General features: G+C 42.6%; 1 protein-coding gene across 3 annotated transcripts; it reads right to left on the bottom strand.

The window, feature by feature from the left end:
• Nucleotides 1–18,739: 18,739 nt before the first annotated feature.
• LOC109884966 (tetraspanin-4) lies at nucleotides 18,740–134,479 on the bottom strand. 3 transcript variants are annotated; one of them, XM_020476860.2, is made up of 8 exons: nucleotides 134,151–134,479; nucleotides 116,338–116,417; nucleotides 50,669–50,860; nucleotides 43,929–44,003; nucleotides 28,463–28,564; nucleotides 25,848–25,979; nucleotides 21,217–21,300; nucleotides 18,740–19,354 (listed from the first exon to the last, which is right to left on the bottom strand). In XM_020476860.2, the coding sequence occupies exons 2-8, from the start codon at nucleotides 116,398–116,400 to the stop codon at nucleotides 19,286–19,288; spliced, it is 717 nt and encodes a 238-aa protein (XP_020332449.1). In that variant the 5' UTR covers nucleotides 116,401–116,417; nucleotides 134,151–134,479; the 3' UTR covers nucleotides 18,740–19,285. The 3 variants fall into 3 exon arrangements, with proteins under 3 accessions (XP_020332449.1, XP_031664224.1, XP_020332443.1); XM_031808364.1 differs by lacking the exon at nucleotides 134,151–134,479 and having other exon boundaries at nucleotides 116,338–118,163; XM_020476854.2 differs by lacking the exons at nucleotides 116,338–116,417; nucleotides 134,151–134,479 and adding an exon at nucleotides 66,147–66,448.
• Nucleotides 134,480–136,053: the final 1,574 nt, after the last annotated feature.

The following is a 136,053-nucleotide window of genomic DNA, read 5'->3' as shown; positions in this document are numbered from 1 at the left end:
ATTTATGCTAAATTACCACAAAAATGTACTATAACTTCTGCATTGTCTCCTGGAGTCGAATTCTTCTCTTAACTCACTTTTGACTATGGAGACACGTTTGTTTCAAGGCATAATAAAGGGGTGAAGGATTTATTAGCAAAGTCCGAGAGTATTTGTAGTCAATGTGCATATTGTGATGGTGTGAGGAGACCTCAGGGTTCCAACGGAAGCATAATAAGCTGTGTTCGGGCTATGAGAAGTGCTTGGCTATAATTATTATTATGACTTATCTGCAGACAGTTCCTTGGCTACCAGGTGGGGGAACTGGTCAATCAATTATTAACTGTCAGGGAAAAGGCTGGAATTGAATAGCCCTGTACCCGTATTCATATAGCATCCTTTTACGAGGTAGAAAATAAAACTAACCCTAAATCGGCACTCCTACTCTTGAGATGCTTGATGCATATGGTCCCTGATGTAGGCTAGAACCTTGCTGGAATGACATCTGCAAAGACGGTGGTGCCAAGCTGCCAACTGAACTTGCTTCAACCAACTGATGCCATAGAACATAGCAGCACTCTACTGCCGACACGAGAGGAAACTGGACCACGTGTCTACTGTAGCTGAACAGAGGCGCTTAAGTTTAAATGTCGTTACACAGGCTCTTAGGACACCCCAGAGGGCGTTATCTGCCGACGTCAGCTGTACACCAGAACGCCCATAACATCCTCTGCCAGGACCAGACCTCTTTGTTAGATCAAACAGCTTTCCTCATTTATTACAGCAGCTGGGGGGGTGGGGGGAGGATCCTGGCCTTGTGTCAATCATCTAAGGAAAGCAATGGGAACTGATCCATTTTGATTGAGGTATTGCACTTTGGATTTTAAATTCTACAGTGACTATGAGGTTAAAATGCCATCTTTAATTTGAGGGTATTTTCATCCATATCTGGTGGCAGGTAGCCTAGAGGTTAAGAGCATTGGGCCAGTAACTGAAATGTTCGAATACCCAAACCGACTAGGTGACATCTGTCGACATGCCTTTGAGCAAGGCACTTAACCCTAATTGCTCCTGTAAATCGCTCCGGATAAGCATGTCTGCTAAATAAACATTTTTAGAAATTACAGTACCTTTTGTACATGGTTCCATAAAATAAGGGGGCTAAAAGTATTTGGACAAATTCATTTATGTGTATTAATGTAGTATGAAGTTGGTTTGGTCCCATATCCCTAGCACGCAATGACTACTTTATGTACTCTCCTCCATCGTCTTGGAACACCTTACCAAATACTTTTAAACTGGAAGAACTTGTCCTGATTGGTGTTTTTAAATCACTGATGAAGGATTTTGATTCCCTGACCTGTCAATGTTTTTAATTTGCTGTTTTATACTCTTGTGAATTCAATGGTATTTACTAGATTACTTGTAGTTTTTCATGTCTGTCTGTAATGTTTTTGTAATGACTTGATGCTGCCTATCTTGAAAAAGAGATTTTAATCTCAATGAGCCCTTCCTGGTTAAATAAAGGTTAAATAAACTATATCAAGCTTGAGTCTACAAGCTTGTTGGATGCATTTGCAGTTTGTTTAGTTTGTTTCAGATTATTTTGTGCCCAATAGAAATTAATGGCAAATAAAGTATTGTGTCATTTTGTCATCACTTTAATTGCAAATAAGAATATATGTTTCTAAGCACTTTTACATTAATGTAGATGCTACCATGATTATGGAAAATCATGAATGAATCATGATTAATGATGAGTGAGAAAGTTAGAGGCACTACATGTTGGAACATTGCTGCAGGTACTTGCTTCCATTTAGCCTCGAGCATTAGTGAGGTTCAGGCACTGATGTTTGGCGATTAAGCCTGGCTCGCAGTCAGCGTTCCAATTCATCCCAAAGGTGTTCCATGGGGTTGAGATCAGGGCTCTGTGCAGGCCAGTGAAGTTCTTCCACACCAACCTCAGCAAACCATTTTGGTATGGACCTGGCTTTGTGCACGGGGGGGATTGTCATGCTGAAACAGGAAAGGGCCTTACCCAAACCGTTGCTACCAAGTTGGAAGCACAGAATCGTCTAGAATGTCATTGTATGATGTAGCATTAAGATTTCCCTTCGCTGGAACTAAGGGGCCAAACCTGAACCACGAAAAACAGCCCCAGACCATTATTCTTCCTTCACCAAACTTTACAGTTGGCACTATGCATTGGGGTAGGTACCATTCTCCTGGCTCTGATTCAATGAACTGCTTGGAGTAACCCTGGATTGTAAACTGTCATGGTCAAAACAGGTTGACACAACAGGAGCTAAGATAGGGAGAAGTCTGTCCATAATAAACCGTTTCTCTGACACTATCAACAAGGCAGGTCGTACAGTCCCTAGTTTTGTCGCACCTGGACTACTGTTCAGTCGTGTGGTCAGGTGCCACAAAGAGGGACCACGGAAAATTACAATTGGCTTAGAACAGGGCAGCACGGCTGGCCCTTAAATGTACACGACGAGCTAACATTAATAATATGCATGTACATCTCTCATGGCTCAAAGTGGAGGAGAGATTGACTTCATCACTACTTGTTTTTGTAAGAAGTGTTGACATGCTGAACGCATCTGAGGTGTCTGTTTAAACTACTAGTACACAGCTCGGGCACCCATGTATACCCCACCAGAGGTCTCTTCACAATCCCCAAGTCAAGAACAGACTACATAGAGTCAAGACTACATAAAGCCATGACTGCATAGAGCCATGACTACAAAAAATGTATGAAAATACACCTTATGGAACAGCGGGGACTGTGAAGAGATGCACACACACAAGAACAGACACACGCATACTCACACAAACGCTAGCACACACACTCTACACACACGTTCATTGTAATATTGTTGTATGGTGGTATTGTATTGTACTGTCGATATTTAGTGGCATAATAATGCAATATGATGTAGTGTTTTTATATTTTGTTTTGAGTGCAATGTTTGGCAGCAGCTAATGCGGATCCTTAATAAATACAAAAATACAAATATTCACGATTCTTGTTTATTTGTAATCATGGTAGCAGACAAAAATCTGAAACACAACCAAAACAAACAGCAAATGCATCCAACAAGTTGGTAGAGTCACAAGCATGTTGTAGTCATTGCGTGTGAGGAATATGGGACCAAATACTAAACGTTTGACTACTTTAATACACCTTCCAGTTCTCTGCTGCCTATGACTGGAACCAATTGCAAAAATCGCTGAAGTTGGAGACTTTTATCTCCCTCACCAACTTTAAACATCTGCTATCTGAGCAACTAACCGATCGCTGCAGCTGTACATAGTCCATCGGTAAATAGCCCACCCAATTGACCTACCTCATCCCCACACTGTTTTTATTTATTTACTTTTCTGCTCTTTTGTACACCAGTATCTCTACCTGCACATGACCATCTGATCATTTATCACTCCAGTGTTAATCTGCTAAATTGTAATTATTCACCTACCTCCTCATGCCTTTTGCACACAATGTATATATACTATTTTTTTCTTTTTTTTCTACTGTGTTATTGACTTGTTTATTGTTTACTCCATGTGTAACTCTGTGTTGTTGTCTGTTCACACTGCTATGCTTTATCTTGGCCAGGTCGCAGTTGTAAATGAGAACTTGTTCTCAACTAGGCTACCTGGTTAAATAAAGGTGAAATAATTATCTATTTATTTTAAACATAAGTGAATTTGTCCAAATACTTTGGCTTCCCTAAAATGTCCAAAAAGTTCTGTAATTTCCAAAAGGTTCACCCGATATCGATGAAAATTTTGTAATTTTAAATACTTTTGGACCTCTGTATAATAGGCATATTTTCAGAATTTACCATGGTGTTATCAACAACAACAAAAATTGAAAACATCCTCAATGACATCCATAATTCTAGTTTGATTAAGATATATCTAATCTATTTGACATATGTAGGGTTTTTTCAGCTTTGTGCGTACGTTTTTTCAACCCACCCAACATCAGACTATCCATAATGCTTTAGAGATTTGAGAGATATTATTATGGGAATTCTGGTGCAATCCCAGAAAGGCAGAGAAGGTTGGGACGTGACTGTGATGCACGATGATGATGCATCTCATTTGGAGTCTGGAAGATTCCCTTGGGGCTGGTTAGATTTTTTATATTTATTTTTATCCAAGAATGTTTAAGAATAATATAACGAGAGAACATGCAGCTCATATCAAAATGATCAACTTCAGCCATTACCTAGAGATAATTCACAATACAAATGTGACCTTATATTGAACAATGTGAGCTCTGTTGAGGTCTTTAGTTCTAAGAAATGAACTCAATGTTAATTAGGGCTGTGTTGTATTGTTCAGCTGCCAGTAGATGTTAGACTAACGGTTGATGTTTGCAAATGCTACACGCACTGTTCTGAGAGTTGAGTTGCACACAGCAAATATTGAATGTGACGACAAGTCATTGTCATAATTAGCTTGGATGTTTTGTGAATATCCACATAAAATATTCAGTGACAGTGGCCTATTTTGTCATTTGCTGTAAAAATTACATTTGGTGGCATTTTTATTTTATTTCACCTTTATTTAACCAGGTAGGCTAGTTGAGAACAAGTTCTCATTTACAACTGCGACCTGGCCAGGATAAAGCATAGCAGTGTGAACAGACAACAACACAGAGTTACACATGGAGTAAACAATAAACAAGTCAATAACACAGTAGAAAAAAAGAAACAAAGAGTATATATACATTGTGTGCAAAAGGCATGAGGAGGTAGGTGAATAATTACAATTTAGCAGATTAACACTGGAGTGATAAATGATCAGATGGTCATGTGCAGGTAGAGATACTGGTGTGCAAAAGAGCAGAAAAGTAAATAAATAAAAACAGTATGGGGATGAGGTAGGTCAATTGGGTTGGCTATTTACCGATGGACTATGTACAGCTGCAGCGATCGGTTAGCTGCTCAGATAGCAGATGTTTAAAGTTGGTGAGGGAGATAAAAGTCTCCAACTTCAGCGATTTTTGCAATTCATTCCAGTCACAGGCAGCAGAGAACTGGAAGGAAAGGTGGCCAAATGAGGTGTTGGCTTTAGGGATGATCAGTGAGATACACCTGCTGGAGCGCATGCTACCGGTGGGTGTTGCCATCGTGACCAGTGAACTGAGATAAGGCAGAGCTTTACCTAGCATGGACTTGTAGATGACCTGGAGCCAGTGGGTCTGGCGACGAATATGTAGCGAGGACCAGCCGACTAGAGCATACAGGTCCCAGTGGTGGGTGGTATAAGGTGCTTTAGTAACAAAACGGATGGCACTGTGATAAACTGCATCCAGTTTGCTGAGTAGAGTATTGGAAGCTATTTTGTAGATGACCGCCAAAGTCGAGGATCGGTAGGATAGTCAGTTTTACTAGGGTAAGTTTGGCGGCGTGAGTGAAGGAGGCTTTGTTGCGGAATAGAAAGCAGACTTTAGATTTGATTTTAGATTGGAGATGTTTGATATGAGTCTGGAAGGAGAGTTTACAATCTAGCCATACACCTAGGTACTTATAGATATCCACATATTCTAGGTCGGAATCATCCAGGGTGGTGACGCTAGTCGGGCGTGCGGGTGCAGCAGCAAACGGTTGAAAAGCATGCATTTGGTTTTACTAGCGTTTAAGAGCAGTTGGAGGCCATTGAAGCTCGTTTGGAGGTTAGATAGCACAGTGTCCAAGGAAGGGCCAGAAGTATACAGAATGGAGTCGTCTGCGTAGAGGTGGATCAGGGAATCGTCCGCAACAAGAGCAACATCATTAATATATACAGAGAAAAGAGTCGGCACGAGAATTGAACCCTGTGGCACCCCCATAGAGACTGCCAGAGGACAGGACAACATGCCCTCTGATTTGACACCCTGAACTCTGTCTGCAAAGTAGTTGGTGAACCAGGCAAGGCAGTCATTAGAAAAACCGAGGCTACTGAGTCTGTCGATAAGAATATGGTGAATGACAGAGTCGAAAGCCTTGGCCAGGTCGATGAAGACGGCTGCACAGTACTGTCTTTTATCGATGGAGGTTATGATATCGATTAGTACCTTGAGCGTGGCTGAGGTGCACCCGTGACCGGCTCGGAAACCAGATTGCACAGCGGAGAAGGTACGGTGGGATTTGAGATGGTCAGTGATCTGTTTGTTGACTAGGCTTTCGAAAACCTTAGATAGGCAGGGCAGGATGGATATAGGTCTGTAACAGTTTGGGTCCAGGGTGTCTCCCCCTTTGAAGAGGGGGGTGACTGCACAGCTTTCCAATCCTTGGGGATCTCAAGACGATATGAAAGAGAGGTTGAACAGGCTGGTAATAGGGGTTGTGACAATGGCGGCGGATAGTTTCAGAAATAGAGGGTCCAGATTGTCAAGACCAGCTGATTTGTACGGGTCCAGGTTTTGCAGCTCTTTCAGAACATCTGCTATCCGGATTTGGGTAAAGGAGAAGCTGGGGAGGCTTGGGCGAGTAGCTGCTGGGGGGGCGGAGCTGTTGGCCGAGGTTGGAGTAGCCAGGAGGAAGGCATGGCCAGCCGTTGAGAAATGCTTGTTGAAGTTTTCAATTATCATGGATTTATCAGTGGTGACCGTGTTACCTGGCCTCAGTGCAGTGGGCAGCTGGGAGGAGGTGCTCTTGTTCTCCATGGTGTCCCAGAACAGTGTCCCAGAACTTTTTGGAGTTAGAGCTACAGGATGCAAATTTCTGCTTGAAAAAGCTGGCCTTTGCTCTCCTGACTTCCCTGAACAGTTGCATATCGCGGAGACTATTCGATGCTATTGCAGTCCGCCGCAGGATGTTTTTGTGCTAGTCGAGGGCAGTCAGGTCTGGAGTGAACCAAGGGCTATATCTGTTCTTAGTTCTGCATTTTTTGAACGGAGCATGCTTAAGATGGTGAGGAAGTTACTTTTAAAGAATGACCAGGCATCCTCAACTGACGGGATGAGGTCAATATCCTTCCAGGATACCCAGGCCAGGTTGATTAGAAGTGTTTTAGGGAGCGTTTGACAGTGATAAGGGGTGGTCGTTTGACTGCGGACCCGTAGCGGATACAGGCAATGAGGCAGTGATCGCTGAGATCCTGATTGAAGACAGCGGAGGTGTATTTGGAGGGCCAGTTGGTCAGGATAACGTCTATGAGGATGCCCTTGTTTACAGATTTAGGGTTGTACCTGGTGGGTTCCTTGATGATTTGTGTGAGATTGAGGGCATCTAGCTTAGATTGTAGGACTGCCGGGGTGTTAAGCATATCCCAGTTTAGGTCACCTAACAGAACAAACTCTGAAGCGAGATGGGGGGCGATCAATTCACAAATGGTGTCCAGGGCACAGCTGGGAGCTGAGGGGGGTCGGTAGCAGGCGGCAACAGTGAGAAACTTATTTCTGGAGAGAGTAATTATTTTAATTAGTAGTTCGAACTGTTTGGGTATGGACCTGGAAAGTATGACATTACTTTGCAGGCTATCTCTGCAGTCGATTGCAACTCCACCCCCTTTGGCAGTTCTATCTTGACGGAAAATGTTATAGTTATAGTCTCAGAATTTTTGGTGGCCTTCCTAAGCCAGGATTCAGACACGGCAAGGACATCAGGGTTGGCAGAGTGTGCTAAAGCAGTGAGTAAAACAAACTTCGGGAGGAGGCTTCTGATGTTGACATGCATGAAACCAAGGCTTTTTCGATCACAGAAGTCAACAAATGAGGGTGCCTGGGGACATGCAGGGCCTGGGTTTACCTCCACATCACCCGCGTGAGTGAGAACTACTGATGGAATAAGCTTGTCCAAATAGTCAGGTTGAGTTATATGGTCTGACAGTTATTACACATGATCATATAACAAAACGTGGATGGAAATGTAACCTTGATAACTTTGAAGCATAACTATGATAATGCTGCATAATACATGCTAATGCACTCGCTAATTACTGTTCTATGTAATACACTGAGATAGAAACGCACATAAAGGGAACACTTAAACAACACAATGTAACTCCAAGTCTGTTGTGCTTACAGCCCAACACCGTGCAGGACGTTTGGCATTTGCCAGAAAACACCAAGATTGGCAAATTCGCCACTGGCGCCCTGTGCTCTTCACAGATGAAAGCAGATTCACACTGAGCACGTGACAGATGTGACAGAGTCTGGAGACGCCGTGGAGAACGTTCTGCTGCCTGCAACATCCTCCAGCATGACCGGTTTGGCGGCGGGTCAGTCATGGTGTGGGGTGGCATTTCTTTGGGGGGTCGCTCAGCCCTCCATGTGCTCGCCAGAGGTAGCCTGACTGCCATTAGGTACCGAGATGAGATCCTCAGACCCCTTGTGAGACCATATGCTGGTGTGGTTGGCCCTGGGTTCCTCCTAATGCAAGACAATGCTAGACCTCATGTGGCTGGAGTGTGTCAGCAGTTCCTGCAAGAGGAAGGCATTGATGCTATGGACTGGCCCGCCCTTTCCCCAGACCTGAATCCAATTGAGCACATCTGGGACATCATGTCTCGCTCCATCCACCAACGCCACGTTGCACCACAGACTGTCCAAGAGTTGGTGGATGCTTTAGTCCAGGTCTGGGAGGAGATCCCTTCGGAGACCATCCGCCACCTCATCAGGAGCATGCCCAGGTGTTGTAGGGAGGTCATACAGGCACGTGGAGGCCACACCCACTACTGAGCCTCATTTTGACTTGTTTTAAGGACATTACATCAAAGTTGGATCAGGCTGTAGTGTGGTTTTCCACTTTAATTTTGAGTGTGACTCCAAATCCAGACCTCCATGGGTTGATACATTTGATTTCCATTGATACTTTTTGTGTGATTTTGTTGTCATTCAACTATGTAAAGAAAAAAGTATTTAATAAGAATATTTCATTCATTCAGATCTAGGACGTGTTATTTTAGTGTTCCCTTTATTTTTTGAGCAGTGTTTTCACGGTGGGAACCACACATGCGGAGATAATCCCTTCACCTACTATGCGTCTCACAAAGACACGGCAGTTGGAACCAAAAATCACACATTTGGGACTCATCAGGGCAAAGGACAGATTTCCACCGGTCTAATGTCCGTTGCTCGTGTGTCTTGACCCAAGCAAGTTTCTTATTATTATTGGTGTCCTTTAGTAGTGGTTTCTTTGTAGCAATTCGACCATGAAGGCCTGATTCACGCAATCTCCTCTGAACAGTTGATTTTGAGATGTGTCTTTTAATTGAACTCTGTGAAGCCTTTATTTGGGCTGCAATTTCTGAGGCTGGAAGTTATCCTCTGTGGCAGAGGTAACTCTGTGTATTCCTATCCTGTGGCGGTCCTCATGAGAGCTAGTTTCATCATAGCGCTTGATGGTTTTGTGACTGCACTTGAAGAAACTGTAATGGGAATTTTAATGTTTGTGCTTTTCTTCTAATTAATTTCTGTCTTCTATTAATGTGCTGTTCTAATAACCAATTTCTGTGTTCATGCACAAATCCTCACTATCATTAGCTGCAATTTGGCAGTACGCCCAGACCGCGCTTTGAGAATGAACTAAAGATATCTCAGTTTCAAGGTCTAAGTTTAGAGAGAAAGAAGCCTCGTGATGTATTGGTCGGTCTGTCACATGTTATGAACCCGTATTGGCCTGTCACATGGATGAAACAAAACGGTAATGATTAATTAATTATGCTAAATCATGCAAATACAGTGCCTTGCGAAAGTATTCCCCCCTTGGCGTTCTTCCTATTTTGTTCCATTACAACCTGTAATTTAATACATTTTTATTTGGATATCATGGAAAGGACATAAAATGGTAAAAATGAGTGAAGTGAAAAAAAGAAATACTAATGTTTCAAAAAGTAATGAATCCCCAAAATAATATCTGGTGCAACCAATTACCTTCAGAAGTCACATAATTAGTTTTAAAACGTTAAACTGTGAGCAATCTAAGTGTCACATGACATGTCACATGATCTCAGTATATATGCACCTGTTCTGAGAGGCCCCAGAGTCAGCAAACACCACTAAGCAAGAGGCACAACCAAACAAGCGGCACTATGAAGACCAAGGAGCTCTCCAAACAGGTCAGGGACAAAGTTGTGGAGAAGTACAGATCAGGGTTGCATAATAAAAACATATCCGAAACTTTGAACATCCCACAGAGCCCCATTACATCTATTATTAAAACAGAAAGAATATGGCACCACAACAAACCTGCGCAAGAGAGGGCCGCCCACCAAAACTCACAGACCAGGTAAGGAGAGCTTTAATCAGAGAGGCAACAAAGAGACCAAAGATAACCCTGAAGGAGCTGCAAAGCTCCACAGCGGAGATTGGAGTATCTGTCAATAGGACCACTTTAAGCCGTACACTCCACAGAGCTGGGCTTTACGGAAGAGTGGCCAGAAAAAAGACACTGCTGGAAGATGAAACACCAGTTTCAATGTCAACAGTGACGAGGCGACTCCGGGATGCTGGCCTTCTGGGCAGTGTTGCAAAGAAAAAGCCTTATCTCAGAATGGCCAATAATCTGAAAAGATTTAGATGGGCAAAAGAACACAGATACTGGACAGAGGAACTCTGCCTAGAAGGCCAGCATCCTAGAGTCGCCTCGTCACTGTTGATGTTGAGACTGATGTTTTGCGGGTGCTATTTAATGAAGCTGCCAGTTGAGGACTTGTGAGGTGTCTGTTTCTCAAACTAGACACTCTAGTGTACTTGTCCTCTTGCTCAGTTGTGCACCAGGGCCTCCCACTCCTCTTTCTATTCTGGTTAGAGCCAGTTTGCGCTGTTCTGTGAAGGGAGCAGTACACAGCGTTGTACAAGATCTTCAGTTTCTTGGCAATTTCTCGCATGGAATAGCCTTCATTTCTCAGAACAAGAATAGACTGATGAGTTTCAGAAGAAAGTTCTTTGTTTCTTGCCATTTTGAGCCTGTAATCTAAACCAACATGCTGATGCTCCAGCTACTCAACTAGTCTAAAGAAGGACAGTTTTATTGCTTCTTTAATCAGGACAACAGTTTTTAGCTGTGCTAACATAATTGCAAAGGGTTTTCTAATCAATTAGCATTTAAAAATCACAACGTGCCAATGGAACACAGGAGTGATGGTTGCTGATAATGGGCCTCTGTACACCTATGTAGATATTCCATTAAATAGTCATTTACAATAGTCATTTACAACATTAAAAATGTCTACACTGTATTTCTGATCAATTTCATGTTATTTTAATAGACAAAAAAATAGCTTTTCTTTCAAAATCAAGGACATTTCTAAGTGACACCAAACTTTTGAATGGTAGTGTATATACAATTGAAGTCAGAAGTTTACATACACCTTAGCCAAATACATTTAAACTCAGTTTTTCACAATTCCTGACATTTAATCACAGTAAAAATGCCCTGTCTTAGGTCTGTTAGGATCACTTTATTTTAAGAATGTGAAATGGCAGAATAATAGTAGAGAAAATGATTTATTTCAGCTTTTATTTCTTTCATCACATTCCCAGTGGGTCAGAAGTTTACATTCACTCAATTAGTATTTAGTAGCATTGTCTTTAAATTGTTTAACTTGGGTCAAACGTTTTGGGTAGCCTTCCACAAGCTTCCCACAATAAGTTGGGTGAATTTTGGCCCATTCCACCTGACAGAGCTGGTGTAACAGAGTCAGGTTTGTAGGCCTCCTTGCTCACACACACTTTTTCAGTTCTGCCCACAAATTTTCTATAGGATTGAGGTCAGGGCTTTGTGATGGCCACTCCAATACCTTGACTTTGTTGTCCTTAAGCCATTTTGCCACAACTTTGGAAGTATGCTTGGGGTCATTGTCCATTTGGAAGACTCATTTAAGTGTGCTCTCTCTAATTCTCTCTTTCTTTCTCTCTCTTGGAGGACCTGAGCCCTAGGACCATGCCTCAGGACTACCTGACATGATGACTCCTTGCTGTCCCCAGTCCACCTGGCTGTGCTGCTGCTCCAGTTTCAACTGTTCTGCCTTATTATTATTGGACCATGCTGGTCATTTATGAACATTTGAACATCTTGGCCATGTTCTGTTATAATCTCCACCCGGCACAGCCAGAAGAAGACTGGCCACCCCACATAGCCTGGTTCCTCTCTAGGTTTCTTCCTAGGTTTTGGCCTTTCTATGGAGTTTTTCCTAGCCACCGTGCTTCTACACCTGCATTGCTTGATGTTTGGGGTTTTAGGCTGGGTTTCTGTACAGCACTTTGAGATATCAGCTGATGTACGAAGGGCTATATAAATACATTTGATTTGCGACCAAGCTTGAACTTGCTGACAGATGTCTTGAGATGTTGCTTCAATATATCCACATCATTTTCCTTTCTCAGTTTGCCATCTATTTTGTGAAGTGCTCCAGTCTCTCCTGCAGCAAAGCACCCCCACAACATGATGCTGCCACAGCCGTGCTTCACAGTTGGGATGGTGTTCTTCGGCTTGCAATCCTCCCCCTTTTTACTCCAAACATAACGATGGTCATTATGGCCAAACAGTTCTATTTTTGTTTTATCAGACCAGAGGACATTTCTTCAAAAAGTATGATCTTTGTTCCAATGTGCAGTTGCAAACCGTAGTCTGGCTTTTTTATGGCGGTTTTGGAGCAGTGGCTTCTTCCTTGCTGAGCGGCATTTCAGGTTATGTCGATATAGGATTAGTTTTACAGTGGATATAGATACTTTTGTACCTGTTTCTTCCAGCATCTTCACAAGATCCTTTGCTGTTGTTCTGGGACTGATTTGCACTTTTCATACCAAAGTACGTTCATCTCTAGGAACCAGAACGCATCTCCTTCCTGAGCGGTATGATGGCTGTGTGGTCCCATGGTGTTTATACTTGCGTACTATTGTTTGTACGGATGGTACCTTCAGGCATTTGGAAATTGCTCCCAAGGATGAACCAGACTTGTGGAGGTCTACAAATTTTCTTGGCTGATTTCTTTAGATTTTCGTATGATGTCAAGAAAAGAGGCTCTGAGTTTGAAGGTAGGCCTTGAAATACATCCACAGGTACACCTCCAATTGACTCAAATGTTGTCAATTAGCCTATCAGAAACTTATAAAGCTCTTCCAAGCTGTTTAATGCACAGTCAACTTAGTGTATGTAAACTTCTGACCCACTGGAATTGTGATACAGTCAATTATAAGTGGAATAATCTGTCTGTAAACAATTGTTGGAAAAATTACTTGTGTCATTTACAAAGTAGATGTCCTAACCGACTTGCCAAAACTATAGTTTGTTAACAAGAAATTTGTGGAGTGGTTGAAAAATTGGTTTTAATGACTCCTACATAAGTGTATGTAAACTTCTGACTTCAACTGTATACAGTACCAGTCAAAAGTTTGGACACACCTACTCATTCAAGGGTCTTTCTTTATATTTTACTATTTTCTACATTGTAGAATAATAGTGAATCCATCAAAACTATGAAACAACACATATGGAATCATGTAGTAACCAAAAAAGTTTCTTGAGATTCTTCAAATATGAACTCTATCCACTGGTGAATTGGAAGAAAGTGGGTTGATTGCCATCTAAGAGCCAACATATATTGTTTTGCGGCAGTGCTGCCTGTCGGTAGTAATCGTCTCTGATTGAGAGATTCAGGGAGCTATCTTCTTATTAACTAACACATCAGATGCAATGCATTGAATATTTACATACATTTACTTCCAAATAATTTTTATAACTTTGTCCCAGAAGCATTTAACTGCAGGGCACTCTCACACCATATGAAGGAATGTGCCTACGTGATTTAGGGGACACAGTGAACAGTTGGGAGTTGGGGCCATTTTCATGCTAAAACGTTTTCTTGGTGGTAAATACAACCTGTGAACAAATTTTAAATGTATACGGTTGATGGTTCGGATTACGGGATGCCATGGCCATATTTTTCCGGGTCAGTTACAGTAGATCTGTGGACCATACTAATGGCTAGCTCAGCATATATAAAGGTTTTCATATATATATTATAGTGATCAGTCCTTTCGGGAGCCCATTTTAAATGATTCATAAATTCCATCATTGGATGATTCGGTAGTTGGGTTTCCCAAGGGACGTCATTGGCCAGCAAAGCTGACGTAAATTGTAAATATGGGGGGGGGGGGGAGTTACCTGGTAATGTGTGTCTTTGAAATCTTTAATGTTCTCAAACCATTACTGTCCATGATATCGGCAAGGGTACAGATTCCACATTTGAACCTTTGGGGGGGATGCAAAAGGCTGCCCTACAGATTGTAAAGCATTATTGTGTATGGCCTGTCATTTCGATTCCCAGTTAACATACTTATTCTATTTTGTGCCAAATAGAAATTGTGTGAGCAATAATAGGACCAAAGCGTAGTTTAACATTGTTCAAAGAATTTATCAGTGAAGACCACCCCTTCCCGTGCAATAGGAGAGACACCATATGTATCTCCATACTTAGCCAGTGGAGGTGGAAGAATATTGTCTAAACAAATGTATGAAATGCTAGTACCTGGTAATACAATTTAACGTTTGTTATGAATAGTCCTACGTCTTTGCCTCTTTGCAAGTTTGTTAATTTTATCTGGGCTCGCTTACCTTGCCATATTTATTTTGAGACCGCAATATGGATTTTTAGCCCAATAGCCAGAAGGGGGGAGACAATGGAAGCATTGAACTACAGAAATTCAGCCGTGGTAATATATTAATTTTGACAATAAGATATTATGCAGGTTAAAGCAAGTGGGATATTTGTTGATTTTGCCTTCAGTTGGAAATGTCATCATTCTATAGCAGGGGTGCACAACTCAGGCCCTCAAGTCCACAAGGGCTGCACCACGTTCAGTTGCCAAACGTTGACGAACGTTGCAGAAAGCCATAGAGCCGACATGATTCCTTGTTCTACATAACATATTTCCATTTTCCAAAATCACGAGTCCTGCTGAACGCGCAACTGATTCTAGTTTCTACCTGGTACTTTATTGTGACTGGCTGGAGAGTATGCACACCTGTTTCAAAGTAGAAATCAGTCCCAATAAAAAAGCGACAATGAAAATCTGCATGCAGCACTCAAGGAACAGAGCTGTGCACAATGTAGCCTTGGGCATTACCTACCTTTAGACACCACACAAATTAAGTGGTTGTAATGAACAAACACTGACATTTTATTTAATAGAAAATATATTAGAAGACTTCAGACTCCAGGACAATACAGGGGATGTACACTCGTAGCCAACATTTTTGAGAATGACGCAAATATTAATTTTCACAAGGTCTGCTGCCTCAGTGTCTTTAGATATTTTTGTCAGATGCTACTATGGAATATTGAAGTATAATTACAAGCATTTCATAAGTGTCAAAGGCTTTTATTGACAATTACATGAAATTGATGCAAAGAGTCAATATTTGAAGTGTTGACCCTTCTTTTTCAAGACCTCTGAATCCGCCCTGGCATGCTGTCAATTAACTTCTGGGCCACATGCTGACTGATGGCAGCCCATTCTTGCATAATCAATGCTTGGAGTTTGTCAGAATTTGTGGGTTTTTCTTTGCCCACCCCTCTCTTGAGGATTGACCACAAGTTCTCAATGGGATTAAGGTCTGGGGAGTTTCCTGGCCATGGACCTAAAATATCGATGTTTTGTTCCCCGGGCCACTTAGTTATCACTTTTGCCTTGTGGCAAGGTGCTCCATCATGCTGGAAAAGGCTTTGTTCGTCACCAAACTGTTCCTGGATGGTTGGGAGAAGTTGCTCTCGGAGGATGTGTTGGTACTATTCTTTATTCATGGCTGGGTTCTTAGGCAAAATTGTGAGTGAGCCCACTCCCTTGGCTGAGAAGCAACCCCGCACATGAATGGTCTCAGGATGCTTTACTGTTGGCATGACACAGGACTGATGATAGCGCTCACCTTGTCTTCTCCGGACAAGCTTTTTTCCGGATGCCCCAAACAATCGGAAAGGGGATCAGAGAAAATGACTTTACCCCAGTCCTCAGCAGTCCAATCCCCGTACCTCTTACAGAATATTAGTCGGTCCCTGATGTTTTTCCTGGAGAGAAGTGGCTTCTTTGCTGCCCTTCTTGACACCAGGCCATCCTACAAAAGTCTTCGCCTTACTGTATGTGCAGATGCAACCTGCCTGTTGCCATTCCTGAGCAAGCTCTGTACTGGTGGTGCCCCGATCCCGCAGCTGAATCAACTATAGGAGATGGTCCTGGCGCTTGCTGAACTTTCTTGGGCGCCCTGAAACCTTCTTCACAACAGTTGAACCGCTCTCCTTGAAGTTCTTGATGATCTGATAAATGGTTGCTTTAGGTGCAATCTTACTGGCAGCAATATCCTTGCCTGTGAAGCCCTTTTTGTGCAAAGCAATGATGATGGCACGTGTTTCCTTGCAGGTAACCATGGTTGACAGAGGAAGACCAATGATTCCAAGCACCACCCACCTTTTGAAGCTTGCAGTCTGTTATTCGAACTCAATCAGCATGACAGAGTGATCTCCAGCCTTGTCCTAGTCAACACTCACACCTGTGTTAACGAGAGAATCACTGACATGATGTCAGCTGGTCCTTTTGTGGCAAGGCTGAAATGCAGTGGAAATGTTTTTTTCAGTTAATTTGCATGGCAAAGAGGGACTTTGCAATTAATTGCAATTCATCTGATCATTCTTCACAACATTCTGGAGTATATGCAAATTGCCATCATACAAACTGAGGCAGCAGACTTTGTGAAAATTTATATTTGTGTCATTCTCAAAACTTTTGGCCACGACTGTACTCCTAGGACAAGCAGACTGTGAAATATCTCCAGTTCAACCATTGTCATGTTTGCAGCTCTCGGTCAGCTCTCTGTCTTTGCTGTTTCATCAACTCAGTCAGCGGCTTCAGAGAGACGAGGGAGTGGAGAGGTGAAAGAGAGCGACCGCGAGCGCATGTTTTATTGATCAAGCGCGGGAAGGGAGAAAGCAAGCGAACATGGGAATGAAGTATGGCTCCGCTGAGTGGAGGGAGAGGCATGCAGAAAGTAGGCCTATGATGAACTCGAGGCGCAATTGCAGAGGTCTCAACAAGGTGGCGAGAGTAGGGGGGAGAAAAGCATGTGCGGACATTTGTTCAATGCTCAAAGGAAATAATATATAGCCCTTTGATATGTGAAACATTTTAGTATAACCTTTAGGGTGCCTGTAGTGACTGGGGGAGGTTTGGTGGTCATGCAATGGGTTTTGAGACCCTAAAGTAAATATATACTGAACAAAATTTAAGCAAAATGTAAAGTGTTGGTTTCATAAGCAATGCTAATTTCTATGCACAGAGATACCGTAACGAGATCCTGAGGCCCATTGTCGTGCCATCCAAAAATATAGTCTAACTTAAGGAAGTGAAATGTAAACACCAAAGCGTGTTTTAACCCAATACACCCTAAATGATAAGATATTTGTAAATATGTATGCATGTAGGCTATGTATTATAGGTACTTATGTTTAATAGTTTGTAGTTTAGCAGTTTTTATTCATTTTAGGCCTATTAGTAGTTGTACAAAATATTTTTATGCTGTAGAGGTAAGTTTTTATTATTATTTAATTATTATTAACCAGTAGTTGCCATATTATTATTGTTATTAAGTATTGTTTGTTTTTCTCATTTGGACACTTGAAAACAAGATGGTGCATCTCAAGAGATTTCATCCCGCAAAATGTTAAATAAATAAATACCGTAGAAAAACTAAGAGAAAAAAGTCAAATTCATACTTAAATGCTAATAGAAAATAGGCTAAATGAATTTGTCTATTTTGCGTTTTTTGGTCAATATTACATATTTGTCAATTTGGTGTATTTTCAACCAAGTATCAGTTTCAAATCATCTTTGTTTTATTACCACAAAGTCTTACTATTGAAGACTGTGTAATAGTTAACCCCACAGCCTGTTAAGTCCTAGAAACGTAGATATATATGGTGATGTAAAAAATATGAATCTTACTTTGTTCCCCACTCTGGTCTCCCCTACCTCGGTGTGACTGCGTGTGTGTGTGTGTGTGTGTGTGTGTGTGTTGCTTGCACGCCTGTCCAGTCATAGATGTTGTGGTGTACAGGAAATACACCTGTTACCTACCACTCACTGGCTAGTGTTTAACTGTAGCATCTGAAGATGTAGGCAGTTTTCCCAGTGTTTTTGTAAGGGGGTAGATCAGCTTTAATATTGCAGATAGATTATAGCTTCCATCAATGTAATTGTCTTTATCATTTCCAATCCCCCATATATATTTTTTTGTAAATATATATATTTTCCCAGTGTTAATTGTATAAACAGAAATGCACAGCTGCTACCAAGACTCCACTGACACTGACAATCAAAGTACATGTCAAGCTACCAAGAGAGATTGTGAACCCACAAAAACATTTCTAATCAAAGGTTGTTTTGCAGAGTTCTCTGATGTTCTCATGCATTTGGTATGGAAGACTGTGTGTTCTACCTAGCTGGGACACAGGGACTGGTTATTCATGGGGTTACACAGAAGTTGGCTCAATGTGAATGAAATAATATTGATGAGAACTGTGGGAAAGAAATGCCCCTAGGCCACAGCAGGGAGACGTTGTCGAGGATCTTGACAGATTCTGTGACAGTCAGATCTCAAGAGACATTTAGTAGCCTAGGATGACTCATGTTGGTTTTGTTGATCTGTGCAACTCGAGATGGGGCCTAGGGACCCATCTTCTATTTTCAGGATATTTTGTGAACATCCAGACATTCTTAGTATTGAAGTTGCCATACTGATTTATATTATTATATTGTATACATAGTAAATCCCTACAGATGAACTTGTTTATTAAATAAGTATTATTATGAATTCACTGTTACAATGCACTATAATTTACAGTATCTTTTGACGTTGGAATAAATAAAAAAAACTCAAGGAAAAGTTGATTTGGATGTGCCAAACATTTACTAACACCATTATAAGAGCCATGCACTTTACTACTCATATGGCCTGTCTTAATAAATGCACTCTTGACCTGCATTCCTTAGCTCTCCTCTCGTTTCAAAAACACTTAAGATTATAGAATGATTCAAAATCATTTAAAACAAATCTTTAAAAAAGGATTACTCCTATATATTACATATATATGTTGACCACAAAATGAGCGAATAACATTTAATTCAGCAAAAAAACATCCATTGGCTCCCGATAGTACATTGTGCTTGTTATACAGTACAGGTCGTTGTGAAGATGTTACATGAGGATTGGTCGGCGAGTCGTTGGTGAGAAAGGTCCGTCACAGAGTAGAGAGAGAGAGAGAGGTGTGTGCCTCACTCATTCACAGAGTCCTTTGGGGCAAAGAGGGGACGCTGCTAGGCGTAGAAGGTCTCCACTTTGACTGCTTGGCAGAACATCGTCATAGAGAAGACCAAACCCAGAATCTAAACAAAGGGAACACATACACAACCAAAACCAATGTGACACAACTACATCATCAATAAAGTGGTCGTGTCTGAATACCCATACTTGTGTCCTAAATATAGTATGGGACATTTAGAAAATCGAGTATACTTTAATAGCCCGTATTTCATAGTAATGACGGCTTTGACAACAGTTGATAATCGGATATGGGGATTTGCTACCGAAATTAACCAATAACGCAAAACAACGCAATCGTGCAAGATGCATTTTCAGTATGAGAAAATAGAACGTTTTCTAGTACGTGACTTTTTTCAATCTAGTATGGTTTAAATGCCAGGATGTTATACTCATTTCGGCTCTTCATCCAGTAGAATTCGATGCACACTTTTCCACAAAGTTGGGAAGAGGTGGCTGTGAGTGATTGGCCCCAGTTCTCTTCAAGTAGCCAAACGACAAAACTAGGCTACTTAATTGGGAAGATGCCGAATAGCGAAGCTTCTGCGGTGGTGTTCAAATGTAGGCTAAGTGGTTTTTGTTCTCCTTAAAATTCTCACGAGTATTGCATTGTAAGCAATGTCTAAATTGGCCATGGATGGAGATAGTGATTTGGACTTGTGGTTTAACTTAATTATCTGTACTGGCCAATGATTATAACTGTGATTCTGATCCAACCATTAATTTATACATTGTTGTTCCCCTGGCCTGAAAGGATGAAAGTTCAATATGTAGCTAGATGTAGAAGTCTAATGTTAACTAGCTAACGTTGCCCATGAACGGACGTTAGGCTAGCAAGCAAGCATTTTAGCCAGGTAGCTGAGGACAACAAAAAATAAAAACGTGTACTGTATGACAGAGTGATAGAACGTTTTGTCAACATGAAAGAGAGGAGGATGGCATTAGTGTTTCTCTACAAGTAGGGTGAGTAAACAGGTTTTTCTACACACACACACATACACACACACAAATCAGAACCATGGACAGCCACATCATATTTAGCTTACGTTGATTGGACTAAATAGTTTTTGGCATCTTTTCGTTGTCACTATTAGACTAAGCATAGGTGGTGTTGATGTTAAAATGTTGAAGTTAAAGTGGTGCTGGAACAGTGCAGGCAGATCCTGTTGTTTTCTTTGCGACAGTTGTTAAGTGGTCCAAAAATGTCTGAAACATTAACTTGTTTTACCATGCTGTAAGTCATGTAACTAACTGTACATGCAATATGCTTTGTGGACTTCACTGGACAGAGGTTGCTATATTTTGTGATAAAACAAAGGTGTGGTTGTATTTATTTTGATTGTTTAGCCCTGTATATCACGGTTGCAAGGCACATGAATAAACAGGTTATAGAGCAAACAACGAAATTATCACAACGCAGGTTGCAGTCGTGGCATACTGTATACTTTTTATGTGCTAAATAGTATGCCGTTTAAGTGTGTAGTAAGCTAGTATGGGTATTTGGACAAGACCAGTGTCTCCATTGAGAATAAAAGGAACAACCTCATGAATTTGAATTGGATTTCACTGTAATTGTTAATTGAGGCCTACTTTCAAATCATCTAATTTCTTATCAATTATTAGGGATATTAGCCTGGTTCCAGATCTGTTCAATATGTGCTTTAACCAACTCCTCTGACTTTTGTTGTCATGCCATTCAGTCTGACCCCCAATGCAAGCTACAGTAAACGTTCATATGCACAAATATTTAGAATGGAGTCTGTATAGCAAAGTCGGAAAAGCAGATACCGATCTACTGGTGCGAAGCTAAGATGTTATGGTTCCCTGTCAATAGACATCACTATAAAATGCTACCCACTGTAGCATAAGCATTCAAAGCACTTTCAACGTGCACTGAAGAGTACAATTGTGTCACCAGTGTCTGTACCTGTGTGAGTGCCGTACACAAGGCAAATATCCACAGGGCCACCAGATTCTGTTGTATCCAATCCTTCACCCGCTCGTAACATGGCTGTGGAGACACACAGGAATGGAAACAAAAGTTTTACAGCACATTATACAAAAAAACATGACATTAATTTATAGCATGGGGTGCCTAAGTGTAGCCTACAGCAGGGTTGGGGTACATTTAATTTTCCTTCTCGTGCTAGTCTTGGTAGACTTACAAGAGTATCGGGCCCACAGGCCCTTCTCTACACCGCCCAACACTAAGTGACACATCCTCCCATACATGCCTTTTACTCTGCAAATCATCTCCTTATCATGTTAGCTAAGTGGGTCCCATATGGATGCCTTCAACCCCCCCCTCTTCTCTGTTGAATAAATGTTCCCTGGGATAGCTACCATCCCTATCTATCACTAGGGGCGGAAGGTTGGAAGTAACTTGCAGATGGTACCATTGCTCTGTGCTGGGACAACATTTAGACGAGCGAACGAGCTGAATTTTTCATGGCCAACACAGACAACGCCTAAAGTTTCTCCAACTCTCCCTTTTGAACATTCAAGAGACATTACGTGAAAGTGTCAATGAAAAGGATGATGTACCACGAGACAAATACAAGTCTTCACGTATAGAATTGTGAATAGTTTATATATCCTGAAAGCAGCTAAAGTGGTTGTTGTAATAATGAAAGATAGTGGCATAGACAACGTCAGACAGCGATGGGACTGGCACAGAGTACATGAGCCTGGCATGGTATACGGCAGAAAGAATTTATGCCTCCCAGTCTTTAGCACTGCTGGTTTTCAGTCTTCCCCTATAATCAGGGATTTAGACCTGTGACACCAGTTGAGTGGATTCTTTCACCAAACAAGGGTATTAATCAAGTAATTATATATTAATTAACTACCAGGGGCAAAAGAAAGAAAAAATCAGCAATGCTGCTGCAGACCTCAAGGCACAGATTTAAAAAACCCCATAGAGTTGATTAACATAATAAAAAAATCCCCATCAAAATCTGTCTAAGCTAGAGATATGTTTTTTTGTTCTGTATGGGCTCAATCCACCACATACGCCCATGTTGGCCTTCCGCATTTGCGGTGAAAAGTGACAGGGATACAGAGCTGTTTGTCAGACCAGGAGACGAAAATGTCTAACACTACAGAGGTTTTCTTAAGACCGATTTTTGGAAATAGTTTGGGCAACAAACTATGACCCAAGTATCGAAAGCAGAGACTCTCATGAACACTCTCCGTTTTGTTCTACGACCCCCACAAGTGTCACAGGACTCGTCTAAACGTAACCCGGTATGGGTTTAAAAACAGTTTTGTGCCCCAAAAAAGGGGTAAAATGTGTAAAATAATATATAAACTCAGCAAAAAAAAATCAACATCCTTTCACTGTCAACTGCGTTTATTTTCAGCAAACTCGCGCACTAGCCACTTCTGTGGTGGGCCGGGCGCAGTGCACGCTGACATGGTCGCCAGGTGTATGGTGTCTCCTCTGACACATTGGTGCGGCTGGCTTCCGGGTTGGATGGGCATCGTATCAACTTAACGTGTAAATATTTCAACAACTGAGACATAAACTGAACAAGTTCCACAGACATGTGACTAACAGAAATTGAATAATGTGTCCCTGAACAAAGGGGTTTCAAAATCAAAAGTAACAGTCAGTATCTGGTGTGGCCACAGAACACTGTCATTCCTGTCTTGCTGGAGGGTCATGTCTGGATGAGCCTGAAGCAAGGGTACCACATGAGGGAGGAGGATGTATTCCCTGTAACGCACAGCGTTGAGATTGCCTGCAATGACAACAAGCTCAGTCCGATGATGCTGTGACCCACCGCCACAGACCATGACAGACCCTTCACCTCCAAATCGATCCCGCTTCAGAGTACAGGCTTCGGTGTAACGCTCATTCCTTCGACGATAAACGCAAATCTCCGACCATCACCCCTGGTGAGACAAAACCGAGACTCGTCAGTGAAGAGCACTTTTTGCCAGTCCTGTCTGGTCCAGCAACGGTGGGTTTGTACCCATAGGCGACGTTGTTGCCGGTGATGTCTTGTGAGGACCTGTCTTACAACAGGCCTACAAGCCCCCAGTCCAGCCTCTCACAGCCTATTGCGGACAGTCTGAGCACTGATGGAGGGATTGTGCTTTCCTGGTGTAACTTGGGAAGTTGTTGTTGCCATCCTGTACCTGTCCCGCAGGTGTGATGTTCGGATGTACCGATCCTGTGCAGGTGTTGTTACACGTGGTCTGCCACTGCAAGGACGATCAGATGTCCGTCCCGTCTCCCTGTAGCGCTGTCTTAGGGGTCTCACAGTACAGGACATTACAATTTATTGCCCTGGCCACATCTGCAGTCCTCATACCTCCTTGCAGCATGCCTAGGGCACATTCACGCAGATGAGCAGGGACCCTGGGCATCTTACTTTTGGTGTTTTTCAGGGTCAGTAGAAAGGCCTCTTTAGTGTCCTAAGTTTTCATAACTGTGACCTTAATTGCCTACCGTCTGCAAGCTGTTAGTGTCATAACGACCGTTCCACAGGTGCATGTTCATTAATTGTTTATGGTTCATTGAACAATATGGGAAACAGTGTTTAAACCCTTTACAATGAAGATATGTAATTATCTTTTAAAGACAGGGTCATGAAAAAGGGATGTTTCATTCTGTGAGACATATATACACTGCTCAAAAAAATTAAGGGAACACTAAAATAACACATCCTAGATCTGAAAGAATGAAATATTCTTATTAAATACTTTTTTCTTTACATAGTTGAATGTGCTGACATCAAAATCAAAACACTACAGGCTAATCCAACTTTGATGTAATGTCCTTAAAACAAGTAAAAATGAAGCTCAGTAGTGTGTGTGGCCTCCACGTGCCTGTATGACCTCCCTACAACGCCTGGGCATGCTTCTGATGAGGAGGCGGATGGTCTCCTGAGGGATCTCCTCCCAGACCTGGACTAAAGCATCCGCCAACTCCTGGACAGTCTGTGGTGCAACGTAGCGTTGGTGGATGGAGTGAGACATGATGTCCCAGATGTGCTCAATTGGATTCAGGTCTGGGGAACGGGCGGGCCAGTCCATAGCATCAATGCCTTCCTCTTGCAGGAACTGCTGACACACTCCAGCCACATGAGGTCTAGCATTGTCTTGCATTAGGAGGAACCCAGGGCCAACCGCACCAGCATATGGTCTCACAAGGGGTCTGAGGATCTCATCTCGGTACCTAATGGCAGTCAGGCTACCTCTGGCGAGCACATGGAGGGCTGTGCGGCCCCCCAAAGAAATGCCACACCATGACTGACCCACCGCCAAACCGGTCATGCTGGAGGATGTTGCAGGCAGCAGAACGTTCTCCATAGCACCTCCAGACTCTGTCACGTCTGTCACATGTGCTCAGTGTGAACCTGCTTTCATCTGTAAAGAGCACAGGGCGCCAGTGGCGAATATGCCAATCTTGGTGTTCTCTGGCACATGAAACACGTCCTGCACGGTGTTGGGCTGTAAGCACAACCCCCACCTGTGGACGTCGGGCCCTCATACCACCCTCATGGAGTCTGTTTCTGACCATTTGAGCAGACACATGCACATTTGTGGCCTGCTGGAGGTCATTTTGCAGGGCTCTGGCAGTGCTCCTTCTTGCACAAAGGCGGAGGTAGCGGTCCTGCTGCTGGGTTGTTGCCCTCCTACGGCCTCCTCCACGTCTCCTGATGCACTGGCCTGTCTCCTGGTAGCGCCTCCATGCTCTGGACACTACGCTGACAGACACAGCAAACCTTCTTGCCACAGCTCGCATTGATATGCCATCCTGGATGAGCTGCCCTACCTGAGCCACTTGTGTGGGTTGTAGACTCCATCTCATGCTACCACTAGAGTGAAAGCACCGCCAGCATTCAAAAGTGAGCAAAACATCAGCCAGGAAGCATAGGAACTGAGAAGTGGTCTGTGGTCCCCACCTGCAGAACCACTCCTTTATTGGGGGTGTCTTGCTAATTGCCTATAATTTCCACCTGTTGTCTATTCCATTTGCACAACAGCATGTGAAATTTATTGTCAATCAGTGTTGCTTCCTAAGTGGACAGTTTGATTTCACAGAAGTGTGATTGACTTGGAGTTACATTGTGTTGTTTAAGTGTTCCCTTTATTTTTTTGAGCAGTGTATATATATTCCTGAGCTTTCTTATATCTCCTAGATATAGGATAGATACTTAAAAACCTTATTCCTTATGATACATCTGTTTTGCCATTTAAGAATGTGTTATTCACTGGGTTTCTATGGGCTATATGGGCTATATGCCTTATACCCCAAATATAAGGCATATGAGAACAGGTAGTTATCCACAGCAGAGCAGTGTTTCCCAAATGGTGGGTTGGGTTTTAGCAAAAGCTCAGTGGACTGTGGGTGGATTGTCTAAGATTTATCACAGTATACTGTAATGTTTTGTTTACCTGGTTGGTCACAAGGAAGGTTTTTGGACCAAACAATTACATTTGGGCAACAAAAACAACCGCGTGTGCGTATGTGTGTCGGAGAGAGGGAGAGTGTATGTGTGGGTACATGTGTGTTTGTTCGTGTATGTGTGATTCTGTGCATCTTACCGCGGTCCACCAGGTCCCTGGGTTCACGAGGCCACAGTTGTCGCTGTACTCCAGACAGCAGGAATCGGGCACGCGGCTGGCATTGTACACCTCAAACCAGTCCGTATGGTTGGTCACGCCACAGCAGCGGAACTACACCAGACAAGGACACTGAACGTTAATGACCGAACAGAGAGGAACACCAAAAATGCTACACACTAAAACCATTCTGCATGATTCATGAACAGAGATCGTTCTCTGGCACTTCCATACGTACGGTACCAGTCAAAAGTTTGGACACCTACTCATCTTTATTTATTCTATTTTCTACATTGTAGAATAATAATGAAGACATCACAACTATGAAATAACACATATGGAATCATGTAGTAACCCAAAAAATGTTTAACAAATCTAAATATATTTTATATTCTTCAAAGTAGCCACCCTTTACCTTGATGACAGCTTTGCACACTCTTGGCATTCTCTCAACCAGCTTCACCTGGAATGCTTTTCCAACAGTCTTGAAGGAGTCCCACATATGCTGAGCACTTGTTGGCTGCTTTTCCGCTCTGCGGTCTAACTCATCCCAAACCATCTCAATTGGGTTGAGGTCGGGTGATTGTGAAGGCCAGGTCATCTGATGCAGCACTCCATCACTCTCCTTCTTGGTCAATTAGCCCTTTCACAGCCTGGAGGTGTGTTGGGTCATTGTCCTGTTGAAAAACAAATGATAATCCCACTAAGCACAAACCAGATGCGATGGCGTATCGCTGCAGAATGCTGTGGTAGCCATGCTGGTTAAGTGGCCTTGAATTCTAAATAAATCACAGACAGCGTTACCAGTCTCTTCTTCTTATTGGTGTCCTTTTGTAGTGGTTTCTTTGCAGCAATTTGACCATGAAGGCCTGATTCACGCAGTCTCCTCTGAACAGTTGGTGTTGAGATGTGTCTGTTACTTGAACTCTGTGAAACATTTATGTGGACTGCAATTTCTGAGGCTGATAACTCTAATGGACTCTAGGTCTTCCTTTCCTGTGGCAGTCCTCATGAGAGCCAGTTTCATCATAGCGCTTGATGGTTTTTGTGACTGCACTTGAAGAAACTTTCAAAGTTCTTGAAATTGTCTGTATTGACTGACCTTCATGTCTTAAAGTAAGGATGGACTGTTCTCTTTGCTTATTTGAGCTGTTCTTGCCATAATATGGACCTGGTCTTTTACCAAATAGGGCTATCTTTTGTATACCACCCCTACCTTGTCACAACACAACTGATTGGCTCAAACGCATTAAGGAAAGAAATTCCACAAATGTACTTTTAACATCCAGGTGACTACCTCATGAAGCTGGTTGAGAGAAGACCAAGAATGTGAAAAGCTTCCATCAAAGCAAAGTGTGGCTACTTTGAAGAATCTGAAATATAAAATATATCTTGATTTGTTTAAAACTTTTTGGGTTAATACATGATTCCATAAGTGTCATTTCATAGTTTTGATGCTTTCACTATTATTCTACAATGTAGAAAATAGTACAAATAAAGAAAACCCCTTGAATAAGTACTGTATGTTAAACATATCTCTGTCACATCTTTTACTTGGATAGTTACTTGGATAGTTCACTCCAAAATGGTCATTACTGAATTTAAACGAGATCAACTTTGCCTGGGTGCATTTTGCAGTGTGGTAATGTATTGAATGGGGGAGGGTGGAGAGGGTTAACTTAGTCTTATGGAATGAGAACCCTTGCTGCGGTTTTGACATGTGACTCAATCTAGAATTTAATATTGAACACATGGTCTCACTCACTCACTCACGATGTGCAGTCAGTCACACAACTTCACTAATGCACACTATTCACTAATGCACACTATTCACTAATGCACACTATTCACTAATGCACACTATCACTAATGCACACTACAAACAATCAAACTGGACTTTATAATGTAAAAAAGGGTCATTCTGTGATCAAATAGCCCAAAGTGATATCTTGTATCTGGTATCTTTTGACATCTCTCGGCAGCTTTCACCAGCAGTGCCTGCTGCATTTTTATCAGATCCTTTTATTCAATCTTTTCTCTACTATCTTTCCTCACCGTGTGTTTCCTACTTTTCTTTTGCCCATGATTTGAGCTGTGGATTTTAGTCATGAATAATACAAAGCCAAGCACATCAAAGTGAGTGTGGAAACAAACAGCGTTGTTCTTCGGGGAGCCGTGCGGTCCAATTTGCATTTCTCTTACTGTTTGGCAGCCTATTTAAAGAATCCAAGGCTATTCTTATTGGTTGGAATCAGGTTAGATTGCGTAATCCCTTGTCCCTATGAAGTGTCCCTATGATCATGTAATTAGCCTGCAGTACTGTATTTCTAAAAACTTGGCCTCTTTTAACACTATCCTGGTCCCAGATTTGATTGTGCTGTCTTGATAACTCCTATGGTCATTGTCATGCATTGGTATAAACAGATCTGGGACCAGGCCAATTTAAGACAAGTGTACTGTTCTACTGCTGACCACCAGGGGGCAGTCTAAGCAGGACACATTGACTTACATTTTACATTTACATTTTAGTCACTTAGCATACGCTCTTATCCAGAGCGACTTGCAAGTAGGGTTAAGTGCCTTGCGTATGGACTTACATCAGTTTGTACGATCATCCAGGCGTTGGTCAAGCCTACGTTGCCTTCGGTGCCAAAGAGCTGGAGTCCCCTCTTCAAATCCCTCTGGGCATAGTGATCAATCTGGATACAAGACACACAAAGACATCAAGGTGAAGACATGGACATCCTTACTCATGCAAAACACACACACACACAAACACTCTCTGTCTCTCTGTCTCCGAAACACACAACTTATTTACACATTCAGACAGTCAACAAACAATACATCAATCTGATATATTGCCATTGATCCAGAGCCTTTGCTCTCTCAAAAACTGTGCCAGTAGGGTAATGCAGTCTTTTGGCATGTTTGTGTAGAGGGCAACAGTCTGACACCATCAGTGGTCTGTTCAACCCGCTGTCAAAAGGGCTCTCCCAACTTTGCTAAAATCACATTTGTCTACAGCCGTTTCAACACAGCCGCAATGTAGCATGACTAATAGACTCTATACCTGATATTTTTCTGAGCAAAATAATATACGGGTACAATGTAGAACACAAAGGTAACACAAAGGATAAAAGAGCATGAATAAGGCCTTCAGGGGAAGTGTTACTAAAATACAATTTCATGATTTTAGCTTTGTTGTTGTCTTGTATTCCCTTCTGAAAATAACAGGAGCAAAATTTGCTCTGCTGAAAGCACAACGGGTTTTATTCTGACTTGAGATGCACGCTTAACTCTGACTTTCGTGTCATTCGTTGACGTCAATGGGAGACAAATTCGAGTTGTGTAGTGCTATGTCAAGTCAGAATACGGCCCTTAGGAAATATTTCTCCTTGTATCTTTCCAGCAGATTTATTTTATTTTACCTTTATTTAACCAGGCAAGTCAGTTAAGAACAAATTTTTATTTTCAATGACGGCCTAGGAACAGTGGGTTAACTGCCTGGTCAGGGGCAGATTTGCCTGGTCAGGACAAATTTGTACCTTGTCAGCTGGGGGGTTTGAACTTGCAACCTTCCAGTTACTAGTCCAACACTCTAACCACTAGGCTACCCTGCCGCCCCAATACTGATTGCCAGATACTGGCTCATACTTCCAATCATAACTTTGATGACACTGCTGTAACTTTAAAAAATGCATGATCAAATCTGTCTGCATAAAGATCAATCCACTCTGATCATTTTTGGGGGGAAATGTGAGGGGGATCTTGGAGGCCTGGCGATTAGGAGCTTGGGCCGGTGGCTGATGGCTCGCTGGTTCGGGTCCCCGTTTTTGACCTTGTGGGAGATCTGTCGACGTGCCCTTGAGCAGGGCGTTGACCCTGGTTGCTTCTGTGTGTCGCTCTGAATGGGAGTCCGTTAGATGACCAATGTGATGTAGTTGTTGAGCGGCTTCACTGCAAGTATATTGTATGTTTTAAATATTCAATAAAAAATAAATAATAATATACTTTCAAAAATTATTCTAATAATAATAATAATTTTAAAAGCATATCCCGTGTATCGCCTTGGAACACACTGACTCATATTATGCCAAATCACCACAAGACAGCTAAACCTGCCATATTAGATTAGAGATTCAAAGAAGGATTTTGCCACATTTTCAGCAAATGGCAATTGCTGCGGCCTCACAGTCTTTAAAGTCATTGCTTTGAGTGATTCTAATCAACTTGACTGCTTACAGAAGCTACTGTTGTTTTATACACACTGTTATGGATTAGCCTGAATCATGTTGTCATCAAATGTGCAATTTAGAAACAGTGTGAAAACTCACCAAACACTCTCTCTTCCCAAAGCAGCTCATTATATAGCAGTAGAGCTATTAAAATCTTTCTCTAGGCCTCAAGGTTTGCTGTTTTTTCATGTTTATTTTCTTCCTGGTAGTTCATTTATGGATTAAGGCTAAACTAGAGTCCGCTCACCTGGTGTCCCAGGTCTGAATCCATCCCTTGCTCTTTCTCATTGTCTAAAAATATGTTCTCTCCTCTGTCCTCTCCTCTGCTCCTTCATCTGTACTGATCTTAAAGAATGTACCAGCTGAAAGCCAGGCTAATGATGAGCTTCCAGCATATTTTTTTCCCCTTTCAAATCTTTTCCTGTCAGTGCAGTGAAGGGAGAGGAGAGAACAACATTTCATTTCAGACAGTGTACATAGAGTGCATTTGCAAAGTATTCAGACCCCTTGACTTTTTCAACATTTTGTTAAGTTACAGCCTTATTCTAAAATGGATTAAATAGTTTTTTCCCCTAATCAATCTAAACACAACACCCCATAATGACAAAGCAAAAACAACTTGTTAGAAATAAAAAATAAAACGCGTAAATATCACACGCTTCGCACACCTGTATTTGGGAAGTTTCTCCCATTCTTCTCTGCAGATCCTCTCAAGCTTTTAGATTAACTAACTTCTTAGTAATGACTCGGGACGTCGGTTTTGATACGAAAGCTTCTTTTAGTAAGAATACTTTTACATTTAACAACAATTGTTTTGGTACAGAGCAATGCAGGTAAGATGCTGTCGGATAGTCAGCCACAATCACCAAAAACCTGCACATAATTGGCGCGTTATCACTCATTCCTCTCGCAAGGCATTCTGGGACTTGCAGTCAAAAAGCGTAATTCAACACAACCCAATACAATTACATATGCAAATAAATCTAAAGATGAACTCAAACACAAAGTTACAACAACCCCCCCCCCCCCGATGAACAATTGTGTTCATCTAGATCTCTAGGCAGTATATGAACTGAATAGGTCTCCTCAACAAAGTCCCTGAAGCAGTACGAACTGAACATGATCTAACTAAGCCATCTCGGCCTGGAAACAGTTCCTCAATCTTTCCTAGTTTCCAGGTTTGTCTGGGTGTGTTATCTTCTCCAATGAGTACAACGTCACCTGCCTTCAGTGGGGTGGGCTGTGGTGTGTCACAGCGGTGTGCTGACTTTAGATCCAGCAAGTAGTCTCTTCGCCAACTGTTCCAGAAACTGGTCACAAGTCTCTGCCTGTACTTCCATCTGCGTGTCATTTCCCCCTTGTTTAACGTTGGGTGCTGAGTGTCAGCTGGAAATGGCTTTGGAGGCAAAGAGGTTAGTCTTTTACCCACCAGGAAGTGTGCTGGGGTCAGGGGTTGTGGTTCATCCACCTCATTGTGCACGAAGGTCAGAGGCGTAGAATTTAGGATAGCTTCAACCTCTGTCAGGACTGTGCACATCTCTTCAAAATTAAGTGAAGCTCTCCCAAGAACCTTTCGCAGGCATGTTTTTACTGACCTGACGAGTCTTTCCCAGAATCCACCCCACCAGGCTGCTCGCTCTGCGATGAACCTCCAGGTGATGCCCCTTTCTGAGAAGAACGCCAAGAGTTGGGGCTCTTCGATTGCCTTCCACAGCTCTTTCAAGTCCTGATCAGCTCTCTTGAACGTTTTTGCATTGTCTGAGTAGATTACCTTGCATAATCCTCTCCTTGAGATGAATCTTTTTAGAGCTAACAGGAATGTCTCTGTTGACTGATCTGAGACCGGTTCCAAATGCACTGCTCTGGTTACAGCACAAGTGAACAGTGCAATGTATGACTTCTTCACAGAACCATTTTCTTTCACATAGAGCGGTCCTGCAAAATCCACACCTGTGACTTCGAATGGTGGGGATTCAGTTATTCTGTCTTTTGGTAAAGGCGCAGTGACCTGCTGTCCGGCCCTTGCCTTGAATCTCTTGCACACTATACATCTTGCCACTGTGCTCTTGACTAGCTGCCTAGCACTCAAGATCCAGTATCGCTCTCTGATTTGTACTAGAGTGTCTCTTACTCCAGAATGCATCACCTTCTCATGGTGGTACTGTATCAGCATTTCTGAGTATCTGGACTTATTGGGCAGAACTCATGGGTGCTGCTCTCTGAATGTGAAGTTGGACTGTTGCAGTCTTCCTCCTACACTGAGTAGTTCGTGTTCGTCCAGGAAAGGTTTCAGTTCTCTGATTTTACAGTCATTGTTTAGGCTTTTTCCTGCCTTCAGTAGTTTGATCTTTTGTCCGAAACTCTGTTGTTGTGTTACCTTAATCCAGTACTTTTCTGCATCGAACAGTTCGTCAGCAGTCAGTTCACCTTACATCTTTATGGTTGTACGAGCATTGGCTATGAATCTCTTTATCCAGGCGGTGACTCTGAACACTCTTTTCAGTTTGCTGTACCTTTCAAGCTCCAACACAGGTTCAGTGCGGTCTGTGCTGTTTGCTGCGAGTTGTACAGTAACCTGGCAACTGGACTTGAGTTCTATATTCACCTCTTCCGGAACCTTGTTATCATCAGTCTCTTCGGACTGATTGGGTGATGTCAGAATTCTGGGTCCATTCCACCATAGCTCGCTCTGTGCCAAGTTTCAAACAGTTTGTCCTCTTGTAGGGAGGTCAGCTGGATTAGTTTTCCCTTCAATATGTGACCATGACTCTGGATTGATCTCAGTCACTCTGTTCGCAACAAACTGTTTCTTGTTGAGTCTTGAGTCTTACCTTGCAAGTAAGCTACTGCACTGTAAGCCCTTTCACTTGCATCACAGAACACGTGTAGTTTCAGGGTGTGGTTATTCTGTGGCCGCATGTCTGTTCGGTACCACCTTGGTATGATGAGCGGGTGTAACTGGGGTAGTTCTGAACACCACTGTTGCCATTCTCGTGTCAGATCAGGTGGTAATTCTTCGTCCCCTCTCCCACATTTCCTGGAACATGCACTTGATCCTGATGGTGAAGGGAGTTAAGAAACCAAGAGGGTCGAAGATACGTGCAGACGACTGCAGAACACTTCTCTTTGTGTTCTCCTTTTGCCTTAGAATGCTCAGTAACAGCCTGAGGTCAAACACAAAGTCATCCGTTTCCGGCCTCCATACTAAACCTAAAACCTTCAGCACTAATCCTTGTGTTTGTAATGTCAAGGGGTGGTGAGTTGTCGTACTCTCCTCCCGTTTTGTTTTCAATTCAGGAGAATTGGTCATCCATTTGCAGAGGTCCATGCCTGCAATCGACAGCATTCGCTTTGCAGTTGTTGTCACAAGGTAAGCCTCTTCAACATTGCGTGAACTTGCAATGAAGTCATCTAGGTAGAGTGACTCTCTCAGTATCTCTACAACTTCTGGTTGTTCTGGTTCATATTGTTTCAGGTGCTTCCTGGTTGTAGCTGCCAGCAAAAATGGACTTGGGCAAGCTCCAAATACCACTCTTTTCATCCTCAGCACACGTAGCTCGTCTTCATTTTCTCCCCTTGGTGGGCCAGTGAGCCATAGAAATCTCACGGCGTCTCTGTCTCTCTCTGCTAGGGATATCTGCAGGAAAGCTTTCTTGATGTCTGCCATGAATGCGATCTCATGTAGTCTGAACTTTATCAGAACGCTGAGCAGATCCGGATTCAGGTTCGGTCCTGTGAGTAGACAGTCATTGAGGGATGGACAGCCATCTTCATGGGACGAGGCATCAAACACCACTCTCAGTTTTGTTGTCACCTTATCTTCTCAGAGTACTGCATGGTGAGGTAAGTAGTATTTTACGTTGTCTGCACTGGATGCGTTGTCCTTGGGCATGTCCTCTGCCATATCTTGTTGTAAGTAGTCTTCTACTACTTCATTGTATCTGCTGTACAACATCACATCCTTCTTCAGTCTTTTCTTCAGACATTCAAACCGTTTCTTGGCGATTCTATAGTTGTCTTGGAGTTCTGGCATTTCTCGTTTCCATGGCAACTCCACATGGTATCGCCCATCTTTGAAGGTGGTTGTTTCCTCAAACCTTTGTAGAGCCTCGGTTTCCTCTGGGTTCTGTGTTTTCTCGCTTAGAATACCCAGAGACCCAAGCTCCCAGAATGCATGCAGTTGCTTGGAGACTAGTGTGTCTTCATCAAGTGGGATGAACATGCAGGTTGCCTCTGCGACACATGACATGGACACGGGTCCCTGCACCGACCATCCAAAGGTGCTCTCTAAAGCAACTAGCGTCTCCGTCAGTCGCTCCACTCTGCCTGATACTATCTGCCAGTAGTAGTCTGCTCCTATCAGGACAGAGAGTTCAGGATCATTGTCATCTCCTGGAAAGTCTGCAAGCTGCAGTCCCCTTTTACTGAGCTCATACTGAATCCGTTCACCAGGAACCTTCATCACAGCTGTGCACACTTGTGGGGTTTCAATTGCCTCTCTCTCTATTCTCTGCTGTTTGTCCCAGACATTCTCCAAGATGACTTTCACTGTGTTGCGTTGGGATGTTCCTGGGGCAGAGGAGCCAAACGTGTGAAGAGTGAGTGCCTCTTGTCTGATTACTGGTAGCTTCAAGCCCTTCACAAGGTTTTCATGTATGAAGCTTCTCTGACTGCCTCCATCTAGTAAGCAACGAGCTATCTTCCTGTCCGATGGGCCTTCTACCCATGCCTTTGCCGTTTGTAGCAACACAGTGTTCTGTCCATCTGGTTTCATCTTCACTGAATGGGGAATAACTGAGGAAACAACAGCATCTACAGAAACAGTAGGGGGTTGCACCTCACTCCTCTTACTGGTACACACCGCAATGTGATGTCTGCTTCCACATGTTGCACATGACACATCTTTGACTTTACAGAATTTTGCTATGTGTCTCTGTCCTAAACATACAAAGCATCTTCCCATGTTCTTTAGTTTCTCTTTGCGTGTAGCAATATTGTAGTCAGGGCAGTTTTCTGATTTGTGGTCTGCACGGTCACAAAATAGACACGTTTGTTGTTCCTTCTGGCTGGCTGTATGCAGTGCTGCAGCAGAGGGCATGTTGGGTCTTTTTGTTTTCATTTCATTGGAGAAGCATGACTTGTTCCATGGTTTGCTCTCTTTCTGTTGGTTGTATGATCTTGTCATTTGTAGCGCTCTCTCCCTGCTCTGAACCTCTTTCTGTAGGAAACTGATAATCTCAGACACTTTCCATTCATCATCTACTCCCCTCTGACGACTATAGTCAAGAGCTATGTCCTCTGGAATCATCTGCAGTAAGATTGGGAATAGTAGGCTTCCATAGGAATCTGACACTACACCCAGTGATTCCAGGCTCCTAATATGAATTTCACATTCATCATATAGCTACCTCAATGCATTTAGATCAGAGGATTTCTTCACAGGTGTGAGATTCAGCAGCTTTGACATATGAGCACTAATCACAAGATCTTTCCTTCCAGTAGAGTGATTGCATTATCATAGTTACTGTCTGTTAACATCTGTCCTGCTACTGCCTTTGCAGCTGGTCCAGTGAGATATGTTTTCAGATAGATAAACTTCTCTTTTTTACACAGTGAATCATTGTTGTGAATAGCAGTCTCATACTGGCTCCAAAACTCCTGCCACATACTGACATCTCCATAGAATTTCTCAATAATCAACTTCGGTAGCCTTACCGATTGTCTCTGTGATATGTTTGAGTTAGCGTCACTCACCCGGGCTGGTAGTGGATTGACGTCCTGTTTCTTCGTTATCACTCTTTGTGCACGACTCTTCAGCATGATAATGCGCTCTTTATAATCCTCTGTGCATGCAATCTCTGCCTCCAATCCGTCCAATGGCGTTAACTGTTCAATTCCACGATCGAGTTCAAACAAACTGTCCTCCTTAGCTGATAACAATTCCAACAATGTACTCAAGTGATCGGTATCCGGATTTGACTTGGATATTTCCACGTCAATCTGATTCAAAATCCGTGTTGTTGCGCCTCGAATGGTACCCCGCTTTCGTCTCATTCTTTCTGCTTCATGCCGACGTTCCTCCTCAGCCATTTCAGCCACTTTCTTCGTCGCAGCTCATATCCCGGGATTCGGCACCAAATTTTAGATTTGCTAACTTCTTAGTAATGACTCGGGACGTCGGTTTTGATACGAAAGCTTCTTTTAGTAAGAATACTTGTTTACGTTACATTTAACAACAATTGTTTTGGTACAGAGCAATGCAGGTAAGATGCTGTCAGAAAGTCAGCCACAATCACCAAACACCTGCACATAATTGGCGCGTTATCACTCATTCCTCTCGCAAGGCATTCTGGGACTTGCAGTCAGAAAGCGTACTTCAACACAACCCAATACAAATTACATATACAAATAAATCTAAAGATTAACTCAAACACATTAAAGTTACAACACAAGCTCTGTCAGGTTGGATGGGGAGCTTCGCTGCACAGCTATTTTCAGGTCTCTCCGGAGATGTTCGATCGGGTTCAACTCTGAGCTCTGGCTGGGCCACTCAAGGACATTCAGAGACTTGTCCCGAAGCCACTCCTGCGTCTTGGCTGTGTGCTTAGGGTCGTTGTCCTGTTGGAAGGTGAACCTTTGCCCCAGTCTGAGGTCCTAAGCGCTCTGGATTTTCATCAAGGATCTCTCTGTACTTTGCTCCATTTATCTTTCCCTCGATCCTGACTAGTCTCCCAGTCCCTGCCGCGGAGAAACATCCCCACAGCATGATGCTACCACCACCATGCTTCAACAAAGGGATGCCAGGTTTCCACCAGACGTGACGCTTGGCATTCAGGCCAAAGAGTTCAATCTTGGTTTCATCAGACCAGAGAATCTTGTTTCTCATGGTTCCTTTTAGTAAACTCCAAGCGGTCTGTCATGTGCCTTTTACTGAAAGGTGGCTTCCGTCTGGCCACTCTACCATAAATGCTTGATTAGTGAAGTACAGTAGAGATAGTACTTCACTAATCAAGGCCCTTCTCCTCCAATTGCTCAGTTTGGCCGGGCGGCCAGGTCTAGAAAGAGTCTTGGTAGTTCCAAACATCTTCTATTTCAGAATGATGGAGTCCATTGTGTTCCTTGGGCCCTTCAATGCTGCAGACATTTTTTGGTACCCTTCCCAAGATCTGTGCCTCGACACAATTCTGTCTTGGAGCTCTACAGACAATTCCTTCGACCTCATGGCTTGGTTTTCGCTCTGACATGCACTGTCAACGTTGGGACCTTATATAGACAGGTGTGTGTCTTTCCAAATCATGTACAATCAATGGAATTTTTTCTACAACTCCAAGTTGTAGAAACATCTCAAGGATGATCAATGGAAACAGGATGCACTTGAGCTCAATTTTGAGTCTCATAGCAAAGGGTCTGAATACTTATGTAAATAAGGTATTTCTAAAAACCTGTTTTTGCTTCGTCATTATGGGATATCGTGGGTAGATTGATGGGGGGGACAATTTAATCCATTTCAGAATAAGGCTGGAATGTAACACATTTTGGAAAAATCTGTGGGTCTGAATACTTTCTGTATTTTTGACATTGCACTGTGTTAAATGTTTATTGGACGAGGAATCAGGAAATGTGAAGAGAAGGCGAAGGCTCTATGCATCGTCCCAAATCGTCCCATTAACTAGGCAAGTCAGTTAAGAACAAATTCTTATTTACAATGACGGCCTACCTCGGCCAAACCCTAACCCGCACGACGCTGGCCAATTGTGCGCCACCCTATGGGACTCTCAATCACGGCCGGTTGTGATACAGCTTGGATTTGAACCAGGGTCTGTAGTGACACCTCTAGCTAGATGCAGTGCCTTAGACCACCCGCTCGGGAGCCCCAAGTGGTAAAATGGCAAACTGTTTATCTATGTTCGTCTGTGATAGCTCCCAGCAAGGATAGAATACTGTCAAAATGGGGTCTTTTTGTGGTTCTATTCTCTCTGGAGGTATTCCCTTTAATGTCGTATGTTTATTCAAATGCATTCATATGTATTCATATTTATTCATAGGGAAACATTGACAGGAGCTGTTCACGTTTTGTTTTCCACAGTCTATTTTCCTCAATGCTGCTTTGCTCCAATTCTACTTATTGTATTATGGTTTTATCTCAACCTGATTGCAATATTGAATTCTATGAAGTTTAAATCAACAGATACTTTTACCAGACGTGGGTTCAAATAGTTTAGTATTTGTATTTTGAGCGATTGGTTGAGCCTGCCTGTAACGGCTGTCCTCTTCGTCTGAGGAGGAGTATGAAGGATTGAACCAATATGTGTCCATGTTGATATTTATTTAAACTCAGAACACTAAGACCAAAATAACAAAAATAGACCAACACAAAACAGTTCTGCATGGTACAGATACGAAACAGAAAACAACTACAACTCAAGGGCAGAACCAGGCTGCCTAAGTATCGTTCTAAATCAGAGACAACGATTGACAGCTGCCTCTGATTGGGAACCATACCAGGCCAAACACATAGAAATACAAACATAGAACAAAACATAGAATACCCACCCACATCACACCCTGACCAAACTAAAAATAGAAACAATCTACAAAAGCAATCTACGGTCAGGGCGTGACACTGCCTGAGTGCCAGTTGATCCTGCCTGGAGTGCCAGAAGTCCAGCTAAAGTGTTTGAAGCAAAACAAATACTGTTTGAACCCAGGTGTTTTTGTTTTTGCTGTCAACACCCCTACAGGATTTTAACAATGGGTTTCTCCTTTTCACACAAAGAACAGAACATTTTATGTTTTGTAGGTAGTCCAATGAATTAGTAATTTCATGTCGCCATTAATTTAATGGGTGAATCACTATGATTAGTAGTGTGTTTTACCAATCAAAAGTTTCTCTCAGCACGAAATGAAACTTCTCCATGCTTGAAATGTATTCAGGAAGTGGTTACATGACTCAATTTCAAATTGCTACATTGATCCTCAGTCCCATGCTGCTGAGGTTAAAATGTGCACCTTGTTTATGTAAGAAATGTGATCCTTACTATTATATACAACAAACTGAGTTGTGCCACACATTGGAGAAAATGTCACTGTCTTTCATTTGAGTCACATTCTTTACAAATATTAATGAATTAATCATATTGTAAACTAATAAATGATTAAAAAAAAAACATTATATAATGTGTATACCAACTGAAAGTGACTGACACCAACTCCAGGTGACTCTGATAACATCCATGGGCATGTGAGTCTGTCCTAATATGGACAATGTACGGATCACCATTTTCCTACAGTAATTGGTTTGACCGACACGGTTTCCTACTTGGAAAGGAACCCCTGCCTGGCTGCTGTAACTTTTTTAATGACCCTATTTGATTAGGTGGTGATGAGACTAGGTCAGCGTTTCCCAATCCTGGTCTTGGGGAACCCGAGGGGAGCACATTTTAGTTTAGTTATTGAAGTCAGTCAAAGATGGCAAGGTTGGCAGCTGTAGGCTGGCATTAGGTGGCACGCGCTGATGTGTTGAAGGAACAGATGGGAATGTTCAAGGCCATCAGTGGAGTAGCGGTGTTGTGGGAATGAGACCCGGCAACAGAATACTGATGAAGGATCAGAAATCAGCTCTCTGGGTAAAGTTTCCTCATTATTTCGTACTTTCTCATTTATGTTGAATCAACGTGACTGGTAGGTTGAATATTTCTGAAATAGGGCAGCAACAGACTGTACACTGTTTTTGTAACTCAGATTTCCAGCGGTAACTGATACATTTTGCGATAACGCAAGTTGACATAACCATTAACGTCATGCGCCAACTCATTTGACCACTATGACCTTGCTGAATCGTGTGTTTAGTGCTGGGCTGAAATAAAAGCCAGCACACACATCTGCCTTCCAGTGCCCGTAATGGAAAACAATGTTTAAAAAAAAAAGAACATAGCCTTCCCAACAATAACATTAACATGTAACTCTCTTATGTACATATGGAATGGCCCTGCGGTTGAAGAACATCGTAGAGTCCATTTAAACTAGCCGCTGGAGGACCATTCCCTTTTCTTTCTTCATTTCTTTCTTAAGTCCTACAGCACGCCTGGCTTTTACAGTGCACCGGTCTTTTACCCAGTTTCTCATTGCACTGCTTTGTGTAGAACAATTAAGAAATTAAACTGAATCATTCGGATCCGGAATGGAGGATAGGGGATCAGACATAGGGACTAGGGTGGGGACTGACATCCATAGCGGAAGGGATATAAATGGCTGAAAGCCCAGGAAGATGCTACCAATCCAGGAACTCTTCTAGAATTACACACCAAGTGAGACAAACCAAAGGATTATAATGGCTGTGGGGCAGAGGATTCAGATTTAACAGAGCCTGTATGGGTTTTATTACATAACCACAGATAAAAAGCTATACACAGTATGAGTGTGGGAAAAAAATCAAATACACTCAAAGGAAATAAAGAGGGAGGAGAAAAATATCAAAGGGTAGGATCATTATTTACTAAAAGGTACAGGCGGAGACTGTAGACACCAACGGCCTTGGCCCTGGCCCTCGGGGTAGCGAGGATGCCACAAGTCATGCATAATGGATTAGCCGTGGCCGATAGATTGGAGGGCGTCCCGTTATTGGCGCACCGCTTGTTTAGATGGATTGAATTTGAAATGCTGTGAATTGTACTATTGTGTCTGTGCATGCCAGTGTACTGGTGTGTATGTAGGAGCAGGATGTATGTGTGTGTGTGTGCGAATTTTATTATTAATCCCTTCCCAAGTTGGAAATGCTCTGATGTGTAGAGATGTATTTATGTTGAAAAGCCAATGCTCCTCTACTTTTCAATCCAGTTCCACAGACATGTGACTAACATAAATGGAATAATGTGTCCCTGAACAAAGGGGGGGTTAAAATCAAAAGTAACAGTCATTATCTGGTGTGGCCACCAGCTGCATTAAGTACTGCAGTGCACCTCCTCCTCATGGACTGCACCAGATTTGCCAGTTCTTGCTGTGAGATGTTACCCCACTCTTCCACCAAGGCACCTGCAAGTTCCTGGACATTTCTGGGGGGAATGGCCCTAGCCCTCACCCTCCGATCCAACAGGTCCCAGTCGTGCTCAATAGGATTGAGATCCGGGCTCTTCGCTGGCCATGGCAGAACACTGACATTCCTGTCTTGCAGGAAATCACGCACAGAATGAGCAGTATGGCTGGTGGCATTGTCATGCTGGAGGGTCATGTCAGGATGAGCCTGCAGGAAGGGTACCACATGAGGGAGGAGGATGTATTCCCTGTAACGCACAGCGTTGAGGTTGCCTGCAATGACAACAAGCTCAGTCCGATGATGCTGTGACACACCATGACAGACCCTCCACCTCCAAATCGATCCCGCTCCAGAGTACAGGCCTCGGTGTAACGCTCATTCCTTCGACAATAAATACGAATCCGACCATCACCCCTGGTGAGACAAAACCGCGACTCGTCAGTGAAGAGCACTTTTTGCCAGTCCTGTCCTGTCCAGCAAAGGTGGGTTTGTGCCCATAGGCGACGTTGTTGCCGGTGATGTCTGGTGAGGACCTACCTTACAACAGGCCTACAAGCCCCCAGTCCAGCCTCTCTCAGTCTATTGCGGACAGTCTGAGCACTGATGGAAGGATTGTCCATTCCTGGTGTAACTCGGGCAGTTGTTGTTGCCATCCAAATCAAATCAAATCAAATTTTATTTGTCACATACACATGGTTAGCAGATGTTAATGCGAGTGTAGCGAAATGCTTGTGCTTCTAGTTCTGACAATGCAGTAATAACCAACAAGTAATCTAACTAACAATTCCAAAACTACTGTCTTATACACAGTGTAAGGGGATAAAGAATATGTACATAAGGATATATGAATGAGTGATGGTACAGAGCAGCATAGGCAAGATACAGTAGATGGTATCGAGTACAGTATATACATATGAGATGAGTATGTAAACAAAGTGGCATAGTTAAAGTGGCTAGTGATACATGTATTACATAAGGATACAGTCGATGATATAGAGTACAGTATATACGTATGCATATGAGATGAATAATGTAGGGTAAGTAACATTATATAAGGTAGCATTGTTTAAAGTGGCTAGTGATATATTTACATAATTTCCCATCAATTCCCATTATTAAAGTGGCTGGAGTTGAGTCAGTGTCAGTGTGTTGGCAGCAGCCACTCAATGTTAGTGGTGGCTGTTTAACAGTCTGATGGCCTTGAGATAGAAGCTGTTTTTCAGTCTCTCGGTCCCAGCTTTGATGCACCTGTACTGACCTCGCCTTCTGGATGATAGCGGGGTGAACAGGCAGTGGCTCGGGTGGTTGATGTCCTTGATGATCTTTATGGCCTTCCTGTAACATCGGGTGGTGTAGGTGTCCTGGAGGGCAGGTAGTTTGCCCCCGGTGATGCGTTGTGCAGACCTCACTACCCTCTGGAAAGCCTTACGGTTGAGGGCGGAGCAGTTGCTGTACCAGGCGGTGATACAGCCCGCCAGGATGCTCTCGATTGTGCATCTGTAGAAGTTTGTGAGTGCTTTTGGTGACAAGCCGAATTTCTTCAGCCTCCTGAGGTTGAAGAGGCGCTGCTGCGCCTTCTTCACGATGCTGTCTGTGTGAGTGGACCAATTCAGTTTGTCTGTGATGTGTATGCCGAGGAACTTAAAACTTGCTACCCTCTCCACTACTGTTGCATCGATGTGGATAGGGGGGTGTTCCCTCTGCTGTTTCCTGAAGTCCACAATCATCTCCTTAGTTTTGTTGACGTTGAGTGTGAGGTTATTTTCCTGACACCACACTCCGAGGGCCCTCACCTCCTCCCTGTAGGCCGTCTCGTCGTTGTTGGTAATCAAGCCTACCACTGTTGTGTCGTCCACAAACTTGATGATTGAGTTGGAGGCGTGCGTGGCCACGCAGTCGTGGGTGAACAGGGAGTACAGGAGAGGGCTCAGAACGCACCCTTGTGGGGCCCCAGTGTTGAGGATCAGCGGGGAGGAGATGTTGTTGCCTACCCTGACCACCTGGGGGCGGCCCGTCAGGGAGTCCAGTACCCAGTTGCACAGGGCGGGGTCGAGACCCAGGGTCTCGAGCTTGATGACGAGCTTGGAGGGTACTATGGTGTTGAATGCCGAGCTGTAGTCAATGAACAGCATTCTCACATAGGTATTCCTCTTGTCCAGATGGGTTAGGGCAGTGTGCAGTGTGGTTGAGATTGCATCGTCTGTGGACCTATTTGGGCGGTAAGCAAATTGGAGTGGGTCTAGGGTGTCAGGTAGGGTGGAGGTGATATGGTCCTTGACTAGTCTCTCAAAGCACTTCATGATGACGGAAGTGAGTGCTACGGGGCGGTAGTCGTTTAGCTCAGTTACCTTAGCTTTCTTGGGAACAGGAACAATGGTGGCCCTCTTGAAGCATGTGGGAACAGCAGACTGGTATAGGGATTGATTGAATATGTCCGTAAACACACCGGCCAGCTGGTCTGCGCATGCTCTGAGGGCGCGGCTGTACCTGTCCCGTGTTGTTCGGATGTACTGATCCTGTGCAGGTGTTATTACACGTGGTCTGCCACTGCGAGGACGATCAGATGTCCGTCCTGTCTCCCTGTAGCGCTGTCTTAGGTGTCTCACAGTACGGACATTGCAATGTATTGTCCTGGCCACATCTGTGAAGTTATTTGGGTTTTTACGAATTATCTTTTAAAGACAGGGTCCTGAAAAGGGGACTTTTCTTTTTTTGCTGAGTTTATATTATTACATTCTGTGAGACTTTAACGGTACTGGAATCAACCACAATAAAAATAGTGAGACGTCGCCTTACCTGGTCTTGGTAAACAAAGAAGAGCATGATGGACAGAATCTCCAAGAAGAAGATCAGCAGAAGGAGGATGAAGAACTGTAGATAGATAGATAGAGAGAGAGAGAGAGAGAGAGAGAGAGAGAGAGAGAGAGAGAGAGAGAGAGAGAGAGAGAGAGAGAGATTTTTATGAGTTGACCCATCAGGCCCAGGAAATGCTCGCCAGAGACATATTATATGCCTGTGTAATATGAGATTTAACTTGAGAAAGGAAGAGCGGTGAGACAGGGGAGCAGGACAGACAAACTGTCAGGAAGAGTGAGTTCAGGAGACATGGGAGATCGAACGCCTTTAGATCATTCTGCCTTATATATATAGTGACACATGTATTTGGCTCTGTACTCCAGCACTTTGGATTTAAATTGATACAATGACTAAGAGGTTAAAGTGCAGACTGTTAGCTTTCATTTGAGGGCATTTTTATCCATTATCGTTTTGAACAGTTTAGAAATTAAAGCACTTTTTGTACATAGTACCCCCATTTTAGGGGACCAAAAGTATTGGGAGGAATTCACTTGTCTATTAAAGTACTAAAAAGTTAAGTATTTGGTCCCATATTCATAACATGCAATGATTACATCATGTGACAAATATCACACCCCCTGTTATTGTAATGGTGAGAGGTTAACATGTCTTTGGGGTATTATTTGCATCTGAAACTTTCCCACTCATCATTATTCACGATTCATTTAGGATGATCCATAATCATGTTTAGCGCCCACATTAATGTAGAAGTGGTTAGAAACATATTATATTCTTATTTACAATTTACAATAAAAGGGACTCCAAAATGACACAATACATTATTTACCATTCATTTCTATTGTGCACAAAATAATCTGAATCACAACCAAAACAAACAGCAAATGCATCCAACAAATTTGTCGAGTCACAAGCTCGACGTAGTCATTGCGTGATTTATTTTATTTTCTCACCAGCCAAAAGGTTTCTGCCCTAGTGCACTTCATCTCTCTCTCTCGCTGACTCTCTCTCTCTCTCTCCCTCCCTCTCTCCTCCTGAACTCATACAAACCAAATGGAATTTGTAGCCGACATCAGACAAAAAAGTACTCTTGCAATATACCGAAGTCGAAACCAAATACAATTCAACAATTAAGGAAATTAGAAACAGAGAAACAGAATGAGTTGCTTCAATTAAGATGGAAGTTAGAAAACCAATTGGCTGTCAGTTAGAGAGGATGTCAGGTAGGGAGTCGGTAATTGAACGGCAATCATATCTACTGCCAAAACCTCCTTCCCTCTAAAACGTCTCAGTCTGACATGATATTGGTTGTAATGTGATAGCAGGCAATCCATCAATCAAGTTGATAGTTGACTCATTCCCATGCCACAGAATGAGAACCACATGCTGCTGAGTGAACCAACAAGCAACATTGAGCTTAGCCAATGTTAGGACGGCAGGTAGCCTAGCGAATAAGACCGGTGGGCCAGTAACCGAAAGGTTCCTGGTTCAAATCCCCAAGGTGGAAAAATGGGCTGTTCTGCCCTTGAGCATGGCAGTTGACCAACAACAACTGCTCCCTGGGTGTGGATAACATGGATGTCAATTAAGGCAGCCTCTCTGATTCAGAGGGGTTGGGTTAAATGTGGAAGACGCATTCAGTTGTGCAACTGACTAGGTATTGCAAAGCCTTTGTCATCCACTTAATGCCTCACTACTGCTGGTGACTTTATGTACATGTAAAAACAACAAAAGTATGTGGCTGTGAGGGTAGCCCCCACTACAGTAGCCAAACCAGCCCTGTTATTTATGCTATGACTTGTTTCTCCTCTCGTCAGGCTTTGATGATATCCTAGTTTAGTGGAGATCAATGCCTTGGCAGTGAGAGCGATGAGGAGAACTATAATGAAACTGCTGGTCGACCATTGATCTCGGGCGGTTTATCGACTCTCTGTGATTCCCATTCAGCATGAAAGCTACCGAGGGTCTTTGTTGATAGACGGAAGAGGGAGAAACTGAAGGCATGCCACTGTGAGACGGTGCCTCCCAAATCAATACCTTTAGGAATCCAGCTACGTCGGACCGATAACTAACTTAGGGTGGTGGGAAGGTTACAAATGTGCCAGGTCCCAAATTACTCTCGACTGGCGGCCCTTTTGCTTTGTTGTGTAGCCACTGATCTGAAAGGATGGGCTACGCGAATGCAATGCTGTGGTGTTTTTAAAGATTGCACCAATGTCAGATTCCGGCCCACTAACTAAAACCCAACCTTCCGCTCATCACCTTTGACCTGGGGCTAGTCTTGCACGTCTCATTTCACACCCATAGAGATTTAGTAGAGATTTAACTCCTGGACTGTGACTTAATGCAGTGAGTCTGTGGTGGAGGTAGAAGCTTCCAGAGAGGCTGTTATTAGCCGCAGACAGGGCTCTAAAGTGCAACCAATTGGTTCGTATGCGACCAGGAGTGTTATTTTGGGAGCACTGTGCAACATGGAAAATATCTCTCAGATAATAATTGTTGTAATGATAAGGCGAGTGCAGATTCGATGGCGTCATGGTTGCACCATTACTACAGCGGAAACGGCTTGCTTATAGACCAACCAGGTCAAATGACCTGACCCATATTACCGGCACCTCATTTTTATCTACCTATAGTGGATCGCAGGGACCACATTTGACATTCATAGGCCATTCTAAAACTACTCATATGTCGTTAAACATTTGTTTACACCAGTGTTGTAAAGTACATAAGTAAAAAATACTTTGAAGCACTACTTCAGTCGTTTTTGGGGGGTATCTGTACTTTACTATTTTATTTTTGGAAAATAATGTACTTTTTACTCCATACATTTTTCCAAGATCCCAGTTGTCTTGAAAGTAGGGCCGATTTCAAGTTTTCATAACAATTGGTCATCTGCATTTTTGGACGCCGATTATGGCCGATTACATTGCACTCCACGAGGAGACTGAGTGGCAGGCTGACTACCTGTTATGCGAGTGCAGCAATGAGCCAAGGTAAGTTGCTAGCTAGCATTAAACATATCTTATAAAAAACAATCAATCTTAACATAATCACTAGTTAACTACACATGGTTGATGATATTACTAGTTTATCTAGCTTGTCCTTCATTGCAAATAATCAATGCGGTGCCTGTTAATTTATCACCGAATCACAGCCTACTTCGCCAAACAGGTGATGATTTAACAAGCGCATTCGCGAAAAAAGCACTGTTGTTGCACCAACGTACCTAACCATCAACATTGATGCCTTTCTTAAAATCAATACACAAGTATAGATTTTTTTAAACCTGCATATTTAGTGAAATGTTAACTAGGGAAATTGTGTCACTTCTCTTGCGTTCTGTGCAAGCAGAGTCAGGGTATATGCAGCAGTTTGGGCAGCCTGGCTCGTTGCGAACTGTGTGAAGACCATTCCTTCCAAAGAAATACATGTTCCAGAATTGTACATAATTTTGACATAACATTGAAGGTTGTGCAATGTGACAGCAATATTTAGACTTAGGGATGCCACCCGTTCGATAAAATAAGGAACGGTTCCGTATTTCACTGAAAGAATAAACGTTTTGTTTTCGAAATGAAAGTTTCCGGATTTGACCAAATGAATGACCTAAGGCTTGTATTTCTGTGTGTTTATTATATTATAATTAAGTCTATGATTCAATATTTGATAGAGCAGTCTGACTGAGCGGTGGTAGGCAGCAGCAGGCTTGTAAGCATTCATTCAAACAGCCCTTTCCTGTGTTTGCCAGCAGCTCTTCGCAATGGGGCGGCAGGGTAGCCTAGTGGTTAGAATGTTGGACCGGAAGTCTGCAAGTTCAAACCCCCGAGCTGACATGGTACAAATCTGTCGTTCTGCCCCTGAACAGACAGTTAACCCACTGTTCCTAGGTCGTCATTGAGAATAAGAATTTGTTTTTAACTGACTTACCTAGTTAAATAAAGGTTTAAAAAGTAAAACCGCCGCGCCAACTTCCTGTTCAAGTGGGCACAGCACAACAAGTTGAGTCCAAAAATGTATTGTACGCTGCTGCATAAATGATGTAATAATCCAGGGAGATATGTATACTGTAGCTACAGTAAGAAAGTAATACTAAGTGTAAGTTGTGCAGTAAGCTGTAGTAGCACATGTGCCTCACCCTAATAATTTAGTCCCTTTTCCCCTCCAAATTTTGCCTACAGTCCTGACTTGGTGGTGCACATGTATAGGCTGTTTTAGATAAATATAATCATTGACTATGGTAAGAGCTTTCATTGTCTGCTCATATGCCCCCTTTATTTATCCAACGGTTCTGACTCTGTGTACTATGCCATAGTTTGTATGTCTCAATTGTCAGTAGAAACCACATTTGTTTAAGCAAGTAAGCCATATCAACCCCCTTGGGTTGTGCCGTGGCGGAGATCTTTGTGGGCTATACTCGGCCTCGTCTCAGGATGGTAAGTTGGTGGTTGAAGATATCCCTCTAGTGGTGTGGGGGCTGTGCTTTGGCAAAGTGGGTGGGGTTATATCCTTCCTGTTTGGCCCTGTCCGGGGGTGTCCTCGGATGGGGCCACAGTGTCTCCTGACCCCTCCTGTCTCACCCTCCAGTATTTATGCTGCAGTAGTTTATGTGTTGGGGGGCTAGGGTCAGTTTGTTATATCTGGAGTACTTCTCCTGTCCTATCCGGTGTCCTGTGAATTTAAGTATGCCCTCTAATTCTCTCTTTCTCTCTTTCTTTCTCTCTCTCGGAGAACCTGAGCCCTAGGACCATGCCTCAGGACTACCTGACATGATGACTCCTTGCTGTCCCCAGTCCACCTGGCCGTGCTGCTGCTCCAGTTTCAACTGTTCTGCCTGTGATTATTATTATTTGACCATGCTGGTCATTTATGAACATTTGAACATCTTGGCCATGTTCTGTGATAATCTCCACCCGGCACAGCCAGAAGAGGACTGGCCACCTCTCATAGCCTGGTTCCTTTCTAGGTTTCTTCCTAGGTTTTGGCCTTTCTAGGGAGTTTTTCCTAGCCACCGTGCTTCTACACCTGCATTGCTTGCTGTTTGGGGTTTTAGGCTGGGTTTCTGTACAGCACTTTGAGATATCAGCTGATTTACGAAGGGCTATATAAATACATTTGATTTGATATCAGCTATGTTTTTTTCAAAAGCAGTAAATGAGGCTGAATGTGTGAGGATCGAAGCTGGAGATGAGGGTACAGGGAGAACATTTAATAAACAATGGACATGAGACAGAACAGGAACCGAGTCTAGAAAGGGGAAAAATAACAACATCAATGCTGACACAGGGAACAAACTGAGGAGCAGACAGATATAGAGGGGGTAATCAACAAAGTAATGAAGTCCAGGTGAGTCTAATATTTTGCTGCTGCGCTTAATGATGGTGACAGGTGTGCGAAATTAAGGGCAGCCTGGCGCCCTCAAGCACCAGAGAAGGAGAGCGGGAGAAGGTGTGACAGAATTAACTATTTTGCTGCAAGACAAGGCTCCCCTGAAAGCCAGGTGTAGCAGTGGTAAGGTGTTGGGACTCTGCTGTTGGGACAGCTTTATCTAGGCACTAAAAGTGTGTGGGCACCGTTTGTCACCGTTATAGTGCAATTACTGTATTGTTTAGTGGGTTTGCTGGCATGCATCTAAAAACATGTTTGTTTTTTTGCCCCGCCAAGATTTACATGCTAAAATTGCCACTGGCAAGGCTACATGTCCATAATCACATCCTGTATCACTTAGAATGAATCAATGTAATTGGCATGCATTCTAAGTGATCTACTAGTGTGGATATTGGAAAAAAGCTGTGTATTCTCCAATGAATCTCATGGAGATAATGGAATAAAACATGAAAACATATCCTCACTAATAGACTGACAAGACGTTCAGTACACAACTGTAGTAAAATGCCGCCCACAACAAGTTATTGCCATGTTACAAATTACCACTCAACCGTATTACTTTTAATCCCAATACATATCAGGCACGAAGCACCACAGCACTTCAACAATTAGCACGGTCCAATCTTAATCTATTTCCCCTCAATGATCAGTTCAGTTATCAAATCTCTAATTGCTCTTCTAATGAAAGCAGAGGGTTAGAGCTGTCTATTTCGAAATCGATGTGAAGGCTCAAGATGATTCGTCAGTCGCTGCGAAAAAGCCTTTGCGAACATCGTCTTCCTATCAAATCGACACAGCGGTCCAACCGGCTAGGCATTCTGGGAGAATGTCAAGGCTGATACTAATGATGGGCTTTAGCGCTACGATATGTTTGATGGTCGGTCCCATGGGGCCAGTAATTGAGCCACCTGCTGCGCTGCTGTCAAACTTTATTTAATTGCTAGGTTTAAAGGCTAAGTTAACAGACTTTTAGTCATTCGAAGTAAATCAAACTATATGGTTTGTTATACGATGCGAGACTTGTTCTTGGCAACCAGAGACAATTATGACTTGAAATAGTGTTTTTAATGGAAAGATCTTCATGGTGCTTGGAGTTATGAATGCTGGTCTAATGTTCCCGCATGGGCCGCATATACTGAAACTACATAATATGTCACTGTCTGTTGATGTTGACATCTGTATGTTGCTTTGGATGAAAGCATCTGCTAAATTACAATTTAAAAAATGTGAATATAACATGATGCTTACTGCAGAAATGGGAATGTGTATAAAAACTAATTATCACGGTTATTTTTGTCAACAAGAGTGGCAGATACTCTTTGTTAGATACTCACACTCAGCAATAGCGGACGACTTTCTTTGACAGCTCCGACACAGCCGAGGCAACCAATCACCATGATGATGGTCCCGACCGCAATGAGTAGATTGGCTGCTGATAGGGATGGGAGGGATGAGGAGAGTGTGGCAAAGTTGCCCTGGGTCACTGACAGCCATACCCCCACGCCCAGTATTCCACAACCCCCCAACTGTCAGAGAAAGAAGGAGGAGAGAGAAAGACAAAGGAAGAAAGAAAGAATTTTTTTTGAAAGTGAGTAGCATAAACAAAAAACACAACAGGATTATTTGGTGCACACATATACATTTAAACACAACACACTCAATCCCAAGGCGATGCCAGGAAATGCATTGCCCGGCATGCTCAACCAAGACTAGAGGACTCGATTTGCATGGCTAAATATGTGATTATTGTTTTTCTCCCGCACTTCTATTCCCAACTGTAGCACAACAGCAGATCTTTTTAATCAGCTCTTGAGCTCAAAGTAGGGCAGGTCATGAATAAAACTGCTCTGAAGCGTTGTGTGCTGCCACTCCAATCACTTAAGACAGGTTGGTGCAAGTCATCCATCACCATCCACCATGATCAGAATATTAGAACAGCTGGGAATTAGAAGATGATTATACCGCTGTCTCTCCTCATACCCCTGAGAGAGAAGTCAGAAGGGCATCATAGTCAGAGAGAGGGAGAGCGATAGGAAAGGAGAGAGAGAGAGGAAAGAAGAGAGTGAAAAGACCGAGCATTTGGTAGACAGAGACAGACAGGGTACTGCATTAATGTACATGAAATAACAATGCCAAGTTAAAACAGACATGCTCCAAGGCCCTATGTGCTCCAAGGCCCTATGTTATCGACACATACAGTAGCACTTTACATGCTCTGTGCCTCAGTTGGTACAATGTCATACTTAAATATCACATGCTCTGTGCCTCTGTTAGTACAACATCTCCATAACATACTGCTGCTGAGAGGGCCTCATACTGACAGCCACAGTATGTGGACTGCCCTCTAACCCTGAAAATGTGATGGAGAGAGATGTACAGATCAGACTAGAGGGATGATAGGAAAATGATCTCGGGAGTTCTGTGAAGGCTCCCGTCTGCCCTCCTTATGAGACTACACTCCTCTTTTCATGGTTCATGAATCCATGGTGTTCTATGTGAGACGCTGCTTGCGTCCCAAATGGCACCCTATTCCCTATATAGTGCACAACTTTTGACCAGAGCTTTATGTGACCAGGTCAAAAGTAGTGCACTACTTAGGGAATAGGGTGCCATTTGGGATGTACACTCAATGTCATAGTACTTTTAAGAGTTAATTTGCTGAGAAAAAGAAAACTCTCAAAGGCTATTCATTGTGAGGCCAGACTGCAGTCCCTTTCAATCAATTAGTATTATTCAGTGTGTTGGTTATACTCGAGCACTTACTTTTGTTAAATTAAACTGCACATAACCCATCTATAATTTAGCCCAAACAACTACCTCTTCCCCTACTGTATTTATTTATTTTGCTCCCCATTATTTCTATCTTTACTTTGCACATTCTTCCACTGCAAATCTACCATTCCAGTGTTTTGAGTTTGAGTTTATTTTTATTTTTACAGGGACAGTGCACATTAATCAACATTTCAGTAAAAGTGCCGGTTTTAGCCAACCGGCTAATTTTCAACCGCAGTCCCTGGGCAGGTTATTAAAAACAATTACAATATAGACAATAGCAACATAGAACAAGCAAGACATAGCAACATAGGACAAGCAAGACATAGCATACAGACAGAGCAACATAGGACAAGCAAGACGTAGCATACAGACAGAGCAGCATAAAACAAAAAGCAGCAAGACAAAATTCATAAAAGCAACAAAGTGTTTCCACACCTCACAAGCTACAGACAACAGACAACATGGAGAGCGGCAACACACAGCTAGGGACCATGTTCACATGTTTTACTTGCTATATTGTATTTACTTCACCACCATGGCCTTTTTTTTGCCTTTACCTCCCTTATCTCACCTCATTTGCTCACATCGTATATAGACTTATTTTTTCTACTGTATTATTGACTGTATGTTTGTTTTACTCCATATGTAACTCTGTGTTGTTGTATGTGTCGAACGGCTTTGCTTTATCTTGGCCAGGTCACAATTGTAAATGAGAACTTGTTCTCAACTTTCCAAACCTGGTTAAATAAAGGTGAAATAAAATGCTGATGGTGTTATGCTATAGATGTCCTTGTGGTAAAATGAAAACAAATAAAAGCAACAACAAAAAAGTAACTATCAAAAGTAAAACAACGGCAGTTCTATAGCTACAGTGCCTTGCGAAAGTATTCGGCCCCCTTGAACTTTGCGACCTTTTGCCACATTTCAGGCTTCAAACATAAAGATATAAAACTGTATCTTTTTGTGAAGAATCAACAACAAGTGGGACACAATCATGAAGCGGAACGACATTTATTGGATATTTCAAACTTTTTTAACAAATCAAAAACTGAAAAATTGGGCGTGCAAAATTATTCAGCCCCTTTACTTTCAGTGCAGCAAACTCTCTCCAGAAGTTCAGTGAGGATCTCTGAATGATCCAATGTTGACCTAAATGACTAATGATGATAAATACAATCCACCTGTGTGTAATCAAGTCTCCGTATAAATGTACCTGCACTGTGATAGTCTCAGAGGTCCGTTAAAAGTGCAGAGAGCATCATGAAGAACAAGGAACACACCAGGCAGGTCCGAGATACTGTTGTGAAGAAGTTTAAAGCCGGATTTGGATACAAAAATATTTCCCAAGCTTTAAACATCCCAAGGAGCACTGTGCAAGCGATAATATTGAAATGGAGTATCAGAGTATCAGACCACTACAAATCTACCAAGACCTGGCTGTCCCTCTAAACTTTCAGCTCATACAAGGAGAAGACTGATCAGAGATGCAGCCAAGAGGCCCATGATCACTCTGGATGAACTGCAGAGATCTACAGCTGAGGTGGGAGACTCTGTCCATAGGACAACAATCAGTCGTATATTGCACAAATCTGGCCTTTATGGAAGAGTGGCAAGAAGAAAGCCATTTCTTAAAGATATCCATAAAAAGTGTTGTTTAAAGTTTGCCACAAGCCACCTGGGAGACACACCAAACATGTGGAAGAAGGTGCTCTGGTCAGATGAAACCAAAATGGAACTTTTTGGCAACAATGCAAAACTTATGTTTGGCGTAAAAGCAACACAGCTCATCACCTAGAACACACCATCCCCACTGTCAAACATGGTGGTGGCAGCATCATGGTTTGGGCCTGCTTTTCTTCAGCAGGGACAGGGAAGATGGTTAAAATTGATGGGAAGATGGATGGAGCCAAATACAGGACCATTCTGGAAGAAAACCTGATGGAGTCTGCAAAAGACCTGAGACTGGGACGGAGATTTGTCTTCCAACAAGACAATGATCCAAAACATAAAGCAAAATCTACAATGGAATGGTTCAAAAATAAACATATCCAGGTGTTAGAATGGCCAAGTCAAATTCCAGACCTGAATCCAATCGAGAATCTGTGGAAAGAACTGAAAACTGCTGTTCACAAATGCTCTCCATCCAACCTCACTGAGCTCGAGCTGTTTTGCAAGGAGGAATGGGAAAACATTTCAGTCTCTCGATGTGCAAAACTGATAGAGACATACCCCAAGCGACTTACAGCTGTAATCACAGCAAAAGGTGGCGCTACAAAGTATTAACTTAAGGGGGCTGAATAATTTTGCACGCCCAATTTTTCAGTTTTTGATTTGTTAAAAAAGTTTGAAATATCCAATAAATGTCGTTCCACTTCATGATTGTGTCCCACTTGTTGATTCTTCACAAAAAATACAGTTTTATATCTCTATGTTTGAAGCCTGAAATGTGGCAAAAGGTCGCAAAGTTCAAGGGGGCCGAATACTTTCGCAAGGCACTGTATTTCCAAACCATGTCAATGTAGTCTACAATCTTATAAATTGAAAAGCACATGCTTGAGAGAAAGTATAACGACAAAACCTTCATTATGACATATCTCAGCCAGAAGATGAGCTGTGCCAACTCAAGCTTTGATAAGGGCATGGCATCATGAACATACCATAAAATCACTTTCAACTGGTGTTTCATTGCTTGGAATATAATCTGATGTCTATGTTTTTAGAGGTGTAGAAATATGGAAAGATGGCACATCTGGTCTGTCGAAAATAGACGTTACGAAACTTCTATTAGATCAAATAAGCCTCGTATCAAAATTGCAACTGGTTTTTATTCCCCGCCCCCCATACAAAAATTCCTCACTTACTAATAATCTATGATCTGCTTAAACATAGATTTTGTGCGGAATAAACCCTCTTGCTTCACCTCTTCCTCTCTGCCCTAACCCCAATCTTAAAGGGGAAATCAGCAGTTGCAACATCCATTTTGTTGACTTAGAAATTGTGACCCGTTTCAGGAAGCTAGGCGTATGTCGCACGTCACTACTTCACAAGAGAGGCATTTGAACGTAATTGCAGAAAGTAGTCCATCACAACATTTCCACACTGACCTTTATTAATAGCAATGTTGTTAAGACCAGTAGCAACACTTTTGCAGATCTCCATGGCTAACATATCTTTCAAAAAAGCTGCAGTAGCAAGGATCATCTACACATACGGAGCAGCTCATGTTATAGACAGACGATTGCTACATGGAAGACCAATCCGAACTCATCTCTATGCATGTCCAGCCCATCCATTATCTTAGCCAATCATGGCTAGCGTGAAGGTTCCTGTCTTCTTCTGTGGCTCAAACTAACTAGGCTCATAATTTAACAATTGTATTCATATCAACAGAAGGCATACAATTTTATTATTAAGGCACATGAAAGTTCACGTTCCATAAGGCATTTCTGACAACAAAATTTTTTTATAAAAGAAACTGTGAAGTAGTGACGTGCGACATACACCTACAGTAGCTTCCTGAAACGGGTCACATTTTGTAGTTCTACGTCTCTACTTTTATCCAATGTAAAAAAACACTATTTAGAATTTTGCAACATAATAGAGGTGGCCAGTCACAGTTAATGATATGTACCTACTGAGTGTTTGAGAAAATCACTTATAAAACATCTCATGAGCTTAGTTCAATTGTCTTACCCCATCATAACCCAAAATATAAACTAGTTTTACTCCAATGTTTGTCAACAAAGTAAATGTAAGCAAACACAATATAGCCTCAAAACATGCTTAAAACTATAATTTTGATATCACGGATATTCAGTCCTTGCATGCATAGCTATGTCTATGAATTTGAGAGTGGTTACATTTCTCCAGCACCGTCCCTTATATTTTTACCAAAATGGGTGTGGAGTCGTTTTGTTTTTGTTTCTACTGACGATTTTCGCTTTGACCCTTAAGCCTCAATCAGACCAAAAGTGTCATTGCATCAATGATGCGTCATGAATTCTGCAGTCAAATTTTTTTAATTATATAATCCAAATTTTTTACTGGATATATGTGTAACAAAATTGTACATTCACAGTTTTTGACCAACTATTTCCGTCAAGTCCAACGTATACAGAACACACAGCAACTGCCTGTGCAATGCTGCAAGGCAAACTCGGCACACAATTGGATACAAATGTATACTGAACAAAAATGTAAACGCAACATATAAAGTGTTGGCCCCATGTTTCATGGACTGAAATAAAAGATCCCCGAATTTTTCCATACGCACAAAAAGCTTATTTCTCTAAAATGTTGTGCACAAATTTGTAGTTTTGTCACACAACACAATGCCACAGATGTCTCAAGTGTTGAGGGAGCGTACAATTGGCATGCTGACTGCAGGAATGTCCACAAGAGCTGTTGCCAGAGAATTAAATATTCATTTCTCCACCAAATGTAACGTCAAACATTGTTTGGCAGTATGTCCAACCAGCCTCAAAACCGCAGACCACGTGTAACCACGCCAGCCGAGGACCTCCACATCCGGCTTCTTCACCTACAGGGATCGTCTGAGACCAGTCACCTCGACAGCTGGAAAAACTCATTCTGATTGGCTGGGCCTGCCTCCCCAGTGGGTAGGCCTATGACCCCTCAGGGCCACCCATGGCTGCACCCCTGCCCAGTCATGTGAAATCCATAGATTAGGGCCTGATTAATTTATTTCAATTGACCGATTTCCAGAGTTGAAAAAATTTCAGCACCAACATGTCTCCTTCCTTTCCTCATGGTGTACTAAATTTCACCTTAAACTTAGGAATCTCGCACTCTTTATCGGCAATTAACTAGATCATATCCCGGGGGAAATGTATGTAATTAAACATCCCAATTGGCAAGACAACTTAATTCCAGACATTTGCATAAATACGGCACGATTAAAACACTGCCCCACTTTTCTACTCACATTCGCATGACAAAAACGTTTGAGGGGAGAAATACTAGTAATGGGTCGTTTGCCAGCTAACAGCTCTTTTTGAAGAACTTTGGGAAGTAAATCGCATCGTTGAAAGAGCTGTTCATGTGGCTCCCTGATTTACATACTGCTACTACTGCTTTTTGAGCTTCAAACAACGATTATCTGCAAATAAGTTACAAAATCATTGTCTGAAGATGGTAAATTCTCACTGCAGAACCATAAATAGTGGGGAGAACACGGCATTCTGGTCCACGCTTATGTGTCCAGATAAAAAAGTACTTGAACGTGCATATCACGATCTGACATAATGGTAGCCTACTTTTTGTGCATTACATTAGTGATTTTCAAGTATTTTGAATTAAGAACCGGTTGGGAGCCTAATGATGCGTCTCGTTGTTTACATGACACCACAGAGGCGTTGTGGCTAGTGGACGAGCTGCATATCAAAAGGGTCTCAGCACTGAAATGTAGCCCTATTTATTTCTAACCAATCTGTATTTTGGCAGAGGGGGTATTATGCATCATGCAGTGTTATGAATTGGATGATAGGCCGTTTTACAGCACAATGCGAGATGATTTCTAGCAGTGGTAAAAACAGAGCATTTACCCCCCCCAAAAAAATAACATCAAGGTTTTTATTGACTATTCAGTTAAGGGACAGGTTGGGTCCCACATGATCAGGTTCAATCTGAATTTGATGAAATGTTGAAGTTGTTGATCACCGCAAGTCGTTTCTTGCAAGCAGCTAAGAACAATTCACCATACTTAAAGACTATAGGCTACATCTCAGCAGTTCTGTAACGTTAAGAGAAACCCAGTACATTTGTAATCAGATGTAGATGTGTATTAAAACCAATTGTTTATTCCACTTTCGGCATGGAAAATATTGCAATGGTGTTCAGTAATTATGCTTCTGCATAATTACCAGTGATTAATTGGACTAATTCATCAACTCAGTAAAGGACTCGTCCTTTTGAATCTCTCACTAGCAGCGAGTTGGTTCAACACCAAACTAAGACAAATGATTGGGCTCCCGAGTGGCACAGCGTTCTAAGACACTACATCTCAGTGCTAAAGGTGTCACTATAATGCCAGCTTCGAATCCAGGCTGTATCACATCCGGCTGTGATTGGGAGTCCCATAGGGGCGGCGCACTATTGGCACAGCGTCGTCGGGGTTTGCCTGGAGTAGGCCGTCATTGTAAATAAGAATTTGTTCTTAACTGACTTGCCTAGTTAAATAAAGGCTAAATACAATTAGTGAGTCTAAGCAGATTGTTCATTCTTTGTTAAGTGGGTTGAAAGAGGGAGCTGAATCGCCCCTGAGGCCTTCTGGTGTCTATAGCTAAAACTGGTGCCAAACAACAGTTTTTTTTACCCTGTTACCATAATCTGTTTGGTCTTGCCAACTCCTATATGACAATGACCATAGGAGTTGGCAAGACGGCACAATCAGATCTGGGACCAGGCTACTGATTTGTATCTTCTTACATATCAGTATTCAGTACATCATCTCTATACTCCAGATGTTATAGATCACTATCCAGGAGTCCCCACAGTAATGCTGTATGTATTATCTGCCAAATGTGTCCCTCCGCTCTGTCACATCTCCCACAATCTGTTTGTATATGTGGGAGTTAGAATAGATAAAGGGAAAATGCTTTCGGTATGCATTTATAGTTTGTTGTGCTAGTGGGTAAATCTGGCATTTATATCCAGGTCTCAGATATTGGAACTTAGACACTCCTATTCCCAAGCAATGTAAGAAAGCATCAAAGGAGCACATGTTTCAGGATGTGATTTTGTGTCATCATACAAAAAAGTGTGGCGGTAATTTATGACAGAAGAAAGCAGCAAAGCCAGTAATGCTTTCTCAGCGTTTGAATAGACAAAAAAACGATGACTATACGGACTCTGCAGTTGTTGCAGAGTAATATACAGTATCTCCTTCTAGAGTAGAGCCAGGGTTCATAAATAATAATACTGTTAGAGGCAAACTATCAGTCATGCATTTGTATCCCCCCCCCCCCCCAAAAACAAAAAATGGAGGCACACAAGAGAGCATCTGATACACAGCCTGAGGACCAGTGGAGCTCTTGAATATATCCTGGTAGTGCTAGCAAGCTACATCCTACATCCCCCTACTACTGTCTTGAAAGGCTAAATGGCCTTGAATATTAAGATGCTCTCATCCCCAATACTATAATGTTTCCCCTTCATGGTGAATAGAGAGCTCCCGGCTAGCAGCTAACCTCTTCACCACCTTGGCCATGTTATCATCCCTAGCTACCAAACAGACACCATTACTCCTCGTTCTCCACCGTGAAAGAGTATTCCGGCAGGTGCTACACATTGGTGGTGGATGGGGTAATTTACCTAATATACAATGGAAAGTGTTTTGAGACCATAAAATGCAATTTATCACTCAGGCGGCGGTTCATTCAAGACAGAGGTCCCAATTCAATCTAAATCTAAACGCTTGTCATTAACAAGAACGCAATCCAGGGAAAGAAGGATGCATTGCATCATCTTGAGACCATTGCATCTTGAGACCATAGCTTTTTTCAGAGTATAGCCAAGTGGCGGTTTGAAACTGATTCAGATTGTTTAATAGTCACAGGGTTGCAGGTGTGGTTGCAGCGTACAGTGAAACTCATATGCTTCGAGCTCCAACATGCAGAACTAGTGAAATAAAAGAATGAAAATTGTAATAACAAAAACTATAGAAATAGCACTATATTCATAATAACAACTGAGGCAGAGATGAATAAATAAATGGGGTGGAGGCAGAGTAAAGACTGTTGAGGGGGTGAGGTGGAATGACCATAGGGGGAGCAGAAGCATGATCATTTAGTGAAATCAAACCAAAAAGTAATAATATAAATATTAACAACAGCAACAGTGATGAATGTTGTTGGGGTGGGGGCAGAGTAATGTCCGTTGGGGCGGAGAAGAGAAAGAATGTCCATAGGGGGAGTAGCAGGTAAGATAGGTGAGAGTTGAGGGTGTCCATAGGGGGAGGAGCAGGGGGAGGGGAGCAGGTATCTGACTAGAGGTGGCTATTCAGCAGCCTGATGGTCTGAGGGTGGAAACTATTGGCCAGTCTTTTTTTTCTTTTTTTTGCCATGATGCTCCTGTAATGCCTGCGTCTGAGTGACTGAAGCGGGGAGAACAGGGCGTGGCTTAGGGGACTGGGGTCCCTGAAGATCTTCTTGGCCTTCATACAACACCTGGTGTTGTAGGTGTCCTGTTGGGCAGGCACCGTGTGCCCAATGGTGCGTTCGACTGCATGTATCGCCCTGTGAAGGGCCTTGCGGTCCGCGGGGGTGGAGTTGCCGTACCAGGCTGTGATGCAGCCTGACAGTATGCTCTTGATGGTGCTCCTGTAGAACACTGTGAGAGCCCTCGGGGGACAGGCCAAATGTCCTCAGCATCCTGAGGTTGAAGAGTTGCTGTCGTGCCTTCTTCACTACGGTGTCCGTGTGGTTAGACCATTTCAGCTTCTCAAACACAAGTATACAGCGGTGGTGCATAATGGAATGTGTCAAGCCTCTGGTGCCTTTGGAAATTCCACCGAATGCTACAGCTGCTTGCATTGATGCACATGGGAAGAACTCCAGCAAGCATGGTTTACAGAAGGTGGAGTACGATTGTCTCTCTGGAGTACAGCACAGCACCAAACAAAACAACACAGCCCCTGCAAAACCATATAAATAAACTGTAGCTGTTAGAAAGAGGTAGCGAGGAAGAAAGATGGAGAGAGAGATAGGAAGACAAGGAAAGAGAGCGAGGGAGGGAAAGAAGGAAAGAGAGAGAGGGGAGGGAGAGAGAGAAAGAGAGAAGCATGCTAATGGTAATCAATAATGTTCTCTAGGGGATTCTCCCTGGTTCCTCCTTCATCGTCTTCCTACTCCTCCTCCCTTATTCCAATAGCATGTGCCACACACAAAAAAACATGGCTCACACCCACACACATAAATACATGTACTGTACACACAGCAAACACACCACGCGGCCCACACACAGGTACCCCAGGGTCTAGGCTCATTATATCGACTATGCTTGGAGAGAACAGTGATTTGTTGTGGTAGCTTCCCAGTTTGTCAGACCTTGTCGACACTCCCTTGTGACAGCAATTATCTCTGTCCACAGCCATGTCACTCAGCAAGGGCCCGGGTCTGCGGGATTAATATGCTAGGTATATTTAGCTAATGTTGTGTTTAAGCTAAACCATTTGAAGTACACTGAACAAGATATATATGCAAAATGCAACAATTTCAAAGATTTTACTGTGTTATAGCTCATATAAGGAAATCAGTTAACTGAAATACATTCATTAGGATCCTAATCTATGGATTTCACATAACTGGGAATACAAATATACATTTGTTGGTCACAGATACCAACAACAACAAAAAAGGTAGGGCCATTTGCCTCATGCCTCACGACACATCTCCTTCGCATATACTTGATCAGGCTGTTGATTGTGGCCTGTGGAATGTTGTTCTACACCTCTTCAATTGCTGTGTGAAGTTGCTGGATATTGGCAGAAACTGGAACACGCTGTCGTACACATGTCTGGTGAGTATGCAGGCCATGGAAGAACTGGAATATATGCGATATGAGACCGTGCATTATCATGCTGAAATATGAGGTGGTGGTGGAGGATGAATGGCACGACAATGGGCCTCAGGATCTTGTCAAGGTATCTCTGTGCATTCAAATTGCAATTGATAAATTGCAATTGTATTCGCTGTCCATAGCTTATGCATGCCCATACCACAACCCCACCGCCACCATGGGTTCTGACTTAGAATATGTGGACAACTACAAATACCTAGGTGTCTGGCTAGACTGTAAACTCTCCTTCCAAACTCACACCAAGCATCTCCAATCCAAAATTAAATCTAGAATCGGCATCCTATTTCGCAACAAAGCATCCTTTACTCATGCTGCCAAACATACCCTCGTAAAACTGACCATCCTACCGATCCTTGACTTCGGCGATGTCATCTATTAAATAGCCTCCAACACTCTACTCAACAAATTGGATGCAGTTTATCACAGTGCCATCCGTTTTGTCACCAAAGCCCCATATATTACCCACCACTGCGACCTGTACGCTCTCGTTGGCTGGCCATCGCTTCATACTCGTAGCCAAACCCACTGGCTCCAGGTCATCTACAAGTCTCTGCTAGGTAAAGCCCTGCCTTATCTCAGCTCACTGGTCACCATAGCAGCACCCACCCGTAGCACGCGCTCCAGCAGCTATATCTCACTGGTCATCCCCAAAGCCAATTCCTCCTTTGGCCGCGTTTCCTTTCCCGTTCTCTGCTGCCAATGACTGGAACGAACTGCAAAAATCACTGAAGCTGGAGACCCATATCTAACTCACTAGCTTTAAGCACCAGCTGTCAGGGCAGCTCACAGAGCACTGCACCTGTACATAGCCCATCCAACTACCTCATCCCCATACTGTATTTATTTATCTTGCTCCTTTGCACCCCAGTATCTCTACTTGCACATTCATCTTCTGCACATCTACCATTCCAGTGTCTAATTGCTATATTGTAATTACTTCGCCACCATGGCCTATTTATTGCCTTACCTCCCTTATCTTACCTCATTTGCACTCACTGTATATAGATCTTTCTTTTTTCTACTGTATGTTTGTTTATTCCATGTGTAACTGTGTTGATGTATGTGTCGAACTGCTGTGCTTTATCTTGGCCAGGTCGCAGTTGTAAATGAGAACTTGTTCTCAACAAGCCTACCTGGCTAAATAAAGGTGAAATTTAAAACAATAAAATGGGGCACTCTGTTTACAACGTTGACATCAGCAAACCGCACGCCCACCCGACGCCATACACGCTGTCTGCCATCTGCCTGTGTAACGATTGTCATCGGGAGAAGGAGAAGAAGACCAAAGTGCAGTGTGGTACGTATTCATAATAATTTTAATAAAGATGAATACTGAACAAAAACAACCAACCGACAAACAGTTCTGTAAGGTGCAACAAAAACACGAAACAGAAAATAACTACCCACAACCCATAGTGGGAAAACAGGCTGCCTAAGTATGGTTCTCAATCAGAGACAACGATCGACAGTTGCCTCTGATTGGGAACCATACCAGGCTAAAGACAGAAATACAAAACATAGAATACACAACATAGAATGCCCACCCCAACTCACGCCCTGACCAAACTAAAACAGAGACATAAAAAAGGAACTACGGTCAGGATGTGACAGCCTGGTACAGTTGAAACCGGGATTAATCTGTGAAGAGCACACGTCTCCAGCATGCCAGTGGCCATCGAAGGATAGCATTTGCCCACTGAAGTCGGTTATAACGCCGAACTGCAGTCAAGTCAAGACCCTGGGCAAGCAAGCAGGTGAGCTTCCCTGACACGGTTTCTGACAGTTTGAGCAGATATTATTCGGTTGTGCAAACCCACAAAATTATCAGCTGTCCGGGTGGCTTGTCTCAGACCATCCCGCAGGTGAAAAAGCCAGCGGTGGAGGTCCTGGGCTGGCGTGGTTACACGTGGTCTGCAGTTGTGAGGCCGGTTGGACGTACTGCCAAATTCTCTAAAACGACGTTGCTTATGTGCTTATGGTAGAGAAATGAACAATCAATTATCTGGCAACTGGTCTGGTAGAATTCCTGCTGTCAGCATGCCAATTGCACGCTCCCTCAAAACTTGAGACATCAGTGCTTCCCTACCAAGCAAAAAGTTTGTAACTGCTCATTTGGTCGAAAATTTGTTAATGTCATTACTGCTACATTGATACATGCTTAATCATGTGGAGAAATATCCTGCCTCTATTGTTTTGTGTTTTAGAGAAAATGTGGGTCATGTTAGCAGCAACTGTATAAAGTTACTGTGAAACCACAGTAAATAAAATACATTTTTCTCAGTTCCACGCTATGAGCAGTTACTGCCGTTTTGCTTGATAGGGCAGTGTGGCATTGTGTTGTGTGACAAAACTCCACATATTATAGTGGCCTTTCATTGTCCCCAGTATAAGGTGCACATGTGTAATGATCATGCTGTTTAATCAACATCTTGATATACCAAACCTGTCAGGTGGATGGATTATCTTGGCAGTTGAAAAGTTGAAATGTTCACTACAGTGAAGTAAACAAATTTGTGCACAAAATTTGAGACAAATAAGCTTTTTGTACGTATGGAACATTTGTCGGGTCTTTTATTTAAGCCCATGAAACATGGGACCAACACTTTACATGTTGTGTTCATAATTTTGTTCAGTATACTGTACAGACGCGCTACATACACTACCATTCAAAAGTTTGGGTTCACTTAGAAATGTCCTTGTTTTCCATGAAAACATACATGAAATGAGTTGCAAAATGAATAGCAAATATAGGCAAGACGTTGACAAGGTTATAAATAATGATTTTTCATTGAAATAATAATTGTGTCCTCCATTTGCAGCAATTACAGCCTTGCAGATATTTGGCATTCTAGTTGTCAATTTGTTGAGGTAATCTGAAGAGATTTCACCCCATGCTTCCTGAAGCACCCCCTACTTCTTCCCTAAATAGTTCTTGCATAGTTTGGAGCTGTGCTTTGGGTCATTGTCCTGTTGTAGGAGGAAATTGGATGCCGTCCACAGGGTATGACATGGCGTTGCAAAATGGAGTGGTAGCCTTCCTTCTTCAAGATCCCTTTTACCCTGTACAAATCTCCCACTTTACCACCACCAAAGCGCCCCCAGACCATCACATTGCCTCCACCATGCTTGACAGATGGCATCAAGCACTCCACCAGCATCCTTTCATTTTTTCTGCCTCTCACGAATGTTCTTCTTTGTGATCCGAACACAGGCTTATACTTTTTTTCCCAATCTTCCTCTGTCCAGTGTCTGTGTTCTTTTGCCCATCTTAATCTTTTCTTTTTTATTGGCCAGTCTGAGAGATGGCTTTTTCTTTGCAACTCTGCCTAGAAGGCCAGCTTCCCAGAGTCGCTGATGTTGATGTAGAGACTGGTGTTTTGTGGGTACTATTTAATGAAGCTGCCAGTTGAGGACTTGTGAGGCGTCTGTTTCTCAAACTAGACACTCTAATGTACTTGTCCTCTTGCTCAGTTGTGCACCAGGGCCTCCCACTCCCTTTTCTATTCTGGTTGGAGCCAGTTTACATTGTTCTGTGAAGGGAGTAGTACACAGCTTTGTATGAGATCTTCAATTTCTTGGCAATCTCTCACATGGAATAGCTTTAATTTCTCAGAACAAGAATAGACTGACGAGTTTCAGAAAGTTTTTTGTGCCTGTAATCGAACCCACAAATGCTGATGTTCTAGATACTCAACTAGTCTAAAGAAGGACAGTTTTATTGCTTCTTTAATCAGCACAAAGGTTTTCAGCTGTGCTAACATAATAGCAAAAGGGTTTTGAAATGATCAATTAGCCTTTTAAAATTATAAACTTGGATTAGCTAACACAACGTGCCATTGGAACACAGGAGTGATGGTTGCTGATAATGGGCTTCTGTACGCCTATGTAGATATTCCATTAAAAATCAGCCGTTTCCAGCTACAATTGTAATTTACAACATTAACAATGGCTTCACTGAATTTCTGATCAATCTGAAAAAATGGATTTTCTTTCAAAAACAAGGACATTTCTAAGTGACCCCAAACTTTTGAACGGTAGACTATACACAACAACTCAGCAGCCGTTACCCTTTACCCAATGTCGAACATGTTATGAAAAATATTTTTCATAGGCATGCTAGGCTAGAGCAATACGACAACTTGTCGCAGAGCTGTTATTTCATGTTTGAGTAGCGCTTAGGTATGTATCATGAATGCCTGGGAAACCGTTGGTATATAGTGTCACAGTTCACTTTACAGTAGTCTGCAATGTCAAGGTTTTAAGACGTTAAGTATTATCTTTTCCCACCAAGAATGTAAGATTGTCTACAATAGTCTACCACACAACCTTTAAAAAAAAGGATTTAAAAAAAACCACAATAACACTGAATAAAACAGGAAACCAAAGTAACATCAGAAGCTATTTACTGTACTTGCCAATCACATTTGTAGCACAAATGACCTTATGAAACTCTTCCTTTCCATATTTCTTTCTTCTTCTTCGATAATGGCCCTCCTCACTCAGCCTTTCTGTGCATTCAGGCAGCACTAATAGCATTGCAGAACATCCTTCCACAATAGTGCAGCTAAAGGACTCCATTAAATGAAGATGGATAGGAGAGGATTGTGGTGGCCTCCACAGCTGGTTCCATATAGCCCAGACTCAGACGTACTCTCTGTGTGCTTGAGAGATAAAGGCATCATGGATGACACACATCAGTGACATGATGGGGGATGAGATTTTTCTCTTGAGCCGACAATGAGAGTATGAGATCAAACAGGAGGGGAAGGGAGGGAATATAGAGGGGGGAGAGGAAGAAGGAGGCAGGAAATAGAGGAGTAGGGAAGGTGGGAAAGAAAGAAAGAAAGAGACACATATTTCACTGGATGTGTAAATGTGAGTCATCCAGTTGGCGTTTCCACTCACTAGCAAATATGGTCTTGAGAGGAAGCCCAGTGTCCGGCAGTGGGAGATGATAGAACAAGATGGATTTTGGCTGACATTCTGCACATTTTCTCATCGATGGAACATTTTGATACGGTTTTCTGTTTCCAAAACCGGAATCTGTTCCGAACAGAGTGGATAAAGTTTTGTAGACTTTACCCTTTACCCAATTTTTTAAAATTGCATTATTTAGAAGGAGTGCAAGAGTAAATTTAGTTATTGCGCAACTTCACAGAGTAGGCGCTCCCCAACGGTAATATGCAAAAACATGCTAGAACGCGCCAATAAGCTCTTGCTAGCTTTGCTCTGCCTACCTGCCTATTTTCTCCCATTGGAAACGACAGGCTGTTGTCTATCTTGGGTTAGTTATACAAATATTTGGTAAGTGACCACTGAGCAGTAATGGTGCGTGGGCAAAATCACTCGGATAGCCAAACCAGGAAGAAATATCCATATTACAAAAAGTATCCAATTCCCATACTTGAGTAAAAGTAAAGATACCTTAATAGAAAATGACTCAAGTAAAAGTGAGTCACCCAGGACAATACTGCTTGAGTAAAAGTCTAAAAGTATTTGGTTTTAAATATATTTAAGTATCAAAAGTAAATGTAATTGCTAAAAATACTTAAGTATCAAAATTATAAATAATTTCAAATTGTTTATCTTAAGCAAACAAGACGGCATAATTTTATTTAAATGTTTTATTTTCAGATAGCCAGGGGAACATTCCAACACATAATTTACAAATGAAGCCTGTGTGTTTAATTAATCCACCAGATCAGAGGCAGAAGGCATGACCAGATATGTTATCTTGATAAGTGTGTGAATTTGACCATTTTCCTGTACCGCTCAGCATTGAAATTGTACTTTTGAGTGTCAGGGAAAATGTATGGAGTAAAAAGTACATAGTTTTGCGGTGAATGTAGTGAAGTGAAAGTAAAAGTAGTCAAAAATATAAATAGTAAAGTAAAGTAAAGTACAGATACCACAAAAAAACGACTTAAGTAGTACTTTAAAGTATTTTTACTTAAGTACTTTACACCACTGATTACAACCTACAGTTGAAGTCTGAAGTTTACATACACTTAGTTTGGAGTCAATAAAACTCGTTTTTCAACCACTCCACAAATTTCTTGTTAACAAACTATAGTTTTGGCAAGTCGGTTAGGAAATCTACTTTGTGCATGACACAAGTAATATTTCCAACAATTGTTTACAGACAGATTATTTCACTTATAATTCACTGTATCACAATTCCAGTGGGTCAGAAGTTTACATACAAAAAGTTGACTGACTATTTCTAGGCCTACCTTCAAACTCAGAGCCTCTTTGCTTGATATCATGGAAAAATCAAACACCTGAAGGTACCACGTTCATCTGTACAAATAATAGTACACAAGTATAAACACCATGGGACCACACAGCTGTCATACCGCTCAGGAAGGAGAAGCATTCTGTCTCCTAGAGATGAACTTACTTTGGTGCGAAAAGTGCAAATCAATCCCAGAACAACAGCAAAGGACCTTGTGAAGATGCTGGAGGAAACAGGTACAAAAGTATCTATATCCACAGTTAAACAAGTCCTATTTGACATAATCTGAAAGGCCGCTCAGCAAGGACGAAGTCACTGCTCCAAAACCGCCATAAAAATCCAGACAACGATTTGCCACTGCACATGGGGACAAATATCGTACTTTTTGAAGAAATGTCCTCTGGTCTGATGAAACAAAAATATAACTTTTTGGCCATAATGACCATTGTTATGTTTGAAGGAAAAAGGGGGAGGCTTGCAAGCCAAAGAACACCACCTGTGAAGCACAGGGGTTGGCAGCATCATGTTTTGGGGGTGCTTTGCTGCAGGAGGGACTGGTGCACTTCACAAAATAGATGGCATCATGAGGTAGGAAAATGATGTGGATAAATTGAAGCAACATCTCAAGACATCAGTCAGGAAGTTAAAGCTTGGTTGCAAATGAGTCTTCGAAATGGACAATGACCCCAAGCATACTTCCAAAGTTGTAGCAAAATGGCTTAAAGACAACAAAGTCAAGGTATTGGAGTGGCCATCACAAAGCCCTGACCTCAATCCTATAGAACATTTGTGGGCATAACTGAAAAAGCGTCTGCGAGCAAGGAGGCCTACAAACTTGACTCAGTTACACCAGCACTGTCAGGAGGAATGGGCCAAAATCCACCCAACTTATTGCGGGAAGCTTGTGGAAGGTTACGCAAAACATTTGACCCAAGTAAAAAAAAAATGTAAAGGCAATGCTACCAAATACTAATTGAATGTATGTAAACTTCTGACCCACTGGGAATGTGAAGAAAGAAATTAAAATTGAAATAAATCATTCTCTCTACTATTATTCTGACATTTCACATTCTTAAAATAAAGTGGTGATCCTAACTGACCTAAGTCAGAGAATATTTACTAAGATTAAATGTCAGGAATTGTGAAAAACTAAGTTTAAATGTATTTGGCTAAGGTGTACGTAAACTTCCAACTTCAACTGTATGTGTTTTGATAATTGTTTTCCCTATTACCTGTTAGTTCATATGCCTTGTCATCATGATATATACTGTAGGCAGGGGTGAAAGTAAGGCGGTGAGCCTATCACAATAATTAAAACAAAATGTCAATTAAACTATAGGCTATTATACCACTTTTTATCATTACCGCATGTCAGCGGCATGAAAAATGTGCGAATGAACTTCAAAATGTGTGGTATAGCCTACGCTTCAAAATGTGATGTGGTTCGACGAGAACACCGAAAAAGGCAGAGATGAGTGTGTCGGGTTCACCTAGGAGTCACGAAAAGGGTTGTACTAAAATGTTTGATGTATTAGAATAATTGATTATGCTTATGTTTTATTAATAGAAGGGGAGGGGTTATAAGACCCCTACGGATTAACAATATATATATTCATTGTAGAAGTTTAGTATTGTTCTACAGTTGTATTTTAGTTGTCTCTTTCTCTCTCTCTGCCTCATTATAAAGAGGCCTCTCTTAGAAATGTGTGACTTAGACAGAACTCTGCAGGGGAGTGAAGGAGATAAGACTAGGCAAACATTCCACAATAAATCAGCTTTGGGGGGAGGGGACATTTACTGCTAAGTGTTTAGCTAACAATAAAGGCCCTGTTAATACAGCTTTGTAGGCATGGTTTTGGTCCCAGGAGTAGAGAATGATGACGTAGTCAGTGACATCACCAGGGTTCAAGAAAACAACTGGAGACCTTTTGTTTGGTACAGAACTTACTCAGAAACATTCGTGCTATGTTCCTGTTTGTCAACTTCTGTCTGCAATTGTATTAATAAAGGTTTTTGAATGATTTAATTAAAGATATTGTCATTATTCTAATTTCACCAATGAGTAACTGATTGATAAGGAAACGAACCCTAAACAAATGGCTGACACCGAGACGTGCACAGACAACAGTGAACGCATCAATTCTGGCCTAATGACTACACTTTTTGGTTGTTTTGTGTAACAGATGTATCTTCACCACTGTTTGGAGACTGGGAATATGTTGCGAGTGGATGAATGTGCACGGGCAGCCTAGTAAAGGATCCCTTTGAAGTGATTGTTTGGCAATCAGATGAAAATATTATGACTGTTTGTTTTTATGGCACAATAAAAGGTCATACATTTTAAAAGTTGAATAACAAATCATTACAACCAGGCCTACAGAAATCTTATTGAATTAATAGGGATTCTATATGTAATTCTATGATTGGCCCATAAACATTTTGGGGAGTTCCCACACCGGGAAGAAATGTATTCTATTGTCACCCCTGCATATAGGCCTAAGGCCGAGACTATAAGAAGACACGGTGGCTGAATAAATTCAACCACACCTTTGTTTCATTATAAAACCGGAGAGCAACATCTGTCCGTTGAAGTCCACAAAGCATAGTGCATGTAACAAACAGTTGTATGACCTACAGCATGGTCAAGCAAGTTCATCTTGCCAACATTTTCAGACTACTAAACAACTATTGATTTAGAACCACAGAGTTAGCATACCGCAAGTCGCAAAGAAAACAGGAGCTGCCTCCACTATTCCAGCATCATTTAAACGTCAAGATTTCAACATTATCAAATGACCTATGCTTAGTCTAATACAGTGACAACTAAAAGATACCAAAAACTATTTAGTCCAATCAACGTAAGCTAAATATGATGTGGCTGCCCATGGTAGCCTACATCTAGCTATATATTGAACTTACATCCTCTCAGGCCGGGGGCCCAATGTATGAATTTATGGTTGTATCAGAATCGCCGTTATAATCTTTGGCTAGTATGGAGAATTAAGTAAATCCACAGGTCCAAATCTCTATTTCCATTGATGGCTAATTTAGGAAAGGGCCAATTTGAGAAGTGTGCTGCAGAATGGCAGTAGCATAACAAATGAATAATGGAGGGAGGAAGAAGAGAGCGAGAGAGAGAAAAAGAGACATAGAAGCAAACGGTGACCCAGGAGAACTATACAACAGACTGGCTTTAGCAGCATAACAAATCTGTGAGAGGAATGGAAGGAGGGAGGAAGAAGATGAAGAGAGAGCAGGTGCAACAGAATGAACGGGGACAAAAAATAGGTTATAAGAGGAAGCTAGAGAGCGAGGAGGAGGAAAAATGGACTCAGTGAATCTGAAGAGCACACATTGAGTTTCATTAGGCTGGTGACTATCCCGAAATGGGTCAATTTCCCTACATTTACAGTTAACGGATGCACTCCCCCAAGGGCCCCTACCACGGAGGCACTAAATCTCTGCGCCTAATAAAATCCTATATCAAAATGTGTTCCAACTCATAAGCTAGCGAACAAAACACCCCCACCGCTACGCCTCACTGTGTGTGTGTGTCCGTTTCTGTGCGTGCAAACAGCTAATATTCCATCAATCTCGGAGCGTGTGTGTTAACGCTCAATTTGAGTGAGAACGGCCATAATTCCCTTGTCCCTCCCTCCTTCTGTTCCGCTCTCTCTATTTTTCTCCATTCCTCCCTCTCTTTCCCTCCCTCCCGCTCCCTCTCTCCCTCCATCCCTACCTTCATTCCTTTCCCTCTTCCACCCTACGGTAGTCCATCTTTCCCACTGCCAGCCTTAATCAACTCATGTTCACACATCTTTTTTTCAAATGACAAATCTGCCTTGGGTGAATAGCTAATAAAGTAGCAGGGGCAGCTCAACCAGCCAATGCTGCTCTGAAGAGAGTGGCATGGGAAGAGTAAATTTGAGGATTACTATAGAAAGGGCTTCAGGCTAGTTGGAGGTTAGTTAGTGTTGAATATTTCAATAGGGTTCAGCATCAAACGGAATGAGGTGGGAGCAAAATGGCAAGGGAGGGGTTGTATTCCATTGTAACAAACAACTTTGTATCTGCTATGGAACAAAACTAGTGCATTGGAAGATGTGACTTGATCAAACCCACTCCACTCCTCTCTGTCAGTGAATATACAGACAAGCAGTATATGGCTCTTGGTGGATCTGAGTAAGACACTGCAGCTATAGCTTGTGCTGCAACACCACTGTATTACGTGTTTATTTGATGTGGCGTCTTCTAGGCCTAGGTTGAACTGTAATGCCTGAATTTGACTGAATGAGCTTAGCATAATTTATGAGCTGATCTAAACAGCACGAAACAATCAACATTGCCACAATCACAGCTTACGGATGTAACAATGACACATCATTGGCTACCCCGTGGATGAGTAGAGACTGCATAGGGAACATGCGCTGCTGGAGTCTGACTTACAATAGCTTCATGCCATAGACTGCTTACTTTGCTAAGCATTTAGAAAAGCCATACATAATTAACAGTCCTATCACCAGCTGCTGCATCTAGCTAGCTAGCCGCAGGGGAGCCCAGTTCATTTGACTGGCAGTCCAGGCTGAGGGAATCTACTTGGCAGTATCCTCTCTGCTAGTGTATGTCATTGACTCACAAGCCAAACAGCATTAGCCATGTCACTGCTAGCAAATATTTTGAAGGGAGAAAAGGAAGCCACCAGTGACTACTCTACATTGGTAGATGGTGTGGCCTTTCAACATTGAACTATCCTGTATTTATTCCCCATTTAAAAACACACAAAAACAAGGCCTAGGCTAGAGGTTAGACATATGAACCAGAGTCGGAGGATTGCCAGTTGAATCTCAGGCCTGGCAACAGTGGGAATGAGACATGAACTGGCAAGCTGAGGGTTGCTGGCATTGAGTACACCACATCAGTCGCTGGCTTCATCAATAAGTGCATCGATGACGTCATCCCCACAGTGACTATATGTACATACCCCAACCAGAAGCCATGGATTACATGACACATCCGCACTGAGCTAAAGGGTAGAGCTGCCGCTTCAAGGAGTGGGACTCTAACCTGGAAGCTTATAAGAAATCCCGCTATGCCCTCCGATGAACCATCAAACAGGCAAAGCGATAATACAGAACTAAGATTGAATCATACTACACCGGCTCCGATGCTCGTCGGATGTGGCAGGGCTTGCAAACTATTACAGACTACAAAGGGAAGCATAGCCGCGAGCTGCAAAGTGACACGAGCCTACCAGATGAGCTAAATTACTTCTATGCTCGCTTTGAGGCAAGTAACACTGAAATATGCATGAGCGCATCAGCTGTTCCGGACGACTGCTTGATCATGCTCTCCGTAGCCGATGTGAGTAAGACCTTTAAACAGGTCAACATTCACAAGGCCAGAGGGATTACCAGGACGTGTACTCCGAGCATGCGCTGATCAACTGGCAAGTGTCTTCACTGACATTTTCAACATGTCCCTGACTGACTCTGTAATACCAACATGTTTTAAGTAGACCACCATAGTCCCTGTGCCCAAGAACACTAAGATTAGCTTCCTAAATGACTACCAACCCGTAGTACTCACATCTGTAGCCATGAACTGCTTTGAAAGGCCGGTCATGGTTCACATCAACACCATTGTCCCAGAAACCCTAGACCCACTCCAATTTGCATACCGCCTCAACAGATCCACAGATGATGCAATCTCTATTGCACTCCACACTGCCCTTTCCCACCTGGACAAAAGGAACACCTATGTGAGAATGCTATTCATTGACTACAGCTTAGCGTTCAACACCATAGTGCCCTCAAAGCTCATCACTAAGGACCCTGGGACAAAACTCCTCCCTCTGCAACTGGATACCGGACTTCCTGACGGGCCGCACCCAGGTGGTAAAGGTAGGTAACAACACATCTACCACGCTGATCCTCAACACGGGGGCCCCTCCTGTACCCCCTGTTCACTCATGACCACATGGCTAGGCACGACTCCAAAGTCAGTATTCATCTAAAATAACTCAAGAAATCTGTCATTCATTTTTACGTTTTGGCCGAGGAGATTTTTGTTGCGCAATTGTACACCCAACTAAAATCTTTGGTGAATAATCCCTACTGTTGACCAATCGCTGACGAATGGGCATAGACTTGATCTACCGAATTCAGCTTGCCTCAAGTAAACAGCTGGAAAACCCTTGCCGAAGACCAAAACAGTCATAAAATGTAAATCATAATATATGCACAAACTATTCCGGATGGGAAGTATGCGGATGCCTTAAACCATAGGCAGAAGTTTACTGAATTGATTACTAGATCATTAGGTGGAAATTAAAGTTTCGGCTTTGATACAGGTGTTGTATTAGTCTATAAATAAATCTCTGCCAAAATGTGTCATCTCTCCCATTTCCTATTCGACTAGTAGTTGTTCTGAAATGTTAATTGCTTGCCTACATTTTACTCCCTCCTGACTAGTGACAAAATTAAGGAAATTAGAAGCCGAAAATCTCCCCTCCCTTCTATCTTGGGACTGCAAGGCCTGGCACACTTCAGAATCATTTTTGGTAGCTCAAACTCAGGTTGACCAGTAGTGTGTGTCACAGAAAATATTTGACTCTAGCCACAAATTAAGGAAATTAGAAGGGGGAGGAGAATTTCAGAACCCCCCCTTCTAATTTCCTTAATTTTGTCACTAGAGTCAAATACTTTCTATGGCACACATCAGAGTCAAATACTTTCAATAGAACAAACTTAACGTCAGGATAGGCAACAGAAATCAATAATGAATGTATGTGTGTTATATTAAACATAGAGGAGGGAGTAAAATGTCAGCAAGCAATAAACATTTCAGAACAACTACTGGTCAATAAGATATGGGAGAGATGATGAATTTTGGCAAAGAGATTTATTTATAGACTAATACACTTAATAACTCTACCTACAGTCAATAATACAGTAGAAAAAAAGAAAACGAAAAAGTACATATTACCTCAATTACTTCGACTAACCGGTGCACCCACACATTGACTCTGTACGGGTACCCCCTGTACATAGCCTCGCTGTTGTTATTTTACCGCTGCTCTTTAATTACTTGAACATTTTATTTTTACTTATCTATTTTTTTACTTAACACTTATTTTTCTTTAAACTGCATTGTTGGTTAAGGGCTTGTAAGTAAGCATTTCACTCTTTTATTTATTTGATTTATTTCACCTTTATTTAACCAGGTAGGCTAATTGAGAACAAGTTCTCATTTGTAACTGCGACCTGGCCAAGATAAAGCATAGCAATTCAACACATAAGACAACACAGTTACACATGGAATAAACAAAACATACAGTCAATAATACAGTAGAAAAAAGAAAATTAAAAAGTCTATATACAGTGAGTGCAAATGAGGTAAAATAAGGGAGTTAAGGTAATAAATAGGCCATGGTGGCGAAATAATTACAATATAGCAATTAAACACTGGAATGGTAGATGTGCAGAAGATGAATGTGCAAGTAGAGATACTGGGGTGCAAAGGAGCAAGATAAATAAATAAATATAGTACGGGGATGAGGGAGATAGATGGGCTGTTTACAGATGGGCTATGTACAGGTGCAGTGATCTGTGAGCTGCTCTGATAGCTGGTGCTTAAAGCTAGTGAGGGAGATATGAGTCTCCAGCTTCAGTGATTTTTGCACTTCGTTCCAGTCATTGGCAGCAGAGAACTGGAAGGAAAGGTGACCAAAGGAGGAATTGGCTTTGGGGGTGACCAGTGAGATATACCTGCTGGAGCGCGTGCTACGGGTGGGTGCTGCTATGGTGACCAATGAGCTGAGATAAGGCGGGGCTTTACCTAGCAGAGACTTCTAGATAACCTGTACGACGAGTATGAAGCGAGGGCTAACCAACGAGAGCGTACAGGTCGCAGTGGTGTGTAGTGTAGGGGGCTTTGGTGACAAAACGGATGGCACTGTGGTAGACTTCATCCAATTTGTTGAGTAGAGTGTTGGAGGCTATTTTATAGTTGACATCGCCGAAGTCGAGGATCGGTAGGATGGTCAGTTTTACGAGGGTATGTTTGGCAGCATGAGTGAAGGATGCTTTGTTGCGATATAGGAAGCTGATTCAAGATTTAATTTTGGATTGGAGATGCTTAACAACCTCTTGGAACTACCCATCCCGGATCCGGGAGAATTGTCATCAACTGACACTAAGTAGCATAACGCAAAGGACAAAAAATCTTACTAGAAAATATTCATATTCATGAAATCACATGTGAAATATATTCAAACACAGCTTAGCCTTTTGTTAATCACCCTGTCATCTCAGATTTTGAAAATATGCTTTACAGCCAAAGCAAGACAAGCATTTGAGTACATTTATCGATAGCCTAGCATAGCATTATGCCTAGCTAGCAGCAGGCAATCTGGTCACGAAAATCAGAAAAGCAATCAAATTAAATCGTTTACCTTTGATAAGCTTCGGATGTTTTCACTCACGAGACTCACAGTTAGATAGCAAATGTTCATTTTTTCCAGAAAAAAATTTGCTCCATAATATCGACAGAAACATGGCAAACGTTGTTAATAATCAATCCTCAAGGGGTTTTTCAAATATCTATTTGATAATATATCAACCGGGACAGAGCTTTTTTCAGTAAGACCGGGTGGAATAATGGCTACCTCTGTCTTTTGCGCGAGAAATACACAAAGAGCCATCAGGTGGACACCTGATCATCAGGTGGATGAGCCTGTTGTTCAGGCTCATTTTTCAAAATAAAAGCATGAAACTATGTCTTGTGATACTAGACACATTAAGGAAGCCATAGAAAAAGGAATCTCGTTGATATCCCATTCACTGCTCAATAGGGAAGCATAGGAAGGGACTCTTATTTAGAAACCGCTGCGTTGGATTTATCTCATTCTTTTGCCTGCAATATCAGTTCTGTTATACTCACAGACAATATCTTTACAGTTTTGGAAACTTTAGAGTGTTTTCTATCCTAAACTGTCAATTATATGCATATTATATTTTCTGGTTATTTTTCCAAAACAAAATAAAATGACCCCTAGATTCAACAAGTTAATGTGAGTCTGGAAGGAGAGTTTACAGTTTAACCAGACACCTAGGTATTTGTAGTTGTCCACGTATTCTAAGTCAGAGCTGGACGGACGGGCAGGTGTGTGCAGTGATCGATTGAATAGCATGCATTTAGTTTTACTTGCATTTAAGAGCAGTTGGAGGCCACGGAAGGAGTTGTATGGCATTGAAGCTTGTCTGGAAGTTAGTTAACACAGTGTCAAAAGAGGGGCCAGAAGTATACAGAATGGTATCGTCTGCGTAGAGGTGGATCAGAGAATCACCAGCAGCAAGAGCGACATCATTGATGTATACAGAGAAGAGAGTCGGCCCGAGAATTGAACCCTGTGGCACCCTCATAGAGACTGCCAGAGGACCGGACAACAGGCCCTCCGATTTGACACACTGAACTCTATCAAAGAAGTAGTTGGTGAACCCGGCGAGGCAATAATTTGAGAAACCAAGGTCGAGGCTGCCAATAAGAATTTGGCGATTGACAGAGTCAACAGCCTTGGCCAGGTCGATGAATACGGCTGCACAGACCAGCTCTGAAACCAGATTGCATATCGGAGAAGGTATGGTGGGATTCGAAATGGTCGGTAATCTGTTTGTTAACTTGTCTTTCGAAGACCTTAGAAAGACAGGGTAGGATAGATACAGGTCTGTAGCAGTTTGGGTCTAGAGTTTCATCCCCCTTGAAGAGGGAGATGACCGCGGCAGCTTTCCAATCTTTTGGAATCTCAGACGATACGAAAGAGAGGTTGAACAGGCTAGTAATAGGGGTTGCAACAATTTCGGCACATAATTTTAGAAAGAGAGGGTGCAGATTGTCTAGCCCGGCTGATTTTGCAGCTCTTTCAGAACATCAGCTATCTGGATTTGGGTGAAGGAGAAATGGTGGGGGGCTTTGGCGGGATGCTGTGGAGGGTGCCAGGCAGTTGACCGGCATAGGGGTAGCCAGGTGGAAAGCATGGCCAGCCGTAGAGAAATGCTTATTGAAATTCTCAATTATAGTGGGTTTATCGGTGGTAACAGTGTTTCCTAGCCTCAGATCGGTGGGCCGCTTGGAGGAGGTGCTCTTATTCTCCATGGGCTTTACAGTGTCCTAGTGAACCTTTTTTGAGTTTGTACTACAGGACGCAAATTTAGTTTTGAAAAAGCTAGCCTTAGTTTTCCTAACTGCCTGTGTATATTTGTTCCTAACTTCCCTGAAAAGTTTCATATCACGGGGGCTATTCGATGCTAATGCAGAACGCCACGGGATGTTTTTGTGCTGGTTAAGGGCAGACAGGTCTGGAGTGAACCAAGGATTATATCTATTCCTAGTTCTACATTTTTTGAACGGGGCATGCTTATTTAAGATGGTGAGGAAGGCACTTTAAAAAATAAATAAAAAATGTTTATTTTTTACCCCCTTTTTTCGTGGTATCCAATTGTTAGTAGCTACTATCTTGTCTCAGCGCTACAACTCCCGTACGGGCACAGTAGAGACGAAGGTCGAAAGTCATGCGTCCTCCGATACACAACCCAACCAACCAAGCCGCCCTGCTTCTTAACACAGTGCGCATCCAACCCGGAAGCCAGCCACACCAATGTGTCGGAGTAAACACTGTGCACCTGGCGACCTTGGTTAGCGCGCACTGCGCCTGGCCCGCCACAGGAGTCGCTGGTGCATGATCAGACAAGGATATCCCTACCGGCCAAACCCTCCCTAACCCGGACGACGCTAGACCAATTGTGCGTCCCATGGACCTCCCGTTCGCGACCGGTTACGACAGAGTCTTGGCACGAAACCAGAGTCTCTGGTGGCACAGCTGGCGCTGCAGTGCAGCACCCTTAACCCCTGCGCCACCTGGGAGGCCCTAGGAAGGCACTTTTAAAGAATAACCAGGCATCCTCAACTGATGGGATGAGGACAATGTCATTCCAGGATACCCCGGCCAGGTGGATTAGAAAGGCCTGCTCGCAGAACTGTTTTGGGGAGCGTTTGACAGTGATGAGGGGTGGTTGTGTAGTCGCAGACCCATTACGGATGCAGGCAATGAGGCAGTGATCGCTGAGATCTTGATTGAAAACAGCAGAGGTGTATTTGGATGGCGAGTTAGTTAGGATGATATCTATGAGGGTGCCCGTGTTTACGAATTTGGGGTTGTACCTGGTAGGTTCATTGACAATTTGTGTGAGATTGAGGGCATTAAACTTAGATTGTAGGATGGCCGGGGTGTTAAGCATGTCCCAGTTTAGGTCACCTAGTAGCACGAGCTCAGAAGATAGATGGGGGGCAATCAATTCACATATGGTGTCGAGGGCACAGCTGGGGGCAGAGGGTGGTCTATAGCAAGCAGCAACAGTGAGAGACTTCGTTCTGGAAAGGTGAATTTTTAGAAGTAGAAGCTCGAATTGTTTGGGTACAGACCTGGATAGTAAGACAGAACTCAGCAGGCTATCTTTGCAGTAGATTGCAACACCGCCCCCTTTGGCAGTTATATCTAGGCGGAAGATGTTATAGTTAGGGATGGAGATTTCAGGGTTTTTGGTGGTTTTCCTAAGCCAGGATTCAGACAAGGCTAAGACATCAGGGTTGGCAGAGTGTGCTAAAGCAGTGAGTAAAACAAACTTAGGGAGTAGACTTCTAATGTTAACATGCATGAAACCAAGGCTTTTACGGTTACAGAAGTCAACAAATGAGAGCAACTGGGGAGTAGGAGCGGAGCTAGGCACTGCAGGACCTGGATTCACCTCTACATCACCAGAGGAACAGAGGAGAAGTAGGATAAGGGTACAGCTAAAGGCTATACGAACTGGCCGTCTAGCACGTTCGGAACAGAGAGTAAAAGGAGCAGGTTTCTGGGAACGATAGCATAGATTCAAGGCATAGTGTACAGACAAAAATAAGGTAGGATGTGAGTACATTGGAGGTAAACCTAGGCATTGAGTAATGATGAGAGAGATATAGTCTCTATAGACGTTTATCGTTTAAACCAGGTGATGTCATCACATATGTTGGAGGTGGAACAACATGGTTGGTTAAGGCATATTGAGCAGGGCTAGAGGCTTTACAGTGAAATAAGACAGTAATCACTAACCAGGACAGTAATGGACGAGGCATATTGATAGTAGAGAGAGGCATGCGTAGCCAAGTGAACATATGGGTCCAATGAGTTGTTGTGCTGGCTGGGGACATGGCGATTCAGACTGTTAGCAGGCCAGTGCTAAAAAGCTAGCCGTTAGTAGGCCCGGGGCTAACAAGCAGGCAGTTAGCAGACCGGGGCAAGCAAGCTAGCAGTTAGCAGACCGGGGAAAGCAAGCTAGCAGTTAGCAGACCGGGGAAAGCAAGCTAGCAGTTAGCAGCCCGGGGCTAGCAAGTTAGCAGAAGGGCCTTTGGGGGGGCGTCGCGATGAAGGTAAGTCTGTTTTTGTCTCTTTGTGCGGTGACGTCGATTGACCAGTCGTGGATTAGTAGGGTTCCAAGTAGCTCTGGGTAGCTAGCAGGCCGCGGTTAGTAGAATTGTCCTTCAGGGGACGTAGAGTCTGAGGGGCCTGTTGGAATCCTCGGGCAGATTGTCAGTATTCCAGTCGTAGAGGATCTAGGGGTTCTGTGCCCCGTACCGGCAGTAGAAGGGGTCCGGATATTGTAGCCCAGGAGTGGGCTTCGGTGGAAGCCCAGGAGCCCTAGTTGGGCTAGCTTCAGTCTAATTGGTGCTTGCTCCGGAATGGAAATGCTAGCCAGGAGTAGTCACCCGGGATTCTTTTTATTTTTTTTATTTTTTTATTTCACCTTTATTTAACCAGGTAGGCTAGTTGAGAACAAGTTCTCATTTGCAACTGCGACCTGGCCAAGATAAAGCATAGCAGTGTGAGCAGACAACAAAGAGTTACACATGGAGTAAACAATTAACAAGTCAATAACACAGTAGAAAACAAAGGGGGAGTCTATATACAATGTGTGCAAAAGGCATGAGGAGGTAGGCAAATAATTAAAATTTTTCAGATTAACACTGGAGTGATTAATGATCAGATGGTCATGTACAGGTAGAGATATTGGTGTGCAAAAGAGCAGGAAAGTAAATAAATAAAAACAGTATGGGGATGAGGTAGGTGAAAAATTTACCAATAGACTTACCAATAGACTATGTACAGCTGCAGCGATCGGTTAGCTGCTCAGATAGCTGATGTTTGAAGTTGGTGAGGGAGATAAAAGTCTCCAACTTCAGTGATTTTTGCAATTCGTTCCAGTCACAGGCAGCAGAGTACTGGAACGAAAGGCGGCCAAATGAGGTGTTGGCTTTAGGGATGATGAGTGAGATACACCTGCTGGAGCGCGTGCTACGGATGGGTGTTGCCATCGTGACCAGTGAACTGAGATAAGGCGGAGCTTTACCTAGCATGGACTTGTAGATGACCTGGAGCCAGTGGGTCTGGCGACGAATATGTAGCGAGGGCCAGCCGACTAGAGCATACAAGTCGCAGTGGTGGGTGGTATAAGGTGCTTTAGTGACAAAACGGATGGCACTGTGATAGACTGCATCCAGTTTGCTGAGTAGAGTGTTGGAAGCCATTTTGTAGATGACATCGCCGAAGTCGAGGATCGGTAGGATAGTCAGTTTTACTAGGGTAAGCTTGGCGGCGTGAGTGAAGGAGGCTTTGTTGCGGAATAGAAAGCCGACTCTTGATTTGATTTTCGATTGGAGATGTTTGATATGAGTCTGGAAGGAGAGTTTGCAGTCTAGCCAGACACCTAGGTACTTATAGACGTCCACATATTCTAGGTCGGAACCATCCAGGGTTAGTGATGCTAGTCGGGCATGCGGGTGCAGGCAGCGACCGGTTGAAAAGCATGCATTTGGTTTTACTAGCGTTTAAGAGCGGTTGGAGGCCACGGAAGGAGTGTTCTATGGCATTGAAGCTTGTTTGGAGGTTAGATAGCACAGTGTCCAAAGACGGGCCGAAAGTATATAGAATGGTGTCGTCTGCGTAGAGGTGGATCAGGGAATCGCCCGCAGCAAGAGCAACATCATTGATATACACAGAGAAAAGAGTCGGCCCGAGAATTGAACCCTGTGGCACCCCCATAGAGACTGCCAGAGTACCGGACAGCATGCCCTCCGATTTGACACACTGAACTCTGTCTGCAAAGTAATTGGTGAACCAGGCAAGGCAGTCATCCGAAAAACCGAGGCTCCTGAGTCTGCCGATAAGAATATGGTGATTGACAGAGTCGAAAGCCTTGGCAAGGTCGATGAAGACGGCTGCACAGTACTGTCTTTTATCGATGGCGGTTATGATATCGTTTAGTACCTTGAGTGTGGCTGAGGTGCACCCATGACCGGCTCGGAAACCAGATTGCACAGCGGAGAAGGTACGGTGGGATTCGAGATGGTCAGTGACCTGTTTGTTGACTTGGCTTTCGAAGACCTTAGATAGGCAGGGCAGGATGGATATAGGTCTGTAACAGTTTGGGTCCAGGGTGTCTCCCCCTTTGAAGAGGGGGATGACTGCGGCAGCTTTCCAATCCTTGGGGATCTCAGACGATATGAAAGAGAGGTTGAACAGGCTGGTAATAGGGGTTGCGACAATGGTGGCAGATAGTTTCAGAAATAGAGGGTCCAGATTGTCAAGCCCAGCTGATTTGTACGGGTCCAGGTTTTGCAGCTCTTTCAGAACATCTGCTATCTGGATTTGGGTGAAGGAGAACCTGGAGAGGCTTGGGCGAGGAGCTGCGGGGGGGGCGGAGCTGTTGGCCGAGGTTGAAGTAGCCAGGTGGAAGGCATGGCCAGCCGTTGAGAAATGCTTATTGAAGTTTTTGATAATCATGGATTTATCAGTGGTGACCGTGTTACCTAGCCTCAGTGCAGTGGGCAGCTGGGAGGAGGTGCTCTTGTTCTCCATGGACTTCACAGTGTCCCAGAACTTTTTGGAGTTGGAGCTACAGGATGCAAACTTCTGCCTGAAGAAGCTGGCCTTAGCTTTCCTGACTGACTGCGTGTATTGGTTCCGGACTTCCCTGAACAGTTGCATATCACGGGGACTATTCGATGCTATTGCAGTCCGCCACAGGATGTTTTTGTGCTGGTCGAGGGCAGTCAGGTCTGGGGTGAACCAAGGGCTGTATCTGTTCTTAGTTCTGCATTTTTTTAACGGAGCATGCTTATCTAAAATGGTGAGGAAGTTACTTTTAAAGAATGACCAGGCATCCTCAACTGACGGGATGAGGTCAATGTCCTTCCAGGATACCCGGGCCAGGTCGATTAGAAAGGCCTGCTCACAGAAGTGTTTTAGGGAGCGTTTGACAGTGATGAGGGGTGGTCGTTTGACTGCGGCTCCGTAGCGGATACAGGCAATGAGGCAGTGATCGCTGAGATCCTGGTTGAAGACAGCGGAGGTGTATTTGGAGGGCCAGTTGGTCAGGATGACGTCTATGAGGGTGCCCTTGTTTACAGAGTTAGGGTTGTACCCGTTGGGTTCCTTGATGATTTGTGTGAGATTGAGGGCATCTAGCTTAGATTGTAGGACTGGCGGTGTGTTAAGCATATCCCAGTTTAGGTCACCTAACAGAACAAACTCTGAAGCTAGATGGGGGGCGATCAATTCACAAATGGTGTCCAGGGCACAGCTGGGAGCTGAGGGGTGTCGGTAGCAGGCGGCAACCGTGAGAGACTTATTTCAAAAAAAAAAAAAAAAAAAGTAATTTTCAAAATTAGTAGTTCGAACTGTTTGGGTATGGACCTGGAAAGTATGACATTACTTTGCAGGCTATCTCTGCAGTAAACTGCAACTCCTCCCCCTTTGGCAGTTCTATCTTGACGGAAGATGTTATAGTTGGGTATGGAAATCTCTGAATTTTTGGTGGCCTTCCTGAGCCAGGATTCAGACACAGCAAGGACATCAGGGTTAGCAGAGTGTGCTAAAGCAGTGAGTAAAACAAACTTAGGGAGGAGGCTTCTGATGTTGACATGCATGAAACCAAGGCTTTTTCGATCACAGAAGTCAACAAATGAGGGTGCCTGGGGACATGCAGGGCCTGGGTTTACCTCCACATCACCCGCGGAACAGAGAAGGAGTAGTATGAGGGTGCGGCTAAAGGCTATCAAAACTGGTCGCCTAGAGCGTTGGGGACAGAGAATAAAAGGAGCAGGTTTCTGGGCATGGTAGAATATATTCAGGGCATAATGCGCAGACAGGGGTATGGTGGGGTGCGGGTACAGCTAGTTGCGAAGATCCAGATGAAAATGTTCAGAGTTTGCGGTAGGAATCCGGGGATATGGAGAGAAAAAAATAGATCCGTTATGCTCTGGTTTGAGTCACGTTGTACGAACTGGCGAGAGCTTTCCGAGCTAAAGGTTAGCCGATGACCGCTAGCAGTGGTTTGCTGACTGATAGCTGGTAGGTAGTTAGCTGGCTAGCTTCAGTTAAAATTATAGACTGATCATTTCTTTGTCAGTGGGCAAACGTACAAAATCAGCAGGGGATCAAATACTTTTCCCCTCACTACATACAAGGGGACACGACAGGACAAAGACGTCTGACTGCTACGCCATCTTGGATTTTTTTTCTACCCCAGTTGTATTCGGCACATGTGACAAATAAAATTGGATTTGTTGCCCCTTAGGCAAGGCAATTAACACCTAAATGGGGTTCAGCACTAATACATGGTATCAACTAATACATGGGTGTTTTTCTAGCCCGGACTGGGGTTGGGAAAAAGCAAAAGACTACAACTATCAGAATCAGAATCTTAGAAAGCCTACCGTCTACAGCCATGTTGCCATTTGGCACTTAACACCTAAACGACTTACGCTAACACCTACATTGCTCCAAAGCTGCTGCACCGTGGCTGCCCCTGTAATTACCTCTCGCTTGTGCAGATTCTTGGAAAATGAGCAGTAATATTCTTCTTTATGTTCCTCAACAAAAATATGACTGTGATAACCACAAAGGAGGTGTATTTTGAGTTATGTGACTGAAGCATCCTGAAAGCATTATAGGACCTCAAAAGAAAATGCATTATTAAATCGACCAGTCTCCTTGAAAAATGTGTTTCTTTATCTCCTGCTTTGAAGCACATTATTGGAAGGCCAGACAGAGCCCCGTCATTGTAAGCAGAATCAGACAGATTGAGAGAAAGGGAGGCTTCCCGATGAGTAGAAAGATACAGCGCATACCTCAGGAGGTGACCATTAAATATTAGAAACCTTCCCTGTATGGCAGCCATCAAGGTCGTGATAAGTGTTTACCACATGCTGTTATGCGTGTATAACCCCAAAAAGTATAATTGCATCAATATATCATGGGTTTTTAATAAATAATAAATCTGACCAAAATGCTTGTTTAACTATTATTTCATACCCACTAATGCGCTACTAGATATACTAATCAATAGATGTCACTCCCTGATCTGTTTCACCTGTCCTTGTGATTGTCTCCACACCCTCCAGGTGTCGCTTATTATCCCCGGTGCAAATATCCCCGTGTTTCCTGTCTCTCTGTGCCAATTTGTCTTGTTTGCCAAGTCAAACAGCGGTTTTTTTCTTGCTCCGATTTTTCCCCAGTCTCTGTTTGTTTTGAGTCCTCCTGGTTTCGACCCTTGCCTGTCCTGACTCCGTACCCGACTGCCTGACCACCCCACCTGTTCTGACTACCAGCCTGCCAATCCCCTTGTACTGTTTGGACTCGGACCTGGTTTATGAACTCTCGCCTGTCCCCGACCCGCCTTTGCCTACTCCCTTTGTTATAATAAATATCGGAGCTCTACCATCTGCCTCCTGTGTCTGCATTTGGGTCTCGCCTTGTGCCCTTATAATAGATGCATCAACTGATTATGAATAATAGAGCCGTTCGGCTATTAGGATGGGCTTGTGCGAACTCCTACAAAAATCAAAACCATGTCTGTTTCCATATTGAGTCTGCTTCCATTTATTACAGCATGGAGCTCATTTTCAATGAACAATCTCATTCCGGTCCTTACATGATCATCAAGGTGGTTTATGAATCAGTTGGCCTGGCCCTTTCCATAATTTTCCCCTCCCTCTACGCCGCCTGCTGTTGCTCCACCTGTTCCCTCAACCTCCCAATATGCATACCTGCATCCTTCTCTCATCCCTCTCGCCTCACTCTTCTTTCCCTTCTTCCTGAGGCAGCCGGTGCTGTATTCCGCTCACAGGTCCCGCAGTGTTAACAGATTTGTTCTTTCTATATCGATGCCATTCGGACTCCCTGCTGTGCCTAACGCATTATCATTATATAACTAGGGTCGTCCTAATTCATTTTTGCCACTGTGTGCTTAGTGTTTGTCATTCTAATACAAGTCACCTTTCTTCGCTGGTCGTCTCAGTGTTCACTGCTCAGGCAGTAAGGCACGGCAGCTTTCTGTTGAATTCTGCTCTGCAGAACCAGGCTGGCTCAATTACTGAACAACGGTAATAGGGATGAAAACCAGGCTTCGTCTCTCTCTCGAGAGAGAGAGAGGAGAATCAGAGCTTAAAGCCCACTCCAGGCCGAGCCACTTCCCTGATCCCCTGCTCTTTTTTTATAATTTTCCCCCTGCTTGGGTTAATACTTTAATGCCTACTTGCTTCCCGTCTCCTTCCACCAGCTTCCTCGCACTGATTTCCCCTCTCCCTCCTCCTCTTATTTCTTTCCAGCAACACTTTCAATCTAAAAGCCCTCCCACCCTCCTCAATTTCCCTTGTCGATAAGAAGATGGAATGTTAATCTGTGTTAATAAACCCTCTATTTTTATAGCCTGGCAGGGGAGTAGGGGCCATGTCTTCTGCCAGTGTGTTTGTGTGTGTGTGTGTGTGTGTGTATGTATATGTGTGTGAGAAAGACTGTGTGTGTGCGTGTGTGTGCACGCGAGTTTTGAGAAAACGAGAGAGAAAAAAAAGCAAGAGGGGAAAAGGAAGGCACGATACACAATTATCTATGTTCCGAAGTTCAGCAGTCAATCCTACTCCCTGTTTCATTAGAAGCCTGATTCTTCACTACGCTCGGACAACTCTAAGATACCAAACCAAGTACTGTACCTCTAGCAGTCTTTGCCTCATGCTCAACATGTCATCACCTGGTTGACATCTGTTAAACCCAGTAAGGTAATCAATCGTGTTCAAAAGGGTATGCTTGAGCAAGGCACTTGGCAGACTAGCTGATCTACAAACCACATTGCACTCCAAATGGCTACCCATTAAGTTAGCGTTTTATCACTCAGGCCCCCCCTTACAGCATTGGAGAACATCCCACACCACATCTATTTCTATGGGCACATGACTGTTCATGACACAAACTGTTCACACCGCTCTTGTTTGTGGAGATAACTTTTTTGCACGTTTCTTCCAATTCTACACATTTTGTCATGGGGCGCAGAGAAAATGTTGCAGTGTAAAGCTAATTGTCTTGCAATTTTATACATTTTACCATGTTTAATGTGATATTTGAATGACTCAAACATTAAAACAAAATCTATGGGCTAAAAAATAGCTCTCTAAGGAATGCAATGACTGGCGTGACAAGAGGGAAACTGACGATCACTACCCAATTTCTACTGTTACAACTTCCAAGAGTAAGTTGAAAGCCAGACTGAGTTCCTTTAAAAAATATGACTTTTTTTGGGGGGGGGTAATCATTCTTGATGGGTAATAGTTATATAAAAAAAAAATCTCTCTATAGGGCCTTAAAAAGGTACAATTATTTTCACCATAATTTGCAAATAAATTCATTAAAAATCCTACAATGTGATTTTCTGGATTTCTTTCTGTCATAGTTGAAGTGTACCTATGATGACAATTACAGGCCTCTCTCATCTTTTTAAGTGGGAGAACCTGCACAATTGGTGGCTGACTAAATACTTTTTTGCCCCACTGTATGTTCTTGACAACGGTGAAGGTTTGTCAGAAACTGCCGGTGACAAAGAACCTTTCTCAGGTTGTAAATGTGTGATTAGCATTAGCAAACCATAGTACTTATTCCGCAGAGTGGAACATTATAGAAAGTTCAGATAGAGCTGTATTGTATAGACCAGCCATGATTCTCTGTTGTGTAGAATGGAGATTTGTATCCACTCTATCCATTTACCTTTCTGTGTGAAACATTGAAACCTTCTAAATGTTTCAGTCCCACTGAATAAGCCATAGAACACCACTTCCAGAGTCCAGATGTATTTAGAATGGGAGACTGACCAAGGTATGTGCATGGTAGGTCTGTGCATGTACTATGAATATACCGTATTATTGATAATCATGTGATTATGTGTTGGACATGCGCTGACAATCCAATTGTTATTTATTCTGCCTTATGCTTGAACATATAATAGAACAATTGATCTCCCCCCTAAAAAGGAATGGGAGACTCAATTTCTCTACAGCAGTAATGGCAACCGACAAGGGGCGAGAAATGTCAATATAAAATGTGTCTGTCTTTACACGTCCAGAGATGAACGAGTGTGTTGAAACAGCCGTCCCATTTATCAAAGAGAATCCATTTATCCTCAAATTGACATTGCTTTTACTCCATGGCTTGTTCGTTTGGACATCCAGAGATTTGTACGGTGCAGTACAATCAGTCACCCTTCCATCTACATCTCTCTCTTTTTACTCGCACGTTCGCTCTTGCTCCTGTTTAGTATATTGTGTTCTATATAAACAAATCCTTTACGTTTCTTTTGAATTGTTCCAGAAAAACAACAGTGCTTTCCCATGGTGCCTCTGTGACTGCTTTGCCCAGCCCTGAGAGCCTACCTCTACACTAATTAATGTTGATTATTTTCTTATTTGCCGCAAGAAACCAGGCACTTTCACAGGCTTTGATTCCCTCCAGAGCGTATCCCACGGTGAACCAGGAGATCCACTCAGCTTGGATCAATGTCACTCGCCGGCTTATTCATTCCGAGTGGGACTCCATTGCTCCCTAAACTCGGTTCCTTTGGCGACAAGGTATTGTCAATTAGGTTGTATCGAGCTCTTTTTCGTCTGAGCGTCAGGGAGGGGAAGGAAGGAGTGCAGGGGAGTGAGTGTTCTCACTCCATCCATCTGTTCCCTCAAATGATAGAGAGATATTTGTCGGGTCAAGGGTCCCCCATCTTACTGTAACCCTGGTGATGTTTCGTTCTTCGGCTTGGAGAACACTTTTTGGTTCCAGGTAGAACACTTTGTGGAAAGGGTTTTAAATGGAACCCCAAATGGTTCTAATTGGAACCAAAACGTTTTTGTTCCAAGGGTTCTCCTATGGGGACAGCCGAAGAACCCTTTTAGGTTATAGATAACAACTTTTTTCTAAGAGTGTAGAGTGTAGACTGTGCCTGAATTTCAACTGCGACAACTCCGATATGAAATGTTTTTTTTTTCTCAAAGTTGCCGGGATGTCACATGCATCACACTTACATTGAGTATACAAACCATTAAGAACACCTGCTCTTTCCATGTCATAGACTGACCAGGTGAATGCTATGATCCCTTATTGTCACTTAATAAATTCACTTCAATCAGTGTAGATAAAGGGGAGGAGATAGGTTAAAGGATTTTTAAGCCTTGAAACAATTGAGACATGGATTGTGCGTGTGTGCCATTCTGAGGGTTAATGGAAAAGACAAAAAAATGTAAGTGCCAGGTGCACTTTGTGTCAAGAACTGCAACACTGCTGGGTTTTTCATGCTCAACAGTTTCCTGTGTGTATCAAGAATGGTCCACCACCCAAAGGACATCCAGCCAACTTCCCACAAGTGTGGGAAGCATTGGAGTCAACATGGGCCAGCATCCCTGTGTAACGCTTTCGACACCTTGTAGAGTCCATGCCCTGACAAATTTAGGCTGTTCTGAGGGCAAAGGAAGGGGGGTGTCCCTAATATACAATATTAGGAAGGTGTTCTGTAATGTATCAATACACCCGCAACAACCTAAGAATTAATCAACTTCTATTAGATCAAATCATCTTCAATAATCCGCAAAACATTTTTATCTTGCTAAACTCATTGCGCCCCATTGAAAAACTCCTCACTTGCTTAATAATGAATGATCTGCTTAACGTGGACAGATTTGGGGTTGAGTAAACCCTCTCGCTCACCAAGAGTGGTAGGTCTGTTCATGGTAAATCTCTGCGTGAACTATGAATATTCCGCATGATTGATTATGATGTGATTATGTGTTGGACGTTCCCTGACAAGCCAATTGATATTTGTCCAATTATGTTTATTCTGCCTATTGCTTGAACATATAAACCAATTGATCTAAAAAAAGAAAAAAAGAATGGGAGACACAAATTTCTCTACAGCAGTAATGGATAGCGGCAAGGGGTGAGAAATGTCAATATAAAGCGAGTCTGCCTTTACGCGTCCAAAGATGAATGAGTGTGCTGGAACAGCTGCCTCATTTCTCTTCAAATTGACATAGCGTTTACTCCATGGCTTGTTCATTTGGACATCCAGAGATTTGTACGGTGCGTGGAGTGGGCCAGAATTCCTCCACAGCGATGTGAAAGACTTATTGCCAGTTATCGCAAACACTTGATTGCTGTTGTTGCTGCTGCTGAGGGTGGCACAACCAGTTATTAGGTTAAGGGGGCAATTACTTTGTCACATAGGGCCATGAAGGTTTGGATAGCTTTTTCCCTTAATAAATAAAATAATCACTTAAAAATTGCATTTTGTGTTTACTTGGGTTATCTTTGAGTAATATTAAAATTTGTTTGATCTGAAACATTTTAAGTGTGACAAATGTGCAAAAAAATAAGAAATCAGGAGGCAAATACTTTTTCACAGCACTGTACATATCCCATTTGATTCCAATCTATACTGAACAAAAATATAAACGCAACATGTAAAGTGTCGGTCCCATGTTTCGTGAGCTGAAATAAAATACTTTCCATACACACAAAAAGCTTATTTCTCTCAAATGTTGTGCACAAATGTGTTTACATCCCTGTTAGTGAGCATTTCTCGTTTGCCAAGATAATCCATCCACCTGACAGGTGTGGTATTTCAAGAAGCTGATTAAACAGCATGATCATTATACATGTGCACCTTGTGCAGGGGACAATAAAAGTCCACTCTAAAATGTGGTGTTCTGTCACACAACACAATGCCACAGATGTCTCAAGTTGAGGGAGCATGCAATTGGCATGCTGACTGCAGGAATGTCCACCAGAGATGTTGCCGGAGAATTTAATGTTAATTTCTCTACCATAAGCCACCCCCCAAAAACATTTTAGAGAATTTGGCAGTACGTCCAACCGGCCTCACAACCGCAGACCACGTGTAACCATGCCAGTTCAGGACCTCCATATCCGGCTTCTTCACCTGCGGGATCGTCTATACGACCAGCCACACGGACAGCTGATGAAACTGTGGGTTTGTACAACCGAAGAATTTCTGCAAAAACTGTCAGAAACTGTCTCAAGGAAGCTCACCTGTGTGCTCGTTATCCTCACCAGGGTCTTGACATGACTGCAGGTTGGTGTCGTAAACCGACTTCAGTGGGCAAATGCTCACCTTCGATGAGCATTTGATGGCAATTGATGGCAATTTTAATGCACAGAGATACCTTGACGAGATCCTGAGGCCAGTTGTCGTGCCATTTATCCACCACTATCATCTCATGTTTCAGCATGATAATGCACGGCCCCATGTCGCCAGGATCTTTACACAATTCATGGAAGCTGAAAATGTCCCAGTTATTCCATGGCCTGCATACTCACTAAACATATCACCCAATGAGCATGTTTGGGATGCTCTGGATTGGCATTGTACGACAGCGAGTTCCAGTTCTCGCCAATATCCTGCAACTTCGCACAGCCATTGAATAGGAGTGGGACAACATACCACAGTCCACAATCAACAACCTGATCAACTCTATGCGAAGGAGATGTGACGCACTGCATGAGGCAAATGGTGGTCACACCAGATACTGACTGGTTTTCTGATCCATGCCCCTACTTTTTTTTTAAGGCGTGACCAACAGACTCATATCTGTATTCCCAGTCATGTGAAATCCATATATTAGGGCCTCATATATTTATTTTGACTGATTTCCTTATATGAACTGTAATTCAGTTCAGTAAAATCTTAGAAATTGTTATGTTTATTTTTTTCTGTGTAGTAACATTTGGTACATTTGGTACATTTGGTACTGCAAAAACCAGATGAATCCTGGTCTGAATTAATCCTGGCACTTGATATTGGTAGTCCAGTATCCAAGACCATAGTATCAACTGTATTGGTGCACGAGTCAAATAAATTATTTTCTGCTGTAAACAATCTAGCATTTAATGTCATGTAGAATGTGCATTTACCCTGTTATTTACAGTTCTCATGCACTAGGGAACCACACCTGGTAAACCATGTGAATGTGCATGTTGAACTATCAGAACTCCAGGAATTGGGAGCCTATAGATCCTGTAGACTGCTGGGTTCTGACCTACATAACACAGGCAAAAAAAAAAACTTTTGAGGACTAGCAACTTCAATCCCTCTCTCTTTCTCCTTTTCCCTCTTTCCCTCTCTCCCTTCTCCATTTCTCTTTCTGTTTTTATCTCCGTATGTGTCTCACCCGCGGGTCCCCGCAGTGTGAGTACACCAAGTCAGTACTAACGAGATTAACTACATAGGGCGCTAATTAAGTGACTTATTGGGGACTTTGCTGCTACTGTACTGTGTGTTTGTGTGTGTGGAGCCCTTTGCGGCTCAAGTGGGAGCTGAGGCTGCTGAAAGCTATATGTTTAGCACCGTGCATCCAGGCGTATTTTGGGAGGCCCACTGTTATATTAATTCTTCTGTGAAATAATTTTGGCAACATTTAGGGGCTTGTCGCTGTATGCCCTGGGAGAAGGGATCCCTTTTTTCTGTAATTTCTGTCTTTTCCACAGTTTGTCTGGGAAGGACTGATATGCCCCTTGCACCTCGCTGCCGTTCAGCAGACAATAATACTCCAGGGTAGAGTGAGAATGTATTAAGCTATTTCACTCAGTTAAGGTAATGGAGAAAATGAACATTAGGATAACTGAATTTAGCCCCGGAATAAGTGAATGCTTATTGGATTTCAATTTGAATTAAGTGAGTGTCTTAGTACCAGAAAGTCTCTCTTATACACTTCCTCTTTGACACACACCTGACACAATAAGCTTTTCAACATGCATTCAACATCAAAAAGACTAAAAGCTTTGCTGCAAGGTTATTAAAGTAAAATAAAACTGAAAATAAAACTAAAACTAATCCTGAAAAAACTAAAAATAATTAACAATCCTGTTTGAAACTATACTAAAACTATTATTTTTTACTCCAAAACTAACTAAAAATAAATAAAAACAATGAATTATGTTCAGTTTTAGTGTTGCGGGGGACAAAAATCTAACGGGGTTTAATGGGGTTTTCAAGCGTCTCAATCTGGTGGGTCACATTGAGATTGGGCACGTTCATGCAGATTACTTTCGTCAAATTGGTGACCGCCTTTCAAAGTGTGTTGCATGATGGGGATACAAATTATCCAACTTGCACCTCATGTCGACTGCATGAACAAAACTAATTTAATCAAAGGTCATGAAGTTTTGACTCGATCCCTGTCAAGAGAGGAGCAGATATTTTTGTATATGACAGTAAAACATTCTTATGACTATAACATTTGTTGGCAATTTCATTCCTTGCACATTTCTCATAAAAAGTATATTTCAGTGCTCTGTTTGCTCAGGCAAATGTGTAGAATTGCTAAATGTGGACCCAATCAGAACTCCTGTACATACCCCTAGTGATGAAGGCAGCCAATGGCCTGCTTCTATCTAAGATGTAAACACAGCCTCACGTGAAAACTTGAGCTGTTATCTGATGGTGATGAAGACTGAAATAAGATAAATATCAATTTTTGAGTGCACTTGAAAAATACAGCATTCAATGTGAATTGTCTTGATCGTATCCAGAGGTAACTCTGTTGACCACATAGCCAATTTATTGAAAGCTAGACAATGTAATAGTTTATCTAGCCTAGCCAGCTACTGTGAATGTAAAATAGCCTGCTAAGGAAGCTAGTGTTTCATTAACGATCTCTGTCAGTGAATTAAATCGTTTTATTATGTTTTGACATGGTAATACAGTGCCTTCACACCCCTTGACTTTTTCCACATTGTGTTGTGTTACAGCCTGCATTTAAGATGGATTACATGTAGATGTTTTAATCACTGGCCTAAACACAATAACCCATCATGTCATAGTGTAATTATGTTTATCAAAATGTCTGGCCCTGCGGCCTTGTGAATGTTGACCTGTTTAAAAGGTCTTACTGACATCGGCTACGGAGAGCATGATCACACAGTCGTCCGGAACGGCTGATGCTCTTATGCATGCTTCAGTGTTGCTTGCCTCGGAAGCGAGCATAGAAGTAATTTAGCTCGTCTGGTAGGCTTGTGTCACTGAGCAGCTCGCGGCTGTGCTTCCCTTTGTAGTCCGTAATAGTTTGCAAGCCCTGCCACATGCGACGAGCGTCGGAGCCGGTGTAGTACAATTCAATCTTAGTCCTGTATTGTCGCTTTGCCTGTATGATAGTTTGTCAGAGGGCAAAGCGAGATTTCTTATTAGCGTCCTTATAGTAACTGTAAGGTCCATCAGTCAAGCAGTGAATTTCAAGCACAGATTCAACCACAAAGACCAGGGAGGCACTAAAGTAATACTGCAAAAAATGTGGCAAAGCAATTCACTTTTTGTCCTGAATACAAATTGTTGTGTATTGGGTTTGCCCCAAACATATTAAGGTGTACCACTCTCCATATTTTCAAGAATAGTGGTGGCTGCATCATGTTATGGGCATGCTTGTAATCATTAAGAACTGGGGAGTTTTTCAGGATAAAAAATTTATGTAAATGGTGCTAAGCACAGGCAAACTCCTAGAGAAAAACCTGGATCAGTCTGCTTTCCACCAGATACTGGGAGATGAATACACCTTTCAGCAGGACAATAACCTAAAACACAAGGTCAAATCTACACTGGAGTTGCTTACCAAGAAGACTGTGAGTCGCCGAGTTAGGTTTTGACTTAAATCTACTTGAACATCTATGGCAAGACCTGGAAATGGTTGTCTAGCAATGATTAACAACCAATTTGACAGAGAATCTTGAGAAGAATAATGGGAAAATGTCGCACAATCCAGCTGTGGAAAACACTTAGAAAGACTCATAGCCGTAATTGCTATCCACACTGACTGGTGAAGTAATTTACTGAGCTTAATGTAAAAAACTTCATTTCACAGATTAAAAAAGCAATAGAAAGGAACAATATAAACCGGTACTTTTCTTTAATTCAAACTGGTTCCAAACTTTATTTTGCTGGTTGGAACAGTGGAATGAAAAAATAAATAGTGTTTCTGTTCAGAACGAAACGATTGGATTCCAACCCCTGCTACTATGACTGAGTGAGGCATGTTTTCCATAATGTACGTTTCATGCATATACATTAGAACAAAGAATAAAATCACATTTAGGGATGTGGAGAGAAATAGCAAAGGTGCCTTATGCAGTATTTGAAGTGCCTAAATATAGTGTAACCTACCAATCAATGTTGAGAGAGAAGTGCCGTGGGGGGCACAATCTTACAATGTTGCTGTGCAGAAATTAAAGCTTTACCATCTACGACAAAAGGCTGAGCCTCTGATGGAGACCGTAGAACTGTCATCAACGCATGTTTCAGTATTCCTTCCCGCTTCTCTCTAGGAGCATTCATGTGCCAAGGCCCTATAGGTGTATCAAAAGGATCCCACCATGGTCACCAATGTAGCCAACCGATATAGAGAGAAGTGCCTTAGCCGAATGCAATCTTAAGATCATGTAGTCCAAAGATGAAAAAATGCCAAGGGGAGTGAATACTTTAGCAAGCCACTGTATTTCTAAACTCAGCAAAAAAAGAAACGTCCCTTTTTCAGGACCCTGTCTTTCAAAGATCATTCATAAAAATCCAAATAACTTCACAGATCTTCATTGTAAAGGCTTTAAATACTGTTTCCCATGTTTGTTCAATGAACCATAAACAATGAACATTGGTCGTTAAGACACTAACAGCTTACAGACGGTACGCAATTAAGGTCACAGTTATGAAAACATTTGAACATTGAACATGCTTAAATAGCTAAATATTGGCTAGATATTAGGCCATTCATTAGCATAATATTAGGGCTATAAGATAATTATTTACCTGTCAAAGTACAAGAGTTCAAGTTTATGAAATGGCAGATCTGTAGTGCATTATATCTGGGCTACAACATCACAATGCAACAAGGAATGTATTATTGTTATACTGTGAGTACACAATTATTGTAAATAAGCTGTAAACTGCAGTGATGTAGACTGATTTGAATAACCGTTCGAACGTTTTGTTTCATGTCAAAATAACTGGCCTAGGCTGATTATGCAACCATTTGGATCCGTTTCGGTCTATTCTTGGGGTCTATTCGACAGCTTAGAAGGTCCAGAAAGGTACATTAGCAGATCAGTCATCTTGTCAGGATGTATATAGGCCAGTGTTAAGATTGGCTTACAAAAAAAACAAATATGGGCTTCTCCAATCCAACTTCCAACTCGTTCTTAATGCTGTAGCCTATTTTACATTCAGCAAGCAAGCGTGCGTCTCTCGTCCAGTAGGCTAAAGAAAATAAGTACTCTCAGCAAAAAAAGAAAAGTACTCTCACTGTCAACTGTGTTTATTTTCAGCAAACGTAACGTGTAAATATTTCTATGAACATAAGATTCAACAACTGAGACATAAACTGAACAAGTTCCACAGACATGTGAATAACAGAAATGGAATAATGTATCCCTGCACAAAGGGGGGGTCAAAATCAAAAGTAACAGTCAGTACCTGGTGTGGCCACCAGCTCCATTAAGTACATCAGTGCATCTCCTTCTCGTGGACTGCGCCAGATTTTCCAGTTCTTGCTGTGAAATGTTACCCCACTCTTCCACCAAGGCACCTGCATGTTCCCGGACATTTCTGAGGGGAATGGCCCTAGCCCTCACCCTCCAATCCAAACAGGTCCCAGACGTGCTCAATAGGACTGAGATCTGGGCTCTTCGCTGGCCATGGCAGAACACTGATTCGCGTTTAGGAAATCTGGCACAGAACGAGCAGTATGGCTGGTGGCATTGTCATGCTGGAGGGTCATGTCTGGATGACCCTGCAGGAAGGGTACCACATGAGGGAGGAGGATGTCTTCCCTGTAATGCACAGTGTTGAGATTGCCTGCAATGACAACAAGCTCAGTCCGATGATCCACCTCTAAATCGATACCGGCTCCAGAGTACAGGCCTCGGTGTATTGCTCACTCCTTCGACGATAAACGCGAATCCGACCATCACCCCTGGTGACACAAAACCGCGAGTCGTCAGTGAAGAGCTCTTTGGGCCAGTCCTGTCTGGTACAGCGACGGTGGGTTTGTGCCCATAGGCGACGTTGTTGCCATTGATGTCTGGTGAGGACCTGCCTTACAACAGGCCTACAAGCCCTCAGTCCAGCCTCTCTCAGTCTATTGCGGACAAACTGAGCACTGATGGAGGGATTGTGCGTTCCTGGTGTAACTCGGGCAGTTGTTGTTGCCATCCTGTACCTGTTTCGCAGGTATGATGCTCGGATGTACCGATCCTGTGTAGATGTTGTTACACGTGGTCTGCCACTGCGAGGACAATCAGCTGTCTGTTCAGTCTCCCTGTAGCGCTGTCTTATGCGTATCACAGTACGGACATCGTAATTTATTGCCCTGGCCACATTTGCAGTCCTCATGCCTCCTTGCACCATGCCTAAGGCACGTTCACGCAGATGAGCAGGGACCCTGGGCATCTTTCTTTTGGTGTTTTTCAGAGTCAGTAGAAAGGCCTCTTTAGTGTCCTACGATTTCATAACTGAGACCTTAATTGCCTATCGTCTATAAGCTGTTAGTGTCTTAACGACCGTTCCACAGGTGCATGTTCATTAATTGTTTATGGTTCATTGAACAAGCATGGGAAACAGTGTTTAAACCCTTTATAATGAAGATCTGTGAAGTTATTTGGATTTGTATGAATTATATTTGAAAGACAGTGTCCTGAAAAAGTTTATAACTGGCATGTTCATGTGTCTCATACCATGATCAACTGACCATGACCTCACCACCTGGGTGGGCTTTACCAATCATAGCGCAGTTAGATATGGCAGTAAAACGCATCGAATTACAATTCAGTATGTTTACACATATTACCTCCCCCTTCTTTAAAAAAATGTTTTATACATATTCTAAGCATTTCTTTTGAATACATGGGCTGTCATTTGAACTCCAGGTATGTAACCATTTATACTGCACCAACTGAATCAACATAAGACTCAAACAATGATTCAGCATACTGTTACTTTTAGAACAAAGGATTCCCAGCAACTCAGCTTTCACTGTAGCAATGACATCTCCACATTTCAAACAAATACAATACTAAAGCACTTCAAATAAACTTTTCAATAACAAGTTTACAGTCTGGAACTCTTTTAGGGCAGCGATCTACCTACACCCTTTTACATTTCACAGGTCTAGGACAGCTCTGGGCTTGACCTCTCTTCTTGACCTTGTGCGATATGATGCTGAGCATGCTTCTGTGTCAGTGAACAGTTATTGTGGTGTTGCAGGTAAGTATGGTGGATGTTGTGCTATGTGTGTGTGTGTTTTTTTTAGTCCATCACATTCTCTTTCAGGGGAACGATTCATCTCATCAGTGTATTGTTCTTTTGTGTTCAGAAGGCGACGACGATTGAGTTTTTTTTATTTTTTATTTTTTACAGGGACAGTGCACATTAATCAACGTTTTAGTAAAAGTGTCGGTTTTAGCCAGCCGGCTAATTTTCAACCGCAGTCCCTGGGCAGGTAATTGTTTTTAATGACAATATAGACAATAGCAACATAGGACAAGCAAGACATAGCATACAGACAGAGCAACATAGGACAAGCAAGACGTAGCATACAACCAGAGCAACATAGAACAAAAAGCAGCAAGACAAAATTCATAACAGCAACAAAGTGTTTCCACACCTCACAGGTTACAGACAACAGACATGGAAAGCGGCAACACAAAGCTAGGGACCATGTTCACAAATCTGATTGACCTTTAGCCATGTCTTCAAGCATTTTGTGAAAGTGTGATATGTGGTGCAGTTCTGTGTGTCTGATGGCAGTGTAGTCCAGACATGGGAAGCTCTCACAGAGAAAACGGATTTACTAAAGGTGCATTTCCTTAAGGGAACTATACAGTCACCTCATGGCAGACCTTGTGGATCTGCTGCCATATGTTTGGGTTTTCTGTTTAACAAAAATACTGAGTGGAGAGGGGGCCAGGCCATTTAGGATCTGGAATACAAGACATGCATCGGTGTATTGCACAAGATATTCCCAACTCAGGAGCTCATGCTTTCTGAGGATGTAACAGTGATGATGGATATTGGGCTTCCTATCAAGCACTTTGAGAGCCTGTTTGTAGACAGATTGAATAGGTCTTAATGTTGTACACAAGCTTGGGCCCAACTAGTCAAGCAGTATGTTAAGTGCGGGAGTATCATAGACTTGAAGTACAGTTTTGCTACCTCTGTAGTCAAACAATTTTGTTTAAATCGGAAATTAGCTAGGTTGAATTTGGTTATTTGAATTACCTTTTTCACATGCTTTTTAAAAGAGAGGTTGGAATCAAGTATGATGCCAAGGTTCTTAAAATCAGATACCACCTGGAGCTTCTCCCCTGACACATAGACATCTGGCTGAGTAGCATCTGTTGCCCTCTTTGCGAAGAACATGCAAACTGTTTTTTTTGACATTGAGATGCAAACACGAGTCACTGAGCCACTTTCTAAACTGGACCATTACAGTAGTGAGTTCTTGTGCTTGTTGTTTGCTCTTTCCATGCACATATATCACTGTATGATCTGCATACATTTGAACTTCAGACCCAGTACAGACAGAAGGAAGATCATTAATGTACAGGCTGAACAGGAGGGGCCCCAGTATTGACCCTTGGGGCATGACCACATCCTAGCTAAGAGTGGGCGACAGCTCATTGCTCACTCTGACACACTGAGTTCTGCCTTCAAGGTATGATTTCATCCATCTCAAGGCATCAGGGGAAAAGTTTAACTTGGACACTTTTGTGATAAGAATCTCATGGTTAACAGTATCAAAAGCCTTCCTTAGGTCCAGAATTTAAAAAATAAATAAAACACAGCCCCAACAACGCCCCCTTTGTCAATCTCGGACTTCACATTTTCCAGAAGAAAGCAGTTGGCCGTTTCTGTGGAGTGTTTCGCTCTGAAGCCAAACTGCATAGAGTGTAATGTGAAGGGGCTGTTGTTGAGGTGGGCAATCAGTTGTTCTGCTACACACTTTTCAACAACCTTTGACACCACAGGTAGTATACTAATGGGCCTGTAGTTACTCACGTTAGCAGGGTCGCCTTATTTAAAGATGGCCGTTATTATTATAGCCGACTTCCATACCCTTGGAAACATCCCCGAGACCAATAGATGCGTTGGTGACCTTCGTTGAGTGACTCTTTGTAGTTTTTAAGAAAGGTAGAGTCCAGCCCAAACACATCTTTGGCTTTCGAGTTCTTTAGTGAGCTAATCACCTTGTTCACCTTTGACTCAGAAACCTCCCTTATGACGAAGACAGGTTGAGCATCATTTACTAGCACTGAGCCCAAGAAACCAGTGGAGGGGTTCTGTGTCAGTACCCTGAGTGTCAATAAAGTAGGAATTGAAGGCTATTGCTATTTCGACTGCATCCTGTGTTAGATTGTTATTCACCATGATTTCTAGTCTTTTTGCAGTGTTACTATGGTCTTTCCCTGTTAACTTTTTTAGATTCTCCCAGATCAATTTAGAATTTCCCTTTGCTTCACCAATTATGTTAATAAAAAAAGTTTGCCTTGGCCTGTCCGATTTCTTTCATCACCTTATTTCTCAACATGGCAAACCTACGTCTGTCATGTTTTCATTTGGATCTTAGGGCTATTTTTAGAGCATCATCTCGTTCTTTCATCAATTTCCAGATTTCTCCATTTAGCCAAGGAAGAGTGCTCTTTTGGCCAGGTTTGGAATTGATTTTCTTTAGGAAACCATTTATTGTAGTCTGGATAGAAAACTTGACTATCAGCTTCCACGTCTGTATAGGACAAGAGATCATTCCAGTTAATTCCCTTAATTGCGTTTTCAAAATAGCTTAATTCACTCTTAGGTATTCTTAGTTGATCCAGCTTTCTAACAGTAGACAGGTTAAACCTGCTCTTAGACAGCTTTCTGGCTATAAGTGTCAGATTATGATCAGATAGCCCAGTAACCATATTGAATGATTTAGTCACTCTCTCTGTTTTTTTACTGAACACCAAATCAATCTGTGTTTTAGAGCAACAAGTCACCCTGATTGGCCCTTTAACTAGCTGTGTAAGGTCAAAAGTATTAGTAATCCGTTTGAGGGTTTTCCTACAAAACTTGTCTTCATAATTCATGTTAAAATCTCCCATTAAGATTACCTCTTTCCCAAAGTCACATTCCCTAAGCATATTATTAAACTGATAAAAAACACACTTTTGGTGGAAGGTGGCCTGTACATTCCAATAAGGGTAAAAGACATTTGGGGAGACAGTGTAACATTCTAGTTCATTATCACATGACCACTCAATTTGTTTACATCGGATATGTTCTTTAATGTAAATCATCACACCCCCTCCTCTTCCTTCCATCCTGTCTCTCCTGAAAACTTTGTAGCCAGGCACAATCAAAGCAGCATATGGATTGCGGTGGTACACCGCTCCTTCAGCAGTGCGGACGTGATATGGCGCAGCGTATGTTGAGTTCCACATAATTTTAATGAATAAAGTGAAACTTGGCAAAGACAAAAAGAAATACCAACATAGAAAAAACTAACTAGAACCCCACATAGAATATATAAACTAGACTAAACCCCTAGGTATGCCCTGACCTACTCTACCATAGAAAATAAAGGCTGTCTTTGGTCAGGACGTGACACCAAGGAGGTACATGCTGGTGATTTGGACAATTTGGACTATTTTGTCCATTACATGTCCATTACATGAAATAAAAATTCATTTAAATTACAGGTTGTAATGCAACAAAATAGGATAAACGGCAAGGGTGTGAATACTTTTGCAAGAAACTGTATCTTGGCTTTCTTGGCTTAATGGATTTCGCCTTTGAGTTGTCTCGCTGAAAATGTCTTACTCTTTCAAATGACTGCTCGAGCCACAGAGCCCACACAATGTCTGCTATGTTAGGGATGCTGTGTTGCACGTGTAGCGCAAAATTTTGTGTGGAGTTACTACGTCATACCTACGTTATGTAGGTACAGTTGAAGTCGGAAGTTTACATACACCTTAGCCAAATACATTTAAACTCAGTTTTTCACAATTCCTGACATTTAATCTTAGTAAAAATTCCCTGTCAGTTAGGATCACCACTTTATTTTAAGAATGTGAAATAGCAGATTAATAGTAGAGAAGGATTTATTTCAGATTTATTTCTTCATCATCACATTCCCAGTGGGTCAGAAGTTTACATACACTCAGTATTTGGTAGCATTGCCTTTAAATTGTTTAACTTGAGTCAAACGTTTTTGGGTAGCTTCCCACAATAAGTTGGGTGAATTTTGGCCCATTCCTCCTGACAAAGCTGGTGTAACTGAGTCAGATTTGTAGGCCTCCTTGCTTGCACACGGTTTTTCAGTTCTGCCCAAAAATGTTCTATAGGATTGAGGTCAGGGCTTTGTGATGGCCACTCCAGTACCTTGACTTTGTTGTCCTTAAGCCATTTTGCCACAACTTTTGAAGTATGTCATTGTCCATTTGAAAGACCCATTTAACTTCCTGCTTTAACGTCCTGAATGATGTCTTGAGATGTTGCTTCAATATATCCACCTAATTTTCCTGCCATCTATTTTGTGAAGTGCACCAGTCCCTCCTGCCGCAAAGCACCCCCACAACATGGTGCTGCCACCCCTGTGCTTCACAGTTAGGGTGGTGTTCTTCGGCTTGCAAGCCTCCCCCTTTTTCCTCCAAACATTATGATGGTCATTTTGGGCAAACAGTTCTATTTTTGTTTCCTCAGACCAGGACATTTCTCCAAAAAGTACGATCTTTGTCCCCATGTACAGTTGCAAACCGTAGTCTGGCTTTTTTAATGGTGGTTTTGGAGCAGTGGCTTCTTCCTTGCTGAGCAGACTTTCAGGTTATGTCGATTTCGGACTCCTTTTACTGTATATTTAGTTACTTTTGTACCCGTTTCCTCCAGCATCTTCACAAGGTCCTTTGCCGTTATTCTGGGATTGATTTGGACTTTTCGCACCAAAGTACGTTCATCTCTAGGAGACAGAATGCGTCTCCCTCCTCAGCAGTATGATGGCTGCGTGGTCCCATGGTGTTTATGCTTGTGTACTATTGTTTGTACAGATAAACGAGGCACCTTCAGGCGCTTGGAAATTGCTCCCAAGGATGAACCAAACCTGTGGAGTTCTACAATTTTTTGCTGAGGTCTTGGCTGATTTCTTTTGATTTTCCCATGATGTCAAGCAAAGAGGCACTGAGTTTGAAGGTAGGCCTTGAAATACATCTACAGGTACACCTCCAATTGACTTAAATGATGTCAATTAGCCTATCAGAAGCTTCTAAAGCCATGACATAATTTTCTGGAATTTTCCAAGCTGTTTAAAGGCACAGTCAACTTAGTGTATGTAAACTTCTGACCCACTGGAATTGTGATACAGTGAATTATAACTGAAATAATCTGTCTGAAAACATTTGTTGGAAAAATTACTTGTGTCACGCACAAAGTAGATGTCCTAACCGACTTGCCAAAACTATAGATTGTTAACAAGAAATGTGTGGAGTGGTTGAAAAACGAGTTTTAATGACTCCAACCCAAGTGTATGTAAACTTCCAACTTCAACTGTATGCAGGGTAGCTTTGACATCGGTTTTTAACATTGGCGTTAAACTAGACATCGGGCCGATACCAATGTTGCCATTTTTAGCTATTATCTTCCGATTCCGATATGTTCACCAATATATCAAATCAAATTTTATTTGTCACATACATGGTTAGCAGATGTTAGTGCGAGTGTAGCGAAATGCTTGTGCTTCTAGTTCCGACAATGCAGTAATAACCAACAAGTAATCTAGCTAACAATTCCAAAACTACTACCTTATAGACACAAGTGTAAGGGGATAAAGAATATGTACATAAAGATATATGAATGAGTGATGGTACAGAGCGGCATAGGCAAGATGCAGTAGATGGTATTGAGTGCAGTATATACATATGAGATGAGTATGTAAACAAAGTGGCATAGTTAAAGTGGCTAGTGATACATGTATTACATAAGGATGCAGTAGATGATATAGAGTACAGTATATACATATACATATACATATGAGATGAATAATGTAGGGAACATTATATTAGGTAGCATTGTTTAAAGTGGCTAGTGATATATTTTACATAATTTCCCATCAATTCCCATTATTAAAGTGGCTGGAGTTGAGTCAGTGTGTTGGCGGCAGCCACTCAATGTTAGTGGTGGCTGTTTAACAGTCTGATGGCCTTGAGATAGAAGCTGTTTTTCAGTCTCTCGGTCCCAGCTTTGTTGCACCTGTACTGACCTCGCCTTCTGGATGATAGCAGGGTGAACAGGCAGTGGCTCGGGTGGTTGCTGTCCTTGATGATCTTTATGGCCTTCCTGTGACATCGGGTGGTGTAGGTGTCCTGGAGGGCAGGTAGTTTTCCCCCGGTGATGCGTTGTGCAGACCTCACTACCCTCTGGAGAGCCTTACGGTTGTGGGCGGAGCAGTTGCCGTACCAGGCGGTGATACAGCCCGACAGGAGTTTGTGAGTGCTTTTGGTGATAAGCCAAATTTCTTCAGCCTCCTGAGGTTGAAGAGGCGCTGCTGCGCCTTCTTCACGATGCTGTCTGTGTGGGTGGACCAATTCAGTTTGTCTGTGATGTGTACACCGAGGAACTTAAAACTTACTACCCTCTCCACTACTGTTCCATCGATGTGGATAGGGGGGTGTTCCCTCTGCGGTTTCCTGAAGTCCACAATCATCTCCTTAGTTTTGTTGACGTTGAGTGTGAGGTTATTTTCCTGACACCACACTCCGAGGGCCCTCACCTCCTCCCTGTAGGCAGTCTCGTCGTTGTTGGTAATCAAGCCTACCACTGTTGTGTCGTCCGCAAACTTGATGATTGAGTTGGAGGCGTGCGTGGCCACGCAGTCGTGGGTGAACAAGGAGTACAGGAGAGGGCTCAGAACGCACCCTTGTGGGGCCCCAGTGTTGAGGATCAGCGGGGTGGAGATGACGAGCTTGGAGGGCACTATGGTGTTAAATGCCGAGCTGTAGTCGATGAACAGCATTCTCACATAGGTATTCCTCTTGTCCAGATGGGTTAGGGCAGTGTGCAGTGTGGTTGAGATTGCATCGTCTGTGGACCTATTTGGGCGGTAAGCAAATTGGAGTGGGTCTAGGGTGTCAGGTAGGGTGGAGGTGATATGGTCCTTGACTAGTCTCTCAAAGCACTTCATGATGACGGAAGTGAGTGCTACGGGGCGGTAGTCGTTTAGCTCAGTTAGCTTTCTTGGGAACAGGAACAATGGTGGCCCTCTTGAAGCATGTGGGAACAACAGACTGGGATAGGGATTGATTGAATATGTCCGTAAACACACCAGCCAGCTGGTCTGCGCATGCTCTGAGGGCGCGGCTGGGGATGCCGTCTGGGCCTGCAGCCTTGCGAGGGTTGACACGTTGAAATGTTTTCCTCACGTCGGCTGCAGTGAAGGAGAGTCCGCATGTTTTAGTTGCGGGCAGTGTATTGTCCTCAAAGCGGGCAAAAAAGTTATTTAGTCTGCCTGGGAGCAAGACATCCTGGTCCGTGACGGTGCTGGTTCTCTTTTTGTAATCCGTGATTGACTGTAGACCCTGCCACATACCTCTTGTGTGCATCTCGTGTGCATCCCTAATATAGACAGGTCGATGAACAGCATTCTCACATAGGTATTCCTCTTCCTCAACGTTAAACAGTTTGCATATATGACAATTGTGTTTGACATATTTGCCTTTCCAAATCATGTCCAATCAATTGAATTTACCACAGGTGGACTCCAATCAAGTTGTAGATACATCTTATGGAAGATCAATGGAAACAGGATGCACCTGAGCTCAATTTCGAGTCTCATAGCGAACAGTTGAATAATTATGTAAATAAGGTATTTCTATTTTTAATACAGTTGCAAAAATTTAGAAAAACGCTTTGTCATTATGGGCTATTGTGTGTAGATTGATGAGGGAAAAACAATTAACAAAATGTGGAAAAAGTCAAGGGTTCTGAATACTTTCCGAATGCACTCTAACAGCATTCATGAGCTCTGTAAATTTTGTTCTGTGAATATTGATTCCTTTCTTTGCAATAACTACAACAATACATCCCAGGTGATCTTCAGTTGCAAAGTTGGTTATTCCCTCTTGCAAATGTAGTGCCTGTGTCAAAAAATGCTCTTGCATTAGAAAATGGAGCAGCATTTCTCGTGTTACTCCGTTTGTGCATGACAAATAAGATATGTGAGCCCACCACACCTTTCTGATTTGCAATACCTAGATTAAGCTTATCTGTCATCTCCTGGGATGGTCTGAATCCATTCCATTATACCCAATTCTCTTTCAGTCTTTGCATTATTTTTACCCATATTCTGCCCATTTACCTGGCATTCTGACAATAGAATCGTGTCTAGACAGTAAGTTAGCATATCAAATCAGTTCCTCTGTCCTCACAGCTGAATTTAAACAATATCTGTTGACGACTTTCCAAATTCTATATAATCCATCATTGATGATATATGATTGATAAAGTATGGTTACATTTAATTTGCTCTGTTGAACCTACAGTTTGGAATGACTTCGATAGCAACAGTGAACTTATTAAATGGAGATTTCAACAATAATTCTCACAATAGCACATTGGTTATAGTCAGTGAGAAATATCAAACCTAAGCAAGGCTGGGGTTGGTTAAAAACATCGATGGGAGACCGAAGGAGCAAAAGAAAAACTTTGAGTCAAAATGCAAGCAGAGATCCACCGTTCAGATTTCTTAAAAACGTGACTTCAAAAAATGTAAGCCTATGCAACATTAACCAATTAAAACCGTTCTGTAGCAGTAGGCCCAATACATTATCACTACATATTCTCTATGCTTGAATTTGCCTGCCAATGTTGTTATTCTCGGGCCATTTTGAAATTATACATATTTTTCAATGGGATATAATCACACTGATAATAGTTCATTTGTTTCATTACTTGTGAGACACAGCTAAGTGAGCATAATACATTTTTTTAAAGGGACAGTCTTCCAGCTGATGGCGAAACTCAAGTTGCACTGCATTATTTATGCCTCATGCACCAATTCATGTTACTCCTATGGCCAGAGAAAGTGAAACATTCCTTGATATTAAAAAAGACACAAGCCGCTAATAAACAACGCAAGCTTATCGGAACACTTTGCTAACACTCAGTCATTGCCACTGCAGTGCTGGTTTTAGCGTGTGGAAGAACACGCATTTTACAGCTTATAAAAGGTATTGAACAAAGTGTTGACAGTGCTGAATAACAACTTAAAAATGAACTTACACGTAAAACAGCCGCTCTCTCTAGTCATGGTTTCAAAAGTTTAGAAATGATACAGCATCAACGTTTTTGAGGCTTCTTTTTGCAGTCTATGGCTCAAGAAAGCTCATGTCTGCACAGTTATCTGATTGGCCAGCAGCAGGCCTATAGGTGCACTTGATTTGCTCTCTGGGCCTGCCGGTTGGCAGAGTACTTCTTTCAGACACATGAAATGGTTCAAATTGGGAACACTTTGCCTACCAGTGACCGTACGTACATATCCCAGCCAGAAGCCATGAATTACAGGACACATCCGCATCAAACTAAAGGCTAAAGCTGCTGCTTTTTCAAGGAGCAGGACACTAATCCAGACGCTTATAAGAAATCCCGCTATGCCCTCAGATGAACCATCAAACAAGCAAAGCGTCAATACAAGATTAAGATTGAATCCTTACTACTCCGGCTCCGACGCTCGTCAGATGTGGCAGGGCTTGAAAACTATTACAGACTCCAAAAGGAAACCCAGCCGCTAGCTGCCCAGTGACGCAAGCTTACCAGACGATCTAATCGCTTCGAGGCAAACACTGAAGCATGCATGAGAACACCAGCTGTTCTGGACGACTGTGTGATAACGCTCTCGGTAGCGGATGTGAGCAAGACCTTTAAACAGGTCAACATTCACAAAGCTGTGGGGCCAGACGGATTACCAGGACGTGTACTCAAAGCATGCGCGGACCAACTGGCAAGTGTCTTCACTGACCTTTTCAACCTGTCCCTGACCGAGTCTGTAATACCTACATGTTTCAAGAAGACCAGCATAGTACCTGTGCCCAAGGAAGCGAAGGAAACCTGCCTAAATGATTACCACCCCGTAGCTACATCTGTAGTAGAGGTAGACTGATTAATCGGAAAGGCCAATTAATTAGGGCCGATGTCAAGTTTTCATAACAATCGGAAATCTGTATTTTTGGACACTGATTTGGCCGATTAGATTTTTTATACCTTTATTTAACTAGGCACATCAGTTAAGAACTTATTTTCAATGACGGTGTAAAGGGTGTCGTCGTCGGATGAGGAATAATCGGACCAAAGCGCAGCGTGGTAAGTGTTCATGCTTTTTATTAAACTGAACACTATAATAAAATAACAAAAGAGAATTAACAAAACCGAAACAGTCCTGTCAGGTGCAGAAAACACTAAACAGAAAATAACTACCCACAAAAACCATGTGGGAAAAAGCTACCTAAGTATGGTTCCAAATCAGAGACAACAATAGACAGCTGTCCTTAATTGAGAACCATACAAAGAAATACAAAAACATAGAAAAAGAACATAGAATGCCCAGCCAAATCACACTCTGACCAAACCAAAATAGAGACATAAAAAGGACAGGGCGTGACAGACAGCCTAGGAATGGTGGGTTAACTGCCTTGTTCAGGAGCAGAACGACATTTTTACCTTGTCAGCTCGGGGATTTGTTTTTGCAACATTCCGGTTACTAGTCCAACACTAACCACCTGCCTTACATTGCACTCCACAAGGAGCCTGCGTGGCAGGCTGACTACCTGTTACGCGAGGGCAGCAAGAAGCCAAGGTAAGTTGCTAGCTAGCATTAAAAAAAAAATTCAACAATCAATCTTCACATTATCGGGGCCTCACGGGTGGCGCAGTTGTTAAGGGCGCTGTACTGCACCCTTAACCACTGTGCCACCCGGGAGGCCCCGATAATGTGAAGATTGATTGTTTTTTTTAAAGAGACTCTGGGTTCGCGCCCAGGCTGTCGTAACCGGCCGCGACCGGGAGGTCCGTGGGGCGATGCACAATTGGCCTAGCATCGTCCGGTTAGGGAGGGTTTGGCCGGTAGGGATATCCTTGTCTCATCACGCACCAGCGACTCCTGTGGCAGGTCGGGCGCAGTGCACGCTAACCAAGGTTGCCAGGTGCACGGGGTTTCCTCCGACACATTAGTGCGGCTGGCTTCCGGGTTGGATGCGCGCTGTGTTAAGAAGCAGTGCGGCTTGGTTGGGTTGTGTATCGGAGGACGCATAACTTTTAACCTTCGTCTCTAGTGATGAGAAAAGATAGTAGCTACTAACAATTGGATACCACGAAATTGGGGAGAAAAAGGGATAAAATTAAAAATTTGGAATACAATTTTTTTTATTCACATTATCACTGGGTTAATGACACATGGTTGATGATATTACTAGTTTATCTAGGGTGTCCTGCGTTGCCTATAATCGTTGGGGTGCCTGTTAATTTCTCATCGAATCACAGCCTACTTCACCAAACGGGTGATGATTTAGCACTGTTGTTGCACCTAACCATAAACATCAATGCCTTTCTTTAAAATCAATACATAAGTATATATTTCTAAACCTGCATATTTAGTTAATATTGCCTGCTAACGTGAATTTCTTATAATTTGGGAAATTGTGTCACTTCGCTTGCGTTCCGTGCAAGCAATCATCTCCTTTGTTTTGTTGACGTTGAGTGTGAGGTTATTTTCCTGACACCACACTCCGAGGGCCCTCACCTACTCCCTGTAGGCAGTCTCATCGTTGTTTATAATCAGGCCTACCACTGTTGTGTCGTCTGCAAACTTGATGATTGAGTTGGAGGCGTGCATGACCACGCAGTCGTGGGTGAACAGGGAGTACGAGAGGGCTCAGAACGCACCCTTGTGGGGATCAGCGGGGTGGAGATGTTACCTACACTCACCACCTGGAGGCGGCCCGTCAGGAAGTCCAGTACCCAGTTGCACAGGGCGGGTGAGCTTGATGACAAGTTTGGAGGGTACTATGGTGTTAAATTCTGAGCTGTAGTCGATGAACAGCATTCTCACATAGGTATTCCTCTCGTCCAGATGGGTTAGGGCAGTGTGCAGTGTGGTTGCGATTGCGTCGTCTGTGGACCTATTGTGGTGGTAAGCAAATTGGAGTGGGTCTAGGGTGTCAGGTAGGGTGGAGGTGATATGGTCCTTGACTAGTCTCTCAAAGCACTTCATGATGACGGAAGTGAGTGCTACGGGGAGGTAGTCGTTTAGCTCAGTTACCTTAGCTTTCTTGGGAACAGGAACAATGGTGGCCCTCTTGAAGCATGTGGGAACAGCAGCCTGGGATAAGGATTGATTGAATATGTCCATAAACACACCAGCCAGCTGGTCTGCGCATGCTCTGAGGGCGCGGCTGGGAATGCCGTCTGGGCCTGCAGCCTTGCGAGGGTTAACATGTTTAAATGTGTTACTCACGTCGGCCGCAGTGAAGGAGAGTCCGCAGGTTTTGGTAGCGGCCCGTGTCAGTGGCACTGTATTGTCCTCAAAGCGAGCAAAGTTGTTTAGTCTGTCTGGGGGCAAGACATCCTGGTCTGCGACGGGGCTGGTTTTCTTTTTGTAATCAGTGATTGACTGTAGACCCTGCCATATACCTTGTGTATGAGCCGTTGAATTGCGACTCTACTTTGTCTCTATACTGACGCTTAGCTTGTTTGATTGCCTTGTGGAGGGAATAGCTACACTGTTTGTATTCGGTCATGTTTCCGGTCACCTTGCCCTGATTAAAAGCAGTGGTTTGTACTTTCAGTTTCGCACAAATGCTGCCATCAATCCACGGTTTCTGGTTTGGGAATGTTTTAATAGTTGCTGTGGGTACGACATCGCCGAAGCACTTGCTAATAAACTCGCTCACCAAATCAGCGTATTTATCAATGTTGTTGTTTGACGCAATGCGGAAACATATCCCAATCCACGTGATCGAAGCAATCTTGAAGCGTGGAATCAGATTGGTCGGACCAGCGTTGAACAGACCTGAGCGTGGGAGCTTCCTGTTTTAGTTTCTGTCTATAGGCTGGAAGCAACAAAATTGAGTCGTGGTCAGCTTTTCCGAAAGGAGGGCGGGGGAGGGCCTTATATGCGTCGCGGAAGTTAGAATAACAATGGTTCAGGGTTTTACCAGCCCTGGTTGCACAATCGATATGCTGATAGAATTTAGAGAGTCTTGTTTTCAGATTAGCCTTGTTAAAATCCCCAGCTACAATGAATACAGCCTCAGGATGTGGTTTCCAGTTTACATAGAGTCAAATAAAGTTTGTTCAGGGCCATCGAGGTGTCTGCTTGGGGGTGAATATATGCGGCTGTGATTATAATCGAAGAGAATTCTCTTGGTAGATAATGCAGTCGACATTTGATTGTGAGGAATTCTATGTCAGGTGAACAGAAGGACTTGAGTACCTGTATGTTGTTATGATCACACCACGTCTCTTTAATCATAAGACATACCCCCCCCCCCCCCCCCCCGCCCCTCTTCTTACCAGAAAGATGCTTGTTTATGTCGGCGCGATTCGTGAAGAAACCAGTTGGCTGTACCGACTCCGATAGCATGTCTCGGGTGAGCCATGTTTCAGTGAAGCAAAGAACGTTACAGTCTCTGATGTCTCTCTGGAATGCTAACCTTGCTCAGATTTCATCAACCTTGTTGTCAAGAGACTGGACATTGGCGAGTAGTATGCTAGGGAGTGGTGCGCGATGTGCCCATCTCCGGAGCCTGATCAGAAGACCCGCTTCGTCTGCCCCTTTTTATGTTGTGGGGGTGCTTTGCTGCAGGAGGGACTGGTGCACTTCACAAAATGGATGGAATCAATGGGAAGCAGAATTTTGTGGATATATTGAAGCAACATCTCAAGACATCAATCAGGAAGTATAAACTTGGTCTGGTGGGAATGGACCTAGCCCTCACCCTCCGATCCAACTGGTCCCAGAACAATTTAAAGGCAATGCTACCAAATACTAATTGAGTGTATATCAACTTCTGACCCACTGGGAATGTGATGAAAGAAAGAAATGCTGAAATAAATCACTACTATTACTCTACCATTTCACACTCTTAAAATAAAGTGGTGATCCTAACTGACCTAAGACAGGGAATTTTTACTATGATTAAATGTCAGGAATTGTGAAAAACTGAGTTTAAATGTATTTGGCTAAGGTGTATGTAAATGTCCGACTTCAACTGTATATGCCTTAATTACCTCAGACCCCTGCACATCAACTCGATACTGGTACCCCTTGTACATAGGCAAGTTATCGTCACTCATTGTGTATTTATTATTATGTGTTTTTACTTTTCTATTATTTCTCTATTTTCTCTCTCTGCATTTTTGGGAAGAGCCTGTATGTAAGCATTTTACTGGTAATCTCCACCTGTTGTTTACGAAGCATGTGACAAATCAAATTTAATGACAACAACACCAAGCAGCCATTGCAAATGTGCCCATGAGTTGACCAGTCAATTTGCCAGAGTTAGAGGTTCCAAGCCTGTTTTATTCATTCTGGTTTCTATGCCTATGAGATACCGGAATGAATACACCTGTGAAGTGGAGAATGGTGCTGTTCCAGGTGGTCTACATAGCAGTCACAATGCATGCAGTCAACAATTATTGCATGACATGTTACTGATGGCGTTCCACAACATCACACTGCCATCATTCGGCTAGCTAAAGTTAGTTGCAAAGTTAGGCTGAAAGGTTTTGCCACCAGCTCCTCCTTGGTTGGTTTTTCAATCGGGGCGATGTTGGGAGGTAGGTCTGGTGTGTCAACTTTGAAGTCTGGGTCTTTGTATATGATCCGTTTATCTTCCCGGCGCTTGACAGCCTGTTGGACCAATCAGGTTCTAAAGTTGAATGCCTTCTGTTCAGACACTCTTCTCTATCCAGTCCTTGGCGTTATGTTATCCTATCCTATTGCCTATCCTGTCAATCTTCCTTTGGTAGCAGAATGACGAGGAGGGCATTTTCTGAGCTAAACTGACCAAAATACACCTCCAACAACACATAAAACCACACATAATTTTGCCCTAAAACAATGACAATGTCCCTCAACCAGTGGCAAATTGACTTTTTAGGTGAGCACTGATGCTGCCCTGTGATAAGCAGCGCCCAATTTGTCAAAGGCAGGGGTGCAAAATACTTAGCATGTCCATTCCTAGCGCACCTCCAGGGTGCTGTTGGAGAGATTAATCGCTGCGGCGCTCCACCAACGTTCCGCCCAAATAATATACCTAAACTTCCCTTTTTCAGGACCCTGTCTTTCAAAGATGATTTGTAAAAATCCAAATGGCTTCACAGATCTTCATTGTAAAGGGTTTAACCTCTGTTTCCCATGCTTATTCAATGAACCATAAACAATTAATGAATGTGTACCTGTGGAACGGTAGTTAAGACACTAACAGATTAGTAGGCAATTAAGGTCACAGTTATGAAAATGTAGGACACTAAAGAGGCCTTTCTATTGACTATAAAAAACACCAAAAGAAAGATGCCCAGGGTCCCTGCTCATCTGTGTGAACGTGCCTGCAAGGAGGCATGAGGACTTCAGATGTGGCCAGGGCAATAAATTGCAATGTCCGTACTGTGAGACCCCCAAGACAGTGCTACAGGACAGACAGCTGCAGTGGCAGACCACATGTAACAACACCTGCACAGGATCGGTACACCCGAAAGTCACACCTGCGGGACAGGTACAGGATGGCAACAACAACTGCCCGAGTTACACCAGGAACGCACAATCCCTCCATCAGTGCTCAGACTTGTCTGCAATAGGCTGAGAGAGGCTGGACTGAGGGCTTGTAGGCCTATTGTAAGGCAGGTCCTCACCAGACATCAACGGCAACAACGTCGTCTATGGGCACAAACCCACCATCGCTGGACCAGAAAGAACTGTCAAAAATTGCTCTTCACTGACGAGTCGCGGTTATGTCTCACCACGGGTGATGGTCGGATTCCCGTTTATTGACAAAGGAATGAGCGTTACACCGAGGCCTGTACTCTGGAGCGGGATCGATTTGGAGGTGGAGGGTCCGTCATGGTCTGGGGCATGTGTCACAGCATCATCGGACTGAGCTTGTTGTCATTACAGGTAATCTCAACGCTGTGCGTTACAGGGAAGACATCCTCCTCCATCATGTGGTACTCTTCCTGCAGGCTCATCCTGACATGACCCTCCAGCATGACAATGCCACCAGCCATACTGCTCGTTCTGTGCCAGATTTCCTGCAAGACAGGAATGTCAGTGTTCTGCCATGGCCAGCGAAGGGCCCGGATCTCAATCCCATTGAGCACATCTGGGACCTGTTGGATTGGAGGGTGAGGGCTAGGGCCATTCCCCCCAGAAATGTCTGGGAACTTGCAGGTGCCTTGGTGGAAGAGTGGGGTAACAACTTACAGCAAGAACTGGCAAATCTGGTGCAATCCATGAGGAGGAGATGCACTGCAGCACTTAATGCAGCTGGTGGCCACACCAGATACTGACTGTTACTTTTGATTCCCTTTATTCAGGGACACATTATTCCATTTGTTAGTCACGTCTGTGGAACTTGTTAAGTTTGTCTGTTGTTGAATCTTATGTTCATACAAATATTTACACATGTTAAGTTTGCTGAAAATAAACGCAGTTGACAGTGAGAGGACATTCAATTTTTTTAAATAATAAACCATGTAGCAGATATAAGATAGGGGAGTTTCCTGTAGTTTCTGATTAGTTACAGGAATCCGGACTAAAAATAGACAAATGTAAAGGTCTGTTTAACAAAATGGTCGGCCTACCACATGGATAGGCATCTGTAAAGGCTCCTCAGAGGAGGAAGGGGAGGACCATTTTCTTCAGTGAATTTCAGAAAATAAAATGGGCCTAGGCCTATACAACATAAAATATTACAGGCTGATTAGCTGTATTGATGATGGCACAATAGGTTTACATTTAGGTAATTTAGCAGACGTTCTTATGCAGGGCAACTAACAGGAGCAGATAAAATTAAGTGCACATTCCTGTCATTTAGCTCCAGACTTTTAAACGGGCAACTATTTCCAATTGAAGAGCTCTGCCTGTATCATCTTATTAGAAGCATAAATATCTTAACGCTGTCTGAAGAGGTAAAAAGCATGTATTGTCCATGACACCCCCCCCCCCTCTCCCACACACAGACACAGCTGCTAATCACAAATACATTGACCCCTTTCTGGCAGCAGGTTATAGCTGTTTTTTTTTAAAGGGTCCTGGAGGTCACTGGCTCCCAGGAAGGAGTGGGCCTTGGCAGTGATTGCTTTCCAATGTACAAGACCTCATTTTATTACAAAAAAGAGGACAGGCGCGTTCAATTGGTCAAAGGGGACCATAGAATCAGGATGCTATAGAGACCCCAATTCCCAGAGCATGCAGAGAAAAGGATAAAGGAAGGTCATGAAGGGCGAGTATAGATAGAATGCCAAAGAAGAGATAGACATCTGTGAATTTCAAGCTTAACGGTCACGTTTGACAAGCTGTGCAGGCGTCAAAAGAGTGGTGAGGGGACGGATGCTATCGCCGTGAGACAGACACAATCAAACAGACACAGTCAAGAGCCCACAAGTGTAAAAAGAGTAAGAGATAACCACTTTTGCAAAAGAGTAAGATAGATGTGATAATGAATTAGAGTGCAAATATTTCAATAAAGTGATACCCGCGATACAAACAGGTTTGCGCATGCATAGGCTGAACACAAACAGGCAGAAATATACCCACATAGAAATACAGAAACTGAACTTAATGAAGCACACCCACACGATCACTCATACAACACCCAGACAGACAGAGACAAAGACAGACCTCACCAAGACTTGCCACATCTCAAAACATCCCCACCACACACACACACACACTCTCCAAATGCCAAAAAGCTGGACTCACCCAGAAGAGGAGGTTGAAGAAGACCATACCGTAGCGCAGGCTCCTCATGCAGCCCTCAGCCATCCTGCAGCGCCGCAGCTCTAGGAGGAAGATGAAGGAGAGGTCCAGGTAAAACACCACATACTTCTTCCCCTGCGAGGTGGTGTAGCGGCCTTTAGCCGCCTGCGGACCCGGCGCCGTGTGGAAGCCGAATGCAAAGGGCGGACGTTTATACTCGTACTCGCCACTGTAGCTGTGGAAACCCGAGTTGAAGGGTGGCGTCTCGGGCTTGCTGTCCAGTGAGGGACTGCGCCGGTAAGGCGTCTCGTCCGTGCTCGAGCGCCTCATGGACCAACCAGAGGTGAGACGCTAGCAACAGCCAAAGTTTTATTTCAACCCCCTCAAGAGCTTCAAGAGGTCTTTGAGAGCCCACACAAAAAAAGTCACTTAAGACCTAAACAGAGACAAAGTACAAATAGCGTGTCCTCAGGGGACAAATGTGCATAGTCGTGGTGCCAGTAATGTGGAATAGCACCTGTTCCCAATAGTTTCTAAGCAAACCAGCCTACAGTGTTTTCACCACAGAAACTGAAGCGTGATTAGGCATGCAGTCCAACTGTGCCCCTGCAGTGATAGACCAGCTAAGATTAAAACACATCACCTCAAATTCGTCTGTGGACGATGTCTTGTCATCTGTGGTTATCCAGAGTGCCTTCATTCGTAATCCTACACCTGTATATTCCCGTTTTAACGTTGCTTAATCCTACAACACCTGTTCATTATATGTCCCTTTCCTGAATCCCACAACTACACTTGTCTATCACAAAGAAGCTCAGTTTTTCCAATTCCTGCTAATCTCAGGTGAATCGGACACACATAATTGCAAGAGCGCTTGGCACTTCCAGAACTGCTCTCATCTGATCGGTTGGCTGAGTGATACGTCACACCTGGTGCCATTAGAAATTCCGGAGCAGGTGCGCTCTGGCAGAGAAAACAGTCACTCTTGACAACAACAACAGGGTTTTAGCCAATCAGTCTCTTTTACACTAGAAACACTTCTCCATTAAGACCGCACGCTAGTACTACATCCAGTTGGAATTGATTCTGAATGTTCAGCAGTGTCCATTGTCTTGGCTCCACTTTCCCTCACATGCAGAAAAGTTCAAAGGAGAGAAGATGTGCAGACCAAGAGACAACACTGAGGTGAATGCGTGGGGATGAGTGAAAGGAAAAGATACGTGAGAAAAGGATAGGTAACTGAAATGAGGAGAGAATTCATTAGTTTCCTTTAGGTGAGCGCTCTACCACTTTCCTTGCCTGGTTTTCCTGTTCGTCCTGGTTCGTTCTCTCTTTCTCCTCTCTAACTCCCCCTTTCTGCTTTTCCTCTGTTCCCCTTCCCGCAGCTGCTGTTTCGCAGGTCTACCTGCTACTTGCCTCACTCCTTCTTCACCTCTGTCTCCCTCCCTTTCTGTATATCAGTTTCACAGTCCAGCCAGTAGAGCATTGCATTCAGGTTCCCTCTCCTCTTCTCTCCCTCCCTTCTGTGCACCCCTTTTGTTTGTTTTCTCCTCTTCCTCTCTAGGTGGGTAACTAGAGTGAAGTATCTGCCAGGGTCATTTCCAGAAGAAGAGAGAGAGACACCTTCCTTGGATGAGGGAAGAAGAAAAAAAGACTGCAGTGTTATAGCAACCGTCCAGCTCCCTCTCGCTCTTGCTCTCCCTTCCACCCTCCCTCCCTCCCTCCCTCTCCCTTCCACCCTCCCTCCCTCCCTCCCTCCCGCTTACTGTCTCTCATTCACTCACACTATTTCAGCACTCCCCCCTCTACTCCTTGGTAACTGTCCTCAAATCCTGACAGTGAGATGGGTTGGAGCAGTCATTCACAGCCTATAGCCACACCCTACTACAGAGCTGAGCCAATCCGCTTCCTGCGTCCCATCCTCCCTCGCACCACACACTGTTCCTCCCTCTCCCTCCCTCTCTCTCTCTCTCTGACATACACAAACACGTGAGCATCAACCCCACACAAAAGAGGACCTGCTCCTTGGTTAACATACCAGAAAGATGCTAGTTCTCCATCTCCCTTTCTCTCTCCCTCCCTCTCTCTCTCTCGCCATCTCATTCCACATTCTAAGCTTGTTCTCTCACTCGAACCTACGCTCTATAGATGCTTGACTACAGTCATGTTTTCTACCTCTATCCCCCCGACAGGAACAAACATACCCACACATTGCAGCTAGAATCCCATGCTGCAAGCAACTCTCCCTAGATATACATATGCTATAAACAAAAGAACACGCTCCGCAACTCTGTGACCATCTGGTTCAAAACAATGAATGGTGACGAAGGTTTCAACAACAAGGCTTGAACAACAAAAAAGGTCAACTATGATTGAACTTGTATTTTCCCCCTCGCCAAGATGCCAGTAGCAGAATATTGAACTTTCAGTTTGTTCTTAGATGGATGTACATGTTAGGCTTATGGGTAACTCAATGCCTTGCAGTCTATCATTGTTTATTGCTTGCTAATGATGTGGACCATCTAAAAACAGCATTTGTATTGATATTAAATTAAATCCTATACTGTATAATATACCTATTCAAAATCATTTCCCCATATACCTCACATATTGCTGAACATACAAAATAAGGAATGTAGCACAGTTCCCTGTAGATATGCGTATCAGTCCATCAGGCTTACAGCATAATCTCTCTTCTACAGGCTTAGAGAACCATGCCTGGTAGCCCCATTTTAAAGAAAAAAACAAGCAATGATAAACTACATTATGACAATTTAACGATTCATTAAAATAGCAGTGGAGGCTGGTCCAGGTAGGAAGGAGGAAACGGACCTCTTGTGAATTTGGGAAAAATACATCAAACATATTCAGACAACAATATGGATCATTTAATGTAAATACTATACACACAGACACAAGGCTCAGCAGGTTGTGAAATGCACTATACGTACAAAGCCACCTTCAATAAACAGACAAAGAAATACAATAGTCTTAAAGTAGGGAAGAAGACGGAGGCTACATTCTAATGTAGTCATCATAGGCTAGCAGACCCCCTACGTCCAAGACAAGGGCTCTTAATAGAGGGGGAGGAGTCCATACCACTGGGACGTGACATTCATATTTTGTCAAGTGAACTAATGATAATGGTTGTGGAGTGACATCAATACTTTTGTGCCGAGAACAAGTCAATGGCATGCTAGATCAATGTCAATGATCAACGTTTGAATATTGAGAGCAGGACTGTCTCAATAGGATGTAGATCAGTGGTTCCAAACTATTCCTTAAATGTCAACATTTTCAAGCAAAGATTCATTTATTTTACTACATTTTCTATTTCCATTGCCTGGGTTTTTCAGCTGCACAAAAAAAATTGAAAATATGTATTGTGTTTTATTTTGGAAGGAGGCAGGGGAAAATGTGGACTTTCCACACAGAGGGGATCAGTACAATTACCAGATATCAAACACTGTGCAATCCCAGTAAAAGAAACCAAGAGAAAAACAATGGTGTGCACCTCTGAAGAGCAACGGTAGATTACCTCTCCTAGTGTGAAATGACAAAGGAAATGGAACTTTAATAATTCATCAAATCTACCGCAAAGCCTCCACACACAGCCTCCATATAATTCATTTTTATTTGATTTGCAGTCATACCGGGCAGTGTGTATCTAAACACAGTTCCACACAGTCCACACATATCCACACTGGGTGGCATTCAATCAAACTCACACTGCAGGAAACCCCTGTACTGCCCTAAATGGATTTTACAAAACGTGGATCCAGCACCCAACTTTCTTTAAAGAGTCATTTTTAAGTGAGCACATTGTCTATTATCTCATCTTAATTACAGCTATAGTGATACAAACATCAAAACATAACATCGGTCTCAGCCCTAAATAAACTAGAGTGATATGTGAGAAGGCACCTGCCGTCCATCCATTACAATTCTCAGCCCGGGGACAGTGTCAATAGATGCCAGCCTGATGCTGAACTCGTCACACCTAACAGCCCCTGTGAAAACCTATTCACCCGCCATAATCACGATGTACGCATATCTATCAGATCTCTCAGTGATGTTATGAGCATAATCTATCTTCACTAACATATCAGATTTCTCCCGTTATAGGATAATAATATTCTCCACTCAATATCTACGCAGAGTCGAGGAATGCTTTCTTTATGCATCAGCACATGCAGATTACAAACATGATTGAGAATTAGTGCGTTTGTACAGGAATGGGTGTTGAGACAGAGAAAAAGGTGTATGTGAGAGTGACACAGACACAAAACTGGGGTTAGGGGAGGTGTTGGCTCATCGCAAGTCTAATCCCGCAGCCATTGTCTCCTGGGGATTTAGATGAGATTGGTGGGGAAAATCCCCTTAGAGGACAGGGTGTAAGGATTGCAGGACATAATCCATCAATCGCACATACACACACTCAGACGACCCCCCCCCCCCCCCCCCCCCCCACACACACACACACACACACACACGATTTAAGAAAAAACTGACAATGTTTGTATGACCCCCTACCAAACAGGCCCATTTTTACCACATTCCTGTGACAAGTGGTAGTAGTGGTGTGCAGATTTGGGTGGGTGTTTATTTGAATAAAACCATTGAATATACATCAAAAATAAATATATTATTAATTTGTTTTGGCAAGTCCTAAGAAACACTATAAGACTAATAAAATGTATTTTTAAAACTACACATATATGTTGTATTAAGAATAAAATATAAATAATATTTTTCCCACACAACTTGTGCCACGGGAAGGTGATAAAGTGATATTTTTGAAACAGAGCCCAAGCCCGTGCTTTTTTTTTAAATCCATGTTTCATCTCTTTCTTACCCACTTTGTTAGGGTGCAGACGTCTTACGTTGAGCGGATCTTCATCAAGGTACTGATAGAAAATAATAGCAATCCTATTTTCAAAAGCATGCAAGTCTCGTGTTAATATTTCACAACCTCCGCGTAGGAAGCTTGTGTAGTTGCATACATGCGATTGAGCAAAATAAAAGGCCTACATTTGAGTTGGGCAACATTATTGCATGCTGAATGTTTCTGATCAGTGATTGATGGGCAAACGAATAAATGAGCTATACAACCCCCACTTATTTCCGCATCCAGAAACCAATTAACCAAATCGCCGATACAGACAGAGATTAGGTGAAACAAAATCACATTGATTGAAACAAGTCAATGACGTCTCAGGCTTTTGGACAAACGTAGACCTAGGCTACTAAGCGACTGCAGGTGAAGAGCAACATAATCCACTTGTTAAACTGCATAACATGCTGGCAAAATGTTCAAATAGATGAGCCAACTAGACAAGATGATCATGAGCAGCACTCACCTCAATTTAGATAACATTTCCCCAGACTATTTGTTGCCTAACCAATACGAAAACAGAGATTCAGTGAAAAACAAAATCTGACATTGATTTATCAAGAGGAGTCAAAGGAGTCAATCAAAACGGTGCTGAAATTATCATCTAGTTGACCACACGCAGGTATGGCTTCAAATGTATTACAATGATTGGATGAGTCTCAATAAATGCCTTCAACTGAAATAGCCTACTTTATTCCAATATGTTCTTCATTCAGTTATATTTATTCCCACAGTAATTCTTTATGGATCCATCCAGTTGTGGTTAAGAAAACATTGCATGCTTAGTGGTAGGGTATGCGAAGAAGAGTGACATTCCTTGCAAAGTTTAGAACTGGCAGGAGGATGGTATATTGTGCTGCCTAGCAACCATCAAGAGTTTCATTAAGAGCGTAGTGCGTGCCAATGCTGCCTCAGCATTAAACTAAGTTTCATACTAAAGGTGTCAGCATGCCTTGATTCGGCTGGTCCCTAGCCTAACGAGTGTGTTCACATACTCCTTTAAAAGACCTTTGCTTGAAAAGCAGCAATAGTTCTGTTTGTCTATCTTGAGACACCGTAGCCAAAATAGTCAGTATTCATCTAAAATAACACAAAAAATCTGTCATTCATTTCTACGTTTTGGCTGGGGAGATTTTTGTTGCGCAATTGTACACCCAACTAAAATGTTTGGTGAATAATCCCTAATGTTGACCAATCACTGACGAATGGGCATAGACTTGGGCTACCGAATTCAGCTTGCCTTGAGAAAACATTGTGTGTGCACGAACAGCCGGAAAACCCTTGCCGATGACCAAAACAGTCATAAAATGTATTCATAATATATGCACAAACTATTCCGGATGCCTTAAACCATAGGCAGAAGTTTACTGAATTGATTACTAGATCATTAGGTGGAAATTACAGTTTCGGCTTTGATACAGGTGTTGTATTAGTCTATAAATAAATCTCTGCCAAAATTTGTCATCTCTCCCATTTCCTATTCGACTAGTAGTTGTTCTGAAATGTTTATTGCTTGCCTACATTTTACTCCCTCCTCTATGTTAAATATAACACACATACATTCATTTTGGTTGTCTATCCTGACGTGAAGTTTGTTCTATAGAAAGTATTTAACTCTGATGTGTGCCACAGAAACTATTTGACTAGGGACAAATTAAGGAAATTAGAAGGGGGGGGGTTCGACAAGGCCATTTTCTTGCCTGCTGAAAATCTCCCTCCCTTCTATCTTGGGACTGCAAGGCCTGGCACACTTCAGAATCATTTTTGGTAGCTCAAACTCAGGTTGACCAGTAGTGTGTGTCATAGTCAAATATTTTCTCTAGCATCAAAATTAATGAAATTAGAAGGGGGAGGAGAATTTCGGACCCCCCTTCTAATTTCCTTAATTTTGTCACTAGTCAAATAATTTCTATGGCACACGTCAGAGTCAAATACTTTCAATAGAACAAACATAACGTAGGCAACAGAAATCAATAATGAATGTATGTGTGTTATATTAAAACAGAGGAGGGAGTAAAATGTCAGCAAGCAATAAACATTTCAGAACAACTACTAGTCAATAAGATATGGGAGAGATGATGCATTTTGGCAAAGAGATTTATTTATAGACTAATACACTTAAAACAAATAGCCAAACCGAAAACTGTAGACATTACTAGTGGCTGCCCCGCGATCAAAGGACACAAATAAAAAATGCTTTCTGCGACTAAAATTAAAATGTATGCTAAACTGACAACGGAGTGAAGAGCAGAAATCTCAACTAACAAGCAAGTTGCAGCGATGAAGAATTGAGTGCGTGCGCGTTCACGCGAAGGGGAGATTTTCGGCACAACACCTGCAATTAAATTTCAGTTAGAAGGAAAAAACGGGAAAAAAGTTTGCGGTATGGTAAAGTTGGCGAAAGAAATGCCGTAGTATGAAAGGGATATTACACACATGCAGCAAGCAACAACAAAAAAAATCACAAGGTACCTAGCACACATCTAAGCATACACACAGCCCCACACAAGCCACTGGGCTCACTTACTGTATGTACATCATGGCGTTAACACAGTATAGCGGGTGAATAACGGTGAAGGGATTGCATTCGCATTATGAGTAATCTCGTCACTAGATTTCTCAGACAGGTGGCTGGCAGTGCGTTGGCGAGCTCCAGGAAATTTGATTAAGAGGGAAAGTGACAGAGCGGTAAAAGAGAGCGGTAAATGCGGATAAATACGGAGAGTATTGGGGGCACAAGTCGGGTCAGGTCAGCGGACCGGTGTGTGTGTGTTCACCGTGCATATCAGGCACGTGCCCGACTTCGTCTTTGATTAGAACCAAAGCAGTTTATTTTTCCAAGGATCACTCATTACCCACCCCACGTTAGATTGCACTAGATAGTTCAGCAGACGCAACACTTGTCTCATATTTCTCTCGAATTCACTGGTAATGGTTTCCCAGTCCCCAAGGGCATCGATTCATCCACTTAACCTGGCACCATAAAGAATGAGAACCAATATGCTGTTGTTTGGTTACGGTAGCTACTAGCTTAGAGCAAGCCTTTCCTGTAGCACACAGTGTTGCTTCTGAGCTAAGGCCAAACAATAGGACCAATGGCATAGGTCTACACTCTTAGAATATACAATATTTTCTGGGGGTTATCTTGGTTCCTCTGTGGAAAGGGTTCTACTATAGATGAAACCCAAAAGGGTTCTACCTGGAACCTAAAAGGGTTCTTCTATGGGGACAGCCAAATAACTATTTTAGGTTGTAGATAGCCCCAATCAAACTCACTGCAGGTGAAGCTCAACTGTAAAGCTGGCCTCATCAGTCAGTGCAAGCTTAGAGACATTGCACATACACAGTTGAAACGGTTAAGTGAGAAATGCAGAGTTCCTCTGAGGTTCTCACCATATAGAATTAATAATCATACGCATATAATTAGTAATTCTATTTCTATGGTTCACATCCCCGCTGTGGGAACATAAGAGTTCTGGTGCCATAACCGGAAAATTGTGTTTACTAGTTGAAACACACCGGCTGGTAAGTAATTCATGTTTGAAAATAAATAAATTATATGAAAGTCCTCTGCATATGCTCCCCCACACTTCCTATCAGACTGACTGGTCGAAACACACGTTTGTTTCGCAGTAGGGGCCTGATAGAAACCAGCCCTAATTATGTACACTTCAGTTAGCGAGTGATGTTAAATCAATGTGGAAACCGATTGGATTTGAAAAAAGGGAATTTCATATTTTTTTCACCCAACTTTTTACCTAAATCAAATGACATAGTGAAATGTTTTGTTGATTTCACATTAGTTGACAACTCATGTCACGCGGGACTAGGTGGGTGAGGAAGGAATCAGGCGCAGAGAGTTCCACTGGGAAAAGGTGCACTTTAATGCGGCACAAAACAACAAGCCCAAAACACAAGGCGCGGACAGTAATGTGGACCACCCAAAATGCAGTGCCAGGTCCAGAAACAAGAACACCTCTACCCAACGCACACACGTAACATAAATACAATCCCGCACAAAACAAGGGGGGGTTACACGTACTTTAAATAAGGAAGCCCATTAAGCACATACAACAGGACACGGGTGAAACTAATGAGACAAAACAGACAGACAACGAAAAAGGGATCGGTGGCGGCTAGTAGGCCGGTGACGACGACCGCCGAGCAACACCCGAACAGGCAGGAGAGCCAACTTCGGCGGAAGTCGAGACAACTCAACCATATGTAAATCAAAACTAGACATTGAACTGACGTCTGTGCCCAGTGGGTTGAATGTTTATTTAATGTACTAAAATGTTCATTATACCAACACTGAAGTTGTTTGCTAAGTAGCAAAGAAATTGAAACTGCTTAACTGTGGTGGTATATTCTTAAGAATTCTTTCAAGTACATAAGTCTGAACACCTAATTACCCAAATCATAATTACTGTTGAGGACTGTTTGCATGGAGAGAGAGGATGCTAATTAGTAGACCTACACAGAACCCTAGGATAAATACTAAAATAATAATAATAATAATAATAATAATAATAATAATAATAATAATAATAGGATAGAAGTAAAATAGAGAGATAAGCACTCCAGCAGATTGTGGGCCATTCCTCTACACACCTTTTCCAACAAACGTATATTACCATTTCAATCATGTTGTCTTTACTCGTAAACATTTGTTTTTACACGCATGACTATGTCGCTTTGGATAAAATAATCTGCTAAATGGTATACATTATATTTTATTATTTTGAAATAATACAAAAAAAGTGGGGAGTCCAACGTTGATCTTACCTCTTTGCACGGCAAGTCTATAGCTTGTGGGATAGCTAATATCTTTACAACCTGAGTTGCATTAAGGTACAAGCTGTCCAACATGACTCCAAACCAAAGATGTTAAACAGTAGTCCTACACAACAGTGGTGGCTGGGAGAGGTGGGGAGGCTGGCACCTTATTTAAATTAGTAGAAAATTTGCTACAACAGAATGTTGATAGTCATATGTAAGAATGATGAGAAACTACAGAGGGCATTATTACTGTATGCTGAATTTTGGTTTCCCAATTGCCTTATTTGTCTCAGGTCGGTCCATTTTTTAAATTTAATTTTCAATCTGACTTGCTAATGTTCTGGTGACTGGTGAACAGAAATAGCAGGAAAGAAAACTGGAGCAAAAATGAAAGTAGGTGAGAAAAGGGGAGTGTTAAGTAGAACACCTATTTATGTTTGGGGAATGAGATAAGAGGGTAATTGGGGGATGAGGGAACCAACTCTAGTAGTTGATGTAATGATAAAATGGTAAAACACTAAATAACTACCAAACACACACACACAATCCCTCAGTCTAGTCCATTCACACACGCTACCATGTTTCTTTCCAATTTTTGGACGAGTTGAGACACTTTCGTTTGACTATCTTACCCACTGGTGGTCAATTTAAATACTGCATGTTCACAGAAATGTTACACTATATCTTAACAGTGTCAAACCTGCTGATGCAATAAGTCCTTTGTGGCCTCAATCAGCTTTTAAATCAAATAGTCATAACCCCACTGTCACCCTGGAAGTAGACAATGTCAGCGTGAACACCAAATATGTGTCTGTTTCATAAATAAACGTCCCCTGCCTCCCTCTCACAGCATAGGAACGCTTGACAGCCGGCAATGCATTATCCCTATCTGCATCTTCACTCTCTCCAAAGACATCAGGATGTGTAATTCAACTGCACAAAAACAATGAGTCAGCCCACTACTGCAGGTTAACAATATTGAATCAGGCTAAGGTATTAAATGTTCGGAAAACAATTGGGAACACATACTGTAATACACATAGCAGAGAGAGAGAGACAGGTAGACAGAGGTAGAGAGAGCGAAAGGTAGACAGAGAGAGTCAGAGTAGGAGAGAGAACAGGGAGGAATGAGAGATGTTCCCTGGGACTTCACTTCAGCTTTGATCAGGCACACTCTTTTTTCAAAAACAGAGGGAATACTTGATCTAGGAAAATCTATGACTGTGTGAACTGTGTCGCAAACTTCCCTAGAATATATTTTTGAAATAAAGCAGAGATAGGGGAGGCTTCAGGATTGGACAACACATTCTTCCCGATTTCTGACAGATTTGTTGCCATGGCAACTAAACCCGGCCGAGCAAGTAAAACAGTACCTTGTGAACTTCTCAATGAGAGAGCGAGTCACTGTGGACTGTGGCGTGGCAGACCATGCATGCTAATGATATAATGGAGGACCTTGTTAGGGGTGAAGCTAATAGAAGCAAATGCATTTACATAAGTTTCCATTTGGTTGATGGATTTGCTGCGTTAGTGTGCTAATTTGTTCAACCATGGATCTCTATTTACCTCTCTGAAGACAGACAGCAAATCACCATCTAGCAACTTCACAAAACAAAATCTGCATGTAGCCTACATGGAATCCTTGCTGAGTTATGATTGTGGGTTTGATTCCCACTGGGGCCACCCATATGAAAATGTACTGTAGACACACACTGCTATAAGTAATTTGTATAAAAGTGTCTGGTAATTGGCATATATTTCTGTATTTCATTTTCAATGCATTTGCAAAAATGTCTAAAAACATGTTTTCACTTTGTCATTATGGGGTTTTGTGTGTAAATAGATGAGAAAAAATATATATTTAATCAATTGTGAATTTAGGCTGTAACAACAAAATATTGAATAAGTCAAGGGGTATGAATACTTTGAAGGCACTGTATACCTTACATGCAACCCATGATAAGACTATGTAATGTGCATGTTAACAAAGTCTATTAAGTCTATTAAACTGAATAGCAGACTCCATTTAACATTCTAGAAAAAACACGTGCAATCAAGTATTATGCGTTTAGCTGACTAAGATCAAGGAATGGTCATGAGAAATTCATATCAAAGCAGGTATTATTTAACACCTTTGTAAAATGAATGGATTCACATACAAGGCATAAATTGTAAGCTACATACAATACTGACATTAACAAAACATCATTCTAGGCATTTACGTGGCATTTGGATAGTATTCATACCCCTTGATTATTACACATTTTGCTACACTACAGCCTTATTCTAAAATGGATGAAATCGTTTTTTCCCCTCATCAATCTACACACAATACCTCATAATGACAAAGTGAAAACAGCTTTGTAGAAATTGTTGAAAAAAATTTGATCACATTTACATCAGCATTCAGACCCTTTACTCAGTACATGGTTGAAGCACCTTTGGCAGCGATTACTGCCTCGAGTCTTCTTGGGTATGACGCTACAAGCTTGGCACACCTGTATTTGGGGAGTTTCTCCCATTCTTCTCTGCAGATCATCTCAAGCTCTGTTAGGTTGGATGGGGAGCATGGCTCCCCACTTAATTTAATTAACAGAGCTTCAGAAAATCTGCAAGGAAAAATTTAAGAAAATCCCCAAATCCAGATGTGCAAAGCTGATACAGACATACCCAAAATGACTCAAAGCTGTAATCGCCTAAATGGTGCTTCTACAAAAAAACAAATTGGCTGCGCCCCTGCCCAGTCATGTGAAATCCATAGATTAGGGCCTAATTTATTTATTTAAATTGTCTGGTTTCCCTCTATGAACTGTAACTCAGTAAAATCTTTGAAATTGTTGCATGTCGCGTTTATATTTTTGTTCAGTATAATATGCTTATACGCTAACTAAGTGTGACAGACACTGGGAACTAATTGAGGATATAATTACATAAAACACCCTGAACTGAAATGGTTATTTGTTCAATGACGAAGTGTCATATTAGCTGCAGTGTGACATTTCAGCGGCATTTATAATATTTGCGAACTGGAGGAGAGCAGCGGGGAGGATGAGGTGAACAGCAGAGTGGAAAATGAGTCTTTAAAAAGGACTGATTTACATTAAATAAATAGATAATGCAGCAACCATGTCTAAAATACAGCACTATGCGGCCTGCTATCACTATCAAAGTGGTTGTGGATTGTGCTGATGTGCATGAGGTCCCTGGTTCAAGTCCAGCTCCTGGCTCTATCCCCCAAATTCACAACAGTGTGTTAGGCTTTTTCAGTGTTATAATACTTAATGTCATGTACTAAAGCACCTTTTCTGCACTAAAGGCCTATACAACATAGCATAAGACCATTATCACAGTATACACAATAACACCATATCAAACCAATCAGATATACAAGAAAGCTCCTCAGTCAGCTAGTTACATGTTCATGTGTGGCAGAGTTTTACCACAGGAGTATTGAGTTGTGGACTGAATGAAGCCTCCATCTTTACAAGCACTCAATCCCACTACTATGCCAGATTACAGGATATCAAGATTAGCTCTTGATACCCGGTCACTCTCCAGAGGTCGAAATAGCCCCATGTAAACCATCAAAATATGAGTGGGCCTTCTATTGCAGTGTACTTATCTTTAGGGAACTCCCCACAGAATGATTGACAAACAATCATTCACTCATGACAGTCTGGACAACAGAGTTTGAAATGCAGTAAAGAGTAAATCAATGTAGTCTCACTGAAATACAAAATAAATATAAATGGGGAGAGAAAAATTGAAAACGAGAGAGAGAGAGAGTGAAAGGAGAGAGAGAGACAGAGAAGAGAGAGACAGATAAGAGAGAGAGAGAGAGAGAGAGAAAGAAGAGAGACTGAACAAGAGACAGATGTTATTGTTGCCCAAATGTTAATTGTTGTGTAAACAGTGTGTGGTGAGACAGAGGGAGGAAGAGTGTGGTTGAGGCATTTGGTTTTTCACTCCATTTACTTAACTTCAGCACTCCCACACAATAGTAAACAAACAAAAGACACTTCAAAATAGATCCAACATGACCTTGTTCACATCTGCATCTGATCTTACAACCAACCTAACAAGAGGCACAATGGTACATTTTGTGAAGTGTGTGTATACAGTACAGCCTGTCTAGTGCTAGTCGTACATTTCCCTCTCCCTTTATATTTTAGAAGGCCCTTTAGAAGGCAGCACCTGTATGAACAAATCTTTCCTCCCACTTGTGCCTAAAAGGGCTTCTCTGTGCATTGTCCAGGAATACACACACATACTCACTACACATGCTTTTACCACACAAACAAACACTCTACAATCTTTAGCCTAGTGGTTAGAGCATTGGGCCAGTAACTGAAAGGTTCCTAGTTCGAATCCCCAAGGTGAAACATCTGTCATTCTACCCTTGAGCAAGGCAGTTAACCCCCCCCCACAACAACAGCTCCACGAGCACCCAATGTGGAAGCCCCCAGCACCTCTCCAATTCAGAGAGGTTGGGTTAAAAGCAGAAGTCAGGTTTTGGTTGGACCTTGTGTGCAACTGACAATAAAAATACATGTATTATTTATTATGACCCATTTCTCTTTCTCCCTCTTCTACACACACACACACACACACACACACACAGAGCTGGTTTGGCATGTCCACTCTCAGTGGAGCCAGTGTTTGTGATAATTATCCTGACCCGAATGTTGCCACACCTAGAGGGAGCCACAAGTCGCCTACAAAACTCTCAGGGAAAAAAACACCAGCGGCAGGAGTAAAACCAAAACACACCCCCTGCCTTCTCCATCCCCCCTTTTTTTATCATTCCTGTTTAAACTGTTTTTCAAATACTTTTTAAAACCTTGTCCTTGTTAGTGAACACAACAGAAAAAACATGGCCAAATATCAAAGCCCAAACTTGGGGTATGCCTGTTCCATTTTCTCTCGGCTTGTGCAAGTCAATGTAAACAGTAGGCAACTGAGAAGTTAGAGTTCATCAGTTCATCCGCATTGGACTGTTGAGGTGTGGGCGAGCATATGGAGGAGGCCGTGTCTGTGCTCTCGCTATGTTTACTAAGCTCTGCATTGGCATAACACCAACACGTTCACGTACTGTAAGCATATTGCTGCAATGTACAACAAGAAATATATCGATATGAATGATAAGTCACTTTGATGGTCCTCAGTTGGTTGTCATGACATACAATGCATTTGGAAAGTATTCAGACCACTTGACTTTTCGTGGCGGCAGGTAGCCCAGTGGTTAGAAGGTTGGGCCAGTAACCGAAAGGTTGCTGGCTCAAATCCCCGAGCTAACAAGGTAAAAATCTGTCGTTCTACCCCTGAACAAGGCAGAACAATGAACCCACTGTTCCGCAGTAGGCCATCATTGTAAATAAGAATTTGTTCTTAACTGACTTGCCTAGTTCAATAAAGGTTATTAAAAATGTTTTCAATTGTTTTTTCCCCTCAATCTACACACAGTGTCAAAGTAAAAAAACATGATTTAAAAAAAATATATGTTTTAATTGTACTTTGTTGAAGCACCTTTGGCAGCGATTACAGCCTTGAGTCTTCTTGGGTATGACGCTACAAGCTTGGCACACCTGTATTTGGGGAGTTTCTCCCATTCTTCTCTGCAGATCCTCTCAAGCTCTGTCAGGTTGGATGGGGAGCGTTGCTGCACAGCTATTTTCAGGTCTCTCCAGAGATGTTCCATCGGGTTCAAGTCCTGGCTGGGCCACTCAAGGACATTGTTGCGAAGCCACTCCTGTGTTGTGTTGTCTTGACCGTGTGCTTAGGGTCGTTGTCCTGTTGGAAGGTGAACCTTTGCCCCAGTCTGAGGTCCTGAGCACTCTGGAGCAGGTTTTCATCAAGGATCTCTCTGTACTTTGCTCCGTTCATCTTTCCCTCAATTCTGCCTAGTCTCCCAATCACTGCCGCTGAAAAACATCCCCACAGCATGATGCTGCCACCTCTATTCTTCACCGTAGGAATGGTGCCAGGTTTCCTCCAGAGTGACGCTTGGCCAAAGAGTTCTATCTATCAGGCCAAAGAGTTCTATCTATCAGGCCAAAGAGTTCTATCTATCAGGCCAAAGAGTTCTATCTATCAGGCCAAAGAGTTCTATCTATCAGGCCAAAGAGTTCTATCTATCAGGCCAAAGAGTTCTATCTATCAGGCCAAAGAGTTCTATCTATCAGGCCAAAGAGTTCTATCTATCAGGCCAAAGAGTTCTATCTATCAGGCCAAAGAGTTCTATCTATCAGGCCAAAGAGTTCTATCTATCAGGCCAAAGAGTTCTATCTATCAGGCCAAAGAGTTCTATCTATCAGGCCAAAGAGTTCTATCTATCAGGCCAAAGAGTTCTATCTATCAGGCCAAAGAGTTCTATCTATCAGGCCAAAGAGTTCTATCTATCAGGCCAAAGAGTTCTATCTATCAGGCCAAAGAGTTCTATCTATCAGGCCAAAGAGTTCTATCTTGGTTTCATCAGACCAGAGAATCTTGTTTCTCATGGTCTGAGTCTTTAGGTGCCTTTTGGCAAACTCCAACCGGGCTGTCATGTGCCTTTTACTGAGGAGTGGCTTCCGTCTGGCCACTCTACCATAAATGCCTGATTGGTGGAGTGCTGCAAAGATGGTTGTCCTTCTGGAAGGTTTTCCCATATCCACGGAGGAACTCTGGAGCTCTGTCAGAGTGCCCATCGGGTTCTTGGTAACCTCCCTGACCAAGGCCCTTCACCCCCGATTGCTCAGCTCTAGGACAACGTTGAATGATGGAGGCCACTGTTCTTCGGGGTCGTCAATGCTGCAGAAATTATTTTGGTACTCACCCCCAGATCTATGCCGACACAAATCCTGTCTCGGAGCTCCACGGACAATTCCTTCGACGTCATGTCTTGGTTTTTGCTCTGACATGCACTGTCAACTGTGAGACCTTATATAGACAGGTGTGTGCCTTTCCAAATCATGTCCAATCAATTTAATTTACCACAGGTGGAATCCAATCAAGTTGTAGAAACATCTCAATGATGATCAATGGAAACAGAATGCACCTGAGCTCAATTTTGAGTTTCATAGCAAAGGGTCTGAATACTTACATAAATAAGGTATTTGTTTTTTAATTTTTAATACATTTGCTAAAATGTCTAAAAAACTGTGTTCACTTTATCATTACGGGGTATTGTGTGTAGATTGAGGGGGGAAAAAAACATTGAATCAGTTTTAGAATAAGGCTGTAACGTAACAAAATGTGGAAAAAGTGAAGGGGTCTGAATACTTTCCGAATTCACTGTAGAGATGGAAGTTAACACATTTGTAATAGAAAACATCCTACATTCCTATACCAGCCTATAAGACCACATAAAGTATTCTTGTCCTATGATGAAATTGTACTGTAGGGCTGATCAGCCTGCCTTTATCTGTGGGTATGAGTTGGGCAGTCAGTGGGGCTCAATGTTCCTCTTCCAAAAGAAGGAAAGTCAATACAAGGGAGGGACCAGCTCCAGGAATGCTTGGAATTCTGAAATTTTATTCTCTAGGGAAAGTTTATTTCTGTCTTTTATCTGGAACCAGGGGAAAGTTTCTCTCTGACACCCTTTCTCGTTCCTCACTCCACAGGTACCCCCTGTATATAGCCTCATTTTCGTTATTTTATTGTGTTACTTTTTTTATGTTTTACTTTAGTTTCATAAAACTGCATTGTTCGTAAGTAAGCAGTTCACGGTAAGGTCTACACTTGTTGTACTCGGTGTATGTGACAAATAAAATTAGATTTTTGAATTTGAATCATCACGTGGTTGCTACGGAATTGGATAAATATTGAATTAGTAAATTAGTAACCCTAAGTAGCCTATGTGAAGGAAAGACAGCACTATAATACTAACTCTCCTAAGGGACGTTGGTGTGATTTTAAAGATGTTGTCATGATGATAAGAAATTGCTTGTTTCCATGACCATGTATTCAAAACTCTTCCCAAAAGGTATAACAAGTTCCAGTTATAATAATAAATGGTTATTCTGTGTGTGTCAGAAAATAGTTCTGGAAATATACAATTAAAATAGTTTGCACAGCACATTAGCATCAATTAGTATGTTAGCTAGGTCTGTAATCTATAAATTGGCTGAAAATAGCAATATTGCCAGGGGAAATGTAGGCTTACCTCTTTATATTTTCTCGTCAATAATGGACCTCCCCGTAGAATACTCGGTGAGTAGGCCAACTTTGAAAGTACACTCTTTCTCGCTCTCTCTATGTCTCGCTCTCTCTATGTCTCTCTCTCTCTCTATGTCTCTCTCTCTCTCTATGTCTCTCTCTCTCTCTATGTCTCTCTCGTGCCTGAGGTTCCCGTTGTAAAACTAGAACCGCTTTCAAATATATCAGGAACCTTACTGTAGTAGCCTACACATTTGAATTCCCGTCGGGCGAACACGTTTATGGAGCTCCGCAACGGTGATGATAGGCACGTTTCAATCAGTTTACATGCGCTCCTTCTCTAGTACAGAAGGTGGCGGTAACACCATTTCTGTTTCCCTGTTTTATTCTTGTTCCCAAATACTTTATACATAAACAAAAATTCCAAAATACTATACAAAAATTACACATATTTGAATTTAACTATCTTATTAAAACATTAACCCTAGTGAATAACAGCAAGAATAACATTTTCCTGAATCATTATAATAAGATTTTTTCAGAGTGATTACAATTGCACTAGAATAGTTGATTTTTTGATTATTTCATTGATATTTTTTGTATGTTTTAGTATTTTATTGTTAATACCTGCGTTCTGTTTTGAATGATGTAACAATGTAAATTGTTGACCTGGTATTTTAAATAAAAAATATATAAACAAAACATTCTACTTCCGGTTTTTGCATGTAACCTCTAAAATAAAAGTCCGCTGTAAAAGCGATGTTTATGATACAGCATCTCATTGGTTCCTGCATTAACGCCCCACATCGAGCACCCATTGGTTCCTGCATGAACACACCAGTGTCCTCCTTACGCTTCGAACACATCGACAGTGTTTTTCATTTTAGTACGCCAGAATTACATTCATTTCAAATGAAAAGCTGCATTTTCCTTAAAGCATTCCGTTGCAGAAGCAGTTGCAGTGCGTTCCGGTGTTGTGCATAATTGGATTGATCGAACGTATGCGTCAAACTGTATGCGTAGACGGCTTGACAGAAATGGAGGTGAATGTTGGTGAATGTTGAAGCAAATAAAATTAAATACAATTTTATTGGTCACATACACATTGTTAGCAGATGTTATTGCAAGTGTAGCGAAATTTCCGACAGTGCAGCAATATCTAACAAGTAATATCTAACGATTCCACAACAAATACCTAATACACACAAATCTAAGTAAGGAATGGAATAATAATATATACATTTATGGATGAGCAATGTCAGAGTGGCAAAGGCTAATACCCTGACTACACCACTCACATGTGCGACCGTTGCAAAATAAGTTTAGAAATCTATATTATTCAATTATTGCACCTACACTGCTCGCATGCGTCAACGAGCATCTGCGTTGCCAAGGCCTAAAATAGAAGTCCGTTCTATTTGTGACGCAGATCCCACTGCAAATCCTGCCTCTACCATCTCCCATTGGTTTATAGAAGCAGATATCCACGTGCCATCTCCTCATTGGTTATACCCACGTGGGTGATTGAAAGATGAACTGTGTTGTCGGTCGTCGTGGTAATTAACCATATAAGTTCAAAGAAGAAAAAGCCTGGAAGGGGGATAGATGACTAGAAATGATTGGGTTGACCGGTTTATGTGTGGATTCATTGTCGGAGTAGAGGACCTTGTGCATTTCAGGTAAAAAATAAAAATACTGCGTTGCAGTTGCCGTAGCAGGCAGGATACAGCCCGACAGGATGCTCTCAATTGTGCATCTGTAAAAGTTTGTGAGGGTTTTAGTTGACAAGCCAAATTTCTTCAGCCTCCTGAGGTTGCACCTTCTTCACCACACTGTCTGTGTGGGTGGACCATTTCAGTTTGTCAGTGATGTGTACGCCGAGGAACTTTCCACCTTCTCCACTGCTGTCC

The sequence above is a fragment of the Oncorhynchus kisutch genome, linkage group LG3 (assembly GCF_002021735.2).
Source record: "Oncorhynchus kisutch isolate 150728-3 linkage group LG3, Okis_V2, whole genome shotgun sequence".
Lineage (NCBI taxonomy): Eukaryota > Metazoa > Chordata > Actinopteri > Salmoniformes > Salmonidae > Oncorhynchus > Oncorhynchus kisutch.
The sequence above is the reverse complement of the archived record's forward strand: the minus strand, read 5'-3'. Positions and strand labels throughout refer to the sequence as shown.

Coding starts and splice junctions, on each gene's coding strand:
- LOC109884966 (XM_031808364.1), bottom strand. CDS start 116,664: ATGAGGCGCTCGAGCACGGACGAGACGCCTTACCGGCGCAGTCCCTCA. Junction 44,004..50,668: donor GTCGTCCGCTATTGCTGAGT/GTGAGTATCTAA, acceptor ATCTATCTACAG/TTCTTCATCCTCCTTCTGCT. Junction 25,980..28,462: donor GGATGATCGTACAAACTGAT/GTAAGTCCATAC, acceptor TGTCTGGTGTAG/TTCCGCTGCTGTGGCGTGAC.